Source organism: Chrysemys picta, chromosome 2 (genome assembly GCF_011386835.1).
Source record: "Chrysemys picta bellii isolate R12L10 chromosome 2, ASM1138683v2, whole genome shotgun sequence".
NCBI classification, from domain to species: domain Eukaryota; kingdom Metazoa; phylum Chordata; order Testudines; family Emydidae; genus Chrysemys; species Chrysemys picta.
Window position 1 is genome coordinate 173,291,838 of NC_088792.1, and position 127,266 is coordinate 173,419,103.

General features: G+C 42.6%; 2 protein-coding genes and 1 long non-coding RNA gene across 18 annotated transcripts; 2 read left to right on the plus strand and 1 right to left on the minus strand.

Annotated features, from left to right (window-relative positions):
* Positions 1-40,119: 40,119 nt before the first annotated feature.
* On the minus strand, positions 40,120-68,638 carry LOC101940313 (oocyte zinc finger protein XlCOF6-like). Of its 6 annotated transcripts, none has more exons than XM_065584895.1 (7): positions 67,992-68,102; positions 63,008-64,191; positions 59,302-59,398; positions 52,734-52,979; positions 48,030-48,163; positions 44,795-44,918; positions 40,120-40,920 (listed from the first exon to the last, which is right to left on the minus strand). In XM_065584895.1, exons 1-7 carry the CDS (start codon positions 68,075-68,077, stop codon positions 40,722-40,724), a joined length of 2,070 nt encoding a protein of 689 aa, XP_065440967.1. In that variant the 5' UTR covers positions 68,078-68,102; the 3' UTR covers positions 40,120-40,721. The 6 variants fall into 6 exon arrangements, with proteins under 6 accessions (XP_065440967.1, XP_008163586.1, XP_008163588.1 ...); XM_008165364.4 differs by lacking the exon at positions 67,992-68,102 and adding an exon at positions 67,804-67,984; XM_008165366.4 differs by lacking the exon at positions 67,992-68,102 and adding an exon at positions 65,731-65,868.
* PRP4K (pre-mRNA processing factor kinase PRP4K) lies at positions 68,033-121,452 on the plus strand. Of its 11 annotated transcripts, XR_010598726.1 has the most exons (20): positions 68,033-68,166; positions 87,772-88,968; positions 92,053-92,223; positions 92,594-92,749; positions 98,689-98,770; positions 100,327-100,537; positions 102,654-102,727; positions 104,271-104,361; positions 105,076-105,223; positions 106,276-106,413; positions 108,901-109,054; positions 114,614-114,728; positions 115,308-115,459; positions 116,073-116,159; positions 117,377-118,125; positions 118,639-118,684; positions 119,209-119,294; positions 119,561-119,667; positions 120,107-120,152; positions 121,255-121,452. XR_010598726.1 is itself a non-coding variant. In XM_042860580.2 (15 exons), the coding sequence occupies exons 1-15, from the start codon at positions 68,129-68,131 to the stop codon at positions 117,578-117,580; spliced, it is 3,018 nt and encodes a 1,005-aa protein (XP_042716514.1). In that variant the 5' UTR covers positions 68,033-68,128; the 3' UTR covers positions 117,581-121,452. The 11 variants fall into 11 exon arrangements, 1 of the variants encoding a protein (XP_042716514.1); XR_010598723.1 differs by having other exon boundaries at positions 118,639-119,294; XR_010598724.1 differs by having other exon boundaries at positions 119,561-120,152.
* LOC135981617 (uncharacterized) lies at positions 73,667-78,776 on the plus strand. Its single transcript, XR_010598729.1, has 2 exons — positions 73,667-77,430; positions 78,100-78,776. It is a non-coding gene; the product is annotated as an uncharacterized LOC135981617 (long non-coding RNA).
* Positions 121,453-127,266: the final 5,814 nt, after the last annotated feature.

A 127,266-nucleotide genomic window follows, 5' to 3' on the forward strand; every position in this document is an offset into this window, starting at 1 on the left:
GGAGAAGAGACGGGAGAAATTTGGAGAGTGGTCACTATTGGGCAGGAATCGGAGGAGTGGGGGGCAGGTGGGGGGATCCTGCTGGTTGTGTGGGGCCCTGGCTGTGTAATCTCCTCACTGGGAAGTGTCAGTGAGGCCCGAATCTCACACGCTCCTTTGGGTCTCACAGGAGCTCATTGAGGAGCTGCCTGATAACTCTCCACCCGGCGCCGTCCTCGCCAACTCCCTGATTGCTGTGGGCAACCTCAGGTACCGAGACCCTCCGGCCCCGTTCCCCTAACCCCAGTGATGCTCAGGCCCAGGGCTGGGAGTCACTGCCCCTCCCACTCCCAGGTCACCTCCCAAGGGTGGCTCCTCTGGCAGAGGTGCGGGGAAGGGTCACTCTCTCCTGGCTGGGCTGTTCTTTTCACTCCAGTAACAGCTTCCTGACTCCAGGGGTAGGTGGGCTGGCTCCGACGGGCTGTAGGATCTGCTGCTGCAGGGGCTGTGGGTTAGGAGTGTTCCTCTTGGGGAGGCAGAGTCAGAGCAGAGAGTGAGCCTGGCTTGAGTCAAGTTCTTCTTGTCCTAGTTAAGTGGTGACTCTGGGCTTTTAAGGGGACTGTGCTCCAGGTTCATGCCTCCCTGTCATCCTGGAGCAGCTGGGGAAGCAAGTCCTCATGGAGGCCCCTGCCCACAGCCCTGTGCTCCAGGCTTCCTTGGGGGCAGAGGAAATTAAGGGTCTGGCTCTAGCTCCTATCCTCTAGCATCTCCTGCAGAGGGGCTGAGGGGAAGGAGAGTCCTGGCCCGGGGGGGACTGGGAGCCGACAGAAAAATGCTGATGGAGTCCCCTCTCCCTCTCCCGTCCATTAGAACTCAGCGGAATTCCCCAGGATGGGTCACCACATGGCACAGCTGGCTCTGTCCGTCAGTGACCCAGCCAAGGACATCAGCCGGCAGGCCAGGGAGGGGGTTTACCGGCTCTACCAGCTGCTGCTGCACCAGAGGGGTAAGGAACCCAGCTGGGAAATGGCACCTGCTAGAAGAGTGAGACTGGGACCCCAGCCAATTTCTCTCAGACTGACCCCGGCTGGAGGATGAGTCTCTCTATCTCTTTCTGTGTTCCACACCACGCCCTGCAATTCTGTTGGACCGGGCACGCAGCGAGGACTCTGCCCACTGTGCAGCCACCAATGGGATTGGAAGGACACAAGCCCTGCAACCAGAAGGACAAATGTGTGTATGTCTCTTTCCCTGTCACCTACTCTCTCCTGGGGGAAACCCAGCAGCTGATGGGGGACAAGGTGAGCAGCTGCATTAGACTCAGGAGATTGGGGCGGGGCCCAGGCCTCATTCCCATCCTGTGGCCATTCGCTGGCCTGGCACAAGGAGCCTGGTGGGGAATGAAAGGGAGAGCAGGTGCTCCTGGGAAGGGAGATGAATTCACCTCCATGAGCAGGAGTGAGCCAGCTTGTCCCCGGAGCAGCTCCACCCAGCTCTTTAGCCAGGCTAATTAATGACAAGCTTTGCCTCATCCCAGACTTATGTTCTTAGGACAGGGTGCTATCGCTCTTGGGAAGGGCAGGAGAGTCCCCCAAGTGCCCTCTGCGAGACTCTCCTGTCCCACAGGGCCGCACCCAATTCCTAGTGGTCTGGTGTCTGTGTCACCCGAGCCACCACCCAGAGTTGCTCCAATCACTGGCAGCCTGGGAGGCCAAGGACTGACGGGTGATGGCGTCTGAACAGGCAGGGCTGAGGCACATGGGCAGGGGACGCTTGTCCTCCTGCTGGCAAGGCTGGACCCGTTTTGGAGAGAACAGGAGGATTCAGTCAGCAGTAGGGTTACCATGTCTAATAAATAAAAAAAGAGGACCCTCCACGGGCCCTGGCCCCGCCCATTTCCCCACCCCTAGCCCCGCCCCAACTCCGCCCCTTCCCCACCCTAACTCAGCCCCCTCCCCCTCCCACTCCCAGCCATGGGGAAAGGGCTGCCCCAGCGCTACCGGCTTCACGGTTTGCCAGGCAGCCCCCAGACCCTGCACCCACGGCCGGTGCTTCCCCAGCGCAGCTGGAGCCTTAAAGTCTGAGAGGGGAGGAGTGGAGCAGCTCAGCTGGAGCCTGGGAAGGGAAGTGCCTGGCCCATGGCTCGGGGTCCAGAGGCAAGGGGGGGGCTGCCCGAAGCCAGTAGCGCTGGCTTGGGCAGCTCGGCTATTAAAGTCTGAGAGGGGAGGAGCGGAGCAGAGCAGCCGCGGGAGGGGAAGTGCCCGGCTGGCATTTTCCCGGACATGTTTGGCTTTTCGGCAATTCCCCCGGACGGGCGTTTGAATGCCGAAAAGCAGGACATGTCCGGGAAAAAACGGATGTATGGTAACCCTAGTCAGCAGGGGCTGCCGATCCGTCCCATTCACCAGGGCTGCCATCCTGCGGCTTCAGCATTAGTGGCTGGGGTGACTTGGGGAAAGGTCTCAACCTCCCCACATCCCACTTTACTGCTGCCAGAATCCCTCCTGCCCCCCCCGCCCCCCCGCTACAGTCCCCTCCCTACCCAACCTGGGTGGGGCTGAAGGAGAGGGGTCTGAGAACTTGAGCTGTGGATTGGAGGTGGAACAGCTGTCAGGGGCACTGACGGGGAAGTGGCAGGAGCTCCCCGTACAAGGAGGGGGGTTGCCACTGGAGGTCACTAGGAAGGACAACAAGACTCCATCCTGGGGGTCAGGAGGGGGAATCCATCCCTTAGAGGTGGGCAGGGGCTGGGTGGAAATGCTGCTGGTTCCAGGGGCCGTTAATCCCCCCTGATTCCTCGGAGGCGTCTGAGTCTCAGACAGGTTCTCGTTCCCTTGCAGCAGGAGGACGACACAGCCAATGTGATGCGCCAGCTCCGTATCATGCGGCACTTGTGCCAGGTGCCCGAGGCGCTGCAGGGCCTGTGCCTCTGAGGCCACCAGCAACTTCCGCTCCCTGCGGCAGGTACTGCTCTGGCTCTCTGTAAATGGGGAGCTAGTGGAAGGGAAAATGGAGCCCCCTGGCACTCACAGAAACCCTCTCCCCTCTCTGTGGAGCAGGGTCCTTTCCTCTGCCCCCAAATTCCTTCATCTGGGACAGGAGCTCTTTCCCTCACACCCATTCCCCTCCCCCCTTTCCTTGATCTACCCCCATCCCATTCCCCCTGCGCCCAGGCAGAGCTCTGCCTGCCCCATATGGTGCAGAAAGGCCTGTAATATGCAGGGGGTCAGATTAGATGCTCTAACTGTCTCTTCTGCCCATAAAGTCTACTCATTTCTGAGAAACTGAGTGTAGCATTGGGAGCAGCCTCTGCTGTTTTACTGTCTAGCCGGCTTGCTTCCTAGAATGAACACTCGTTGAGCGGGGTGATCCACAAGGAGTAGCTCAAACCTCCAAAGTGTCTGGCCTGCGGCAGGACATTAACAATGCAGTGGAGGGGTGGGTGTGACAGTGACATCACAAAGGCCTTTTGCAGGACCTCAGCCTATTGGTCAAAGGTGCTGGGGAGGTGGTGACCTCACAGAGAGATGCTGACATCAGCCAGGCAGGACAGGGGCTCAGGGCCAGGGAAACCTCTGAGTCCCCTGTAGCTTTGCTTCAGCAAGTCTCCTTCTCGAGGTCTCTCTTTGAGGTCTGAGAGAGTATTAGGGCTCACATACGTGAGCACCAGGAGGAACCTCTTTTGAGTTCTCTCCTTTCTTTTTCCTGATTTTACTAGAAAACAGACGTCCCTGTTTAGAAGGTCAGAGCCTCCGAGAGGTTTGGAACCTGTTCAGTCTGATCCATCTGTTCCACAAGTCCTTCAGTCCAATCCACTTCCCTAACTAATTTCCTTAATTTTTTAAAGTTAGCCCTTTTGGAAAAAAAAACCCTAGTCACAGATCTATTTTTGTTTACCCTTCCATTTAGTTTAAACTGAATTAGCTCATGATCGCTCAAACCAAGGCTGTCCCCTACAACCATTTCTTCTAAGAGATCCTCACTACCCACACCAAATCTAAAATGGCATCCCCTCTTGTTGGTTCAGCAACTACTTGGTGAAGTAATCCATCAGCTATCACATCTAGGAAAATCTGAGTCCTATTATATTACTAGCACTTGTCCTCCAGTCTATATCTGGGAAGTTAAAGTCTCCCATGATCACACAATTCCCATTAGTATTTACTTCATTAAAAACATTGAAGAGGTCTCTATCCCTATCCAAATCAGACTCCTGTTCTAACAGACAGCAAACCCCTCCCTGAAAGGCAGAGATAGAGCCCAGGAATCGAGATGGTGGGGAAATTTCATTGAAACCGTTTCTGACCGAAAATCCGATTCAAACTAAACCAGTTTGTTTCTTGAAATCATAACAAGTGGCAAGTAAATTCTTTGTCACAATGTGTTAAATTGTCTCGTGGCACTCAAAGAGGAGACACTTAGATCTCAAAAATTAGATAAGATGCTTCAGTCTGAGCTAAGTAGTTGCTGCTCTTAACAATTGCAAAATAATACAATACAAATAAAATAAACTATTTCAGCCATTCTATTATGTCCTAATCTGATCTGAGTAAACATGATCCCCCAGCAAAAGCTGCTCTGACAGTGCTAAGCAGCATCTGTTTGCTTGTGAGAATGTCCTATGGGACTGTGTCAAAAGCCTTATTAACACCAAGATAGATCACATCTACTGTTTACCCACCTCCACTAGGCCCCTAACCCTGCCAAAGAAGGAGCTAGGATTGGTCTGGAATGATTTGTTCTTGACAAGTCCATGCTCACTAGTCCTAAGAACCAAATTGTCCTGCAGGTGCTGACAAACTGATTGTTTAATAAGCAGAGGCTGCTCCCAATGCTACACTCGGTTTCTCAGAAATGAGTAGACTTTATGGGCAGCAGAGACCATTAGAGCATCTAATCTGACCCCCTGCATATCACAGGCCTCCTGTCTACCACAATAGCTACTTTTGGGGCAAACACATTCCGGAAAGGCATCTAGTCTTTATTAAATGACATCAAGAGATGCAGAATCCACCACTTTCCATGGTAGCTTCTTCCTGTGGTCAATCATCCTCGCTGTTGAATATTTGTGCCTTATTTGTCAAAGGAATTTGTCTCTTTTCACCTTCCAGCCATTGGGTCTTGTTCTGCCTTTCTCTGCTCGATTAAAGAGCCCTTTAATACCCAATATTGTCTCTCCATTAAGGCATTTCAAGACTTCAGTGAAGTCCCCTTCAATCTTCTTTTGATAAGCTAAACAGGTTAAGTCTTTCAATAGCTCACTACAAGGCATTTTTCTCCAGCCCTCAGAACATTTGGTGGCTCTTTGCTGCCCCAGCTCCAATTTCTAGGACCATCTTTTTCAAAGGAGGACACCAAGACTGGAGGCAGTATTCCAATAGCAGTCTCACTGCTGCTCTGTCACCTCCCTATCCTACTCACGGATCTGCTCCTTCGTCTAATGATGGCTTTAGCCCTGTTCACCACAGCATCACACTGGGAACTCATGTTGAGTGGCTTCTCCACTCTGGCCCCTAAATCCTTTTCAGAGTCACTGCTTTCCTGGATCCACGTCCCCATTCTGGAGGTGTGGCCGGCGTGCCTTGTGGCTACGTATAGGACCTTGCATTGGGCTCTGCTCAAACTTGTTTTCTTTGAATGGGTCCAGCTGGTCGAATGAGCCAGATCGCTGTATATCACTGCCCTCTCGCCATCAGGAATTACCACTCTGCCTGTATTTTGTCACCCCCCAATCTTATCCGCAGTGATTGTATGTTTTCTCCCAATTCATTGATAACAATTATTTTAAAAAATTACTCCTTGAGAGCTTCTTCAGACCCTTAGTACCCAGGACCTGCTCCCCACAGCACAGTGAGAAAGGCCGTCCAGCCCTGCTGGTACATACGGGATAAGCACAGAACAAACACCCTTTAGGAGCTGTGTTGTCCATAGGCTCTGAACAACATGTGGGGGTCAGCAGATTACAAATGCACGACAGACCTGTAGTGTAGACAGGTCCCAACTGTGTCTCGGTTTCCCACCCTGCTCTAAGTTTAGTCACAGCCTCCATGTCTTTCCCCTGTGTCCCTTAACCCCACGTCACTGCAGAAGAGAGATTTTCTGGTAGCCAGCTGGCTCTTCTGCATGTGGATGTCGTTCCAAAAGACGTGCTCTGGCTCAGTCCTATGCTATGGTTGGCTGAAGGAACCACTGGGTCACATTCTAGGCCCTGAGTTATACAGGAGGGGCGACTAGATGCACATAATGGTCTTTTCTGACCTGAACCTCTATCAATCGCTACATTTTCTGCTGCTAGGAAGAGAACTCTGGACCTATTTTCTCTCATTCACTTTCAGTCGGAATAATTTCAATCCAGGCCAAAGGATTTCCTCTTCCATTGTGTCTTCAACACCTTTGCGAGCAACCAGTTACTGTTACCCACAGGTTACCAGTTTCAACCTGTCCCAGGTGAGATGGCCAGGGAAGGGGTTGGAGCTCAACTGCACCTAGCCCAGGTGATGCAGCTCCCTAGGGTGAAGGGAATAAGTGTGGGGGTCACGTGACAAGACACAGCCTGTGACTAGGACCCAGGCCTGCTGAGAGATAGAAGGGCAGCCTGTGCTCAGCCAGGAGAGAGACCCCAAGGGAAGCAGGCAGGAGGGGCTTGGAGAGTCCTTTAAAGGTCAGGGACAAGCTGGGAAGGGGCCAGGCTGAGCACTAAGGACAAGGCCCTAGGAGGGAAAGACAGGACAGTTTAGGAGATGGGGCAGATAGTCCAGTTGGTTTCGGCTCCCAGGACCAGACACCCAGAGGTGAAGGTGATTGTCGGGGCTTCTGTCCTTCTTCCCCAGTGTAGATTTGATAGTGGAGAAGACTGATGCCGTAAGGGGGAAGTGAGTTACCCCAAGGTCACCCAGTGAGTTTATATCACCAATGCATACTCGGAAGGATCCAATAGAAACATGGATTTTCCAGTCTCTTCTTTCTAGGAGTCCCCAGGGCTAAGGTAAAACCCCTGCTGCCCCTCCCCATTCTGCTCACCTCCAAGATGGAGACCAGGGGTCAGGATTATGGAACCTGGGGTGACACCTGCCAGGATGACAGCAGGCTCTGTAGTCCTTGCCCAGAGCAGCTCTCTGCAGAGGGCCTGGTGCACAGCAGTGTAGGGAACAGCCAAGCTGCTAGGGATGGGCGCTGGGCTTCCTGGCAGAGTCCAGCACCCAAAGCCCAGCATCTGCAAGGAAGGGATTCCCCACAGAGGGGCAACACCATCTCCCACACACAGGGAGTCTTCTCCTGACACTTGATTCATCCTATGGCCTGTTCCCATCTCTGCCCACCACACTCCCAACTCAGCAGCTCCAGCTACCGAAGGGAGCACGAACCAGAGGCCTTCCTGCTCCTGGGACAGAGGAGTAGGTTGATGATCTACCTGGATGTGAGCGTTGGCCTTCCCCATGCCCAGGGTCTAGACTCCATTCAGGGCAGTGCACAGGAACTGCAATTCCTATTCTGGATCTAGTGGCAGCTTCAGTTTGCTGGTAGGAGACTGTACATGAGACCTAGATCTGCTTTGGCTGCTTAGCCAGTCCCTGGAACTGAAGTGGGAAATCCAGCGACCAGCTTGGTCCCTTGATACACCTGCTTGGGGGAGGGATAGCTCAGTGGTTTGAGCATTGGCCTGCTAAACCCGGGGTTGTGAGCTCAATCCTTGAGGGGGCCATTTAGGGATCAGGGAAAAAAACTGTCTGGGGATTGGTCCTGCTTTGAGCAGGGGATTGGACTAGATGACCTCCGGAGGTCCCTTCCAACCCTGATATTCTATGATTCCTTCAGCAACCAAGACTTCCCTCACGGATCACAGGGGGAACTCAATCCTGCCAACTATGCCAATCATAAATGAATCTACTCATCGTTAGGTGCCCCCCGGCGGCCAGGCATGGCATCACAGCCCTCTCGCTGGGCTAGCGTCCCCGATCCATGGTCGCTCCAGCACCACGGCAGTTTCTCTGCCTGGTAACTCCGGCCAGGTCACCACCTTTAGTCCACCCTTCTGGGGCCCAGCTTGCCTCACACTAAAAGTCCAAACAGGTCTTTCCACAGACAGAAGTCCTTCTGCCATCACTGGGGCACTTGCTCAGCCTGTAGCCCCCTTGCTGGGCTTGGGAACCCTCTCCAGGTGCGTAGCAACAGAGGGTCCTGTGGCACCTTTGAGACTAACAGAAGTACTGGGAGCATAAGCTTTCGTGGGTAAGAACCTCACTTCTTCAGATGCAAGTCTCCAGGTGCGTGTACGCCGCCTCCTCTGGGGCCGGTAGGGGAACCCAGTCCCACCCTGACATTGATAGCAGCTCAGGGCCCTGGACCCAACAGCTAGGTCTGCACCTTTCTCTTTGCTGCACTTTTCCAACCTCTCTTCTCAAGTTCCCCTCCAGGCTTTCCTTGCTGCTCTGAACTTCCTACCTCGTTCTCAATCCTGTTGCTACCCCAGCTGGGGTGTATCACCACTGAAGTCTGGCTCTTTAGGGGGGTGGATATGGTGCCTCTCAGTTCGGGCTCATTCTGTAATCAGCTTTCTGTGAGTGCCAGGGGGCTCCATTTCCCCTTCCACTAGCTCCCCATTTACAGAGAGCCAGAGCAGTACCTGCAGCAGGGAGCGGGAGTTGCTGGTGGCCTCAGAGGCACAGGCCCTGCAGCGCCTCGGGCACCTGGCGCAAGTGCCGCATGATACGGAGCTGGCGCATCACATTGGCCGTGACATCCTCCTGCTGCAAGGGAACGAGAACCTGTCTGAGACTCAGACGCCTCCGAGGAATCAGGGGGGATTAACGGCCCCTGGAACCAGCAGCATTTCCACCCAGCCCCTGCCCACCTCTGAGGGATGGATTTCCCCTCCTGACCCCCAGGATGGAGTCTTGTTGTCCTTCCTAGTTACCTCCAGTGGAAACCCCCCTCCTTGTACGGGGAGCTCCTGCCACCTCCCCGTCAGTGCCCCTGACAGCTGTTCCACCTCCAATCCACAGCTCAAGTTCTCAGACCCCTCTCCTCCAGCCCCACCCAGGTTGGGTAGGGAGGGGACTGTAGCGGGGGGGGGGGCAGGAGGGATTCTGGCAGCAGTGAAGTGGGATGTGGGGAGGTTGAGACCTTTCCCCAAGTCACCCCAGCCACTAATGCTGAAGCCGCAGGATGGCAGCCCTGGTGAATGGGACGGATCGGCAGCCCCTGCTGACTGAATCCTCCTGTTCTCTCCAGCAGGGCCGGCTTTAGGAAGGGCGGAGCCCAATTCGAACATTTTTGGCGGGGCCTCGGCAGGGATGACTAACAAAAAAAATAATGTAAAAAAAAGCCTTTCATTTCTTCCATGTATTATTTACTTTCCATAACTATATAAATAATAAAATTATATATTCTGTACATTGCATCATATATGCTGTTGATCGGTTATTAATGAGCTCCGTTTCACGTGTCTGGGTCGCCGCCACTCCCTGGGGGTGTGCTAGGGTGACCAGATGTCCTGATTTTATAGGGACAGTCCCGATTTTTGGGTCTTTTTCTTATAGGATCCTATTATCCCCCACCCCCTGTCCCGATTTTTCACACTTGCTGTCTGGTCACCCTAGTGGTGAGCTATAAAAGCCACCCTGCCCTTAAAGAGTCTAAAGATGCTATACGGCCCCTTTGACGATCCTATTCATACACCTCAGCCGCTAAACAAAACGCTGGGGGGGGGCGGCGGGGGAGAGAGATGGGCCTTCTGCAGCAAAATCCATATTTCAGGTTGCAATAGGTGGCGTAGGCAGGTTAATAACCAGCCTCCAGGGAACTGTAATGATACCCCAGAGGGTGAGAACATAAGAACATCAGAATGGCCGTACTGGGTCAGACCAAAGGTCCATCCAGCCCAGTATCCTGTCTACTGACAGTGGCCAATGCCAGGTGCCCCAGAGGGAGTGAACCTAACAGGTAATGATCAAGTGATCTCTCTCCTGCCATCCATCTCCACCCTCTGACAAACAGAGGCTAGGGACACCATTCCTTACCCGTCCTGGCTAATAGCCATTAATGGACTTAATACAGAAGGGCGGTATGGATGGACTATGTAGAAGCTGTGACTATGTATGGAGGCATAACTATAATGTGGAGATGCAGAGCAGCTTTCATTGCACGGGATCCCGATGCATTTTACAAACGGTCTGTATAAAACTCACTATACCCACAAGAGAAGTCCGACCACCTCTTCCAGGGGGGATGGGACATAGCAGGCGTTTAACAGCACCATAGTTAACCTCAGGTAAGCAAGCATGCAGCATGCAGGTGGAATGTAAGCTAGGGTGACCAGATAGTAAGTGTGAAAAAAAGGGATGGGGGTGGGGGTGGGGGGTAATAGGCACCCATATAAGACAAAGCACCAAATATTAGGACTGTCCCTTTAAAATCGGGACATCTGGTCATCCTAATGGAGTGCAAACCTCCAAATTAGATGCTACGTTCCCATGCTTGGAGAGAGTCCCAAGGATCACGACTTTGGTTTTATGCCCCGTCTGAAAGATGGAACATCAGAATGGAGCTGCCACATGCTCCTGGTAGAGCGCCCCTTGCTGGAGTGTTTGGGCACCACGTGCTTTAAGCTGCCTGAGTCTGAGCAGAGTTCAGGCACTGCCTCTGTTTGAACGCAGAGGGTGTCTCTATGCAAACTCTTGGGGTGCACATGCTCTGTCTAGCATCCCTTTCTGGGAGTGGAGACCCCACAGTCCAAGTGCCTAGGCACAGAGACTAGCGCCAGCTCCCCGGTCGCGTAAGCACACCCTTTCCAGAGCCCCAACCCTGGAGATCCTCACCCCTGTAGCTGAACCACGTAAGACAGAAGCTTTGCAAAAAGGGCTTCTAAAGCAGCTACTCTTTACTTTAGACAGGACACAAGATATACAGCTCCAGACCCAACAATCACCTTCCCTCCCTCAGTTCCCTCCCCACTCTCAAGTGTTTTTGGGCCAGGCCAGAGTCTTTTAAGGAATTCAGGGTCCCTCCCCCCTACAGCTCATGGCTTCTCTGAATCATGGAATCTCACTCTTTTCTCCTGCCAATTTCCTTTGCCCTTGGTCGGCCCCCGCATCCTTTGTTTTTCCTGGGAGCCCCCTCCTCACCCTGTCTCTGGTGCCCTACACCCCAGCCCCCTGCACAGAAGTTAGAGAAAACTGACCCTCCTCATTTCAGGGTGCTCCCATATGAATGGGAGCCATTCAGGTTAACGACTCTCCATTGTCTCTGCTCTGGGAGAGATGAGGGTGGAGCCCACGTACACCAGCGAACTCCCTTACACAACAATTTCATGAAGATCAGCCAGAATTCTGAAGTTGCACCTAGATTCCCCAAAGCGTCCCATCGGCACTGGCTCAGTGCTGACCCAGAGGGAAGAGCGCCACCTATTGACTCACCACCACCACTTCTGGCGGCACCCTGGGCTTTCCTTGGCGCTCTCCCATCCAATACTAGCGACAGTAGAACCTCAGAGTTACGAACACCAGAGTTATGAACTGACCTGTCCGCCTCTCCGTGGGTGCAGGCTCTGGGACAGAGTTTGGGGGCCGGAGAAGGGGTGGTGGGTGCTGGGGAGGAGGGGACTGCCATCACATGTGGCTTCCTTCCTCCCCTGCTGCCCCTCACCATAGCCTCGGTGGGGGATGGGGCTGCCCCTTGCCCAGTGTTTGCAGGAGTGGTGGCTGGGGGGAAACCCAGTCAAACTCTGGTTTTACTCTTTCGTTGATGGGTCACTTTAACCCCTTACAAACCCCTTCCCACCTCTCTCACCCCCCTTTTCTACTGGGCTTGTTTGATCTTTTCGGTGGAGCCAGATGAAAACCACAAACCCCAGCGAGAGCAACAGGCTGGAAGACTAGACTGAACCCACCACCCACCCAGTCTAGTCCATCCCAGAGCCCAGGACTGAGGGCAAATGTCCCCCCACCCCCGGGCCACGTGCTTCCACTCCTGGCCTCTCCTAGCGCCGCCAGAGATTCTGTGTGGCTGCATCAGGTGGGATTTCAACCGGACCCCCCCTGCTAAATTCACCCCTGTTTTGTGACCACTCTGCACCAAGAGCCCCTTCCTTCCCTACCCAAGAGCTGCTGGATGGCTAGAAAGCTGAGCTGGGCATTTGATCGATCTGGAATGTTATCGTGCCCCCCCTCCCCAAAAAAAACCTTAATGTCCACACAGCTTGGGGGGGGGGAATATTCCTCCCCCCCAAGCCAGTCTATTTTATTGTTGCAGGGCAAATGAAGGAGCCAGAGTTTAATGGAAATATTCAGCCCCTACAGCAGTCTTGCAGCAGGGGAAGCAGAGTTGATGGGAAGGGAACTGGTTTGGATAGGAGCCCCCCGTCCCCCTCCTTTGCAAAATAATTTGGGGAGGGGAATCAGATCACTCCGTGCCTCAGTTTCCCCTCTCTCGGGGGAGAAGGGAGAGATAAAAGTCTCAGCCTGCCGTGTTGCAGACCTTTCGCATTCTCCCCTCCTGATGTATTTGATTTCCTCCTCCAAACCTCCCTGTCTCTGGTCTGGTCTATACTACCCACCTGAATCGGCGGGTAGAAATCGACCTCTCGAGGATTGATTTATCGCGTCCCGTCGGGACGCGACAATCGATCCCCGAATCGGCGCTCTAACTCCACCAGCGGAGGTGGTAGTAAGCGCCACCGACAAAAAGCGGCAGAAGTCGATTTTGCCGCCGTCCTCACAACGGGGTAAGTCGGCTGCAATACGTCGAATTCAGCTACGCTATTCACGTAGCTGAATTTGCGTATCTTAAATCGACTCCCCGCTGTAGTGTAGATGTACCCTCTCTCTCTCTCACCTGGAATTCACAGCACTAAGTACTGGCTCGGGGCTTTCTTCCTGGGTTACATGATCCCGAGTTTAGTTTTGAAACAGACGCAGGCAGGCACAACTCACCCTCAAACAGCAACACCACCGAAAACCACAAAACCAACCCAATATTACACACCTAGGGGGAATCACGGGGTCAAACTCTCACCGACCGAAGCCCCAGCAGCTGCTAAGGTGAGTGAGGTCCACTGCAGAGATTCCTGTCTCCCACCGGACCGGAAGCCCCCTCGGTGTCTCCTCCAGGTGAGTGCTGGGGGGAGGGGAGGGGAAGGCTGCAAAGCACATGTGCCTTCTTCCCCCCTCCCCCCTCCTGACCTGCAACAGCCGCTGCTGCCTCTGCCTCAGGCCCCTGCCGGCCAGCGTCTCTCGCTGCCTAGCAGCAACAGCTGCTGCTTCCGGGAAAGCCACAGAGCTTTGCTTCAGGCAGGGACACTGCCCGATCTGCGCGGGGCCCTCTTAGGGGCGGGGCCCAATTCAGGGGAATCGGTGGAATCGGCCTAAAGCCAGCCCTGGGTGCATCCTTCCTCCTCATCGATGCACCCAGACTGATCTAGGCTGTTCCCCTTTATACTGCAGCAGCAGTTGGAGCATGCCCAACAGAGTTGAGGGGGCATGGCTTCTGTAACCCCTTGCGCTCCAGTGCGGGGCAAGTACACCCTGTCAAACTGCACCAGAGAAGCAATCAGTGCAGCTGTGAGGCAGAAAGGTGGTTTTACATCCCACTTCCCCATTCCCAAAGCTAACTGGGGGGCTAGTTTAGCTGTAACTTTCCCAAGGGCCCTCTGGCCATCCCCCTTACCCCAACACACACGCCCTTACCCAGGGGCTAGGAGGTGGCCTAGTGTAGAGCCAGTGTAGCTAGCTCTATGTCATCTGGACATTTTCCTATTCTAGGAGAATCCTTGTGTTGCCGTTAAGCTAGGAATAAGGCTACTTTGCACCACTGGCATAGCACAAAGCTGCTTTAACAGGAGCCAGAATCTAACAATTTATCTAGAAAATAAAAGTTTTCCCATTTTTCTATTAAAAAAAAGCCCATTTGGAACAAAAATCATTATGTGGGGGAACAACAGAATTTTGGAAGAGAATAATGCTAAACTTTCCAGGGACATTCCACGTAGCTGAGAGGTCCAGGCTCACCCAGGCTTTACAGTCTGTGCAAATGATTTGCTGTCTGCTCCCAAAAGCTTTGGATGTGAGCGCTCCTGTTCACACCGGAAGCACTTTTATACCTTATAAATACACTTTTAAAGAGAGAGAGAGAGAGAGAGATCACTTTCTCAGACTGCAATTCAGACTGGGAAGCAACCAAATCTATTTACCACTACTGATGGCAACACTGGGGGCGGGGGGCGAGGTTAGCCTCAGAATGAGCTGCACCAGTGCAAGTTACTTCTTGCACCAGTGCACCACATCTTCACTAGGGATTTGCACTTGTGCAGCTACCTTGGTGTAACTACACCAGTGGCTAAAAACCCCAGAATTGATAAGCCCCAAGTCACCATTATCCTGCACCTTGTTTAGTCCTCCTTGATACCACTGAAAAGTTACCATTCTGCTTTGGTAGAACTTTATATCCAGTTTGCACTGACGTAAATGACTACACAAGATGCAGGACAATGGTGTGCCAGGCTTGTCTACAATGGCATTTTTAGCCACTGGTGTAGCTATACCAATGTATCTACTGAAGTGCAAACCCCAAGTGTAGATGTGGTGCACTGGTGTAAGAAGTGACATGCACTAGTGCAGATCATTCTGAGACTACAAACACACAGTGTAGACAATGCCTCAGATCCTAGTCCACCAGTTTTGGGGGCAGTGGTTTAAAGTGCTTTTGACTTTTGGAAACCTGGGTTCAAATGTTAGCTGGAATTTCATCCTAGATTTTCTTGAAATCAGTGACAAAACTCCTGGTGACTTCAGTGGGGCCTTAATCTCTACTGGATATTAGCCACATTGGATACTCCTGTACCACAACAGAGTTTGTTACATAATGAAGCAAATAGAAAGGTGTTCTAAAGAGAGACCCAGTAGAGGAATATAACAAAGCTACTGCAGATCAAGACTGAGCAGTCAGCTGGGCCATTCATAGCACTTGCCACCTCATGCCTGCCTCTAACTTGTGCTATTTGTCCCTCACATTAATCAGCACTACAAAGTACCTACATTCCACCAAAATAAAACAATTATGGGCTAAGCAGTGACTCAAAGAAAACATACCCTTCCAAATGCTGCAGAAGTGATGTTTTATTTCTAGTTGGACCTCCTCCTTGAAAAGCACAAACTCTTGGAAATTATAAGAAAATGTTTCTGCTTCATCGCAGATTAAGGATGTCATGTGGATATCTTTCTTTTCTCTCTTGTATTCCTGCTTTCAATTTCCAGTTGGGTGGGCTAGGTTATTTCAACTGAAGGCTTTCCCCCCCGCCCTCGCCCCCCACAAAAAAAATTGAAATCAGTTCAGGCTGTAACAGTACCTGTTTTAAAAAAATCTCCCCCCCTTATTTTAGTTGATCCCCTGCCCTTTCCTTTACTTAACCCAGTAAGAAATTTCTCCTCCACTTTCCTACCCATACCCTCCACACCACAACCCCCTTTTTGTGCCAAAGAGTTAGGTCTCTTGTGTACTTGCATTGCATTTTCTAAGCATTTCTAAGTGCCCTTGTAACTAGTGGAGGGTGAGGGATGAGGTGAATGACCCTTCCAACCTGTCTTCTGGAATCAGATGTCAGAGATTTCTACTTTAAACTGAGAGACCTTAATTTAAATACTGAACACCTTCCAGAAAACCCATTTGGAAATCTAAAAATCCCTCTTTGGAGATTTATAGACCCAGTCCTGCTCATAAGAATGGCCATACAGGGTCAAACCAAAGGTACATCTAGCCCAGTATCATGTCTTCTGACAGTGGCCAATGACAGGTTCCCCAGAGTGAATCAACAGAACAGGTAATCATCAAGTGATACATCCCCTGTATCTCATTCCGAGCTTCTGGCAAACAGAGGCTAGGGACACCATCCCTACCCATCCTGGCTAATAGCCACTGATGGACCTATCTTCCATGAACTCATCTAGTTATTTTTTGAATCCTTTTATAGTCTTAGCCTTTATAACAGTAGCTGGCAAGGAGTTCCACAGGTTGGCTATGTGAAGAAATACTTCCTTTTGTTTGTTTTTTTGCCACTGGACTCAATGGCAAAACTCTCACTGACCTCAATGAGAACAAAATGAGCCCCATACGTGTAGACATTATTTTTCGCCATTTATAGAGACTTCAACCAGGAACACATTGGGAGTTAAGATTTCAGACTTACGATCCCAGTCCAGGTAAGGCAATGGAAACCAAAACTAAATTATTCTCTTTCAGTGCCAAAGAGAGCCTTCACACCACATACGCTGATATTTTACTGGCACTCTAGATAAAAGTCCAGAGACTCCAGACAATCACCTCCTTCCCACAAAAAAAAAAAAAAAGTGCAGCTGTGAAACATTCCACTGAAATAGTCACCTACGATCAGAATCCGGAATAGTAAAACGCAAGGAGCTTCTTCACCAATCAGAAGCTTATATGCTTAGCTCATGTGATGAGACTGCAAAAATGTGTCCGGAGTATTAATCTGGTCAACAATACAAAGGAAACCAAGCTGTAGCTGATCACCTTAATTGGGATCATTTGAATATTGGCGTATTATGGAAAGATATACGGCTCCAGCCAATGGGTGTGCTGTATCCACAATCTGGCAGATCTAAGAGAAACAAAAAGAATTTAACTCTTGTCAAACCATCTCCTGTCCTTGGGTTGCTAGCAATTTACACCTTCCAGTTCAAGTGTAGATATACCTTAAAAGGCACACAGTGGCAAAGATGAAATATTGGGTAAGGGGCTTTTAAGCACAGCACTGGTGATAGTTTGATTCAATGAGAAGAGTGGCTTCTTGTTTCACTAATCTGACTGGTGAATGTCTTCCAGCACAGATAGGTTTCCCATTAGATTATACTTGAGGATCAGTTCCTATGAAATGTTTGGACAGGTAGGGACTGAATTGTGAAAGCCCTTCCAACAACAATTCAATTTACTTGCCTCCATCTAGTCAATGGGAGTTGAGGGTGCTTACCAGCTTGCAGGATCAGGCCCTATGATTATTTACAGGTACATTATGAAAAGTAAATAATGAGCCAGATTTGCAATTGCTCTGTCCCTTGTGGTGTCATTTACACCATTGCAAAGGGAATGCAAGTGCAGGGTGATGGAGAATCAGGCCCACTGAATTCATCTAGTGCCACTCCTTTCTGGCCAGTCACACAATCTCGCTATTAGCAGTGCAAGCACATTCTCCTCTGCAGCTCTTGTCAACTGTATTGGCTACAGCAATTATTCCTGTATCTCTCAGTGTTAACAGTTCTCTGTCCCATTCCAAGTCACACCTGAAAATATTTCCTTTCTTCTCCCTGACCTGTTGACTCTGAAGCTCTCTCCTTCTGCTGTTGTTTATTATTTACCTGTGCAACTGTGTTATTAAATTCTGCAACATATCCGGGGAAATGCTTTGTGTCAAATAACCTAAAAAGTTATATTGTATTAAAAGTTAGTGACAGAGTTAATGCAACTGGACATAGTGTAGAATTCATAAATCACGTTATTAAAAATATGTGTCAGTAAAGACCTGTGTTTCAAATCTTGTAGTGAGGGGATATGGATATCTGTACTGCTCTGACAGTAATGTAATCCCAGACACAAGCAAACCAGTTTGGGGGACTGAAACCTTCTAAGTGTGTACATATTGGAGATTATTGCAAGTGCTAATTCAAATATTAGGATAAACTTGGACCCACTTTCCCATTCTGCCTTTGATATCTGCACTGATGCCTGTAATGACACTGGCTTACGGAGTGGGAGATTTATAGCCATTATAAGCATCTGCTTATTGGAATCCTACAAAGAAAAACATTAACGCCTGAATATTTTGCTTAATAATGCAAAGTCTCATGACATGTCTCCCTCCCCCTTTCATCTGCCTCCCTAAACTACTGGTTGTATATTTTTGTTTCTTTGTTGTTGTTTGCTTGCTTCCTTACTTTCCCTGAGAGGGAAGCCCTTCTTAAATTGAAAACAAAAATACAGATTGAGAATGTAACTACCAGAGCTGGGAACTGAACTGTGGTTTCTGGAAATCTGATGTTTATGTCTTACTAGACAGAACTTCTCCCTGTGTCTTAGGGAATGGAGCCATAAATAAAAGGGGAGGGAGGAAACTGGGCCTGACTCTGGGAAATGCTGAGCACTTGCAACGCCTCTTGAGATCAGCACATGTGAACATCAGGCTCACGGACTGAATCTAAAGAAGCTGGGAACTGCATTGCAGGATGGGGGCTTTGGCGGTGTCCAGGCACAATACAGAAATCCTTCCCTTTTGTTTTAAAACATTGTTCAAACAATTCTCACACCAAACCATCACATGAAGTGTCCTTTTAAATCTCTAATACAAAACATTTCCACTTGCTCCCTGCTATTATATGGCATGTGCTTTGGTAACTCCTGGCAACCCGGCCATGAATTTCTAAATAGAACTATTGGCTTCTGAAGAAAAACAAAAATCTATTTTTTGTCCATGTTGAGCGTCCAGGAACAGATTGTATTGCTGCTTCACAAGTGCCACGCAGCACAGTCTGGGTTTTGGCAGCCTTGATCTGTCTTCTACTGTTTACTGTGAGTCTCAGACTCTCTCTTTGCCTGAAGCCAGCTAATTATTAACTGCTGGGGTAGGGGAGGCAAAGCTTAAAGCCGCACACTCCCCTGCTGTACAGCGCTGCGAGTTCACCAAGGAGACAGTTTGTGTAATGCGGTATAGCGGAACTTACATGCTTTAAGAGAAGGTATAAAGCACCATACACACAAAACCTTCTTTTATAAGAAAAATTATACCAGATTTAACAGCAAAAGCCCAAACACTACAGCACCATTATGGAAAGGCCTGATTCACCTCACACACATCCCCCAATGTAAAATCAGCACAACTTCACTGAAGTTGATCCAGATGTACAATGGTGTAAGTGAGAGTATACTAAAACCCCATTTCATACTTTAATGAGGTCACCATGTTTGGGGCATGTGACCGTGGAGGGGCTACATTGAGAATGCTTATTCAGGGCAAACTGCAAGGAATAGAACAGACAGACAATCCTCAAAACTAGTTGTTTATTCTATAATTAGATTTCACCAAGCCAGTAACCAAACAGTTTCTATAATATCTTACTGGTGACCAAGAAGCCAAAATACAGTCCCCTTTAAGCAATCCAGCCTTTGGCTCCTACCCAGACAGCCAAGTCTAATATAGTGAGGGTTACTAAACACCTTCTTCACCATATATAAAGTTCTAACAATCCCAGGAGACTGGACACATTACCCACCAGGTCAATGAATATTTCAGATCTCACTGAAATATATGCTTAGAGCCAATCCTCATTAACTAAATCTAGGATTTATTAATAAAAAGAGAGAGTTGCTATGGTTAAAAGATCAATATACATACAGATAGGAGTACAGTTCTTAGGTCAGTTTCATAGCAGAGATGGTGAGGCTGCTGATCTGCAAAAGTCCTTCTAGAATCAGTTCAATAGGTTCTAGTCCAATAGGCAGTCCATGTGCCAAGCTTGTTCAAATTCTTCCATGAGAATTCTAGGGCTAATCCAGAGTAGACCTGGAGACCTCAGTCTTGTGGGCTTAGACTTTCCTGGTCAAAGTTTAAGCAGCTTGGAGATAAAAAAAGGATCAGGCCCAAATCTTTCTTTATAGCTGAAGCAAGTCATGGTCACAGCAGAGTCTTTCTTGGATGAAGAATAGGTAATGCATATTGTTGCTTTGAAGATAATCTGTTTCCTAGGCATACACTAGTTGTATTCATTAGCATAATCAATTAACCATCAAACAGTTCACAGATAGTTCACTACGTAGGGTTACAAATTTCAAAAAGAAATGAGGCCAATAACTTTATTATACCACAAGTCCCATCTAAATGATAAAAATTTAGCATCTACAAGCAAATTAGATCAAATTGTTAAACTTCTAACAAGATATAGGTAAACACAGACAAATACAATTAGTATCTACTTGTGATTCTCTAACAATACAGGCCTACATATCAAGGATTCTAGTCTACTTAACAAGGGTTTGCTCACTATCTACAAGGAATGGCCCTATTTACCATTTCAATACTCTTCTAACGTGTCTGTAAGGGTTACGTCTAGGTCACCCAGCCTGCTGGTTGCTTAACCCTTGCTGGCTCTATGTCACAGGGCTATTGATGTTGAAAATGGTAGTATTTTATTGATTGTTTTTTTAAAAATTGACCACGGGCTGTATCTTCACTAGGACATGAGGTGTGTTCTTAACTCAAGTTAGCTAACGTGGTAACTAACATGAGGTAAAATCCTACTGAAGACAAGGCAGTTTGTAGTTTTCACATGAGTTAGCAAATTGAGATAAAGATTATGGGAGAGCCTAGGGTTTATCTTCAATGCTAATTTACATGGCCAAAGAATCTGCCTCAAGGCCTCTGTTAATTGTGGTATATAGTGTTCACTCTGCCTAATGTGGACTTTATCTGGAATGAATATTGGTGATTTTAATAATTAGTGTTCGGTTTCCATGATTCCTAAAGATGTAATGGGCCTGATTCTCCTCTCACATTAGTTTTACACCAATTTAACCCTCATTTATTTCAATGGAATTACTCTTGCCTTTGCCCATATTTTCTGTTTAAAGCTATGGTGTATGTGGAAGGCATACTAGGTTTTTTTCCCCTCAGTGCCTTCCTCACTGATCAGAGGGGTAGCCGTGTTAGTCTTGCGTCTGATGAAGTGGGCATTCACCCACAAAAGCTTATGCTCCAATACTTCTGTTAGTCTTAAAGATGCCACAGGACCCTCTGTTGCTTTCCCCACTGAGATCTTCCTTGCTAAACAGCTCTGCTTCTCCTTCCTGATAAAGTCCGTTTCCTACAACCTTTGCTGTCTCTTCTCCACCCTTATCTTTCTCCTTAATCCTCTCCTCAGCCTCTACCTTCCTTCCTCGCTGCTGAGAACCTTCTTCAAAGAGAAGACTGAAATAATTTAGCATGAGCTTCCAATCCCCCACCCCGCATACACACACCCTGGATTTTCTCCTCCTTCACTCTGTACTACAATTCAGACATGTTTCTCCCACTTTCACTGACCTCCAGACCAATTTCTTTAGCGAACCCTCTTCTGATTTGGGACCTCTCTTCCTCCCATCATTCCTTTCCCTCCCCTTCAACATCTTTCTCCCTCTGTCACTTGACTTATTTTCACCAGCTTTCAAATATGCTATTGTCTCCCCAGCCCCCCAAACCCTTGCTTAATACTAGCTGCCTTTCCATCTACAAGGGTAATTGAGAAAGTGTCTAGCCTGACCTATTTAATGATATTCTAGATCCCAACAGATTTTACAGATCAAAGTACTGGTATTTTGATGTATTTCTTTGTTAGCAGCCATTTTTTCCATCTGTGCAGAACTTGTACAAGGATCTTTTGAAGTGACTCAGTCATAAAATATTTGAAAAATAGAGAAGAATGAAATCAGAGTGGTGTTCAAGTACCTCCATAAAAAGGCTTGACATCAGAGGAAACACATGAGGACAACCTTTGGGGATGTTGCCTCTTCATATGCACAGTAAAATAAAACCTTGGCTGCTGAATTCAAGCAAAGGAGAAGCAGCACGGAGAATGAGCCAAGAACAGGACACACCAGAGTGGGCACTCCAAGATGGTGATGAATGAAGAGCTCTGTGTGGCTCAAAAGCTTCTCTCTCTCACTGACAGAAGTTGGTCCAATTAAAAAAAAAATCACCTCACCTAGAAGCTCAACAGTCAGACACATAGTTGAGACAGTGGGCATCAGCACTGGGTCAGTGCAAGCCATCCTCAATGAAGACTTGGGCATAGGAAAGGTGTCAGCAAGATGGGTGTCCAGAATGATGAGAGCTGATCAGAAGAGTGCAACTTGACATTTTCAGTGAACTTCTTGCTTCTCCATGGCAACACATCACCCCACACATCCCAAGGTGCAATGAGCACAGTGACCAAATGCGGCTTTCAGTTGCTTTCCCAGTCAGCCTGTGAACCAGATTTGGCTCCCTCAGACTTCTACCTGTTCCCCAAGTTGAAAGAAGACTTTTGTGGAAAAAAGCTTCAATGAGGTGATCACAGCACTCAATTTGTTTCTGGACATGAAGGACAAGGACTTCTACAAGATGGGCACAGCCAAGCTGCGGCTGCACTGGATGAAGTGCATTAATGTCAAGGGGGGTTATACTGATAAATAAACGAACAGCTGAACACAAATTGATGTTTTTTTCTTTATCAGGCTAGAAACTTTCTAAACTTCCCTTGTACCTGCCCCATCTCACTCCTATATTTCTTGAACATGCTGTCTATTCCCATTTCATCAAGTCCTTCTCCACTAACTCTCCCCTTATTCATCTATAATCTGGTGCGTGCCAGCTCCTCTCTGTTGAAATGTTCCTTACAAAGGTCACCAAAGATCTCTTCCTGTTTAAATAGATACTCCTCTTTTCCAGTCTTATTCTGCTTGACTTAGAATCATTAACTGTGTAGAAAGTGATGGCTTTCTTCCTGGATACTCTCCTCCCTAGAATTCTGTGACCCTGTGCTTTCCTGGTTCTCACAATAGCTCTCTCATTGTTCCTTCAGTGTCTTCTTAGTGACTGTTTTCAGGGTAGCAGCCGTGTTAGTCTGTATCCTCAAAAAGAACAGGAGTACTTGTGGCACCTTAGAGACTAACATCCGAAGAAGTGGGTTGTAGCCCACGAAAGCTTATGCTCTAATAAATTTGTTAGTCTCTAAGGTGCCACAAGTACTCCTGTTCTTCTTAGTGACTGACTCCTTCTCTCTCCCACTCTGCTTCGAAAAGGTAAAGTACAGTATATAGAATCTGGGGCCTTCACCAAAGGCCATTAATATCTGAGCTAAGGAAGTTTCTTGATTAATGGTAGCAGCAGTAGATCTTCTCTTCTGTGCAGACCTGCCACTGAGTGGGGGTCCTGAATAAACATGCTGAAGATTTTTGTATGAAACTTTGGGGGGAAATTATGAAAAACAAAATAAATTTGTAAATATTGTTGCCCCTTTTGATCTAAGTGGTTGACCAGTATCCTGGGTCTTGGGGGTTGTTTCTGTCAGGAAGGGATATTGATGATAGAGTCAAGTATTGCTTTAATGCACTGCTGTTTATTTACACAGAATGTACACAAAAATCCTATTTTCCTGAACACAGTATGACTCAAACAACAGGAGTTTCTTTGCTCACAGTCCCAACTTCTTTCCAGTCAGCACCCAAAAGCTCTCAATCATCTTTTCTCAGGGTCATGCTACAAATACATCTCTAGCTATGCCTTGGCTTCCTTGTGCCTTCTCTCTCTGCTTCTGTCATTGTCTGTGCTGCTTGTCCTCCACATACAGACACATAGCTGCAATCAAACCAACCCTCCACCCCTGCCATTGTTAACGGATCCTGCCACAAATTTCCTATTTGACCTTGGCCAAGTTACTAAGAACCTCATTTTCAAAAAGGAAGGTGCCAAAAGCCAGGATCAGTTGCAAGCTAAGTTCCCTGTAAGCTGCACAGCCATGTGGCCGTGCAGAAGGCTATCAAGGGCCGCACAGGTGGGGAGAGAAGCTCCACCCCTGGCTTGGCCCAGCCCAGCCCCGTCGGAGCTGCTGCGGCCAGGGAGAGGCACCTCTCACCCGGCCCCGAGCTGCTAAGGTGAGAGAGGGCTGAGGAGAGTCCTTTCTCCCCACCGCAGCCTGCACCCCAAACTCATCCCCAGCCCCACCCTCTGCACCCCAACCCTCTGCCCCAGCCCTGAGCCCCCTCCTGCACCCCTCATCCCTGGCCTCACCCCAGAGCCTTCACCCCTAGCCAGAGCCCTCACCCCCCACACCGCAACCCGCTGCCCCAGCTCTGAGCCCCCTCCCACACTCCTCAGCCCCACCCCCACCACACATCACCTCCATATTGGTGCACATAACAAAATTCATTCTGCACATGAACGTAAAAAAATTAGAGGGAACACTGGTTGCAAGCCTAATTTTTGCACATGACCAAGAATGACACAGAGGTATTTTGCATACACAAATAGCCAGCAAGATGGCCATATGCAAACCCCTAATTTTTGTGTGTAATTGCACACACATTTTTCACATATGGCCATAGACACCCAGCCTTTTATTTTCTAGTTAAATATTTCTAGAACCCAGAGGCCCTGATAAAGATTCAGAGATCCATTGTGCTAGAAGTAGACATGGTCCCTGCCCCAAAGAGTTTGCAGACCCAAACATCTCTGTAGAAGTTTTCCTATCAGTAAAATGGGGCTTAAAATACTTACCTTTTGTGTGTGTGTGTGTGTGTGTGTGTGTGTATTTTATATATATATATATCTGAAAACAGACTCCAACGAGAAACTGCTGAGCTAGAATTGATATGCAAACTAGACACAATCAACTCCGGTTTGAATAAGGACTGGGAATGGCTGAGCCATTACAGACATTGAATCTGTCTCCCCTTGTAAGTATTCTCACACTTGTTATCTAACTGTCTGTCTGTACTAGGCTAGCTTGATTATCACTTCAAAAGTTTTTTTTCTCTTAATTAATTGGCCTCTCAGAGGTGGTAAGACAGCTCCCACCTGTTTATGCTCTCTGTATGTGTGTATATATATCTCCTCAATATATGTTCCATTCTATATGCATCCGAAGAAGTGGGCTGTAGTCCACGAAAGCTTATGCTCTAATAAATTTGTTAGTCTCTAAGGTGCCACAAGTCCTCCTGTTCTTCTTTTTGCGGATACAGACTAACACGGCTGCTACTCTGAAACCTTGTGTGAGGAGTGAGGCCCCTAGATGATGTCAGACCCCACCTTATATAGCTTTACTATATGGCAGAAACCCTTTGTTACAAAAACAGTTCCTAGCTCAGTTTCTGGGAAAATACAGGTACCAAAAATGGAGATCAGCATCATGTGACCTGGTCACATGCCCTTGCAGCCCTGCTGAGTGATAGCAGCCATTACTCATAGGCTGTCTGGAGCATTCTCAGACCAGCTCACCAGGTGGAGAATAAGTTTCCCCAAAAGCCTATTGTTTCTCTTAATGGCCCATTACCTTGAATAGGCCCTTCACAACAAGCTGTCTAGACTGGAAGCATTTTGCCTAGTGGGTGCCACTCAGGTGTAACCACATTTGAAATACAGATACATAGTTAATATTCATAACTTTAGATCCAAAATGGATACATGTATAGAAATAGGATAATCAGCAAATCATAACTTTTCCAGTGACACCTTACATGACCCATCTTGTCCAAAAAGCACTATAGTTATGCCATAATCATAATAATACCACTATAAGGAGTATGGGGTGCAATGTCACAACTCACATGCTCAAAGTTAATCTGGGACTAATCATGTGCTTAAAATTAAGCACACACTTAAGTGATTTGCTGGGTTAGTGCCCCCTATATGTGAAGTATTGTTCATAAGGTAAAGTCTGGGATGATGCATAAAATGCTGCTTCCTTGGGCATACAATGGGGTTCTTATTACTTGTTGTTTGTTACAAGTTCTGCAGGAAATGTGCTCTCATTGAACCAGAAGTCAGTTCCTTTGTTTTCTGTGGTTTTAACTGAGAATGAGTAGATGGAGCACTTCAAGTTTAGCTGCATATATTTTTTTAATTTATAAGTGATGTGTACTCCTTTATATTGGGAGTATTTTCCTAGCTTATGATGCCATCGTGGGGGACATCAGCTTCTCTCCTAAGTAACTAAAAAAAAAAGAGAGAGAGAGAGAGAGAGAGAAAGCATACATCTGCTATGAAGCTTTCCTGCCAGGAGTGCTGGAAACCTGACCTGTAGTAATTCTGCTTAGTGATACAGATGTGCAATACTCCATTGTTTCATTGTAAGGAGCATCTGGTTCTTTCAGGCTTGCTGTTTTGTAAGCCACAACAGAATCTGATTTTCCACCCATGCATTTTGCCAGCGGTGTGTTTTGTTTTGTTTTGTTTTTTAAACCCACACAACTTGTCATCCAGCTACAGGAACAGCTGCAGCTGTTTTAAGAAGATACTTATAACCCTTCTCTTCTTTGGCTGGATGACAGATTAATTCTTCTCTTTAGCAAACTATCAAATGTAGTAAAAAATGTATGCAACCTGCCAGCATTTAATCACCTCAAGCATAAGGTTAAAGTGTTTCTATGAAGGAAAAGAGCATTAGTACTCTTTGCATAATTAATGATTAGGCATAAAAATAAATGGTTAACTTCAATCTATCGATCATTATCACAGAGACAGGGATAAGCAGATTTTTGTTTTTCTCCTGAACAGCCAGTGGTGAATGTGCACATGGGTTCAAAAGTGAACAATAAGATGCTTTCACAAACCAGGTAGGAACATGTAAACAAAACAGCAGTGCAATTATTTACCCAAGAAAATAGGACAGGATGTGCCATCTGGATAACCTAGGCACAATCTGTAACCTGTACCAGATTTGTCATTGTTGCAGACAAACTCCTCACCACTTTCCAGGGCATTGTTTAAAGGGGAAAAACTCGACAGAGAAATGCGAGGCTCATGTGTGTTAATCCCTTGAGACCCAGTGTCATTAACATAAATGACTTCTCCCCTGCTTTCACTGTGCAGGACAAGGAGTCAAATCAATCAGTACTGTTAAGAATCTGAGAAGTTGCGCTGCATAAAGAAACAGCTGGCAGCAACAAATTTCAATGGATTTTTGTAAAGATAGAAATAAAAATGTGTTGTGATAGGCTGTCATCTTAATGAATGCATAGTTGGCTTGGATAAAGGCTGAGTATTTGAAGATCTCTCGATGAAATGATACGATTTGACAAATGCTGGCTAATGAATGTAAGAGCTGTAAAAGAAGCAGTAGAGAAAACCACAAAAGCGCAACCTTAGAAATCAGCCCTTGTTCAGCTTGAACTGTGCTAGCATTTCAATTGTGTTCAAAACCAGTTAATGCTGCCACTATTGTCCCACAGTCCATTTTCATTGGGCAAATAATAATAATAATCCTGGGGTAACACTTACACAGCACTTTTCATCAGTCTATCTCAAAATACTTTACCTCATTATCATTAGCCCCATTTTACATATGAGGAAACTGAGGCACAGAGAGCTGAAGTGACTTGCCCAAGGTCACCCAACTGGCCAGTGGCAGAGCCAGGAATAGGACCCAGGTTTCTTGAGTCCAAGTCCAGTGCTATTGGCACAGGGAGCAGGATTTCTCTCTCTCTTTAAATGACAACCATTCTAGCCAAAACTGTGCTTTAGACTGACCCTTAATGTAATTTATAAATTGGTTTCTGAACACAGTTATTGTACTTCAAGAGAATGCAGAGAAGAGCCACAAAAATGATCTGACTGCTGGAGAAGATCCCTTACAATGAGATGAGACTTAAAAAGGTTTATCAATCAAAAAACAAAAAGTCAAGAGATGACTGGATTATGGTGTATAGGTCCTTTCCTGGGGAGAAGATACTAAGTACTAAAAGGCTCTCTAATCTAGCAGAGAAAGGCATAAAAAGAACAAATGTTTGGAAGTTAGATCTGGACAAATTAGAATTAGAAATACACAAATTGTTAACAGTGAGGTGCTAACCATCAGAGCAAGCTCCCAAGGGAAGTGTTAGGACTAGTCTACACTGGCAACGCTAAAGTGCTGCCACAGCAGTGCTTTAACGTGGCTTGTGTGGTCGCGGCAGAGCGCTCTCTCCCAGCGCTCTAAAAAAACCATCTCCACAAGGGGCATAGTTCCTAGCGCTGGTGCACTGTCTACACTGGCGCTTTACAGCGCTGAAACTTGCTGCGCTCAGGGGGGTGTTTTTTCACACACCCTGAGCAAGACAGTTGCAGCACGGTAAATTGCCAGTGTAGACAAGCCCTTAGTTACTTCTTTTTTTGATAACTTCAGACCAAGACTTAATACATTTCTGGAAGATATGCTTTACTCAGACACAAGGGGTATACAGGGGTAAACTGGATGAAATGCTATGGCTTGCCTTATACAGGAGGTCAGACTAGATGATCTAATGATGCCTTTGGCCTAAAGGTCTATGAAAGGATATATTTACTGTTTCTTTAAATCCATAGCAGGTGGTCAGGTGGCAAGGGGCTTGGAAGGTTGTAGGATAAGCTCTACGGTGCAGCAGAGAAAGAAGTTTTAGGGTTAATACTGCTTTCCTTATTTTAACATAATTTCTTGTTTAGTTATTCTTTACGATTGTCACAGGGATCCTGATCCTAAAGAGGGACCTGCATGGAGCCTCACTAACATTAGCACTGGTGGCAGACTTTTTACAGTTTTAACTGTTTGTTAATACTATTACATGTCACAGGTACACCAAACTGAAGTAAGATCCCTTGTGAATCCCCTTGGCAAGACCAGGGCAATGGCTTTCCAGGTAAAATGTGGTCACGAACTGTGTCACTGCAGTGTCAGGCTGTAGGCATGTTTGAAAATAGTTTCAATCCTAGTTACAAGCCCTAGTGTGGTCAGGGCTTGAGAAAGAACAAGAGATCAGTCTGGTAAGACTCAGCAGCAGCCAATTTGTCCCCTTTTAGGATGAATGCAGAGTGGAATCAGTGTCCCAAAGACAGACCTCATTGGTGAAATCCTGGCCTCATTGAAGTTAGTGGCAAAATTCCCAGTGACTTCAGTGAGGCCAGGATTTCACTTCACCTATCAACGGAAAGGAAAAAAGCATGATATGAAGGCTTGTACGGAGTCCACCCTTAATAGGCAAATTACTACCTTAAGAGACTGCCCACGTACAATGGGATCCTGGTCCATGAATAGGGCTCCTAAGTGTTACAGGAATGCAAATAATAAATATAATAGTTATACTGCTCCCCACAACTATACTGCTCCACCTTTATTAGATAAGTTAAACAAGCATAGTTAAGCAAACTATTTTTTCCATCCCTTGAGTGGTGATTAAGGAAGGTTTAATTGTATGTTAAAGGGTGCATTGCACGTCTTGTTTTCAGTTAAGGAAAGCAGAAATTAAACCTGGTACATTACAGCAGAACTACTGCACCTTCACTTAGTGGTTGGCATGTGAAAAAAAGACATTCCAGTCACCCTTTCATCCTCTCCAAAATTCAGACAACAATTAAACCTCATAAAACATTACACCAGTTAGTGCTGAGAAGGGTGTTTTCTTTGTATGTAAAAATACACATATTGGGGTGTAGTTCTCTTTCTGTTCTCTGCTTGTTTATAAATATAGAGATAATGTAAGTTATTATGCAGACATCCAAACATTACATAGCATTTTTCTAACCCCAATCCTTTAGTATGCAAAACACTAATAACTAGCATTCCCACTCCTTAACCTAGAAGACAGCGGGAGACGCTACCTTATATTAGCAAAAGTCTGAGAACAAACCACTGAGCAATTCCACTGAGGGCAACAGTGCCTGGTATATAGAACCATAACAGAGGGTAGGGAGCCTGCGCCAGCAGCCACAGCCTCCTGCCAATCCATACTGGCAAGAAGTAGCAAGATTCTGGCCAAACCCTTCATTACGACAGAGAGAAGCTATGCTGAAGAAGCAATGCAGAGGGCTAGGAATAATTTATAACGAGGGAGACTCATCTGCTATCCACCAGGGCTTAATTCAGCAAGGTCCTGAGCACCGCCTGGGAAGAGCTAACCTCCTGCATCTCACATTGACATCATTGGAGTGGTACCTGTGTAACTGAGAGCAGGATAAGTTCCAAGCTAAAGATTCAGTGCCAGATTGTATGTCCCCCCGTTGGGTGCGCCTAGCTGGGAAAGTGCATAAAAAGCCTCCTTCTCCCTTTGCTGCAATGGCTTGTCACAGTTGTTGCTCCCTCCATCCCCTGAGATGTCTAGAAAGACAAGGCCACGCCCACAGCCTTGTCTTCCTCCTCCACTGGCCTGCAGAGCAGGCTGAGTGCACCACAGGGTGCATGCTGCACTATCTCAAAGGGTGTGAGTTTTGCCTGAACCAGGAATGTAGGTTCCACTTCCTCCCCATATGTAGTCTCTCAGCACCCTGTTTTCTCCACCGGAAAGCTCTGCAGTTGCTATGAATAAACAATACAATATGAATGGAGAGGGAAAATCCATGAATATGTTTTTGATATCTTTTTCTGGTTTGGGTTGGTGGATTTGTTGCCAAATTATTTTTGTTGGCCTTTTAAATTTCCTGTTATGTGTACAGAAGGAGTTTGTAAATGAAGGATGACAAGTTAAAAATGTGCAATTTATATTTCAAATAAATTAACTTAAAAAATATTTTTAAAGGGGCAGCAATTTTAAATTGTACTGCACATTTCATGAAAGCTTGCCTGGTTACAAACAAGAAAGAAATGCATGCTTAAAAAAAAGAAGTGCTCAGCTGAGCTTGCAGAGTGCAGAGATTTTATTTTGTAACCACAGCCCATTAGGTGAAACTCTGATTTGTGCCATTCCATCAACAGCAGGTTTCATCTCTCTACCCTTCTGATTTTATTTGTCATCCTGAATTTCAGTGCTTTTATAAGTGCTGATCCAGATCTTTGGGAGTTTTTGATTCTAGAAAAACCACCAGCACGTGCCCAGACAATGAGTCCTGCATGGGGGCCAAAAGGAAGAGCTGCAAAAATGTAAACTCTTTATATGATCTGACATTTTGTATTGGGCAGGGTCTAATTGAAAGGAATGTTGTCAAGTTGTTGGAGGATGAGTCTAGGAGACAGGAGTTTGGGGTTCTACTCCTAGATTCTACCATTATCTCACTTTATAACCTTGAACAAGTCATTTAACGTAAAATGTTAAGAACTGCCTACGTGATTTAGGAGCCTATGTCCAAATTTAAGTGACAGGCATTTAGAGGCCTAATTCTTACTGATTTCAATGAACATTGAATGACTCTTACATACCTAAATCACTTTTGAAAATTGAACTTTGGCTCTCAAGTCACTTAGGAACTTTTAAATATTTTACCGTTAAGCCCATATTTTCAAACTGTTGTTTGTCTACATGGGGGCATACAAGTCCCCTGCTGTTTGTGTGCAACCCCGACCTATGCATCAAGTACGGTATATCAGGAGATTTTATGCATGAGTCAGACAGCAATAAAAGTGCACTGGCATCTGTTTGATAAGGACCACAATCACTTTATTCCCAAATTTTTCCTAGCTATATGTGGAGACAATAAAGGCTTGTCTACATGAGAAAGTTGCACTAATTTAACTTAAATTGATTTGAAAACCAATTTAGTTAAACTGATGCAAAGTCCTGTGTGGGCACTCTGATAGCAGCTTCAAACTGATTATTATGTTGATAAACTGGAGAAGGCTCAAAGCAGAGCCACGAAAATGATTAAAGGATTAGAAAATATGACTGATAGTGATAGAGTCAAGTAACTTAATCTAGTTTAACAAAGAAAAGATTAAGGGATGACTTGATCCCAGCTTGTTCCATTGACAACAAAAAAATTGATAACGGGCTCTTCAGTCTAGCAGACAAAGTTGTAACAAGATCCGGCTGGAAATTGAAGCTAGATAAATTCCAACTGGAAACCAGGTACAAATGTTTAACAGTGAGGGTAATTAACCATTGAAACAACTTACCAAGGGTTGTGGTGGATCCTCCATCACTGGCAATTTTTAAAATCAAGATGGGATGTTTTTCTAGGCGACATGCTCTAGTTCAGATTTTAATTCAGATAAATTCTATGTTCTGTATTATACAGGAGATCAGAGTGGATTATCATAATGGTCCCTTCTGGTTTAAAATCTATATATCATCAGTTTAGTTTACACCTGTAAATTTATTGACACAAGCTAAAGCAATGTAAACCAGGTTTAAACCAAAATCAGAGTATTCATGCAGGGGGCTGCACCAGTTTCAAATCAGACTTTGAATTAAACTGGTGCTATTTTGCGTGTAGATGAATCGTAAGGATGGGGTTTAAAACCAATTTACACCAAAGATCACAAGAGGACTGCATAGGGAGGTAAATTAGTGCTTCATCTGGTATCACAGTACACAATCCCCGTTTTAAAACTTTGTTTTTTATATAGCTAAGACAGAAATGTAGGAAGACAAGGTCCTTGCATAGAAGAACTTACAATCGACTCACTGTTACAGCCACTAGCCTCTGCTGAGGCTGTGCTTTGTTGAACTGGTCCTTTATAAAGGGTCTTTCCTGACAGCGGAGGGAAGGAGAGGGAATGTGAGTACAAAAGAGGGCTTGTGTGTATAACTCAATTTTGCTTGCGCTTAAACTGCTTAATGACAGTCACACAGTGAAACTATTTTCCCTATTTTTATTGCTGGAAGGTTTAGCTACCTGAATAGTATAAGTTACCCACACAAGAGTTATATATACAACTTGTGCATGTATATATGTCAATTAGATACCACATTCCAGGCATTCTTTCCAGATTTCATAGGAATTTGAGCTTGAAGCAATTGTAGGAGAGTTGAGAAAGAGCTTCTAATTCATCCAACTAGCTGCTCATTCATCTAATTGTCTTTTTAAATGATTTAAGTTAGCAAATGAGTAACAGAAGTTGTTCCAAAAAGGATATTACCTCACCCACCTTTTCTCTCTAATATCCTAGGACCAACATAGCTACAACACCACTGCAAAGGCCATTATAGTCAATATCTAGATCTATCCTAATTCTTTTTGGGGACCAGTGAAGAGGAGAAAAACTAGAGGAAGAGAATGAGAAGCAATTTCCATTACATTGTGCCATATTCTTATAGACATACCCTTATTTGTATCTTTTTAAGCACTCACTTCACTGAACAACAGCTGTTCTACCTAAGGCTGGTAAACAGAAGAGATTAAAATCTGACTTCTTAAAGTACCTTTCATCCTCAAGACAATTCATATACTGATACTTTGTCCTTTTAAATTAACTAATGATGAATAGTTCTCCCCAGCTATAATCAGAACGAAGATAACAAATCCATGAAAACTTAACACTTTTTTTTTTAAAAAAGGCTATTTTTCTACTCAGAACCCAATTCCTAAACTTTCATCAAACTTGATAAACAGTCTGTGCAGACAACAATGAGAAATCAGCGTATTAAAACTGTCTAGCCATGCTTTGCCAGCATCCCTAATGCTTCAGACTGTTCTCTTGTCTGCTTTCACAAGCTACATGTGTTGGGCCTAGTTAGTACTTGCACAGGAAATTTCCAAGGAAGAGCCAGGATGCTGCAAGAAGTGGTGTCTGGTAACTGAGTCCTAAGGTAGTATGCCTCTCCCTTCGAGTCATTAGTGAATCAATGCCATAAGAAGGTGTTAAGGGGCATTAGACAGCTTAAAGGTGAAATCATAAAAGTATCATGCAAAACTAAAATCATGTCCATTTATGGTTATTAAAAGTCCCCTTGCACTTTTTGCAAGAATCAGGCTGTTAATCTGTGTTCTGGCCTAATTCCAATTTGTTTAGTTATATCCTGCCTACCTAAACTCCCTCTGAAGTTTCCCTCACATATGATACTCTTCTTCAGTCCACTCTTTAAACTGTTTAATGTTGCGTAATTCTCTCAAATAGCTACCATGTCCCACCCCAGAGATGGCTGGCTTAGTGTCAATGATGGGTGAAATGATTCCTATATAAATAACTTGTAAAGTGCTTTTGGAATCCTTTGGGAAGAAAGGCATTATTAAATGTAAGCTACTATTACTGTGACAGTTGGAAATTTACCATTTGGGAAGATTCCAGTACAAAAAGACAGCCAAAAGAATACTGTACTAATTATTTGGTAGTTTACTTGCTAGCAGTGTAAGGAAATGAAATATTTTTCCCATTTGTAATTAGTGGTGGGATCCACAAAGCAATGTATGCATTGCAATGCTGAGCATCACAGCTCCTAATTTTTGGATACCTAGAAAATCACATGAACAACACTGACCCACAAAGCCAAGTTAGGCATCAGGCTCCCTATACAATGAATGGGGAGAAATAGGCACCTAAGAATGCAATCCAGGAAAGCCAGCATCCTCAGGAGCTTCCTGCTTCAACTAGCCAATGGGAGATGTCAATGCACTGAGCACCGCCCCTTTCTCAAAGATAGGCATCTAGCTCTGCTAGCAATCCATGAAGAACCCCTCTCCTGGCTCAGGTGTCTACATAGTTTCAATGAGCTAAGCACCTATTGAGAGGGCAGTCATGTAACTTTCAGCTCTGTGGTTAGAACTCTCACCTGGGATGTATGAGACCCAGGTTCAATTCCCTCCTCTTGGTAGAGGGGGAGAAAGGATTTGAACAAGGGTCGCCCACCTCTCAGGGGAGTGCTCTAACCACTGGGTTATGGGATATTCTGAGGTGGGGCTCCCTAACCACTGTACTGTACTGAAGTTATAAGATGGGCAGTGGCACTACCTCTTCCACCTCCAGCAGGCTTCTGAATAGGGCCCAATCCAGTAGGGGTGCTCAGAAGGTGCCTGCCAGAATGGGCCCCTTCAGCAACTGACACCTGTCTTCACCTAATTCATGAATTGCTTTGGGGCCTAGACGGGAGATAGATGTCTGAGTGCCTAGAGTGAGGTGGCAACAGGCCCAGAGGCAGAACCATCAGCACCTAGGGAACTTTTACTTTGAAAAATTGAGTTGAGTGAGTTTAGGCACCTACAGAGGTCAATAGGAGTTTTGTGGGTTACAGTGAGGATCCCCAAGTCCCCCCTCCCCCCCAAAAAGGGAACTTAGGCCTGGTCTACACTATGAGTTTAATTGGAATTTAGCAGCGTTAAATCAATTAACCCTGCACCCATCCCCACAACGAAGCCATTTATTTCGAAATAAAGGGCTCTTAAAATCGATTTCTGTACTCCTCCCCGATGAGCAGAGTAGCACTGAAATCGATATTGCCATTTCGAATTAGGGTTAGTGTGGCCGCAATTCGATGGTATTGACCTCCGGGAGCTATCCCACAGTGCACCATTGTGACCGCTCTGGACAGCAATCTGAACTCGGATGCACTGGGCAGGTAGACAGGAAAAGCCCCGCGAACATTTGAATTTTATTTCCTGTTTGCCCAGCACAGGAGAGCACAGGTGACCACAGAGAGCTCATCAGCACAGGTAACCATGCAGGCCGATAATCGAAAAAGAGCACCAGCATGGACCATACGGGAAGTACTGGATCTGATCGCTATATGGGGAGAGGATTCAGTGCTAGCAGAACTTCGTTCGAAAAGACAAAATGCCAAAACTCTTGCAAAAATCTCCAAGGGCATGATGGAGAGAGGCCACAATAGGGACTCAGATCAGTGCCGCGTGAAAGTCAAGGAGCTCAGACAAGCCTATCAAAAAACAAAGGAGGCAAACGGTCGCTCCGGGTCAGAGCCCCAGACATGCTGCTTCTACGCCGAGCTGCATGCAATTCTAAGGGGGGCCGCCACCACTACTCCACCTCTAACCGTGGATTCTGAGGCGGGGATAATCTCATCAGCCACACCTGAGGATTCTGCGGACAGGGAAGAGGAGGAGGAGGACGACGACAAGCTTGTGGAGAGCAAACAGCACTCCGTTTTCCCCAACAGCCAGGATCTTTTTCTCAGCCTGGCTGAAGTACCCTCCCAAGCCAGTATCCAAGACCATGACCCCATGGAAGGGACCTCAGGTGAGTTTATCTTTTAAAATTAAAAAACACTTGCTTTTAAAACAAGTTTTATATGATTATTTTGCCCTGAAGACTTGGGATGCATTCGCGGCCAGTACAGCTACTGGAAAAGTCTGTTAACGTGTCTGGGGACGGAGCGGAAAGCCTCCAGGGACATCTCCATGAAGCTCTCCTGGAGGTATTCCAAAAGCCTTTCCACAAGGTTTCTGGGCAGTGCAGCCTTATTCCGTCCTCCATGGTAGGACACTTGACCACGCCATGCTAGTAGCAAGTAATCTGGTATCATTGCATGACAAAGCCTGGCAGCGTATGGTCCCGGTGTTTGCTGGCATTCAAGCAACATCCGTTCTTTATCTTGCTGTGTAATCCTCAGGAGAGTGATATCGCTCATGGTAACCTGGTTGAAATACGGGAATTTAATTAAGGGGACCAGAGATGGCCATTCCTACTGGGCTGTTTGCCTGTGGCTGAAAATAAATCCTTCCCTGTAGTTAGCCAAGCGCGGAGCGGGAGGGGGGGAATTGGCCCTGAGCTTTTCGCGTTTGGCTAGCAGGGATCTTCCCGGATACCAGCCACGCGGTGGGGGGAGGGATAAAGCAATCATCCAGAGAATTGGACTGGGGGGGGGGTAGTTTGTTTTCTGCTGCTGAAGGTTAACAGGAAAACCGCAGCACTCAACGGGCTTTGCTTGGTATGTGGGAAAGGAGGGCGCAGAAGCCGAAAGACAATGGCTTACCATGGCCGCATGCAAGCCGAATTCTGTTGCCTGGACCTGCATCTGTGATATCTAGCAGCAAAGCCACAGGCACTCAATATTAAGAGGCAAAATGCAACCTTGCACAGAAATCACATGTGCTATGTAATGTGAATAGTGTTGTTCACCGTGAAAGAGTATAAGCATTGTTCTGTAAAATGTATCTTTTTAAAAAATTCTCTCCTTTTTTCCCTCCCACCAGCAGCTGCAAATTTTTCAGGCCTCCCTCCTCTGTCCCGAAGGCTATCTCAGATAAGGCGTTGGAAAAAGAGGACGCGAGATGAGATGTTCGCGGAAATCATGGAATCCACCCGCAGTGAAAGAGCTCATCTGAATGAGTGGAAGGACATGGTTTCAAAGTATAGGAAAGATGCCAGTGAACGTGAGGACAGGAGAGACCAACGTGAGGAGAGGAGAGACGCTCGAGATGAGAGGTGGTGGCAGGAAGATCAGAGGAGGCAGGATGCAATGCTGGGGCTGCTGCGTGAGCAAACAGACATGCTCCGGCGTCTGGTGGAGCTTCAGGAACGGCAGCAGGATCAGAGACTGGCGCTACAGCCCCTGTATAACCTCCCTCCCCGCTCCCAGTGTTCCATAGCCTCCTCACCCAGACATGTAAGAACGCAGGGGGGAGGAGGCTCCGTGCACCCTCCCATTCCACCCCAGTGGACAGCCTAAGCAAAAGGCTGTCATTTTTTAAACTTTTTTAGTGGCCTTTTCCTTCCCGCCGATCCTCCTCCCAAACCCCACCCGGGTTCTCTCCCTCTTTTCATAATCAATTAATAAAGAATAAATGATTTTTAAACAATAGTGACTTTATTTCCCTTGAAAGCAAGCTGTGATCGAAGGGGGAGGGTGGGTTCCTTACAGAGAATGAGTCAATAAAGGGGGTGGGTTTTCATCAAGGAGAAACAAACAGAAATTTCACACTGTAGCCTGGCCAGTCATGAAACTGGTTTTCAAAGCTTCTCTGATGCACAGCGCTTCCTGGTGTGCTCTTCTAATCGCCCTGGTGTCTGGTTGTGCATAATCAGCAGCCAGGCGATTTGCCTCAGCCTCCCACCCTGCCATAAAGGTCTCCCCCTTACTTTCACAGAGATTGTGGAGCACACAGCAAGCAGCAATAACAATGGGGATATTGGTTTGGCTGAGGTCTGGCCGAGTCAGTAACGATCGCCAGCGACCTTTTAAAATGTCCAAATGCACATTCTACCACCATTGTGCACTTGCTCAGCCTGTAGTTGAACAGCTCCTGACTCCTGTCCAGGCTGTCTGTGTATGGCTTCATGAGCCATGGCATTAAGGGGTAGGCTGGGTCCCAAAGGATAACTATTGGCATTTCAACATCCCCAACGGTTATTTTCTGGTCCGGGAAGTAAGTCCCTTGCAGCAGCCATTTAAACAGAGTAGTGTTCCTGAAGACGTGAGCGTCATGAACCCTTCCCAGCCAGCCCATGCTGATGTTGGTGAAACGTCCCTTGTGATCCACCAGTGCTTGCAACACCACTGAAAAGTACCCTTGCGGTTTATATACTGGGTACCCTGGTGCTCCAGTGCCAAGATAGGGATATGGGTTCCATCTATCGCCCCACCACAGGTAGGGAATCCCATTGCAGTAAAGCCATCCACTATGACCTACACATTTCCCAGAGTCACTACCTTTTGTAGCAGCAGCTCAGGGATTGCTTTGGCTACTTGCATCACAGCAGCCCCCACAGTAGATTTGCCCACTCCAAATTGATTCCCGACTGACTGGTAGCTGTCTGGCGTTGCAAGCTTCCACAAGGCTATCGCCACTCGCTTCTCAACTGTGAGGGCTCTCATCTTGGTATTCTGGCGCTTCAGGGCAGGGGATAGCAAGTCACAAAGTTCCATGAAAGTGCCCTTATGTATGCGAAAGTTTCGCAGCCACTGGGAATCATCCCACACCTGCAACACTATGTGGTCCCACCAGTCTATGCTTGTTTCCCGGGCCCAGAATCGGCGTTCCACGGATAGAACCTGCCCCGTTAACAACATGATCTCCAAAGCACTGGGGCCCGCGGTTTGAGAGAATTCTGTGTCCATGTCCATGTCCTCATCATTCTTGTCGCTGCGCTGCTGTCGCCGCCTCCTCCTCGCCTCGTTTTTCTGGTCTTGGTTCAGCATAAACTGCATGAGAATGCGCGAGGTGTTTACAATGTTCATGACTTCTGCCTTGAGCTGAGCGGGCTCCATGCTTGCCGTGGTATGGCGTCTGCAGTGTTCACCCAGGAAAAAAGGCATGAAACGGTTGTCTGCCGTTGCTTTCATGGAGGGAGGGGTGAGGCTGTACTCAGAACCACCTTTGACAATGTTTTTTGCCCCATCAGGCACTGGGATCTCAACCCAGAATTCCAATGGGCGGGGGAGACCGTGGGAACTATGGGATAGCTATGGGATAACTACCCACAGTGCAATGCTCTGGAAATCGACGCTAGCCCCGGTACATGGACGCACACCGCCGAATTAATGTGCTTAGTGTGGCCGCATACATTCGACTTTATACAATCTGTTTCCAAAATTCGAACTCTGTAAATTCGGATTAATCCCGTAGTGTAGAGACACTCTTTGTCACTTAAGTAGCTTTGTGGATACCACCCTAAAATCTCAAGTACAGGTGAAGAACTACTTTGGCTACCCTTCATATAGAAGTATATCTTCGCTGAGAAAGACAGTGCAAGACTCAAGGGATGAACTAGTCAGTGTTTAAAAGTTTCCTTAACCTGTTCACTGTGAGCCACTAACCTTTCTGAAACCGATAAGGCTATTACTAATGTATAAATTTCTACGAGATAGTACTGAAGTGGGCAGCCATCTCCTTTTGAACAAAAATATACAGGAAAATGACATTACTTCAACTAGAACATCTTACTATATAGATACAAGAGAAACAGAAGGAAAAACAGAGATGGATATCAGTATGGGAGCAGAGCTAAAGCTGTTTATTATACGTAGGTTCTTATATTGCCGTAATCAGTGTAGTAGATTAGCACCTTCACATATTAGGCAATATGATTAACATCTGTAGCATATGGTTTGTTCTCTCTCTAAGCCTTTTCTCAGAGGAGGAATTCGGTGTGTAGAATAGGTTTTTTGTTTTGTTTTTTTAAAAACAACAACACTGCTATATATGTGTTAGGGCAAAGTGCACCTTTCATTTGGAAAAGAAGGTGGCAAGGTTTGTTTGAGTGACTTTATCTGTGTATTTCTATATTTTCAAATGTTGGAGTTGTGCTGCAGTTTAACCTTAACTCTCAATTTTCTGGATTGTTTTTTGATAATCTTAAAGGAAATGTCTAGTTACTTGTCCCATGAATTACCAATATGTTCTCTAAACCTTAACTTCATCTTAACATTTTTGTCAGAATTTAGATCCTAAACCCTTTCTGCCTGAAAGGAATGGGAGTCTCTACACTGCTTCATTTAAGCTGCTACATAAACACTTCACAAGTAGAATAGCATTTAACAACTCCTCTCTATTCTCTACTATTGTATTTGTAGAGGAGAAAATAATGTGCGCACACTTGTGTTATAATTTACTTGTTGGTCCAGAAAGTTATCACATTAAATGTCTGTATGAATCTTTATGTAGGTGGAGTTGTATTCCTGGTGTAACATTTATTACTAATAACACATGCCACAAAATCATTACTGGCAAAGAAATATGGAGTAATAGCAGCAAAACAGTTTCTGTTCATGGGCTATTAAAGGTCTGATTTTCATTCTCTCCAAAAAACTTAGTAATCTTTTGTTGCAACTCCAAAGTAAGTACAGACAATATAAAACCACTGAGTTTTTAAAATCAAGTTTATTGGATATGTTGTCTATATTTTTATTTTACCATTGATTAGTTTCTGATGAGACATACTTGGCATATAATCTATTATAGAATAGCGAGGGAGCAGTGATATATTTTCTAATATAATTAATTCTGAGAGCCAGTGCGCCAGCAGATTTCACTTTCAACCATTTACTTATTTAAAAATACGTACCTATATTTAAAATGAGCAAGATGACATCCAAGAACCGATTTGCAGAATTTATTGCACCCAAACTGGCATTTCAATAAATTCCCCCTTTAACTGTCAAACCCCCTAACTTCTAATGAAGGACAAGTCAGCATGAGGTAGTCAGAAAACAGGATCAAGATACTTAGTCCTCATGTAAAACAAACCTCATTACTCACAGCATGCCATGCTCCTCTCAGGAAAACCAGAGTTATAGCATATACTACAGTGTATATGAAGCCTCCTGCAAGGACCACTCTTTGAGCCTCAGGTTGAGTCACATTTGCCAGTCCTTCTAATGTCCTCACTGGATCAATTTCTCCTTCTCTTCTGGCTGACCTACTGTTGATTAGCTGCTCTATTACACATTTAAGCATGAAGAACCTAATGCTCCACTGGAAATGGTTTGAGGCTAGGGGTGGGCTGGGTGCTGATTAATGAGGTTTCTGAAATGAGATGATATTTCTTTACGTGCTTCCGGAGGAGTTGCTTGTCAGGGGAAGAATAGCAGCAAAAACTACAGCCAAACGCCTCACCAGTGTGATGTCGTCGCACATGGAGGTCCAGGCTCTTCTTCTGGATGCTGTAATGTAATGGAAACTTATTAGAGCTTACTGGGAAAAAACTGTAACTACGACTACTAGAAGGAGTATTACAGTAGTGGCTAGAGGTCCCAACTAAGATCAGGGCCCCATTGTGTTAGGCACTGTACAAACACACAACAAGAATCAGTTTCTGCCTGGACAGTTTATATTCTAAGAGAGACAAGACAGAGGGTAAGAGGCTGAAAACCAGAGTATGAATTTATTGAAAAATATTTGTGTTTTGACTTTGTACTTTTAATCACATTCTCATTATTTATGGATTATGACAAAAGAGCAGGCCTCCAAAATAAGAATTTAAGCCATGAGCCAAACACTGTCAGTATTCTACACTAAAACGTGAGCTCTGTTGAATATTTACTATGGATCTCATCCTGTTCCCTTTGACCTTACTCACTCATCAGTATTAAGAAGCTGAATAATGTTCTATATAGTTTATACACATTCCAAATAGCCACTTGTATGAATTTGTGTATATACAAATTCATACAAAAGATTTAAAAAATATTTTAAGAAAACCTTTAATGCTCCAATAGGTTTTACTGTAGAATACAACCCCCCTACTTTAACTTATAACATCTTATACTCTCCTGTTAGGTGCTTTATTTCTGATATGTAAATTGAACCAGTATAGAATCTATTAGACTGTTTATCTGAATGAGCCTTACTCTTCAGATTATATAAAACAGTCCAGTTCAGAAACATTTCAGGTCTTGAATTTCCAAATATAGAAGTTGGAGAAACAAAAATTTGTGATGGTAGAGAAAGAAGTTTGTGTGACACATTTTAAAATCCATTACTCAGTGGACACTTCCTATTAGATGGACAGGTGTCATTGCAGATTTCATCCCATCATTTCCTATTAACTTGACTAAGGTGATACTAGGGTCTCTGCTGAATCCAAGGCACATAAACAGTCTTCACATGTGGCAGCTCAAATCATGAAACCTTTTTTGTGACTAGCTATAGGCAACCCAACCCAAAACTTTATTTTAGTCTCAAATTAAAATTAGAATATTGGGTAGAACTCAGACGTGTATCTAAGTTGGTGTAATTTGCACATTTCTAGCTCCTTTGTTATTTCATTTATACCATTTTAGGGTATATGTCTACACTGCAGCTGGAGCTGTGATTTGAAGCTTGTGTAGATGTAATTGCATTAGCTTTAATCTACCTATCTTGCAAAAAACTGCAGGGGTGACACAGCAGCACAGGCATCACTGCAGACTGTATAAGCACACCTGATCCCCTGGGTATGTACTTCCATTGTTAGCCTGCGCTGAAGCCTGCACTGTTGTGCCCTCATTGCTATTTTCAGTGTGCTAGCTCGATTAAAGCTACACAAACTGTAAATCGCACCGCAGTGTTGACAAATCCTTAGATTTGATTACACATGTACCTGTTTACTTATGGGTTATTTACTTACATCACTTTACCCTTCCTCTTTCAATATGGCCCACTGAGATCAACAGCCTAATGAATTCTATATTGATGCAATTTACATATCAGAAGGGAAAAAAAAGGCAACTAACAGGACAGTATAAGATGGTATACGTTGAAGTAGCGGGGGTTGTATTCTAAAGTAAAAACATAGTGGAGCATTTAAAAAAAACTATTTAAAGAAAATATTGAAACAGTTTGTATGAATTTGTATATTCACAAATTCATACAAATGGCCACTTGGAATATATACAAACTATACAGAACATTATTCAGCTCCTTACGCTGATAAGCAAGTAATTTGGTATACTGAAATTCTATAACAAATACATGTGCGAAATGTTCTTTAAGTAAATAGCACTTTCAGAGCATGATACAGCACACTTGCTGAATTTAGTTACTTGTGCATAAGGCCCTACTTAATTTGCATCATTATGGAAATTGTGGATCCTGCAATATTAGGCTTCCACCACAATTTTGACAGCGGGAGTCCCTACTCTCAGCCCCAGGCTACCGACAGCGGAAAATCATGGAAAAAATAATAATGGACCTTATTAGCACAAATAACAAGGTCCACTATTACTTTTACGTGATTTTTCCATGGCTTGTCCACAACTCAGCCACAATTTTTGAACTATCATCCTTATTCGTGCATTATATTTAAGCTCTGATCCTACACACATATACATGCATGCTCAACTTTGAAGATATGAATGTTCCATTGACTTCAATGGAACTACTCCCATGTCTAAAGTTAAGCATGTACGTAAGGCCAGTATTAGGGCCTTATTACAAACCAACCAACCTTGCAATTTGCACTAGTGCAGGGAATTAGTGAATTCTGTAAATCCAATTAGAATCAAGGCCAACATGTCACAAAACTGTACTTATTTTGTCAATCATTTAAAATAAAGCACAATATACACTAGAAAAATATGGCAGCATATTTTGTAAAAAGATTTTCATAATATGAGAATTCACTACAGTGCCCTACTGTTAAATCTTACTTGACAGGAGGAGAATCTGACACATTTTTGTGCAGATTATTGTGTGTAATTTACTGAACTGCAGATTAGCAGTGTTCTGCTCTGTAGTTCTGTGGTGTCTGTTATGTAACAGGAATATTTATTTTCTGACTCCTTCCTGCTCTCTTCTCTAATTCATACAGTAGAACAATCATCATTCTTATAACTTCTAAGAAGGCGGTCATCTGCTAATGAATGTGTCCTATTTTTGTCTCAATTTGGCAGTGAATTATCTGCGCCAACTCTTGAATTTAATTCATTTTTTATCACCAAAGCTGGACAATGTTTAGAGTTCTTAATTTCAGTGTAACTGTCATGAAGATTAGGAAGAGACATTTTTGTTGTTGTTATTCCTGTGTTCAGTTACTGCAAGGCTCACAATGTAGGTCAGGGGGCTGGGAGTTTACTCTAAATTTGGTGTTTTTGTTATTTTACCACTTATTTGATGGATGTGTTTCCATTTTGAACTTGGGTACTAAAGGCAACTTGGAAGTAACACTTCAATTTTGCAAGCCTAATCTCATCCAATGCTAAATGATTTACTATTGATGGTTATATAATAGTCCTTTCAACCAAACAAACCAGCAAATGGGTACGGCAGACAAAACCTCTCTCAGTTTAAACCTCTGAAGTTTAAACATCCAGACGCAAATGGTATTTCATTTAACATATAGTACCATGTTCAAAGACATAAAAATGTAAAATATTTAAGTTATCCTTTTGTAACCTTACACACTACAAAATGCTCTGTAACATACTTCAAAATGTATTTGAGCTTTGCCAAAATTACCTATTGTTTCTATACTTGATACAATGTACAGTACTGTGCAAACACTGCCAAATGAACAAAAGACACGTGTACAACCTCACAATGAGAAATGCCTTAAGTAATATGACATTTTTCCAAATTTTGGGGGGGCGGTGTGGGTGGCACTACAAGCAAACTGGCAGAAGAAATCAATATGAGGAAAAGACCTAGTGAAGCTGACGTAACAGTGTGAAGAGACTCCCATTCACTGAATGAATGTATAGAAACATGTTCTTCTGTCATAATCCCAGTACCCCATGAGACACAGATATCATCTCAATTTTCCCTCAGATATTTTTAGATTTATCATCTTCCGATTCCATATATCCTCCCTCGTCGCCTGTACAATGTCAGTAGAAATTAAGCAGAAGCAGAGATAAAGGGGTTAGAAACATCCACTTAGAAAAACTAAACTATTCATTAGCTCTTTGTATCAAATGACTCAGTTGTCTATGGGAGTGAATTTAAATATCTGGCTCTTTTGTTGATGGGCAGAGTATGTAGGAAACAATATTTTATTTAAAAACTGCATAGTTATACTGTGAAAAATCTGGCCAAGCAAGGGGGACTATTTACACTTACCAACTGTACGAGCACATTTCACATTTGTAGGGCCTCTCACTTGTGTGAGTCCTGAAATGTCTGCGCAGAGAGCTTGCATCAATTGAGGCATAAGAGCAGATTTCACATTTGAAAGGCTTCTCACCTATCAAAATATGGAAAGCAGGGGACATGTTCACATAAATGACGAATGGGGGCTGGAGGGATGAAGGATTCAAAAGGAAATCACCAGAACATTAAAAAAATATCCTCAGACCCATTGGCTTGTCTCTTACATATTCCCATCTGAAATAAGATCACTTGAGAGTTTATGCTAGCCAGGACATGGAAGGTTTGGCCTGCTAGTAGCAGCTTAGGTTTCCACTGCCAAAGCAGGTTACTTATGGGTTACTTATGTGAGGGCAATGTAGCTGCATCAACAAGAACAAGCTTCAAACACAGTCAATGCCTATGTTTTGACAGATCTAATAGTTCAGTCCTCTGGTTTTGACCTTCTACGGCATCTGCGGGCAAAACTCAAATCGCTTCAGTTGTAGAGTGATCAGATGTACTGCAAATGACTTAAAGAGAGGCCTTCGTGACTCTGTGGCCAGTTACAAGGTGTGGATCATATACTTGCAGGCTGCATCCATGGCAAGAGCTGCCTTGGTTCCCATGTGAACTTCCAATGCCCTTCCCTCAGGTACTGAATGGTTACAACATGTAATCTAACACACTTGACTTGAATATCTATGTAAAAGCTGTTGCAATAAATAAAACCTGAAATAAAAAGTATGTTCTTGCACAACAGGACAATTCTAGTTCAAGGTAGATCACTTATTGGTAATGGACATCTTTAACCTTAAATCATCACATGAAGTGTAACTGAGGTAAATTGACTAACTCCATTTCCAAACTGAAGATCAGTTTACTTTTCTGCTAAAAAGACTTTTATCCTTGCTGCTTTTCCTGCATCAGCCCCATGAATACAGAATGCTAACTCTCAGCCTACTTTAAGTCACTAGGTTAACACCAGTTAAAAACGGTTTCTTGCAAATTGAAGAGGAGGTAGAACAGAAGTTCTCAAAAAGCAACAGGAAACAGCATTAGCAGTGAAGCCAGGATATTAATTTTTTTTTGTAAAAGTAGCATGGACACCTTTTAGCATGAGCACAAAAAAATAATGCTTAAAAAGCAGAGGACATTAAGGGCTTCCTCCTTTTGGTGCACATAGAAATTTTGCATGCACGCCCATCTGCACACATGCTTTGATCTAAACGTTTACCTGCATATTTTACAACATTTATCTAATATAGGAGAACATGAAAGTGAAACAGACTATAAAGAAAAAACTAAACTATAAGTCTATTTTCAGGTTCAAACCCAAATGCAAAACACAGACAATTCAAGTTAATGGTGAAAACTTAAAAAAATATATTAACTTATTTCATTTTTAACAAGTTAACTTATTAACAACATCAACACTGGTAAGGTAGTATTTCCCCTCAAATATATGATTTTTAACCAGTGGGTCTCTAATTCTCCATTGGAACCATTATAAATGCAAACATGCAGGACACTGCCATCTCCAGTGCTTTACATGTACTTTTGGTATTGGTTCATCATAAAGTAGATTTTGTTCTGTATTGTCTTTTAATAATAATAAAATAAATAATGATCCTCATTTTGGACTCAGTATATAGACTCTTTAATCCTCAGGGGGAAACTGAATCTCAGAGAGGCCAAAATTTTCAAAATCAAACTCAGGCCTCGTCTACACTTGAAATGCTACAGCACTTCAGCACAGACACTACCTACGCTGACAGGAGGGGTTCTCCCACCGACATCGGTAATCACCTCCCCAAGAGATGGTAACTAAGTTGATGGAAGAATACACCTGTCGACTTAGCGCTTTCTACACAGGGGATCAGGTCAGTTTAATTGTTGTTGCTTGGGGTGTGGATTTTTCACATCCCTGAGCGACATAGTTAAGCTGACTTCATTTTCTAGTGTAGACCAGGCCTTACCGTTAGACACCTAATACTTGGGGGGGGGGGGGGGGGGGGATTTCTACACCACTGCACAAGTGCAGGATTAATGTCTGCCGCAGATCCCCCCCCCCCGAATAATTGATTCTGATGGGGAGGAAAAGAGAAGCCGCAAGAGGGATCACGCTGCAATTATACATTACACCCACTAGGAGCTGATGTGGTGCCAGAAAAGAGGGCAGCTGGTTCATGGGCTGAAGCAGCCAGCCCCGGAGAGGAAGGGGGCAGAAGCTGCCTTCCTCACAGTGCTCTGCCTGCAGGGCCAGGTGAGGAGGCATGGGATATGGGGGAGGAAGAGAGAGCAGGGCACATGAGGCTGCTTGGGTGGGTCACACAGACTGGCGATCAGAAGAGCTAGTCGGGGGGGGGGACAGACTGGGACGGGAACAGAGGAGTAGTGGGGTGACAACATTGAGCCAGGGGATGAATGGGAATGGGGGGGGGGTGCCGGGCCACAGGGGGTCTGGGGTCTGCAGGGACACACATGGACGGGGCAGACTAGTGGTCAGCCAGGATCTGCATGGGAGAGGCTCCCCAACTTTCTAACAATCCAAACTTAGATCCATCCCCTCCCCTTCCCCCAGTGTAGACTAGGGCTTAGATATTTGATTATAATTTATTCAGTACTCAGACAATGTATACACACACACACACACACACACACACACACACACACAGCAAAATAATTTAAAAAAACCTCACCTTGTCCATTTTTTTTTTAATATTAACATGTTATAGACATGCCTGGACTGTTAAATATACGTAATCAGAAATTTCACTCAGCAAAAATCACTAGACATGACATGTCATAAGCATAATGATGCACTCTCTGTAATATAGTAACATCCTGTTAAATAGACAGATCTGACAACTGTATTATTGTAGAATGTCTCTAAACAGAACTCACTGTTGTAATGATTATTGTATTGTATTTAATATTTACATGGCAAGGATTCGTAAACGTATAATACTTTCTAAATAAATAAATAAATAAATAGATAAAATTTAAATACATAGTTAACTGGGGTACTTTCCTGAATCAGGGACAAAAACTAAGTGCTGTATACTCGCTATCATAGCCAGAGTACCTTCTTTCCTTAGAACCACTGTAAATACTTGCTGAGGAACAAAGAGAGAGGTCCAAACTCTCATACTGCAAAACAATCAACACTTTAAAAAAAAAATACAGTGTATTGTAAGTGAGAACATAATGCACACACAGAGCTTACCAGTATGGATGCGCATATGCTGTATCAATGAGGCCTTTAGCCTAGTTTTGTACTCGCAGTGCTGGCAATGAAAGGGTTTGATGCCAGCATGTATTCCCATGTGTCTCTGTAGAGCCAGTTTTGAAGAACACTTCCTGCCACAGAGGAAATAAGCCTTGTCACAGCTGAAAAAAAATCATCTTTTTTTCCTGGATAAACGTTCCAGAAAGATGACATTTCTCAGTTATAGCATCCAATTGTGTTATTGTAGCCCTTTAATGACTTTTATGGCTGTTATTTATAGCTGTTAGTTTAATGGGTATAGATTAATATAATCAGGGGAGGGAGAATGAAAGAACAACGATTTTTTCAGTCCTCACAGTAGTTAAACATATTTAATTTAATAATTGTCTTACCTTTAAAATATTAATGCATAGAATGGCCCAAATATGCATAATCTATGCACAGGTAATTTACTGGCAGCCTATGCACATAATGTGACATTCAATTGACCGTGTAGGGCAGCAAAAAGTAGAGATCCAATCTGAGCTTCTAAAAACCATTGGTATCAATGGTAAGTACTACCTTCCCAGCTACCTGACCCACTTTTTTACTCTTGTACATTGCAATTATTTACATTGAAAAGTACACCTCTGAATGATGTATGGATTTATACCTCTTAAAAAGAAGAAGTGAGAGTTTTTTTACTATTAAACATAGATGTAAATGTTTGAACAGTAATATAGATATCATAAATTCTATTGCTGTTCATGTGAATTTAGGGTCTGGCACTTCTTCTAGAGCCATCAATCCTTCATGCCCACAAACTGCCTATCTATATGTTTTCAGCACCTAAAACTCCCCAACTCCCAGCAACATTAGTGAGAACTGTGGGTAAGCAAGAAGTGCAGGATCAAGCCTATAATGCAGGCAACTTATTTTTAATTAGTAAAATATACCTCCATTATAAGTTTTATTAGAAAAAATATAAGCAAAAAAAGATTTGGGTCAAATCCTGGTCCCACAGAAGTCAATGGGAATCTTCTCAATTGATTTCAGAGAGATTAAAATTTGGCCCTCCACATTTTCAAGTTTCTTGATCAACACTATTATAGAAAAATCATTTTCATTCTGATACATTCCTGTACATTAACTGTTAAGGTAAATGCTAACCCCAAAATATGTGCACTAAAGTCACACATTACTAGTACCCATTGACTATTTTGCTTACAACCAATATATTAAAAATAAAGCTATAACATACATATTTCATAATGCAGATTTACTATTTTAAAAGTCTGATATTGTAGTACTTTTGCTCTTTCACTGATTTCTGAAATTTACTACATACAGCAGTTTACCTTATCTCTGAGATGTCAATCATGCAAAAAAACCAAACAGAAGATTAATAAAAATTTCCAGTTTAGTTAACTCTTAATTTATAATTAACTTTTCAAAGGATGTTTGGCTGCATCAAAATTCAAAACAAAAAGATGGAAAAATGGACTGAACTCTCAGACGTGTGTAATTTAACACTTGCTTGCACTGCAGAAATAAAGCTTGCATCATTTAGAGGATATAAGCCCATCATTTCCATAGGGGAAGTGAAAGCGGTTAAAAAAGAAAATTGTTAAAAACCGTGCTGTTCACAGAAGATATGCAATCTTGAATAAAAGAATGATTTCAGTAAAATCAAAAGCTTGAGAAGAAATAATTGGATTTAAACAGCGGATTTCAACACGTCAGCCATCTATGAAAAGCAAGCTGTGCCATTCTAAATAATATTTGTTACACCAACTTTTTTCCTTCCTCTAAATATTTGTGACCAACTGTAAAGCCTTACTGCAAAAGTAGATTTTCACAGATCTAGAATTCGAAGGATTTTTTTTTTTTTTTTTTTAAAAAGAGCTACAAAATAAATACACAGCTCAAAAACACAGATGCTGTCTAATTTCCATAATGCCTTTCGGAATCAAACAGCCACGCACATACGGTAATTCAAAGTTATAAGTACTCTCATTCACTGAATAGGAAAACATTCTGTGTCACTGCTTCTGCTCACTGCAATCACAATCAAAGCACTATCTTTATGTATTTAAGAGATACCTATTTCACAATGATTTAGTTGAGCAACCCAGTTCCATCACTCAATCACGTGACTTGAAGAGAAGATTCTTTTGGTTTGAACTGTAGTTAAAACAAATAGTTTATATGCATGGTTCTAACAGTTGTAAATGATTTAAGGGGACACATGAAGACTCCGATAACCTTGTGGTCTCATCTCAGGTGTTTGTGGCATAGAATGACCCAAAGAGCCATAGATATTGATCTGTGTCTTTTTTTTTTTTAAATATAATGCTAGAGGAGATGATTTATGAGTGTAAGTATAAGGAGAAAAAAATACTTAGATTACATGTAATTACAGCAGGGACAACTCATTTTCACCCTTAAGAGGAAAATAAGCAGTACACCATAGGGGTATTTCAGACACCTTTTTTAAAAAAAAAGGCATGGATTATATGTACAATATTTACATAAGTTAGCAAGTAGGAAATGTCCTTATTTATGTTAAAAACACCACTTGTTCAGTTTTAATTATCAAAGCAATTTACCTCTAATTTACTTTTCATCATTTATGATGCTTACTTGTTGAATTTCTCTCAGACTGATCAATGGAATGGACTAGATAGATTAATTTGTGCTGCTGGTTAGTTTCTCATCAGGTTCGCTTTTATGATATATATTTGCATGATACTGCAATAAAACTGGGTGGCTAACATTATAGGAGAATATTAGTTTAAAAAATGTTTCCACTAGAATTAAAAAAAATAACCATTTCATTTAATCTTAGGCTTTATGAAGATTTTTTTGGTGTAAAAAAAAATATATATATATACACATTATATTTTGGTCAAAGCTGACCTGACATTTGGCCTGATCCCATTAGTTTCAACAAGAGCAAGACTGGTTCCAGAGCACCTTTAAATGCAATCCTGTGACTTGAAATCCAGCTTCTCTACCACATGGGTTACAGAAGTTCCAAGTATACATATTTCTCCTTAAAAAGAACTTTTTAAAAATAAAAATATAAATGAATATCAAAATTACTGGTGGTGATGTGCTAAAAATTCACAGGCTGTTCTGCAAAAGTAGGTTTATAGAGTTAAATGTAAATATGTTCCTTTCAGTAGAATCAGATCACGTCTCTTCTTTTAAGATAAATCAGAAAAAAACAATTTAAAACAAAACCAATGAAATATTTAAATTCAACTAACATTATTTCAGTCACAGAAAATGAAATTATCTGTTAGTACTCAGTTAATGCCAGATGTTTCACTGAAATCTAGCACCTGGCTTTTTTTCAAATTCTACGACATGCATAGGAAAGTAATCTCTCTAGGGCACTTAAGAAACGTAACATATTAGATATCAATTAGCAACTGCTAATGTGATCATTGAACAATATTTATACTCCAAATTAATGATTTGGTAAATTTCCATAAGCTATTTAAGGACTTGTCCACATGGAGACTTACTGCATGGCAAGCCAGGGTTTGAATGAACATCACACTAGCGGATCGCACATTAAGTCGCCCTGGTTTTGTATCAGACATACTATACTAGCGGAAGAAGAAAAAAAAAAATCATTGTTATGAGCCCACTGAAATACAAAGGCATAAATGAAAAAAGCACAGAGGTACATCCTTATCTCTGAATTTCCATATGTTTAAACTGGAGCTTTGTGATTTTATGTGTTTTCTGTATTAAAATTTATATAACGAGTAAAGCATTAAATAAAAACAGCATTTGTAAGGGGAGAACAAAACAATACTAGCCCTTTGCTGCCCCCTTCTGGAATATACAAAGGTTCTCATAGAAAATACAAGCAGGGGTTCTCAAACTCGGGGTTGGGACCCCTGAGGGGGTAGCAAGGTTATTACATGGGGGGCTGGCTTGCCTTTTGCCTCCGTCTCTCAGTTTCTGTTCTTCTTTCTCACTCCCCCCACCCACTACCCCCCAAAAAATAATCAGCAAAACCCCTCTGCCCACCCAGTCTAAAACCCATGGGCAGGTTCACATAACTCTTTTGTTTTAGGTTGGGGGGGGGAGGGGAGTATTTGTCTTATGCTAATTGAAGGGTGAGTTCATATTCATCAACCTCATGGAGTTTTTCTTTAAACTCAGTTCATAACAAGGTTTCACCCAGCATGTAACAATATTTAACATTTAATCTAATAATAATCTAATAATGTTAGATTTAAATATAACACATGTAACCATACATTTTTGCAAACATCAGGTCTCTCTTTCTGAAAGTCAGGTCCATAGTGATAGACACACAAACGCAGTAAGTCTCACCCATATTCAGTTAATATTTTTAAAAGGTGTCAACTAGAAAATCTACTGTATGTAACAACAGTATTGACAAAAAAGTAAAATAAAAATTGCATAAGAAAACCTGTCGCACACATGTGGTAACACTCCTCTCCCCCCCCCCCCCCCCCGCTTGTTCTATTCATGTGAGTAGCCCAACTACAGACCTATTTGTATACACAGCTATACCAAGAGAGTGCCTATTTTTACAGATTAACTGTGGGCCCCTCTCTCTGAAAATATTGCCCTTAGTGAATAACAGTACTTGAATAATAATCCTAAAATGGAAGTCTATAGGACTATTTGCAAGCATAAAACAGAGTTTGAACCTAATTATAGCATAAGCCTTACCTGTTGCAGATGCTGCACACAAATTCATTTGAGTTCTTTTTTGTTCTAATTGTTCTTTTTGTATCCAAGCGCACAAGAGTATTCTCCGTTCTCTTTCTTTTCTTCATCTCTTTCCCTTTCTGTCTTTGATGGACATGTTTGTGATGCCTGCTCATTTGACGTCTATATTTAAATGCTTGGCCACATAATGAACATAGGAAGGGTCTGGGAGTTTTGTGTTTTGCCATATGCTCTTTCAGCTCAGCTCTGGGTGGACAGTAAAGAAATACAAATAAACAAATTAAAACCCAAGCCAGAATTAGACTTAAGAATTCCCTTTCCCCACCAAAAAAAGTGTAAGTCAATCAAAATAAACTGTATCATCTTCAGTGGCGGAAAACATCTCATTAGTTTGGGATAAAACATTCTCAAAGGTAGGTGAAGATGTAATTGTATTTTAGAAATAGCGTTGGTTTCATGGGTGAGCAAGTGACTTGTTAACATATCACAATTCCATGCTAGATACATGAAGTTTTTATATACATACATACATACGTACACACATTATATATATGACTCCCACAAGCAACTAGATAAGATATTCAAACATTTAGTACTTAGACACAGGACGAAGTTATATTTAACTCGTTTCCTTGAAATTATATTAATCTAGTAACTGCTTATGTTTTTTAAATATTGCAAAAAATATGGTTAAGCAAATGTCTTACAGTATGGTACACCTCTACCTCGATATAACGCGACCCGATATAACACGAATTCTGATATAACGCGGTAAAGCAGTGATCCGGGGCGGGCGGGGCTGTGCACTGCAGTGGATCAAAGCAAATTCAATATAATGCGGTTTCACCTATGATGCGGTAAAATTTTTTGGCTCTCGAGGACAGTGTTATATCGAGGTAGAGGTGTGTTTATATATAATTTTTACTCACATTCTACAAGGTGAGGTTAGCATTCTTGTAAGTAGTACTTTCATAATATACTAGTATAGTACCATTATTAAGGTGAAGACCTAAGAAAGATAAACCAGGTCCAACAATTGTTACTACCTGGGAACAGTTAGTGCTGCAGAAGACAATTAGGAACCCACAATGAGTACTTGTGGAGTATTAGGACTAGTCCACACTGGCAACACTAAAGCGCTCTCAGCGCTCTTAAAACAAAACAAAAAAAACCCTGAGCGAGAAAGTTGCTGCGCTGTAAATTGCCAGTGTAGAGAAGCCCAAATAGAATAGCATGTTTTAGGAACCAGGACATCACTTTCTGGTTCTGCTTCTCTGCTACTTATTTTTTATAGTTATTGAAAAGTCAACTTTTGTTTTTAAATCTAAACCAGTTTTCTTTTTCTGCTATGCAATTACCAATAATACATAGTTAGAGGACTACTTTTGACTTGCCATTATTGAGCTAGGGGACTTCAATACTTCTCATGTGGTGATCTCTTCTTTAAAAGTGTTTGTGGATTTTTTTTTGTTTTTAAAATTCTGTGATAATCAGTCAGAAAAATGTTACCACTTTAATCGGGAGAGGCTATAAAAATATACAAAGTATACCCCTTCTTTCAGAAACAGTGTCTTCTTGAATTCAACTAGTTGAAACAGCAGGAAAAAGAGTCAACGGTGGAGGGGAAAACTCTTTAGGATGAGAGTCTTTTATGCACAGTTTGAAACTGCAGCTGCAATCTTGGAACCCAGTGAATTCATGATAATTTATTACTTATTTTTTAAATAAATATTTTTATGGAAATGTGTTCAGCTTTCCTTCAATATACAGCATTAGATACGTCTTCAGTTTAACCTTTAATAATAAAATCATATATACAGATAAGCACGACAGGCAACATTTATTATTGATGTAATTCTACTGAGGTTAATTAAATTACAATAGGAATGAATTTAGCCCTGTCATTTTACCCTTAAACTTTTATTATTTTATCTTGTTGTTCAAATATGGATACTTCTGGTGTATTACTGCCAAAAACTACTAAACTGTTACTACGCCATTTGAAATCTGAATCATCATGTAAAGCCTGTGGAAATAACTCTCTCATGCAAAACTGGCATCAAAGATCAAACCAGGTGATAGGCACATTTTTGCATTAATAAAAGATATTGTCTTTGAAAATAAGTATAGGCACAATAGTATGTGAAGGATTAAATAGGCAGTATATTTTGTCAAGGTTGGAAGGAGTAAAATAATCTTAGAGAGTCAAAGTGGGTGAGGCAATATCTTTTATTAGACCAACTTTTGTTGGTGAGAGAGACAAGCTTTCAAGCTACACAGAACTCTTCTTCAGGTCTGGGAAAGGTATATAGGCTGCATCTTCACTGCAAAGTAAAAGGGTTTGGCCCCTGGGTGCTGGCTTGACTCAAGCTCGGCCCCTCCAGCCCTACAGGGTTGGGATCCTGGGTCTGAGCCCTGGGTTAGCACACTTTCAGTGTAGACGCAAGAGGGTTACGCTTGAGCTCTGGCTCAAACACGGGCTCATGTTGCAGTGTAGACATACCCTCAGATTGTCATAGCTAAATACAAGGTGGAACAGATTGTTTAGCATGTTTTTTTGTCCTATAACTGAAGAGATGTTAATGGGCCACTTCACCTTGAATGGTTCCTCAGAAAGTTTGTTAACAATATGTTCCACCTTGTATTTAGCTGTGACATTATCTTTCCCAGACCTAAAGAGCAGCTCAGTAAAGCTCAAAAGCTTGTCTCTTTCACCAACAGAAGTTGGTCCAATAAACGATATTACCTCACCCACCTTGTCTCTAATATCCCAGGACCAACACAGATAAGCTTATTTTGTTTGCTGTGTAGTCATATCATATGCTTAAAAAGATCTGGCAATGGCCCTTTGGGAGGGAAGGGGAAGCTGATGTTTGCATGTCAGTGTAAAAACAGAAGCAAACAAATCTGAGTAAGAATACTTTCATTTGTGGCAAGTAAAGTTAACTTCACAGAGAACTATTTTATTTGACACCTGGTTTCATAACCGTATTTTTGTTGTTTACAGCGTATTCATTGAGAGTTTGTATGTGGTTTATCACACTTGAATGAGCTGATTATTTTAGCAACAACAAAAAATCTTGAAAGTGTAGGAAGTGAAGAAAAACAGAAAATAAGATATTAGCTGTTACATGAATATTAATGATTAATATAACCAACCCAAGACAAAGCAACAGTGTTAGGAGGTGACCTGTGAAATTCCATCAACTTTAGCAATATGTGCTAAATGCCCCCCAACAGCTTTGTGAAGCAGAGAGGCATTCAGCACGTTGTTACCTAGGGGGGAAAAAGTGTGTCTTTTTCTCCCCCACTTCAGCCAATGTCATCCAGCCTCACCTGGATTGCCAATTCTCTAGTGTGATGCCCCAGCAACCATTGTATTGTCAGTATCGCAAAGGCTGGATTACTCAGCCTACTACTATAGTAGATGGGGCAGAAAAATGCCAATTTTTAATTGTATTACACAGTTTTGCAAAGATTTTAAAATATTTTATCCCTTTGAGGATAAAATATTAAAAAACTATTCAAGTTAATGTTAAAAATAAAAAGGCACTTACCTGACCCTCCACCCACAATATATACCAGCTCCATGCTCCAGCGGGGTGCGGTGGTCAATATGACATCACCAACAAGGTGTCATGATGGAGCTGAAGCCGGCGACCCTAGAGGGTCTGAATGTCCCAGGAGCTAAGGAAGAAATATGCGAGCTTTTAATTAACAAGGTGCTGAATGCCTCTCAGCCTGGTTGCTAATGGCATTGAGCACATATTGCTAAAGTTGATGGATTTTTGTCAGTTTCCTTTAAAAGTTACTAATCTTGCCATTTCCCCCAAATCTCATTAATATATCACACACAAATGTTACATTCAAAGATTATTAAGGTTGCAAAGTTAAGTGCTCAAAAGAGAAAGAAGTTAGAAAAATGCCAGAATCCCTGCAAGTCTCATCCCTCCAGAATCCCCATCCTAGTCTCCCCTCACCCAACCCACTCCCACCCTCAGGTGCCTTGTCCAGCAAGTCACAGGTTCCCCCTCAGCCCCATATCTGATCTCTCTCTCTCTCCTCACCCTGGCCACCGGTTGCCTCCTCTACCCATGTGGCCCATCACCACGGGCTCCCAGTTTCAATCTCTGTCCCGCCACTCAGTTCTTGTCCCAGTCTTTCTACTCAGCCAGTCCCAGTTCTCCCTACAGGTTTTCCCCTTGTCAGATATGTTCCCCCAGTTCTCTCCCCTCCATCCTCTGGCCCCTCTGGTTCCCAGTCCCAGTCTGTTCGCCCACCCAATACCAGTCTTTTTGCCCATCCCAAATCTCAATCCCAGTTTTCACCCCTTTCCCCAAGCTTCTTGTTCCAGTCTACTTCCCAACCCTGACCCTGCCCAACAAGACCACTGCATTTGTATCAGGTAACTTCTTTCTCCTCACTGGGGCTCAGCAGGAGGTCACAGGAGAGAGAGGTCCCCTGCTCTCAGTTCAGGTGCCCAGAGCTGGACCCAGCACAGTCTGTAGCAGCCCATGGCTGCAATTCCAAGGAAAGTCCTGCTGAACATTGGGCTGGAGTGTGCCCAGTGCAGATGAAATCTTTGGGGAATTTAACTTGCTAAAATCTAAGAAGTCTCTATTGAATTTATGTGAACTGTGATTTTTTTTTTTTGCTCAAATTTCAGCAGATTTTCAAAGGGATGACAAAAAGCATGTGATACAATCAAATTTTAAGACCATGATATATTTGTGGGGCTTTAGGGAGCCTTCTATCTATTAGATAAGAAGAAAATCCTGCCTCTTGCTGATGATTCATAGACTCTAGGACTGGAAGGGACCTCAAGAGGTCATCGAGTCCAGTCCCCTGCCCTCATGGCAAGACCAAATACTGTCTAGACCATCCCTGATAGACATTTATCTAACCTACTCTTAAATAGCTCCAGAGATAGAGATTCCACAACCTCCCTAGGCAGTTTATTCCAATGTTTAACCACCCTGACAGTTAGGAACTTTTTCCTAATGTCCAACCTAAACCTCCCTTGCTGCAGTTTAAGCCCATTGCTTCTTGTTCTACCCTTAGAGGCTAAGATGAACAAGTTTTCTCTCTCCTCCTTATGACACCCATTTAGATACCTGAAAACTGCTATCATGTCCCCTCTCAGTCTTCTCTTTTCCAAACTAAACAAACCCAGTTCTTTCAGCCTTCCTTCATAGTTCAGGTTCTCTAGACCTTTAATCATTCTTGTTGCTCTTCTCTGGACCCTCTCCAATTTCTCCACATCTTTCTTGAAATGCGGTGCCCAGAACTGGACACAATACTCCAGTTGAGGCCTAACCAGCGCAGAATAGAGCGGAAGAATGACTTATCGTGTCTTGCTCACAACACACCTGTTAATGCATCCCAGAGTCACGTTTGCTTTTTTTGCAACAGCATCACATTGTTGACTCATATTTAGCTTGTGGTCCACTATAACCCCTAGATCCCTTTCTGCCATACTCCTTCCTAGACGGTCTCTTCCCATTCTGTATGTGTGAAACTGATTGTTCCTTCCTAAGTGGAGCACTTTGCATTTGTCTTTGTTAAACTTCATCCTGTTTACCTCAGACCATTTCTCCAGTTTTTCCAGATCATTTTGAATTTTGATCCTATCCTCCAAAGCAGTTGCAATCCCTCCCAGTTTGGTGGTATCTGCAAACTTATGATGGAAAGAAAGCCTCCTGCAGCTACCTGTTGGTAGTAGGAAGCAGCTTGACTGCTCAAGACAAGCTGTCTGGCTGTAAATGTGTCACTACCAGGTAGGGCTAGATGACTTTTTATTATTAATTATTATTATTATTCAAAACGCTCTTTGGACAGAAAACTGGGTTTTGGCTAAATTACATTTTTCATGGAAAGTATCTGTTTTCTCTGAAAAATTTTGACTTTGTCAAAACAAAACAAAACCAGCACCCAGAAAATCACAAACTTTTAGCTGAAAACTTAAAGTTTTGATTTGGAAATGCTGCCAGTTTCTCATGGCTGTTGTAGTTTGGGTGTCTCATGCCGCCATTCTCCTCTGCTGGCCACCAAAATCCCACTACCATGTGGAGCCTGTTCTTTTCTGCCCTTCCTAATGGTATCTGGAAGGGGAGGGGGGCTAAAGGAGGAGTACTGAAGGTACCTATTCTGGTCTCCCCCATCACCAATGTCCAGAATCCCCATAGGGGACCTCTTTCCCATAACAGTATAAGAGCCTTTGTATTCAGAACCCAAGTTACCTTTTCCCCACCTCACGTCACTGTCATAGGGAGCCACTATAGAGCTCCCTCTCCCTCGGATACCAGCAGCAGGATGTGGTGTTTCCTGAACACAGCAAATTCCACCACATTATTTTTAAAACCCTGTTTTTTTTTCTTTAAACACTCCCACTCCCTCACCCTTTTATATTAAATACTCACATGTAGGGTTCTACCATTCCTTCACCTTCACTATTTACAGTAACAGGATACATAAACATTTATGAAATAGTTTGCTGTGTTTTAATAACCAAGAAACTAGAAAAAGAGACAAACAACTAGTAAAGCATTCAAATTAAAGAGCTACCTACATTTGAAAGAACCATCTTTCACATTCGGTGCATTGATGTGGTTTGGAACTGTATTTGTGGGTGCGAAGATGCTTGTAGACCTTACTCCACTCTCTCGCTGCGTGTTAAAAAGCCATAGATGATTGAAATATATCCGCGTCAGAGGAAATAGAAGTAAATACAGAAAATATCACTAATTCTTCTAAAACTATACATTTGACCATGTTCAACAATCTTCCTTGTTTTCAGCTATATATCTGTTTGAGAGAGCCAAATTCATCACTGGTGTAATTTCAATAACTTCAGTGATATTACACTGGGTGAATATGGTTTGGTAGTATGTATGTATAGTAATTCAGGAAGAACATTAGCTGTATAAATAGAACAAACAGGGGACTATGAATTATGTAGCTATAATTCCATCATGGGGTTCTGCTGGTAACAACAAGCCATAATGGCAAAGTTAAGCGGCTTATGTATTACTCAGAACTCCAAGATGGAACTGAAACATCAAAACACAAAATTTTTCCTGCTTTTTAATTTTATATAATATAGTGAGCTAGGGACCAAAAAGCCCCAAACATGTCAAGTAAGAGGGGATAAAGAATTAGCTCTCAAAAAGATTGCAAAGTCACAATCTGAAATGAACCATCAACTCCTCCACGGGTGCATCTTTTTATTTTTACATGAATTATTGTGCACATGAAGTGCTGAACAAAAGAACACACGAGGTTTAGGAGAGCACCAGTTCTGATCTGAAGGGATCATCTTTAGGGGTGAAAGAGAATAATTCCATTTCCATTCCCGCTCTGCTCTTGGCCCTTCTCCAAGAATGCTATGAAAAATGCCAATGTGAACACCTGTTCAGTAGCAAACATGACTGAGAGCACTAACTCCTTTCACACAAAGAATTATTATACATAGTCACTGAACAGACAGTACATGGTGGTAACTTTTGGTCTAACTGATCAAGGGCAGATTCTGAATACTGACCCATAGGTGGAAAGCTAGTGCCATTACCTGTTCTTTGGGCCTTTCTGTCCTCCGTCACAGGTTTATATTGAGAATCAGAATGATAATGCCAGTTTAAAACTACCTTTTTCTTTCTTATTTTGGGGGAGGGGGACAGAAAGGGGTGCTAAATGAAGTACAAATACTAATCAATGTAAAATGTATGCCGAAGGTGCGACAAGTCTATAGTTTTGTTGTAGGATAAGGGTATGGGATGAAGCTAATGTAAATTTTAACATAACTGATAAAATAGTATAGGAAAGAGAGAAAACATTTATTCTTGTACAAATATTTCCCTGTCACCATTGTAATTGTCCTTGAGGTTAAAAGTCAGAACAAGTATGCAGCACACAGAGTTATTAGCTGTTAAAGCTAGTTTTCACTTTCCTGGGCAACTCAAGGAATCGATTTAAGACCAAAGCAAGTTCAGAGCTTACGAATAATAAACTTCACAGCAATTAAAACTTACTACAATTTCCAAAACCATTGCTATAGAGAAAAAGTAGATCTTTATTATCTCAGTTATACAAACTCATTAGAACTGTAGACTTGGCATCTCTGCCAAGATTAAATATTAGAGTGAGTCCCATTATCTGCTATGGGCTATTATGACTAAGAGATAATAATCTGGGGGGGGGAGAAGGGGGGGAAAACAACTTGCTATTCTTCTACTGTTTCTCCACTTCAGCATCTTCAGAATTCAACAAAATACAATATCCTTTTAGAAGAGCTCAGTTTTGTGATCACTTTGCATTTTTGTGAGGAATGCAAGAATACCTGAAATATTTATGAAACAGGTTATAATGGACACTGGTGGCATCTTTTAATAGGTAGGTCCACTTCAAAAAAATATTTACATCGTATTTTAATTTAACATTAAGGGACACATTCTGCCCTTAAAAAACACAGACACACTTCTAATCAAAGTCAATGGATGTTACACAAGTGTAGCTGAAAGCAGAATTCAGAGGTATGGAAAAAAAACACACAACCCTGAATGACAAAAGTTTTGCAGAGGAAAAGCGCTGGTATGAACAGCAGGAGAGCTCACCTGCTGACAAAGCTACCACCACTCATTGGAGATGGAAGTTTTTTGTCGGCGGGAGAGCTCTCTCCTGCTGACAAACAGTGGCTACAATGCATGCCTTTTAGCGGCACGGCTGTGTCGCTAAAAGTTGCATAGTGTAGACATAAAAACAAACCACTTCTAGTCACTTAGGCTAAAACTAAAAACAAACAAACAAAAACACTAATTGGATAGAGAGTCTCCATTAAAAAAAACAAAATTAGACTTTGAAATTAATGGTTCATTACACTGAATGGAGCAAGTTGTATGTTTATATATGCACTTATAGTCACTCCTATAACTGTAGAATTGGAGCACTTCAAATTATTTTAAAACAGAAATAAATATAACTATCTCCCTTTCTCTCCCCACCTTCCTTTCCACCCTGTAAGAGAAACAGTTTCATTAGTTTATATATTTCTTGCTTGCCTATGAATAAGTGGAGGTGTTGTGCATTTGTATGAAGAAACTACCAAGAGAAATTTGAAGTAGTGAGTTTTGAAATTGATTCTGAAAGTCACAAGATTCAGCTGTCATTTTTATTTCTTGCAGGAATTCTGTAGACGAGGTCCAGCTCCAGGTACGTGCAATCTCAAACAAGATCAAAACAGACAAAACTAGTGCCTCAGTCTCACATGGATCAACACATAATCTGAGGGCAATAAATCCTTTTCTATACAAGATTTCATTCCAAGCAAGTTGTCCAACCTGGTCATTATCACAGTAACCTGTTTTCCATGTGCCATCATACTCACCTCATTCTTCAACGGATATTCTAGTTCACTACATTTACAAGCTATTACGACTACCGACTATAGCTAAAGACACCATAGCACTTTCTCCAAACACCACCCACACAGATAGCTTCAGTTTGCACTTTCAGACAGACTGCAACAAAAAAGTGGGAAGGAAGAAACTTAAGTGGCAGAAAACAGCCTGAAACAGGCACTAAGAATTTTTGCATTATATGCCATGATTTGATATAATAATATTTGAAGTCAGAGAAGGCAATGTTGTCTATTGGACTGAGAACCAGACTGGAAGCTAGGAATTCTGTCATTCTAAGCAAGTCACTTGGTCTTTGTCAGTTTCCCTATTCATAATATGTAGATAATAGCTACATCACAGCCACGTAAGTTTTAGTTAATGTTTACAGTGGCAATGTAGTGGTTTAAAGATAAAAACAGCAGAGTGTTATTATTAAACTAGAGACAGAGTAAATCCCCGTAAAGTTACTTTTCCCATCACATGTGACATGACTTTCAAGTCCTAGGAAAAGTTAAAGTCTAACTTTAAAAAAAAATTCTCTCTCTCTCTCTCTCTCATATTATATATATGAATGAGAAAGAGAGCGAGCGAGAATGAATCCACAGATTATAGTTTAAAATGAGCTGCAATTCTGTAGAGCACAGTAACATTTTCATAAAAAGGTACATTTGCAAAAGCTTATTAAACACACAGATTTGTATTGCTCCTGCCTGTAACCATTTTCCCCGTAACACTAAGATTGTTATAGCTCATCACAGATGGTATCATACTACATGCTGAAACTCTAGAAGTACATCTTTGTAACTCCCAATATACATTATGCTTATAGACAGGGTTATAATGAGGGTGAAAGTATGAGAAAAATAATTGTTTGAGACTTACCAATAAAATCACAGTGCAGACATTTAAACAAGTCACCATAATGACAAGATACGTGCAGATTTCTCACTTGCTCAGTTTCATAAAGAGATGAACACTTCGTGCATTGAAAGAGATTACGTTTTCCATGATGGTTGTTCCTGTGCATTTTCCATGCACCTGGCGACATAAAAACTCTCTTGCAAATCAGACACCGGTAGCTCTCTTTTACTGGCTTGTGTGTTTTTAAATGATTTTCCATTAAGTTCCATTCAGTCATGCAGCAATTGCAATAAACACATTTGAAGCCCTCGTCCCCATCATGACATTTAACATGGATTTTATAAGCACTCTTTGATTTCAGTTCTTGGTCACAGATGTTGCAGTGTTGTATTCTTTCAGCACTTAGTTTTAAGGTGCAAATACCTTTCAAAGGCTGAGTTAAGCCACTGTGTTCAGGTCTGACCTTCTTCTGACTTTTACTATTTTCTTGTTTGACTTCAACTTTAGTTGTTTTCACTTGTACTTCTAAAGTTTGCGTTTTAATGCTGGAAATGCGACACAGGCCAAGTGACATGAGATGTTCAGATTGGGCTTCCTCCTCATCTTTGCTTCTTTTAGATTCATTGAGGTCTGTGGAATATGAGAGGGGATTAGGCACCACAGAGCAGGGCTCCTCAAGCTGAAACTGACCTGCTTCTTCTTCAAATAGTGTGTTTACCTTACTAGAATGAGAGACACTAGGATTATCACTATGATTCCCCAGGCTCACATCACAGCATTCAGGGCTCATGTTATGAAGCATTTGGTACATGGGCAACAGAAATGATATCTTTGCAAGGTTTTCTTCATTTTCTTTGTTTTCTTGGCAGATTTCATCCCCTATGCTGTATGAGTCATTTTCATCTTGATCTGGGCCCATTTCAAGGCATTCAGAAATGTGGCAAATTCTACCTTGTTTGTGAATGTTAGTCATGTGAGTTCTGATTTTATTCTTGATACTGCTTGTGAACTGACAAAGTTTGCACCTGTACACTTCAACCAAAAACATTTCCACCAGGCTGGCAATTTGGGCTTCAAAGCCCTCTGTTGCAGAGGCATACAATCGGGATGTTGTGATCTCCTCAGGTAAATGTAGGTTTGTGGAAGGAATGTATTGGTATTTATATTTAAATTCATTCATCTTCAGAAAGTGCAAGTACACAAGTCTATAAGAGAAACATAAATAAAGCAGTTAGTTGCTGTTCTATAATCTGCAAAACTGGTATGTCAGCAATCTTCTCCAGAAGAAGATAATTTATCCTAAATCTTCAGTAATACTAAGCAAGATATACATAAAGTGCCTATTTACATTTTCCCAAGTAGTGATTGATGTATACTCTGCTGTGGTATATTTATACTTCAATTATTATGGCTGCCTTTTCTCAGATGCTACAACAAGAGGACATAGGGTCAGATTATAATCCACATTGCATCCATGTATATAAAATTCAAAGGTGAAATCATAGCCTCTTGGAAGACAACAGAAGTTTTGCAAGTAGAAAATTTAAACCTAAATGCCTCATACAAAGCAGTTCATTTTTTACTTCAGTCAATTATTAATATTACGGATGAAACATTTATTCTGTAACTTCAAACTTGAGATTTTAGAAAACGATTTATGTTTAAAAAAACAATTCCAAATCCATTTGCTACTTTCTCCTCTACTGGATTTTTGTTGTGTATTCATTTTGGGACTTGCATAACATTTATGAATCCCATGGCAAAGCCTTTTCCATAGAAACATGCATCATTAAGATACAAATATCATATACAGAACATCCACTACTGACAAAGGGCTGTGCCTTTTAATACATATCTTTAGTCTGTTAACCTCCCCAATTCTTTTAAAATAAACAATAAAATAATCCAGAATGCATCACAGCAGCTGGAAGCCCTAGATCTGATCATCTGTAGTACATCCCTCTGCATACCTTCCCCTCCTCCCACCAATGCAGGATCACTCCTTATATTTAGAGCTCTGCAAATCTGCAGATGTCTACTTTATATCTAGTGATGTTTGCAGATCACAGAATCATAAAATATCAGGACTGGAAGGGGCCTTAGGAGGTGATCTAGTCCAACCCCTTGCTCAAAGCAGGACCAATCCCCAGACAGATTTTTGCCCCAAATGGCCCCCTCAAGGATTGAGCTCACAACCCTGGGTTTAGCAGGCCAAACCACTGAGCTATCCCTCCCCCTCACGGATCAGGTGCAGATACAAATTTTGTATCCACTGCAGGGCTCTACTTATATTTTGTTTTCAGGCGCTGTGAATTCCCCTTAGAGAGGGAATGGCGAAGAACCAGCTGACCGTACCTGCTACAGTGATTCAACAGCAAAACCAGGGAGGTAGTAGCTGCAGGGGCTAGTGCCAGAGGAAGACAATCAGTGGCGGGTCCCTCTTGCGCCTGTTTGGCAGCTCGACCCCCCTCCCTGCTCTTCCTTTTTCCTGCGGCTTCCCCCCACGCTTTGGCCAAGGGCACACGGTCACCTCAAAGCACCACCTACAGCTACAACGGCTGCGCCTCATCCTCCCCCAGCAACCCCCCCCGCGCCAGCAGCCGCCGCCGCCGCCGCTTGGACTGACACTACTGAAAGCACGTGCCGCTCCCTCACTGCCCGGGTCAGCAGCCCGTGAAGGGAAAGGAGGAAGGTTCCATTCCACTCTGCAGGGGTCACTGGCTATGTTGCTGAGTTAGTCTCACCCTGTTTCCGGGCCTGCGCGGCTCAGACACGCCCCTCTCCGCTAGCTTTCCGGCTTCCGGCCCGGAACTCAGGGGGCAGTGTTAGAGCGCGCGCTCAGCCCTCTCGCCTCCTCCCTCCATAACACCAGGCTTCCCCACTCTAAGGGACTGTGCGTAAAGTGACGCACCCAAGAGCGTCGCGGAAGGACTCGTTTGAAATCCAATTCTCAACGCTTTAAACACCAGCGACAGCTCGAGGTCCGCGAGCGCCTCCCCGTTCCCATCGCTGTGTGAGCTTAGCTCCGTCATTTAAACCTCTGTGCTTCAGGTTCTTCATCTTTATACTCCAACACATTGTAATTTATGGTTGTATATGAGCTCTTTGAACCAGGTATTGGAACGCGATATTGTCATCCTGTACTCTGTGCAGTGCTTAGCACAGTTCTTGGTCAGTCTTTCAGAACGTAATCATCGACGTGCAGGACTGCAAGGGACCTCAATAAGTCATTTAGTCCAATCCCCTGCACTGAGGCAGGACTAAGAAATAACTAGGCCATAATCATACAATCCTAGCACTGAAAGGGACCACAAGAGGCCGTCTAGTCCATCCCCTGCACTCAAGGCAGGGCTAAGTATTATCTAGTACCTATAATGAATGAGGTAATAATAGCGAAGTAGTAAGTATTAGCATAATTAGCACCCGAGATTATCACAACTGAAACCATTTTTAAAATCTAGTTTAATTTTCTGTGCTTATGCTGTTTCTTTACTGCATTTCTTCCCATTTTGAAAATGAAAACAGACACCTGGGAAAAAGAACAGGAGTACTTGTGGCACCTTAGAGACTAACAAATTTATTAAAGCATAAGCTTTCGTGGACTACAGCCCACTTCTTCGGATGCATACAGAGTGGAAGTGGGCTGTAGTCCACGAAAGCTTATGCTCTAATAAATTTGTTAGTCTCTAAGGTGCCACAAGTACTCCTGTTCTTTTTGCGGATACAGACTAACACGGCTGCTACTCTGAAACCAGACACCTGGGGTTCATTTTTGTTTTCCAGCTGACAAAAGTCTCCCTTTCCCATCCAGAATAATTTATTTTAAAAAATGTCTGCAAAATATAATTCACACCCCCAAATATTATCACTAGCTGCTAGATTTTCATGACAATCTTGCAAGACTTCCTACTCAGTTTAGGGCCATATCTACACTAGAGAGCTTACAGTGGCACAGCTGTACGGATGCAGCTGCATTGCTGTAAGATCGCTTGTGTAGCCACTCTAGGTCGACGGGAAAGAGCTCTCCCATGGCCATTGACATAATTAAACCACCTCCAACAAGCCATGGTAGGTATGTCAGCAGGAGAGTGTGTCACACTTACATAGCGCTGTCCACACTGGCACTTCTGTTTGTGTAACTCAGTGCATTTTTTTCACACCTCTGAGTGACATAAGTTATATCAACAAAAGTGATAGTGTTGACATAGCCTCATTGTCTTCTTCTAATACATTAGGGCAAGGCTGCAAATGCCTTGAGTATCTGGGTTGCAGATGCTCATCTAAGCCTGCTCTGACATTAAAACAATAAACGATGAAATTTTGTTTATGAGCTATTAAGTTTTATAAAACATAATTCAACAATAGCCACAGTCCAGGGCCGGCTCCAGGGTTTTTGCCGCCCCAAGCAGCCAAAAAAAAAAAAAAAGCCGCATTCACGATCTCTACCGCCGCCGCTTCAGTCTTCAGCAGCAATTCAGCAGCAGCGGTCGTGCCACCCCTCTCCGATGGCCGCCCCAAGCACCTGCTTGCTGGGCTCGTGCCTGGAGCCGGCCCTGACAATGTCTGTACTTTGGCCCTAGGCTCCCTGGCAGTTTCTCTTTTACTTAAATTAACTCCATATGTCCACAAATTCAGGCAACCTTGGTAGTTTTTGGTTGTACTCCGGTTTTCAGAGTTTAGTATCCCATTTCTTATTTGGCGTGACATCTAGGGGCCACACATCCCAAGAAGTCCTGAGCACCTGCCTTTCACCCGCTCCCCTTTGTTCTATAATCACCCCAAATTTCCTGTCCCCTCCGCCACCATCATCCACCCACCTCTCAAACGCTGGGTGCGCCCGCCCCATGCAGCTGCCAGTGTCACGGCGCCGCGTACAGATCGCTTGAGTCTCGGGGACTGGCTAAGACTCCCTTCCCCAACCACTTGTTCTGGGATTGCGCTGCTGGGCCTGGAGGTGGCTCTTTAAAGACGCTCCCTAGACAAAGATCCACCGGAAGTAACTTACTCCCTCGCTGGAGGGTGAGGTTCGTTTCCGGTGGTCGCCGAGCTGGTGCGTTTCCTCGCCTCGACCCTTGGCGCTCCATCGCGCATGCGCTGCGGCCCCGTCTCACCAGCAGCAGCGAAGGAGTTTGGAAGTTCAAAATGGCCGCCGCGGTGGAGTCTGTGCTGCGGGAGCCCGAGTAAGAGACAGGGCGGCCCCTTTGGGAAGGCGCCTCTCGGGGGGGAAGTGGGAGGGAGAAGCAATGAGGCGCCTTGTGGCGGGAGGTGGCTATAACGGTCGCTAAGGCTCATTTGCCGGGGGAGCGGGCGAGTCGCGAGGGCCCCGGCTGGGCCTTTGGCGTGAGACCGCACGCGGCGTCCGTTTCCCCGGCCCCAGCGAGCACGAGCCAGGCCGCGAGGGGGAGAGGCCGTGCACACGCTTGGAGTTCGGGGCTCCTTGTGCTCCTCCCTTCCCGCCTCGGGCGCCCAGGGGTGGTTGCTAAGATGCCGGGGGGGGGAGGGTCAGTCCTGATGTTCGTGGGGTTTTTTTTCGTATAGGCGCCTTTTATCCCTCGCCGCTATCCCGATTTTCACACTGGCTGCTCACCCCAAGGAGGGGTATTGCTAATCCCCTCCCGCGCTGGAGCTGCTCGTCGCCGGCCTGCTCCCGCTAGTGAAACGGGGGCCGGCTCCCGCCGCGTGTGGGCATCCAGCAGCTTGGGGGCTGTTCCATACTCGCTGCACCCGCAGCTGCCTTTGGGGAACGCGGGCTGGGCAGCGTTCTGGGGTGAGGAGGCCAGGGCCAGGCTTGTCTTGTGTTTAGTGCTGTGGGCGTTAGAGTCGTGGTGCAAAGCATTTTGTGAGAGAGCAAGGATCTCTCGCACTTTGGTCTTTATTAGAGACTTTTATCTGGAGTTAAAAGTGACTGCCTGAACTCCAGGTGGCTGGGACTCTTGTAAGGGGCAGGCTGGGCCTCGCCATACATTTGTGAAATCTCCAGAAGCCCTTTGCACAGGTGTCAACTACCCTGAGATCCAGGGCCGGCTCTTCCACTAAGCGACCCTAGCCAGTCGCCATGGGCGGCAGGATTTGGGGGGGGCGGCATTTTGCCGCCCTCAGTGGAAATTCGGCGGTGCGGTGTCCTTCCGTTCCAGATCTTCGGCGGAAATTCGGCGGCGGGTCCTTCACCCGCTCCAGGACCCGCTGCCGAAGTGCCCTGAAGATGCGTAGCATAAGGACCCCAGCCACCAAAGACCCCAGGACCCCTGAATGCTCAGGGGAGGAGCGCTGCTGTGCTCCTGCTGAGATCACAGGCAATCCATTAACCAGACTAACCCCCTTCCCCACCCTCCTCCCATGTGGACATAGAGCAGTGGTTCCCAAACTTCAACAACCTGTGAATCCCTTTCACTAAAATGTCAGGTCTCGTGAACCCCCTCCTAAAAAAATATTTCCAGGGATTTTCTCCTTTACCGGCGTATAAATTATAAAAGCACTGATCTTGGAAATATAAATTTGTTATGATATGCTTATTGCACAATATTTATTATTATTATTGATCATGACAGTATTTTTATTACATTATGAAAACGGCAACATTCTTCCAAGATATCACTTTTGTAGCTCGTATCACTTTGAATAAGCCTGTTATAAGACAAGGCTTCTATGTTTCACCCAGGAGTATCAGATGTGAAACAGCATGAAGGTATTTAACAAGCCAACTCAGAGTTCCTTCTACACAAGCATTCAGGTCTTGAGCAGTCCAAGCAAACAACGTATGTTACAATGAAGCTTAAACTTGTTCTTCATAATAATTTTAAAAAACAATATTAGCTGCCTATTTAATTTAAAAAACAGCAAAAAATATCCATCTCTTTCCATTTCTTATAAGGAGTCTTGAAGTTTCAATCTCCTCAGTGTGATAGATCTGCCTGCTTTGATCTGCTTAGCTCTTGGAAGTCCAGGGGCCTGTGCTGCCCAGGGTCACTAGGGACAGCTCTGTCCGCCATTAGGGATTTTTTCCCCCGAGAATCCCCTGCAAAAGTTTGCGAACCCCCAGGGGTTCATGAACCCCAGTTTGGGAACCACTGACATAGAGCTAACTTACACTGGCAACTTACATTAGCATAGGTGCATGTTTCAATGGCATGAAAAATCTGCACTCTTGAGAGACGTGATTATGCCAACCTAACCCCCAGTGTAGACAGCACTAGGTTGCTAGAAATCTTCTGTCGACCTAAAGTCTGGGCTACTCTAAAAAGTTAGGTGGACCTAGCTACATTGTGTAGGGGTGTGTAGTGGTGTAGTTATGCAGACCTAGCACCCAGTGTAGACAGCATGAGGTCAATGGAAGAATTCTTCTGTTGACCTAGCTGTTGTTTCTTAGGGAGATGGATAACCTACGCTGATGGGAGAACCCTTCCCGTTGGTATAGGTGATGAAGTGCTAGAGCAGTGTAGCTGCAGTATTTTATGCATAGACAAGCCCTAGGTATAAATATGTAGCCATACATCAGCCATGCCCTCCCAACCTCTTAAGTCCTGCAGTGGTCTCTTGCTCTGGTGATTTTACCCAGTATGAGATGGGTTTATGAGGGCTTCATGGGCCACAACTTGGGAACTACTGGCTTAATATAAAGGGGAAGGGGTTTGGTCAAGACTTTTTATACCCAGTGTTGGACCTGTCTTAATTGTAATCTGATTTCTGGCTGTAATAGTTTGAAGGGCTTTTTTTACCAGTTGCTTTTCAAAGAAATAAAAAACACATACTATTTCTGGGTCACATGAAAATTTATTTTAAAAACATTATAATGGTGCAAAAATGTTTTATTGTAATACCTAGTTAATAGCAAAATATGATGTTGAATTTCATAGGCCCAAGGTTTGTGTATAATATTAGCTATGCTTTCTGATAGAGAATACTTTAGGAAATGTACTTTACTATGGGTGTATATATAAAAGGTTAGCTTACTTAAGTGTTTAAAACCTTTTTGCCCAATCTGTGATATTTTAATCTTATGAAATTGGGGCAACACCCCTCCCATCAGAACTACTTTGGGATTTTTTGCCAGAATCTGCAGAATTTAGTTAGCAAGAGGTTGCTGGGCCACACACACACACACACCTCTACCCCGATATAATGCTGTCCTTGGGAGCCAAAAAATCTTACCGCGTTATATCGAGCTTGCTTTGATTCGCCGTAGCGCGCAGCCCTGCCCCCCCGGAGCGCTGCTTTACCGCGTGTATCCGAAGTTGTGTTATATTGGGTTGTGTTATATCGGGGTAGAGGTGTATATATAAATAAAATCTTCTTTCTCTCTATGGTCCTATTCCACCATTTTCCAGCTGGTATTGTAAGACAGAAGGAGTTTTGAATTAGGTTGTTTTAGTGCCTGTTGATCTGTACAAAACTTCATAGAAATTCCATAACACCATGCAAAACACACCACAGGAGCCCCAAATCTGGTGACTGAGAACAATGCACACAACGCTTTCATTAACTGAAATACTTACCCAAATTCTTAAAGATTGTTTTATTTGAATTATGGGGACTGTCTGCTTGTTTTTGTGTCTGGTTAGAACTTTGCCCTCCTATACAAGAGAGGTGAATTCTGTTCTCTTGCTTCCTTATATTTGTCAGGGCCAGGGTGCACTGGAGAAGCAATAGGATCAGGCAGTGCTAAGAAGGTATCATGTTCCTCTGAAGCAGTCAGGATAGCAAAACAGTGAGCAGGGTTGATGGGCGCCAAGGTCCTTTCAGCCTTTTAATACAGAGGAAAAGATGATGAACGCAAAGGAGGGTGCTCAAGAGGATTTTTGGGAGCAGGTGCTCAGGTTGGGAGAACACAGGAGTGTTTGGGTGGTGGGGGGGGCATGTCTTAATGTGGAAGATCAAGTTGAGGGTTCTCTCTGCTTGGTGTTATTCCTCCTGACTTTCCAGTTTCCATCCTTTTACATTCTGTGACTCCTCCCACCACTATTCTATTTTCTTCTATCTGATTGGGGACCAAGAGTCCACATGCTTTGGAGATAGAATCTGCCCACCTTTCTGCTGACCTAAGTTGTGTACAGGAGTCCTAGTATTTTTCTGCATCAGACTGAGAAACATCAGCGAGCGGATAAGGGTTCAAAATCCTAAATTAAAAGGTTGACAAATGATACAAATGTCAATTCATATAAGGTTCCTGGGGTAGAGTGGAGATAGAGACTGACAGAAAAGTTCTGTGTTGGGAGTAGAACTTACTAGAACGGGGGTGGGCAAACTATGGCCCGCGGGCCGGATTCAGCCCCTCAGGGCTTTGGATCCGACCCACAGAATTGCCACCCCTGTGATGCTGCGGGCCTCATGCCACTCCCGGAAGCAGCCGGCACCACGTCCCTGCGGCCCCTGGGGGAGGGGGAGCAGAGGGCTCCACGCGCTGCCCTGAAGCTCCCATTGACCACGGTTCCCTGTCCCCAGCCAATGGGAGCTTCAGGTGTGGAAACCACAAGTGAAGGCAGCGCGTGGAGTCCTCTCCCCAGCCCCCAACCCCAGGCGCCGCAGGGACGTGGTGCCAGCTGCTTCCGGGAGCGGCATGGGGCCAGGGCAGGCAGGGAGCCTGCCTTAGCGGCGCGGCACCACTGCCACCCCGGAGCCACTCCAGGTAAGCAGTGCCTGGCCGGAGCCCGCACCCCGAAACCCTCCTGCACCCCTGCCCTGAGCCCCCCTGCCGCACCCCTCGTGCACCCCAACCCCCTGTCCTGAGCCCCCTGCCACATCCCGCAACCTTCCTGCACCCCAACCACCTGCCCTGAGCCCCCTCCCCCACTCCACACCCCTCCTAACCTGAGCCCCCTCCTGCACCCCAACCCCCTGCCCTGAGCCCCCTTGTACACCCCGCACTCCTCCTCTGCCCCAACCCCTTGCCCTGAGCCCCTTCCTGCACACCTCATCCCATTCCACACCCCGCACTCCCTCCTGCACCCCTGTCTCAACCCTACGTTCGTGGCCCTGCATGCAGTTTCCCCACCCAGATGTGACCCTTGGGCCAAAAAGTTTGCCCGCCCCTGGACTAGAACATATTTGTAGCTAAAATTTGCAAGGCTTTTTCAACACTACAGCCTATGCTGGCAAAACTTGTGTCACTCAGGGATGTGAATATTCCACCCCCCGTGAGTGACACAAGTTACGCCAATATAAGTGCTCATGTGCACAGCCTTATGTCGGTGGGAGAGCTTCTCCCACCAACATAGCTTATGCCACTTGCAGAGGTGGTTTTTATTTATGCCGATGGGAGAGCTCTCTCCCATAGGCATAGAACATCTTCACCACACATAATGCAACTGTACCGGTACACCTGTGCCACTGCAGCACTATACGTATAGACATGGCCTTAAATTCATGTGGATTGTGCGTTAGAATGAATGGAAAATATAACCCCACTGGATATACTTGAGCCTGTTAGTTTGGTGGTTTCTGCTAAGTGGTTAATGCTGACCTTTAATTCTCATTCGTGGCTTCCTGGTGATCACTGTTGAGATGAATGTAGTGGTTGACAGTTCTCGGAGTTTAATTCCCTGCCTATTGAAGTTAATGGAAGGGCTTCCATTGATTTGGATAGTCTCTGAATTAGACCCTAAGAGCTGTTGTTTCAGGCTATGTCTATACTGTGCACCTTACAATGGCGTGGCTGTGCCGCTGCAGCCACACCATTGTAAGGTGCGCAGGGTAGCCGCTCTTTGTCACTGGGAGAGAGCTCTCTTGGAGACAAAATAAAACCACCTCAAATGAGGGGTAGTAGCTTCGTCGCTGGGAGAGAGTCTCTGCCGGATAAGCGCTGTCCACACTAGTGCTTTTCACCGTTAAAACTTTTGTTGTTCAGGGGTGGGTGTTTTTTTCACACCCTAAGTGGCAAAAGTTTAAATGACGAGAGTGCAGTGTGAACATAGCCTTAGTCTGTCTGCAGATTTGGACAGAACCTACATAGGGATTAAATATTGCTTTATTTCAGTGAAGCATATCTACATTAGGGTTTGTTCTGGTGTAACTATTTAATGAAATTACAGTGGTGCATTTGTGAAAACTTTTCTGATATAGACAAATCTCTGATAGTCAGAAGGGCTAGAAAATTATAAACAAAAACTTAATTTTGTAGAGAGCATTTTGTGCATACCAGAAGTTACAGGGGAAGATCGGCATGCATAGAAATTTGCGTGCATGGAAATATTAAAAGAATAACCTATGTATAGTTTGAGTAATCAGTGATGGAGAAGGAGGGAGAAAAAGACAGGTAATGTAACAACTGTGACAAATATATAAAGTAAATATACACTAAGGAGTGGGAGGAAATGTTTAAGGTAGTACAGAGAACTGCAACAAAGAGTAATAGGATGAAAATAAACAAAGGAACTCTTAACATGAATGTCAGGAAAATCTTTCTCATGATGAAATCTATTAGTCTGGAGTAATCTTCCAAAGGGATTAGTAGAAAGTCCACTGTTCATTTAAAAAAGAACTGGAAAAGAAGTTTCTGAAATACCCCCTCTCTCCATGAGAGATACCAATACTTACATCATACTCATCCACAGATTTTTTTAAACTTTATTTTATAAAAGTTTGTAGCCTTTTTGAGTCCAAATGTGAACTATGTGAAATAAAAGATCAGTCTTCCAAATTGGAAATACTTGGCTGATTCAGTTTACATACTCTTATATACAAAGAAATGCTTCTGATAATTTAATACAAGCAGCAGTCAATTTTATGGCAGTCTTATAAATCAGGAGGAGTGCATAAAGGAAAATAGCAATCAGATCCCTATCTACAGTAGAGTGAAGAAAACTGATATACTTTCCTTTCCGACCCAGTTCTTGCACTACTTTTGTATGCAAAGTAATGAAAGCTTGTAACTAGGATTGTCAAATGATTAAAAAAATTAATCGCGATTAATCGCAGTTTTAATTGCACCATTAAACAATAATAGACTACTATTTATTTAAATATTTTTGGATGTTTTCTACATTTTCAAATATATTTAATTCTATTACAACAGAGAATACAAAATGTACAGTGCTCAGTATACTATTTTTATTACAAATATTTGCACTGTAAAAAAGATAAACTAAAATAGTATTTCTCAGTTCTCATACAAGTACTGTAGTGCAATCTCTTTATCGTAAAAGTGCAATTTACAAAAGTAGAACTTTGTTTTATTTGAGTGCAGTTATATAAAAAAAGTCAAACTTTAGAGCCTATAAGTCCACTCAGTCCTACTACTTGTTCAGCCAATCACTAAGATAAACAGTGTTTACATTTATGGGTGATAACGCTGCCCACTTCTTAGTTACAATGTCACCGGAAAGTGAGAACAGGCATTTGCATGGCACTTTTGAAGCTGGCGTTGCAAGGTATTTACATGCCAGGGGGGAGGGATAGCTCAGTGGTTTGAGCATTGGCCTGCTAAACCCAAGGTTGTGAGTTCAATCCTTGAGGAGGCTATTTAGGGAACTGGGGTAAAAATCTGTCTGGGGATTAGTCCTGCTTTGAGCAGGGGGTTGGACTAGATGACCTCCTGAGGTCCCTTCCAACCCTGATATTCTATGATTCTATGATATGCTAAACATTCATATGCGCCTTCATGGTTTGACCTCCATTCCAGAGGACATGCGTCTCTGCTGATAATAGGTTCTGCTTCATAACTATCCAAAGCAGAGTGCACTGATGCACGTTCATTTTCATCATCTGAGTTTAGATGCCACCAACAGAAGGTTGATTTTCTTTTTTGGTGGTTCGGGTTCTGTAGTTTCTGCATTGGAGTGTTGCTCTTTTAAGGCTTCTGACGGCATGTTCCACACCTTGTCCCTCTCAGATTTTGGAAGGTACTTCAGATTCTTAAACCTTGGCTCGAGTGCTGTAGCTATCTTTAGAATCTCACATTGGTACTTTTGCATTTTGTCAGATCTGCAATGAAAGTGTTCGTAAATCAAACAACATATTCTGGGTCGTCATCCGAGATTGCCATAACACAAAATATATGGCAGAATGTGGTAGAACCACAGAGCAGGAGACCTACAATTCTTCCCCAAGGAGTTCAGTCACAAATGTAATTAATGCGTTGTATTTTTAACAAGTGTCATCAGTATGGAAGAATGTCCTCTGGAATGGTGGCTGAAGCATGAAGGGACATATGAATGTTGAGTGTCGTCGGCAATCCCTCGAGGTCGAGGATGTTCTCTTTCACAGCTTTTATTTTTCATGGGTCCTTTGGTGACTGCGAAGTCCGATTCTTGAGCCACAGGCTCGTTGGCAGACATTACAGGTGGTGTTGGAAGACAGGGTTGGGCCACCATTGCTGCATGACTGCTGTCTTTCCTTTCTTTTCTGGTGTTTTTCTGTGACCAGGGCAAGGCAATTTTCCTCAAAAGTGAATGTTCCCTCTCTGACAAGTCTTTGCCAGTTATCCCTATCCTGGGCTGCTGTCTCCCAGTGTGTGGTGTCAATGCCACACCTCTTGATGTTATCTTGAAGGTGTCTTTAAAGCGTTCCTTTTGGCCTCCCTGTTTCCTTTCTCCTTTGGGCATGGCAACACTTGCGAGTTACAGCACATTAAAGCAGCCCAGTGTGCTCTAACTCACAACGCATCCACACTGGCAAGGCACGTAGAGCACTCTGACTTCGCGGCTAGAGCGCTCCTGGTACTCCACCTCGGCGAGTGGAATAACGTTTGATGTACCCCCGCTGGAGTGCCGTGGCGCCAGTGTGGATGCCCTGGTCTGTTAATGCGATCTGATCAGCCTCCAGAAGTGTCCCACAATGTCTGTCCTAGCCACTCTGGTCATCACTTTGAACCTATACTGCCCTACCCTCAGGTGACAAACCATCAGACCCGCCCTTTAAATTCTCTGGGAATTCTGAAAATCCCCTTCCTGTTTGCCCATCCAGGCGTGGAGTACTCTCAGCGAATCTTTCCAGGTGACAGTGCCTCCATGTGCCAGGCAATCCCCAGTATGGAGCAACGGCGAGGTGCTGGACCTCATCAGTTTTTGGGGGGAGGAAGCTGTCTAGTCACAGCTGTGCTCCAGCTATAGGAATTCTGATACCTTCGGGCAGATATCAAGGGACATGATAGAAAGGGGCCATGACCGGGACGCACTGCAGTGCAGGATTAAAGTGAAGGAGCTGCAGAATGCCTACCGCAAAGCCTGCAAGGTAAACTGCTGCTCCAGTGCTGCCCCTGCGACCTGCCGTTTCTACAAAGAGCTGGACGCGATACTTGGGGGCGACTCCACCTCCACTCTGAGTACCACCATGGACACTTCAGAGCCCAGTTCAACAAGGCAGGAGGAGGAGCAGCAAAGCGGGAGTGAGGGTGCTGAGGCGGAGGAAGACACCCCGGAATCCCTAGATGCATGCAGCCAGGAGCTGTTCTCAAGGTAACCAGTTGCGGCGGCTGGTGCTTGGGAAAGAACAAACACCAGAGGAGGTTCCTGGTAAGCGGCTTTTATTTGGGGAAGGAAGTTATTCAGTGCGGGCTCTTGGGGGGAGGAGGGTTGGGCTGCATGCCTGCCTAGATGCAGAATGGGGTGTTGATGTACTCTCTCACATCGCAGTAATCGGCCTCAGTGAACTCTTCAAAGGTCTCAGCCAAACCTTGGGCAATGCGCTTGTGCAGGTTTCTTGGGAGAGTCACTGTGGTCCTTGTCCCAGTCAGGCTAACATATCCATGCCACTGTGCCATGAGGGGCAGGAGGATCATTGCTGCACACAAGCAAGCTGCATATGGGCCACGGCGGAAGCTGCATTGTAGTAGAAGACCCTTCTTTGCTTCCCAGGTTACCCTCAGCAGCGAGATATCTTCCAGGACAAACTCCTGTGGAAAATATGAGGACAATGTTCAGTATAGGGGCCCCCTGCAGCTGTTGGCTCTCCCCAAGGCACAGAAACCCAGAGGACAGTACAGCCATGAAACAATCAGTCCCCCTTGACCCTGTGCTTAGTCACCATTTTGGGGCTCCCGTGGGTTGTGCGCTCTTGCTTTGGGATGGGCATATTATGCTATTGTGTAGACTGTGCTTGCCCTCCTTACGTCTGAGGCAATCATTGCTCTGTCTGGTGTAAACAATGCTGCCTCTGTTAAGTGTTGCATTTTGCTTTTATAGATGCAGCTTTGAGATCTCAGCCATCCATGTTATCACCGGCCAAGAGACTGCAAAGAATCAGGAAGAGGCTACGTAGAAGCAAAGAAGACATACTGCATGAAGTAATGCAGCAGTCACTTAACGCGAATCTAAAAGCACAGGAGTGGAGGGAGAGTGAAAGGAGGATCTGCTAGCAGAATGTGGATTGCCGGCACAAAAGCTCGGAGCTCCGGCAGCAAAGCACGGATTGGCTGATAAGCGTCATGGAGCACCAAGCGGACTCGATCCAGGCGCTCGTAGCCATGCAAGCGGAGCACTACTGCGCCCGCCCCCCCCCCCCCCCCCCCCGCAGCCCTTGTCCCAAAACTTTTGTCCCCTGTGCTCCCATGTCACCTCCAACCCACTTCCCCCAACATCCGGGTTCTTACCGCTACCAGCTGCCTCCAACACCTGTATCTTCACCATCCAGCCCTGAAAACTATGACCCTTACCCACTGCACTCAACCCCCATCACAATGCAGTATAGCCATCCTGAAGTGCGGCACTCATTGTGCAGCACTCCAGACAGGAAGGCTGAGTGTAATAACAGGACATACGCAAATCTGTGATTGTACCGTTCCCCACCCCACCCCCTTGCCCTTTCTGTTTCCCAAGCAGTTGTGTTTCTTTTCAATAAATGGATTTTTTGGCTTTGAAAACATTCTTTATTATTGCATAAAGTAAAAGATACCTTAGCCCAGGAAACCAACAGGCACTGCAAGTCAGCATTGCAAACACAGATCCTACTAACATTGGAACCACTGCACTTCACTCCCATGCAGGGCACCAAACATTACTGGTGGCTTTCAGCCTCAGATTGCTCCCTCAAGGCATCCCTAATCCTTGCAGCCCCGTGCTGGGCCCCTCTAATAGCCTTGCTCTCTGGCTCTTCAAATTCAGCCTCCAAGTGTTGAACCTCCGAGGTCCATGTGTGAATGAAGCTTTCACCCTTCCCTTCACAAATGTTATGGAGGGTACAGCACGCGGATATAACCGCGGGGATGCTGTCATCGGCCAGGTCCAGCTTCCCATACAGAGAGTGCCAGCGGCCCTTTAAACGGCCAAAAGCACATTCCACAGTCACTCTGCACTGGTTCACCCTGTTGAACTGCTCCTTGCTGCTGTCAAGGCTCTCTGTGTAGGGTTTCATGAGCCACGGCATTAAAGGGTAAGCAGGGTCTCCAAGGACCACAATGGGCATTTCGACTTCACCTACCGTGATCTTCTGGTCTGGGAAAAAAGTCTCGGCTTGCAGCTTCCTGAACAGGCCAGTGTTCTGAAAGACGCTTGCGTCATGCATCTTTCTGGGCCAGCCTACGTTAATGTCAATGAAACACCCACGGTGATCCACAAGCGCCTGGAGAACCATAGAGAAATACCCCTTCCGATTAACGTACTCAGAGGCTAGGTGGGCTGGTGCCAGAATTGGAATATGCGTCCCATCTATCACCCCTCCGCAGTTAGGGAAACCCATTTGTGCAAAGCCAGCCACAATGTCATGCACGTTACCCAGAGTCACAGTTCTTCTGAGCAGGATGCGATTAATGGCACTGCAAACTTGCATCAACACAATTCCAACAGTTGACTTTCCCACTCCAAACTGGTTAGCAATGGATCGGTAGCTGTCTGGAGTTGCCAGCTTCCAGATTGCAATAGCCACCCGCTTCTCCACTGGCAGGGCAGCTCTCAATCTCGTGTCTTTGCACTGCAGGGTGGGGGTGAGCTCATCACACAGTCCCATGAAAGTGGCTTTTCTCATCTGAAAGTTTTGCAGCCACTGCTTGTCATCCCAGACTTGCATGACGATATGATCCCACCACTTAGTGCTTGTTTCCCAAGCCCAAAAGCGATGTTCCACAGTGATGAGCATGTCCGTGAATGCCACAAGCGATCTCATGTCTTATGCATTACTCGAGTCAATGTCATCGTCGGAGTCCTCACTGTCAGTTTGAATCTTAAGGAGTAACTCAGCTGCCAAATGTGATGTGCTGGCGAGACTCGTCAGCATATTCCTCAGCAGTTTGGGCTACATTCCCGCAGACCGAAAGGGAAGACGGAGCGCGCAGCACAAAAAACGTTGAAAGATGGCGCCAAATGTGGACGGAAGCAGAGGGATTGCTGGGATGCGAACCAATGCATCACGAGGCGTTGGGACAGGACTCAGAATGCCCCGTGCTCCCTGCCCCCTTCCCACACGCCTCAGCGCCAGAATGGGAAGAGGTGCTCTGTGGGATAGCTGCCTATACTGCACCACTCCCAGTGCAGTTGCAAGTGCCGCAAATGTGGCCACACCGTGCGCTTGCAGCTGTCAGTGTGGACAGACTGCAGCGCTTTACCTACTGCACGCTCCGAAGGCTGGTTTAACTCAAAGCACTCTACATCTGCAAGTGTAGCCATGCCCTTTGGTGAGTTGGGTGTACAACAGTTGTTTTGGTAAGCATACATCAGGCATGCGCACACAGTGCCTGCTCCACCTCAGCTGGTGCTGGATAATCAGGGCCTCAACACTGAAGATGTTGTCCTCTGTGAGGACACTGACTTTAGTGCGATGATCCTCCCACTTTATATTGAAGATCTTCTGAAGAAAGTGCTGTTGCTGGCATTCCAGGTTTTTCAAGTGTTTTCTGTAAGTCACCCAAGTCTCACAGCCATAGAGCAGAGTTGGGATTACCACCGCTTTATAAACAGCCCTTGATTGCTTCTCTGAATGTTTAGCATATCTGGCATGTAAATACCTTATAATGCTGACTACAAAAGTGCTATGCGAATGCTTGTTCTAACTTTCAGGCAACATTGTAAATAAGAAGTGGGTTGCATTATTTCCTGTAAGTGTAAACAAACTTGTTTGCCTTAGTGATTGGCTGAACAAGTAGGACTGAGTGGACCTGTAGGCTCTAAAGCAGCGTGTCTCAAATGCGGCCACCAGGGGTTTTTCCTGTGGTCACAACAGCCTCTTGTGCAGAGATGAATGAGGGAGGGGGCAAAGCAGCGGCCCCTCCCTGCAGCGCCTAGGGGCTCCAGGAGCAGGCTTCAGCCCCCATCCCCGGGTTCAGCTGGAGCCTCCGGTTGTGGGCTTCAGGTTCCTCCCCTCCCCCCACCTCTAGCCATGGGACTCTGGCGGCGAGCTTTAGCGCCCCTGCCCAGCTTCAGCTGCAGGGCTCTGGGTTTCAGCCTCCCCAGGGTGGCAGGGCTCTGGTGTTGGGGCTCCAGGCTTCAGCCCACCCCCTCTTTTCTCCAGCTATGGGGCTCTGGCTCTGGGCTTCAGCAGGGCTGGCCTTACCTGGTGCTTTGGTCAAGATGCAAGGAGTGGGGTGAACCTGGGGAGCAAGGCTGTAGGAAGGGAGTCCGGGGCAATGGGGGGTCGGAGCGGGGGAGGGCGAGGGAGGCAGTGAGGGCCAAGGGCACCAAAATACAACTCCACATTATTTTTATTATTGAGTCTGCAAAAAAAACAAAATACCCTATATAAATCAATTCCAATTTTGGACATGTATATGTGCATATTTATTTGTTTCCCCTGAAGTTAATTAAGTATTTTAGGAAAATTTGTCAGAGCTGCAACCAGCAAGAGTTAGTGGCCGTACTCTGAGACCACCAAAAAATTTGTTGTGCAAACCCCTGCTCTAAAATTTTACATTGGTTTGATTTTGAGTGCGGTTTTGTAACCAAAAAAAACCCCTGCATTTGTAAGTTGTACTTTCACAATAAAGAGATTGCCCTACAGTACTTGCATGAGGTGAATTGGAAAATACTGTTTCTTTTGTTTATCTTTTTAAGTGCAAATATTTGTAATAAAAATAATATAAAGTGAGCACTATATGCTTTGTATTCTATGTTGTAATTGAAATTAATATATTTGAAAATGTAGAACATCCAAATATATTTGTAATAAATTTCAATTAATATTCTATTATTGTTAAACAGTAAAATTAAAGCAGCAAATAATTGTGATTAATTTTTTTAATTGAGGTAATTTGTTTTGAGTTAATCGCTTGAGTTAATTGCAATTAATTGACAGCCCTACTTATTAAGTATCATAACATGAAAAATAAGGTCAATCGCAGAGTCACCCATGTGTAGCTGTTAGAATGGTACCTAATTTCATTGTCTAGACCAAAAACAAGATTTATCCAGAGCAGTACAAAGTGATATAGCTGTTTTTGTTGTATTGTTGCTTTTTAATAAGATTATGTAGTACTATTAAAATATTAAGAAACTGCTACACTCATCTTGCTAGTCGAAAATATTATGATTTCATAGTCCCATTAAGAATTCATTTGTGATATTTCTGCACTTATTAATCATACCTAAGGCTACATTTTAGTCTCAGGTATTTTTAGTAAAAGTCATGGACAGATCATGGGCAGTAAATAAAAATTCACGGCCTGTGACCTATGACTTATACTATATACCCCTGACTAAATCTTGGGGAGAGGAAGGATGTGCCGTGGTTGCTGGGGGATGGCCCAGGGGATGCCACGGGTGCTCGTGGGGGGGCGGCCTGGGGGGGCACACAGCCTGGGTGGGCAGGGGCTGGAGATTCCACGCCTCTCTGGAAACAGAGACATCCCCCTCCCTAGCTCCTAGACGGAGGTGTGGCCAGGCAGCCCTGCACGCTGCCTCAGCCCCGAGCGCCAGCTCAGCAGCTGTCATTGGCTGTGAACCGTGGCCAATGGTAGCTGTGGGGGGCGGTGCCTGCAGGCAGAAGCAGTGTGCAGAGCTGCCTAGCCATGCCTCTGAGCTAGGAGTTGAGGGAGAGGGATGTTGCTGTTTCTGGGGAGCCCCCCAAGGTAAGCACCGCCTAGAGCCCTCACACACCCCCCCCCCCATGCCCCAGCCCTAAGCCCCCTTCCACACCCAAACTCCTGCTGCTTCGGGAGGTGGGTATGGTGATCCGAGACTGCCCCAGCAGCGGCTGGTGTGCCGGGCTGCCTGAAATGCCCAGGCAGCACCCAGGCCAGGTGCACCGGCTGCTGCAAAAGTCACTGAGGTCATGGAATCTGTGACCTCCGTCACAAACTCACAGCCTTAATCATACCATATAGTTCTTGCCTCCTCTCTGAACCTCTTGAACAGCAGTGTCTGATTTGGATTGCAGCTTCTTCTATTCAAATTCCAATTTGCCATTAGGAATTTTAAAAAGTTGTAAACTAGATTTTTTTTCTTTTTGGTATCTATTAAGGCAGATGCAGTGTAAAATTTGTTTCTCTTGTTACAACCAATTCCTCCACTTCCTCCGACATAATTTGTTGCTGTCACAAATTATAATCATGTGGAAGAAGCTGATAAGAAATAGAGAGCTGCTCATTTACATACAAATACTTGGATAATCAGTGGTAATGGGAAAGAATATATAGAGAAAATATGTGATTGAGGTGTGGCTGTAGTCAGATGTTGACATATAAAAGTAGCATGTTTTTAACTCTGCTGATGTGCTCACTTGTAGCTATATTGGCTGTTTAGTTCTCAAAGTAATAACTGTTACTGACTAAAATTGTTACTGCTTTTTATCATTTTTCTCCTGTTAGAATTAAAGAATACAACTATTGGAAAGTGATCTGTACTCTTCCATCACATGTATTAAAATAATTGTTTAACTAAGTTTTAGCTCTTGGTAAGGGGAACAGTAGTGGGTTTTATACCAGGGCTATCTTTGGACCTCCGTTCTCTTCTAGCTGTAGAAATATAAAAAGTGCTTTGTGTTTTTCGAGCATCCTCAAAAGCCTCTTGTCTGCTAAAATGAGTGGTGGTGGAGAGAGACTTCTGTTGTTCTACACTTCTCCCAACCTTTACTTTTTGGGTTTTCCTCCCCAGTGAATAACTCCAGGATTTGCCTCTGATGCTGTCCCCAGGATTCTGAATATCAGACATGAAATAGTTCTGTTAATTTCACTCCACCTTCACTTGGCAAAACTAATAGCAGCAGCAGAGGCACTGGAGAAGTCTGTCTTCAAACTCAGGAGGATGACACTACATTGGTTTGCACTTAGTTCCTATTTGTGTTTGTCTAAGCTTTGGCTAACACATTTTAAAATCCTAGTTTACGCAGGGCAAATTGTGTGATTCCCTAAGTCAAACACCTATACCACAACTTGTTTAAAATAGGATTTGCTTTGTTTACACTAAAGTTTAAGTGTGTTAGCTAACCTAATTTTTTTAAAACACCTTTTATCCTCATCTAGACAAGGTCTTGGTGGAAGGTTATCTTTGCCAGTCATAAGGTCTAAAAACTTCTTTTTAAATAGAAGTTTAGATTCTGCAGAATGGGATAATGTAGGTTCCTTCCCTTGCTAAGACAAGTGGGTATGTGGATTTTTAAGGTCTGCTTTTATTTATTGCAGTCTAAAATATACTACTGCCTAAGTCTAATATGCAGTTTAAAAACAACTACAGAATAGCAGTGCTAGCTTGGGTATGTTTAAATAGCCTGGCTAGAAAATAGGATATATATTGCTTCAGAATGACTCACTGGTGGCAAATACTAGTCTTATTTATTGTTAGGGCATGTATTTATGTAAATTGCAAAATTAATAAATGTAGTAATTAAAATGTTACATTTGCACAGTTAAAGATAGGAAATGTAAATCTTAAGTTACCCAACAATTATTTTAACTTTCACAGTGTGCATAATACAGTTTCCTGGTTAAATGTGTATCTTACTGTATATGTAATAAAACATATACAATATAATGATATATGCAGTATGGCAGGGTTACTGTTTCTTTTTTAATCTTTTCTGTTTTCTGACTTTTAAATTTGAACAATGTAACCTTAATGTTGCATTAGTGATTATTGGGGGATAGGGTTGCAATTAATAAATAATATTTAAAAACCATGAATGAACCCATTTCAGCTTCTAAATAGAATAAAACGAGGGGAAAACTGTCTTCCAGAGTTTTATCAGACTCAGGACGTGCAGAGTATAAAATTGAGTGAGGTTATATAAGAAGCTTGTGGGAAAGCAGTTATAAGAACTATAACTGTATCATAATACAATGTGTAGTAATATTCAAAATTTGCAATGTTGACAGGATGGTGGCAGTTATTAGAAGGTTCAAGTTTACAAGTTTCATGACATGGTCAAGCCAGACATGAGAACAACTAGCATCACAAATGTAACAAAAGTCAATTTGAGTCTGGCATCTCTTCTAATGACGGCTGCAACAGATATGACTGTTCTGGGGAAAGATCTTTCTTGAAGAGGGCTGCAGTAGAGGCTTAGGACTTGTCTACACAGGGAAATTTACCTGCATAACTATAATTTATTGAATTTTATGGTAAATGCCACACTTTCCCCCCAAATCAATATAATTAACCTGGTATAATTATGCTGGTAAATTTCCCAGTGTAGGCATGTCCGTAGTTATTTCTAATTCTGTGGGTTGAATCTTGCCTGATGAGCTTATCTCTTTAACACTATTAAGGGTATTACATACATTCCTTTTTGTTGTTTGGAGTCCAGAAAAATTGCAACTCATTTTGTTCATCCAAAATTCTATGTTCCTCATTGTGAGAGTAAGGTAAGAAGAAAATTTTAAGTCTGTGTATAGCTGAGGATATGAGCAGGACAGGGTCTCCCTTCCTTCACTCCCACCCCCGCCCCGTAGGGAGCTGTTAATTTTTGTTTTAATTGATGTGATTGCCAGGAAAATTTTTTGCCTACTTTCATTCAAGAGTGACTGCTTATTTAAAATAATCATATAGTATTTTGTGCAGTCCAGCTTTAAGTGCCCAAAGATTTCACCCTTTACTTGGGAGACAGATAAGCTGATTTATGTGGCTTGCTGTCAGGAAGGTTTTTCTGATACTCATTCTAAATTGTCCTTTTCTTAATTTATCCTGGTCCTTATACTCCTACCACCTGACAGAAAAGCCTTTGCTTCCATAGTATTTACATCCTTTATATGCCAAACTATGTGCATACTTAGGAAGAAAGAGCAGCACTGCTAAATAAGTCAATCCATATAGGATAGTGCAAGAATGGCTTAATCGGGTGCCTTGTGCAGTCCTTTGAAACAAAAATATTCACATTATGTATTTTATCATTTGAAAATAATATACATGCTTTTAAAAGGTTTAGCCTTGAATACACATGTGGGTGGGATAGTAAGTAAGATACCCTTGGGGGAATTCTGCACCAAAAATTAAAAATTCTGCATATTTTATTTGTCAAAATAACACAATATAATCATGCCAATTTCAATTATTTTGGTAAATTATTTCAAAATACCTGTCAGCAAGTATGTCTGTAATGGTACAGACAACAAAAAAGATTCAGGAAATGTTTTTTGGCAAATAAATTTTTTACTAGGCATATTAATACTGAACTTTGGATAGTCATTTAAATTACAATACAGAAACATATTTCCTGCACCCCTCAGAAGCAGTGCAAAGTCAGGTTTCATCGAGGGGCTGAGGGAGAGGGAGGTAATTGCTGGGAAGGAGCCTGGGAGTGAACCTGGAGAGTTGTTTGGTTATAGGTGGGAGAAGTATGGACAGGGGTTTTTTTGGTGGGGGAGGGATTCTCGGGGACCCTCACCCATGCTGACCCCTAGACTCTCCCATTCAGTCAGGCACATATGACCCTGACCCCGTGTGTCCCTGCACCCCCACTCTCTGTTCAGCCAGGCATATCTGCACATGTCCCCATGTGTCTCTGCACCCTCCCTCAGCCAGGCATAACTGCCCGTCTCTGTGTGTCCCTGCCTCCCCCCCCCCCCCCCCACTCAGCCAGGCATAGTTCCACTACCCCTCCCATGCCCCCCGTCCTCACATGTCCCAGCACCTCCACTCCCATTCAGCCCCTGGCTCAATATTGTTACCTCACTAGCTCCTGTGCTCCCTCCCGGTCTGTCCACCCCTCCTCCCCCCATGCTTCTGAACCCCTGTCTGTGTGATTTTCTCCACCCAGCAGCCTTGTGTGCCCTGCTCTGTCCGTGCCCCCATATCCCATGCCTCCTTACTTGGCCCCACAGGCAAGGCCCTTTGAGGAAGGCAGCCTCTGCCCCCTCCCTCTTCGTGGCTGGCTGCTCTGGCCCATGAGCCAGCTGCCCGCTTTTCAGCGCCACATCAGTCCCTGGTGAGCGAAAGGTGTAATTGCAGCTTCCCTTCACCTCCCCGTCAGAATCAATTATTCTGCAGGGGAGGGAAATAATCTCTGGGGGGACATAAATTCTGCACTTGTGCAGTGGTGCAGAATTCCCTCAGTAGCAGTAAGAGCTTAATAAAGATAAGCTTAAGGTGGTGCATAAAAATACTTAGCATTACATATCTGTGCTGCAAACATATGGGTACTATAAACATTAAGCTTGAAAACAGACATAATTTGGTATTATAAACATGTATGATATATATCTGTTAATATACTTGCTGGATCTCCCATCATCAGTACCATTTGGACATCAAAATAACCTGCATGGGCGGGAGGTTTACTTGCCATTACAACTTGGTTATATGATGCACCCAAGTATGATTCCATAGACAGAAAATAACTTCTCGGTATCCTGAAATTTGAGTGTAATCTAGATTTCTTGATTTTTGGAAAGTTTTTACAAGTCTCATGTAAATGAAATTATGTCAAGATGATAAAAGTAAGAGAACATAGTAAGTAGAAGTATTTGATATTTGCTGATGTACGTTTTAATGTATTTGCAGAATTGAAGATGCTGATATTTCTGAGAGAAGTGTCAATGAAGAAAATGGTGAAATATCAGAAGGAGAACAACCTCAGAATAAGCACAGCCGACACAAAAAAAAGAAACACAAACACCGAAGTAAACACAAGAAACACAAACATTCTTCAGAAGAAGACAAGGACAAAAAACATAAACACAGGCACAAACATAAGAAACATAAACGGAAAGAGGTTGTTGATGCCTCCGACAAAGAAGATGGACCAGCAAAAAGAACTAAAATTGATTTCTTAGCTCCTCTAGAAGATTTGGAGAAACAAAGAGCATTATTAAAAGCTGAACTTGAGAATGAGTTAATGGAAGGAAAAGTTCAATCTGGGATGGGGTTAATATTACAAGGTTATGAGTCAGGTTCGGAAGAAGAGGGAGAAATCAATGAAAAGGTGCGAAATGGCAATAGGTCTTCAACTAAATCATCAAACACTAAGGGGAAACTAGAGCTTGTGGACAATAAAACAAGTTCCAAAAAAGCAAGTAAGAATGAATCAAAAGAACGGACTAGGCACAGATCTGATAAAAAGAAAAGCAAGATAGGAATTGACGGAGTGAAAGAGAAAACAACTAGAAGCAAATCAAAAGAGAGGAGAAAATCAAAAAGCCCATCTAAAAGAACTAAATCTCAAGATCAAACAAGGAAATCAAAGTCTCCGACCCTTAAAAGGCGGTCTCAAGAGAAAAATAGAAAGTCTAAGTCTCCTCCGGAGGATAAGAATAAAGCAGATGATAAGAGTAAAGCAAGAGATCGCAGAAGGTCTCCAGTTGTAAATGAAAGCAAAAGTCGAGATCGTGGCAAAAAATCCAAATCTCCAATAGAACTAAGAAGCAAATCCAAAGACAGAAGGTCACGATCAAAAGACAGGAAATCAAGGAGATCGGAGACTGACAAAGAGAAGAAGCAAATTAAATCTCCTTCAAAAGATGCTTCTTCAGGGAAAGAAAACAGGTCTCCTAGTAGAAGACCTGGCCGCAGCCCTAAAGGAAGAAGCCTATCTCCAAAACGTGATAAATTACGAAGAAGCAGATCTCCTCTTCTTAATGATCGCAGATCAAAACAGAGTAAATCACCCTCTCGAACTCAGTCTCCTGGTAGAAGAGCAAAGAGCAGATCAGCAGAAAGGAAACGAAGAGAACCAGAAAGGAGGCGTCTTTCTTCTCCCAGGTAACTTTAAAATATTAAGAAACACCAAAGATGCTCAAGTAAGTGCAAAATTCAGAAGGCTTCAGAATTTTGTACTATCATCTTAAAGTACAGCTTTATAGAAAAGTAGCTGAGAAAATGGCATTATGAGATTGCATATTTATTGTCTTAACTTACAGTTCCTGTGTGTGTTCAGTTCACAAATAGATGTATTTTCTAACTTCTAGTCATTCAAACCTAACCTGGGTTCTGAGAGTCATGCTTTTTGTGGCTCATTCATCATCCCTAATAATAAATATTCTGTAGCTCAAATTCTGTTCTCAGTTCTGTCAGTTGGGCATAGTATTTTGCCCTGTATTTTGAAAGTAGTTAACAATCCTGTGGAGTGTGCACAAGCTTAAATAAAATCCAGTTCATCCTTCTATGGCAGAGTTGGGTCTGTAATGCTGACGAGAACATTTTAGTAGTAAAATCAGCATATATGACTGAATACACACCTCAGACTAAGAAGATGCTATTTTTAGTCATTTATTTAAGAGACTTTCACTTTTAAAGATGATTTTTGCTTGTTTGAGCCATGCTAGCATTTATCTTGCTGCTTTTTTGCATATGTGTTTGATGGTATGGCTGCTTAGCCCTGTGCAGCATCACGCTTCTTAACTATACCTAAAATCAGGGGAAACGGACTTAAATCTCTTACTAAGTGCATTCTGAATTTTATGCTTTATTTTTGATGATAACAGTAGGAAAAATGGTTAAGTATAGTTTTAAATTTAAATCCATAGAAAATCTGTTTCCTGGTGGTTTTTGTTTCTCTGAAACAGATAAAGCTGGGACAGTAGCCATCCTAATAGAAGAAATCTTCTTTAAAAATATATATTCATTTGTTTGAAACTAAATCATTTTAAACAAGAACAAAAACTTGAGGAAAAAGATTGTAACGTTTGGTTTATAGATCTGTCTTTTTCTTAAGAGTGCTTACAGGTCACCTGGGAGCTGCAGCTGCTGCAGTATAAAGCAGCACATTTTAAAAACATCAGTAAGTAACTTTTAATTTATACCAACGGGTCCAGCTCAGCAGACAGCTGGCCCAGAATTGAGGATGTAAAAAAATTGGTTTAAAAGTCGGGTTTTGCAGGCACCCTGTGCTGAGGCTAAAATCTAGGCTGATAAATCTAGGTGTCTGAAATTTTAAAGCCCCTCTAGCTGCTTGAATGGAGAGAGATTTTTTTCCTCACTAAGCACCCTACTTGCAAGCCTGCAGACTAGTGGAGAGATGTCTGTACTGCTCTGTGCTTCTCGCTACTCTCCTGGCTGTAGCAATGGAGTGGGGATCTCTGTTGCATTGTCCTCCCATTGCTTCTTGGCTGCAGTGATGGATTGACTCCATTGCTCAGTGCCTCCATAAGCTTCTGGATTTTTCAGAATCCTCCTCCCTCATAAATTTTTTGCTGCTCATAGTGTTCCCAAGCAGCCGCAGAATGATGAGTCTTAAGTCTTATCTGTGCTGGAGATTTGCTTCAGTAGCTGGTGGCCAGCCTCCGGTGTAGCTCCACCTGCTGCAAGTGCCTAGTGTACGCAGGCTAAGCTGTTTGCACCAGTGGCACTCACTCTAGTTTCAGGTAGAGGGAAAGCTCCACCAGCAGAAATAGTGGCTTTGTTTGCCTGCACTCTGGATTTGCACTAGTGGGGGTGCGCTGGTGACTAGTCACTGATGGTGGTAACCGGGTAAATCCCCATTGTGGACAAGACCTTATTAATCTCACTCTGCCTTTGCTCGTGATAACTCTGGAGCTACCAGCTTGAGGACTCAGGAAGACAACAGTGCATCATTAACAGCTCCTCCACTCAATGCTTTGCCCTTTGCTTCGTCAGCAGGTTTTCAGTTCATGTAATTGCTCAGACTGAAATTGGTTTTGTAAGTAAATATTTCAAATAAGCTTTAGTATTTTTACAATATATACCAACAATTCTACATGAATGGCAAGGGAATAGTTATGCAGTGTTTGCATGACAGATGCAACATAATGAAGGCATGAGATCTCTATCAAAACTGTGAATAGTTTTCTAATGAGATTGTGACACATGATTCAAATGTAATTTTAAACAACTCTATATTTAAAGTAAAAAAATGAATATATTTCAATATTATTTTAAAATTATTTTTAACCATTATAGCGTTAGGACTATAGCTTTCTTTGTTGTTATGGAACCTTATGCTATGATTCAGTTACACCACAGTAAACCGATTTGGGCTGGATTAATAATTGAAAGGGAGACCTCCAAGAAACAATGGTTAAAAATAATTTTAAAATAATATTGAACTACATTAATTTGTTTACTTTAAATATAGAGTTGTTTACAATTACATTTTAATAATCTGTCACAATCTCATTAGAAAACTATTCACAGTTTTGATAGAGATCTCATGCCTTCATTATGTTGCAGCTGTCATGTAAACACTGCATAACTATTCATTTGCCATTCATGTAGAATTGTTGGTATATATTGTAAAAATACTAAAGCTTATTTGAAATATTTACTTACAAAACTGTGGCCCTTACCAACAGTATGGAATTGGTTCAGTAATGTCCCAAGTGAAAAGATGCCTTCCACAGAATCACCAACACTCCTGCTACAATAGTATTCACATAATGTTAATTAAATCACGGCTGGCCACATCTGTTTTCTAAATTAAAATTGACTCTACAGTGATTACAGTTAAGTAGTTTAAGCCCAAATTTGAGCTATTGTAATGTTGTGGAGAAGATCCTCTGGATTCAGTTTTTATTTTATGTATATATTCATTTCAGCACTGTTGCACATTAACTTAAAATAGGCCATTCTTTTACTTCTTCTAGCTCTGTGATGGTAATTAACAAATTTTATTGCGAGAGTTGTGCTGAATTAGGTCTGTGTTTGGGCAGATATTTCCAGGGATGGGAGACATGCAAAGCAGACTGGCAGCACTGAAGTATACTTACCCCTCTGGTGGAGTCTCAGTTGCAGTAAGCTTTTAAAGTGAGCTTTAAGAGGGAGTTGTGATTTTTTTTGTTTTCAGTTTGCCCCTGATACCAGTGTCTTTCTCTTCTTCTTAATTTCAAGAACCCGACCTAGAGATGATATTCTCTCTAGACGGGAGAGATCAAAAGAAGCCAGCCCACTCAGATGGTCACCATCCAGAAGAAGATCTAGGTCTCCGATCCGAAGGAGATCTCGTTCACCTCTCCGACGTAGCCGGTCTCCAAGAAGGAGAAGCAGGTCTCCTCGGAGGAGGTAAAAAGTCTTGCAATGAAACTTTTCTTTTCAGTATTGTCTAAATACAGGCCCATTATTCAAATTGGATAGAATAAAAATTAAATATTTTATTAGCTCATTCAAAACAGCTCTGTCATGCATATATCCTCCCTGCCCCCAAAAGTTATACATTAGCACATTCTTTCACTCGTCTTAGCCTCTTTCAGAATATTAATGTTAGTTTAATTGTTAAAGCTTACTATTTTAAAGGGTTGTTTGTGCCTATTTATATATTTCAGTGTCAACTAAATATTATTTGGACATAAATCAATACTAAACTAATCATAAGCAAATTAAATCATATACTATTTTTTTCCCTTCCTTCCTGTATTTTTCTTCTGTTCAACAGGGATAGAGGTCGGAGGAGTAGATCTCGGCTTAGGAGGAGGTCTAGGTCACGGGGTGGTCGTAGACGTAGGAGTAGAAGCAAAGTTAAGGAAGATAAATTTAAAGGAAGTCTTTCTGAAGGCATGAAAGCTGAGCAGGATTCCTCATCAGATGAGAAGTAAGAATGAATTTCTAATATTTCCTAACAAGTAAAGATTTGGTTCCATTAATGGGGAGAATTAATTATTGAAAGCTTTGTATTGTGTCCATTTAACAAAACCAGTGTAATGACCTATTCTTTCATGTTAGCGAAGGGCCCTGACTCTTACATCGTTTCAGTACTAATCTGTGTGGTAAAACGGTTTTGTGGTGATCAAAATCTTTTTGTATAATTATAGAGAACTTGAAAACTACCTGGGAGTATTGTCTAGTGGGCAGGAGAGGGCTGTGTTCCCAATCCTGAGTTGCTGTGTATCTTGGGCAAATCACTTAGGCTATGTCTACAGTAGAGACCTTACAGCGGCACAGCTCCCATGTAGCCACTCTGTGATGGGGGAGAGCTCTCCCATTGGCATAATTAAACCACCCCCAACAAGTGGCAGTAGCTATGTCAGAGGGAGAACATCTCCCGTCAACATAGTGCTGTCCACGCTGGCATTTTTGTTGGTGAAACTTATGTCAGTCGGTGTGTTTTTTCACACACCTGACCAACAACGTTTTTCCAACAAAAGAGCTAGTGTAGACATGGCTTTAGGGCATGGCTACACTTGCAGATGTAGAGCGCTTTGAGTTAAACCAGCCTTCGTAGAGCGCAGTAGGGAAAGCGCTGCAATCGGTCCACACTGACAGCTTCAAGTGCATTGGCGTGGCCACATTTTCAGTACTTGCAGCGGCATTGGGAGTGGTGCATTATGGGCAGCTATCCCAGCATGCAAGTGACTGCAACATGCTTTTAAAATGGGAGGGGTGGAGTGGAGTGTGACAGGGAGTGTGTTGTGTGTATGTGGGGGGTGGGGGGGAGTGAGTTTTTTGGGGGCTGCCAGCATGTCAGCATGCTGGCTTGTAAGTTCAGACAGCAGCAGACCTCCCCCTCTCCCCCCCCCCCCCACCTCTCTCTCTCTCACACACACACAACACTGCACAGTAACGGCTTGCATGCCGGCTGTCAGAAATGGAGCTTTGAAAGGGCATTTCCGCATTCCTACAGGAGTTCAAAACAATGACAAGAGTGGCCACTTGACTTAAGGGTATTATGGGATGTTTCCGGAGGCTGATCAGTAATGCAACACCTCATTCACGCTGATGCCCGGGCGTTGTAGCCAAGGCGCAGCAAACGTTATTCCTCTTGCCGAGGTGGAATACCAGCAGCGCTGTAGCCGCAGAGTCAGAGCATTCTGCATCCCTTGCCAGTGTGGACGGATAGTGAGCTAGTGCGCCGGGGGCTCCATTATTGCACTGTAACTCGCAAGTGTAGCCAAGCCCTTAGTCTTGCTGTACCTCAGTTTATTCATTGGGGGGGAAAGAGTTTAGAATAGTACACCACAGATGTAAGGCTCAATAAAGCATCATAAATTGTTTTGAGACCCTTTTAAAAGGATATATTTATATTTAACATTCACGTCTTCAAGGAGAAGTGGAGCTAAGGGTTCAAAAAAGAGTTAGATAAGTTCATGGAGGATAGGTCCATCAATGGCTGTTAGCCACGATGGTCAGGGATGCAAACCCATGCTCTGGGTGTCCCTACCTTCTGACTGCGAAAAGCTCGGAGAGAATGATGGGATGGATCACTCAATGACTCCCTGTTCATTCCCTCTGAAGTACCTGGCACTGACCACTGTCAGAAGACAGGATGCTGGCCTAGATGGATGGTTGGTCTGACCCATTATGGCTGGTCTTATGTTATTAAGAAAGATGAATTCAAACTGGAACAGGTGCAGAGAAGGGCTAGTAGGGTGATCAGGGAAATGGAGAACTAATTTTACAATTGGAGACTAAAAGAGCTTGGTTTGTTTAGCCTAGAAAATGAAGACTTAGCAGGGATATGATTGCTCTATGTAAATATATTGGGGGTAAATGTCACAGAGGGAGAAGAGCTATTTATGCTAAATGACAATATTGATGCAAATACAAATGGGTGTAAATTGATCATGAATGAATTTAGGCTGGAAATTAGAGGAAGGTTTCTAACCATCAGAGGAGTCACGTTCTGGACAGCCTTCCAATAATAGTGGGGGAAAACAACCTAACTAGTTTTAAGGTGGAGCTTGATAAATTTGGGATTAATGGGATTATGTGATGTGATTACCTCTGAGAGCAGGGCATTGTACTCAGTGATGCAGGGAGTCCCTTCCAGCCCTATGTATAACATGATAGCAGATAGGTGGGCAGCAGACACCACCAATTTGGTCAACTTAATGTACCCTCTCTACACACGTGCACATCCTACTTAACTTGAAAGCTTATTATGTCTAGTTTTAAAATGAGAGATGATGTGGAATTGTCCAGGACTTTTGTTACCATGGGGGTGGGGGGAAGAGGGGAGATAAACATTAGCTTCATAAATAGGTTAAAATGACCACTTTGAAATATTTATATTCATTTCTGTTAGTTTAATGACACTGTATTATTTCAAGACATAATGCTGGATTTTTTTGTGAGCTCAAAGTATCACAATCACAATCTAAAGGGTAAATCAGATTCTAATAATACATTTGTACAGGTATCATTGAAATGTAGTAGCACTACTTGCTTTTCTAGTCAACATCATTAGCATCTTGTTCATCATTATGATCTCTATTGAGAGTGCATGGGTTATCACCATCTTCATTGCCTGGTCCTCGGCATGTACACAGTTCTGTGCAGGGAAGATTGTTCTGGCTACAGACACAGTTGATAGAGCAGCAACCCCTATTGGTACAGATGCAGATAAGGACTTGTAGGAGCTCTGATACCATTGGACTCTTGAAGAATACAGGAAGTAGTTCATCATCCACATTTTTCCATCCACGTTGCAATGGTGAGCCAATATCTGATTTATCTGTGTGTGAAAACATCTAAATTTTTGTTTGCCAAGATGCTCTTTTTACATGCTCTTCCAGACTGTCCTCACATGGTGAGAGTTTGCCAAGTGACTTGCCATTTTTGGTGGCTAGATTGAGGTGCAAGCAATTCAGGTCTCTGTTTCTTACTTTAGTCATATAGCACTGCTACCAGTTTCCTTGCCACAGAAATTGCAAGTTATCTGTCTCTCTCCCAATTTTGGAAAGATCTCTGAAGCAGTAAGCGCCTTTTGTTCTGACAACATTTAAATAGGGATGACTGTCACATCCTGTTAATGTGTCTACAGCAGCAATTATGTTGCAGAAGTCAGGACAGGAACGCACACGTATGAAGCAACATTTGTCAGTTGTGCTGGTAATGGTCCCTGTTTCAATCCACATGTTAGCTGTGTTCTATTTTTGGAAAGTAGTGTACAGCAAGGACTAAAACATCTGTATCAGGTGACCTAATTACTGTGGTTCCTTTGACAACACCAAAAATATATCTACACTGCAGTGTAAGCCCAGGGTTTGAACTAAGGCGCAAACCTAACCGCATTTTCGTCTACACACAAATTGCTCTAACCCATGGCTTGGTCCCAGACCCCAGGGGAGTGGAGAGTCCAAGCCTGAGTCAAGCTGGGACCTAGGGTTCAAGCCCTATTGCTTTGCAGTGCAGACATGGCCCCACTGGACTCATGCTCTGGGAGTCTGCCAAAAGAATCTCATGGGCCAACTTTTTGTCTTCTGGACAGTCACGTTTTCCCACACTTCACCATGAATAAAAGGCTAGAGTGGCCACATTTTGGGAGGGTGCTAGGAAGTCTGAAATATGTGTGGTTGGACTTTGGGCCCCAATACTGCAGTGTAGATGCTGGAGCTCCAGGTTGGGGTGCAGGGTCCAGCAATTCCTAACTTGGGGTTGCAAATGAGTGTTAGATGCTCAAGCCCTAGATTAACAAATCCAGAGTCTGCTAACTTGAGTTCTACTAACCCTGGGCTTATATTGCAATGTATACATATTCCAAGAAGCCCCAAAGCCATATTGCCACGTACAGGATGCAGAAGCATCCTTGTGTCTGCTTCCTTGTGAGTACTGTACAAGTCTCGGGCTTTTTTCAACACCTCCACTGGTGGTGGACTTTGCTACTTCACCTTTGGAAAAGCCCCCAACAGGGAGTATTTGTGTTGGGTGTGCTCCTCCATTCTCATGAGCATTTTGAACGATTTTCATAGAGGAATTTTACAGGTGACTTGCTGTTGGATCCCGTATTTAGAAACTTTTTCCATGGAGGTACAGGATGCCCATCAATCACCTGGTATTTCTTGGCATCCAACCTTAGATCCTGTCTGACACTGTATTTCTGTAATTTTCACAGAGTTATTGTCATCTCTCTCAAAGACTTTGATTATAGAATTAGCTTTGTCAAATATTTTTAGGACCTGCCTCAAGTACTCAGCATCCAATTAATCAGATGTGTGGAATTTGTCTCCAGCCATTATTTGTTTCACAGCCAGAGCATCTCTGATGTACACTATGGTTTCTTTGTTGGATGCTGTTAGCTGATGGATTATTTCAGATTGAGCTTCCAGCTGTTACCCTAATTCAGCTTTATCTGTTTTTATGTTTCCATCAGCATGGAAGAGGGACATAGGCCCAGGTTCTTCTTCTCAGGGTGAAGAAGAGTTGGTATTGAAATATCTGTGCATCTTGCTAAGGAGAGGGTTCTTCAGAAAACAATTTCTGGACTGATCACGGCTGTTATCGTCCCTCCCTTGCCAGATTTAAACTTCGCCTGCTTGTCCATGTCAGCAAATGTTTTGATGCCAGATTTCTTGACCAGGCTGAAAAAGCTGCATGTCCCATCAGAATCACAGATCTCTCCATTTGTTCTTCACCATCCTTTGCTATTCTCAGTGGAGACTCTTGTACATCTCATGTTACATGCAATCCAGTAGATATGTTGATAAGTGCCTCTGGATGTGAGTCAGGGTCAAATAGGTTTGTCATATTGTTGATAACATGGTTGGTAAGAGCTGTAACGTGCTCTTCGTCCCTCTTCAGTGCAGAAGCAAGGAGTTTTTTGTGGACTTTGTCTTACCTACTTCTTGTTAGGCCACTTCTTTCTCTCATAGCTTTTGCATATTCATAATATGAAACTATATTGTCATCTATAACACTAATCTGACCTGTGCAGAAGTGTCACTGAATTAAAAAGCTAGTTTCTGGAATATTTCAAAGACTAGTACTGCATGCATAGGCAGTACAAATTAAAACCTTCTACCAGGCAAACTAGATGCTTCATCATATGTAAAAAAGCTTACAAACGGAGAAGAATTACATTAGGAATTTGCATACATTTATATCTACTCACTATGCAGTACAAATTAGGGACATGCAATCTACTGCTACGAGTGCACCACCGTAATCATTTCTGAAAAAAATAATGCTTCCCCAGGCAAAACCAATAAAAATCTTTTAATACATTGTCGTTTGGTAGCTGTGATTAAAAGGAACCCCATTAAGATAATTATAATTAACGTAAATATTAAAAATTGTAGTCCTAGTCATGTTGTGTTTCTGGAATTGAGCAAAAAATGGCTTTCGTTTTGAATACCATTGTTTCACCTCACCTACAGGTTTACGGCACCACTTGACACCTCCACATTGTACCTCATCTAAGCATGCATACAATAAGCTTTCAAATGATACATGATGTGGGTATATGTAAAGAGGGTACATTAAACTTCAAAAATATGGCTGTTTTTGCAGAATTGCGGCACACCGAAGAACATATGTTTTCTCATAAAGGAGGTTCAGAAAACTAATTTTGGGATTTCCTTTGCTTTGCCTCAGACAGTTGAACCTGTAGTAAGACTAAAGAGGAGTGACGTTTATAGTTATTCCTATGCTTCAAAAGAATCTGGGTTCTTGTTTCCAAGTATTTTGAGGCAAAGAGTTGTATAATTACTCTTAATTTCAGATTGTAAACTCTCTGGGACAGGGACTACATCTTTTCTAAGTTCTGTAAAGAACCATATTTTTTTATGGTGCTATACAAATATTAATAATTCACAGCCTTGAAGACTTTGATGTAGAAGAAGAAGATGAAGAAGCTCTGATAGAGCAGAGAAGATTACAGAGACAAGCAATTGTTCAGGTATGCGACTATTAAAACCCTCAGACTACTGAAGTTGTCTTTTACATGTACAGTAAAAACCTTTTTTGTCTTACTATTTCTTTTAAAATAAGATTGGAGACAGTGACATTTTTCAAGTGGACACTTACATTAATAAAGCTAAGACTGTCACAATCTGTCACTCATTTTTCAATGTGGTTGTAAAAATATTGTCTGGGTTGAAACTTACATTTTTGGTGCACAACCTTTTTTAAAAAACAGAAGCAACTTACACCAAATGAGTCATTTTTCTGACAGTTGGCTTTATAACTTAAATTACTATAAAATTATGTAATGATTGCATCAAAGGATAAATCATACATTTATTGTCTTCACTGGTATATTGCTGATACCACAAATGACAGTAGAGTGGAGGTTAAGGCTCAGAAATATTGATTGTAATCTGATTAGTCAGTTTCATTTGAAATGAAAGGTTTGTCTTCTATGTAAGCATTCAGAAAGCTGAGCAGAATTGGTGTGATTTTTGCATGTTATGAAACTGTTAGGTACCATGAATGCCGTTATCTGATATTCTTAGCATACTGTTATTTATATTTTAAACCCATAAAATAAGCGATGATTACAACAGGTGCTTAATAATAATAATGTTACCCTTCTGTGTGGTTACACGTAAAGATGTACTGGTGCCACCTTGAGAAACGTTACTGGCTAAATCCCCCAAATCAGACAAAATGGAGTAAAAATACCTTCCACCATACTCAAAGGATCACTTAACTCACTCTCATGGCACCACCAAGGGAAGCAAATTCCAAAGGTCAGTGCCCTTAACTGAAAGAGCCCTGCTGCTAATCCTGGAGAGTATAACCTCAGAATCTGACACCAAGATCCTCCTAAATTGTTTGTAATGTCTGGGACAGGGCATAGAATAAAAGGGCATCAGTCAAATAATTGGGCTCCATATTATTCAGGGCAGCAAAAATCATTTGCAAAATTTTATCGTTGTGATACATTTTTATACAAGCACTGAATAACTTAAGATGAATATAGGGAACTAACTGAGATCCTCCAATTCAAATACTAAAATTTCAAATAACACTTGAGATTTCTACACTTTCAAACTAATATAGAATAGTAAATGTTTAGGTTGCAAGACTCAAAGCTCTTGTTTTTTCTTTGAAGCATGAGTTCACTTCTTATACACCAGAATATTAGTAATGGACTTCTCAATGCTGCTGTTTTGCCACACATGGTCAAGTGCTATCCTTCTTGCCTTGCTTTCTTAACCAGTAAATCAGTTGTTACAAAGGTTTTATCAATAAATCTAAATGTCTAAAAAGGTATTTTTGAAGTCTTGTCTCAGGGTATATTTTGACAAGACATATGTTTCTTTCTGTATCCCACAACTAGCATGCTGCATAATTTGATTAGTGTTTCAGATAATGTATAAAGAAAAGATACAGATTAAGCTCTAGAATGAGCTAGTTAGATTCAGGAAAAAGTATGCCCCAACATACACAGTAGAATTAGATTGGGACAGGTCATGATGATGAGAATAACTTTATAAAGTTTCTTTGCAGAAATACAAGTACCTGACTGAAGACAGTAACATGTCTGTGCCATCTGAACCAAGCAGTCCTCAGAGCAGCACACGTAGTCGTTCAAATTCGCCAGATGACATTCTAGAACGTGTAGCTGCTGATGTTAAAGAGTATGAACGGGAAAATGTTGATACATTTGAGGCCTCTGTAAAAGCCAAACACAACCTCATGACAGTTGAACAAAATAATGGTAAGAATCTGAAATTTCATTATGCAATTTTAAACAAAATGCCTAATCTGCTTTGCGGGCATATTTTGTTCAGCTTTCTTAATATCATAATTTCAGACTGAAGAAATTTAATTCTTAGACAGTGTTGAAAATTTCCCACCAGAAAGTTATAGAACTGAACTGTTAAAATTAAACACTTTCTCAGGGATGGTGGTGTGAATGTGAGAGTTTGTTTTCAGGGTTCCTAATTATCAGTTAAGCAGTCAGTGCTGCAAATTAGGAAGAACAGACATTAATGCCTTCCTTTATATTTAAGAATGAACTGTCAATTTATTTTAGTTTAATATATTTTTAAATCTCCATGATATTTGACACTTTCTTGGAAGATCGCAAATTGTTTTTCTGCTGATGGTATTTTTTCCTTTTCTGTTTGGTAAACCTTGACTTATTTTCATCTTAGTCATTGTCACTGAGGAATGTGCACAGATCTGTGAATGTTTTAATTGCTGCCACAAAGCAAGAAGAAACTCTTACCAAGTTGTGCTTTGCTACACAAAAAATGGTTTTTATGGGTGGAAGGATTTGTTTTGTCTCAACTCTGAAAAATACACCAAATTGTCAGTTTGTTATATATAAAATAATAGTATTTAGAAAGCACCCTGCCAAGGCACACTTTTGTGTGCTACACAAACAATTAAAATACTAAATAATTAAAATACGAAATACACAATATGATAATTAAAGAAAATACAGTTAGAGAAAGTCAAGTAGTAGTACTTTAAATTAAAAAGCGATAAATAATTTTGTTCTAGGATTTTAGGGGTGAATATTACAATAAATAGAAACATAAAAGGAAAGCCAATTTTAAAAGATTGCCCTGCTGCTTGTCAGAGCCAAGTTTGATCTGTGTTTTGACCTCCTGTGGAGGCAGTATGATCTGCTATTAGGGGACTAGCAACTGGCCAGAGTTCAAATGTAGGATGCGATATGTGCATGGAGCCGGGGCGGGGGGAGGGAGAATAAATGAGAAGGGGCACAAAAAATGATATATGAAGAAAACTTAATATTTTGGTTTAATCATTTTGCATAAACAGCTTTTGTATAATCTCAATTTCATTCTCCTTTATTTCTGATGTAAATATTGTTCAAGAGTAGAAGTGTAGGGTAACACCAAATTCTGTGGAATGTAGGTAACTTTGGGGACTAAAATGAAAGACATTTGAGAAGTATGGTGAAGTGCCCTCTTTCTCTTAACGGTGCTCTCTCCTTGATTCAAATGATTCCAGTCCAGTCATCTATCATAAGGAGGCTGGTGGCTGTCATGTAGTCCTTGAAAGTGCAGGATTTTGGGGTGTAATGCTGGGGGAAGTGGGTTCCTCAATACTCTGGGATGCATGTAACTTACTCCAAAATATTAAAATTATTCTACTTTAATATGTTATGAAATAATTCCAGTTCTGTCTTCATTAAAATGTACCCTTAATTTAGTTTCTTTTACGTTATCAACCCTATAAAATGTCTTTGGGACATTAAAGATGATTAAATGGCGAGAAAGGGGTAATCTTGCCTGCATTTTAAAATGTTTCTTTTAAATAGAACAATTAAAAATAGCATCAGCTATTTTATCTATCCTGTCAAGAAGATTTTTTTTCTGACTGTGTGAGAGAAACTTCCATGAAAAGTGTGTTGGGGGTTTAAAATTTTTAATAAAGTACCTCATATTATTGGCAAAAATATAATTCTAAGTTATGTACTCAGTCTACAGGTTTATCCATAGGAATGTGTAGAATACAGAATTTTTTCCTATTATGTGAATTTTTGGAAAGCCATTACAGTTAAGTCTTCAATTGAGATTTTTTTTAAAGCAAATGAAAAATTTTAAGCTCTGTGTTGCATTTTTAAACAGGTTAATTATGTAAAAGAATATGCCATAAACCAACATAATCTAGGAGAAATGGTAATAGAAGTGCCTGGTTGCAGTCTCATATAACTACATTATACAGCATTAAACTTATTTACTAGATTCTTAATATAGAGAAGATAACTGCTAACACACCAGAATACCTCTATTTATTGGTAATCAGTGCTTTTAGTTTTTCTTCATTTTCAAGTTGAGTAATGTAAATTTCCTTTTAAGGCTCAGCTCAGAAGAAGCTATTAGCTCCTGACATGTTCACAGAATCGGATGATATGTTTGCTGCATACTTTGATGTAGGTAATTTTAGAAAGATAATTTATACATGTTATTTGCTCGTTGCTGTGTTGTTAAAAGGACACTGTCAAGTCGTTTATGCCTGTATTTTGACTCACTAAAATTTGTAAAATCGGGTGGATAATATCTTCTGAAAACTTTAATAGAAGTCCATTGAGCCACATCTGGAAATTCTTATAAGTACCATCCAGGAAATCTCACTGAAGTCAATGGGAGTTTTCCCTGGATAAATACTGGGGGATTTTGCCTATTGTTCATGCAGGACCTGCAGTGGCTTTTGTGCATTGTCTTTGCAGAGGAAGCACAAAGTAATATAAGAAAAAAACAAAAAAGCTACTCCCAGAATTTGTACAAAAATGTTAGAAATAGGACTGTAAGTTTGTCATCATAATTGGGAAATGCAGTGGGCATCATGGTAAGTGTCACACCTCAGAAAAAGGGTGACAGGATTGTTAGTCACAGACCGGTTTTGTAGTTACAACATTGCCTTTGGAAAGATGCTGTGGGATTTAGTTAATCTACAATTACATGGTTCTCCATATAGGTTCAGGATGCTTTATTTTCTCATAAAAAGAACAGGAGTACTTGTGGCACCTTAGAGACTAACAAATTTATTAGAGCATAAGCTTTTGTGGGCTACAGCCCACTTCTTCAGATGCATAGAATGGAACATAGAGTAAGGATATATATATATATATATATATATATATATATAGAACATGAAAAGGTAAAAGTAGCCATATCAACTCTAAGAGGCTAATAAATTAATATGAGCAATTATCAGCAGGAGAAAAAAAACTTTTGTAGTGATAATCAAGATGGCCCATTCCAGACAGTTTACAAGAGGTGTGAGGATACTTAACATGGGGAAATAGATTCAATCTGTGTAATGACTCAGTCATTTTGCAACAGAAAAGCTTCAAAAATAGACTCCAACGAGAAACTGCTGAACTTGAATTAATATGCAAACTAGATGCCATTAACTTAGGCTTGAATAGAGACTGGGAATGGCTGTGTCAAGGATGGATTTTTCTTTTAAGGAAACAAAACATAAAAATCATGGAATTAATTATTCATACCAGATGTCATTCTTTAATTACAAGTGGTGTCACCACAAATAAAGGGGTAACAAAAAGCCATTGTAGTGCCACTCCATTAACAACAAAGGAAAACTAGAAGCTGCGGGAGAGAGACCACAAATCTTGTGTGTTACTAGGAGTGTACATTAATGCTTTACTAAATTTTACTTATGGTAGCAACGAAAGCTTTACATATCTGTACGATTTAGTAGTAGTTCTGTTGATTTTTCTCTCATAATTCTCATACGTTGGTGCTTAAGGGATATTTTGTGTTTGATACTTCCTTTCCTAAAAGGTCAATTTATTATTTGAACTGTAGAAATAGAAGAATATTGGTTAGGAATGAGATGATAAATAACTGAATGGATTTCTAGTTTTCATAAGCAAGTGTAATGAAAAATCAGTTATATACAAAAATGTATTTTGAATATAATAGAAAAGCTAATTGTTCGCTTTATTTCAGAGTGCTCGTCTTAGGGCTGCTGGCTTTGGAAAAGACTTCAAAGAAAACCCCAATCTCAGGGATAACTGGACTGATGCAGAAGGCTATTATCGTAAGTATTTTTTGCTAACTTAATTTACATTGTCTAAAATAGGGTTGCTAAATGTAAAAGCACCTTATTAAAAAGATTTGCAAAATTATTTTGAAATTGCATACCACAGTGCCATCACTTAAAGTGTGGCTCACCCAAAGCAGCTGCATGTTCCTGCACTATAGTGTTCTGTCAAACTGCTCACAGGTGCGTCACAGAATCTAACAGTCAAAGTAAAATTAAAACCTATCCAAAGTTATTTACAGCCATGAGATCTCCCTCCAGAAGGAAGGGTTACGTCAGCACGCTTGCCATGATCTGAAACCAAGAAAAACAGCATGCAAAGAACCTTGATGCCCATCGTGCTGTAGTTGTCACCCAGGACTCAGAATGGAAGCGCTTCAGTGAGCACATTTCTTCACTACTCAATGTTAAACTCAGCAGCAGTTAATAAAGACCAACAGAAACATTTCTTGTAATGGGGTGAAATGGGCATGCAACTTCTAACATTGTTTATGAAAAGACTCCTGACCAAAGGAAGCACAGTTTCAGTTCCCCACAATTTCCACAAACCTAGCTACAAAGCACTGTAGACCTGACACAATAATTAAGTGACTGCACTGTGTATCTTTTTTCTTTCAGAACTATACAGAAAAGTTTCTTTTTGTCAGTTATTCTACTTGTGTGTACTTAGCTCAGAATTCATCTTATTTCCCTCTTCATTTTCTTTCCTAGGTGTTAACATAGGTGAAGTTCTAGATAAACGTTACAATGTTTATGGTTACACTGGCCAGGGAGTTTTCAGTAACGTAGTGCGAGCCAGAGATATGGCCAGAGCAAACCAAGAAGTGGCAGTCAAAATAATCAGGAACAATGAACTTATGTAAGTCATGTTTTGTTAAATAGTAAAATAATGAGATTTACTGCACTAATAATCTAGTCATAAAGGTGGGGCTAATAATAATCTTATTAATTATCTGTATTGAATTTTTTTTCTAGAAAATCTTCCAGTACTTGGTTTTATTCCCACTTGATGTTTCAAGTGAAATAATCTTAGGTCTATCATAGTCAATAGCAATCAACATCCAATTGATTACGATACATAATTATACATTTTAATGAATATTTGGTAGCAGAGGAGTAAGACTCTGCCTACGTGGAAAGTAAATTATTTACAGCTCTTTTGAGACCTAGAGTCCCTTGTTGAGTAATGTAAATGTTACAGTAAACGGTATTATCCAGTATAGTTGCAATACTGTGAATTTAAAGTTTACTGCTTTTGTAATTTCCTTTCCTTTCTCCATGAAGAGGATTTCCAATGTAAACCTCCCCTATCTATTTTAACTAGGGGTTTTAAAATGTCTTATTTTGTTATTCCATTAATTAAAATAAGTTATTGTACTGAATCAAGACTCTTAAAAATTCTCTAAAATAAAATAGTGACCGTGGTACTTTGATTAGCTCACAGATTATATTTAAATGTGAATCTGGATGTGAATTTAAATAATATTAAGTGAACTCTCTATCATGTGCAACCCATTCAGCAAAAGATTTGCTAACAAGTTTGTTAAATAGATATTGGATTGATTTTTTATTTTATTTTTTTTTAAACAGCAACTCTCTCAAAACCCAGTATTGAGTCAAACCTCACAACCCTGTGTGGTAGGGCGAAGTCCTACTTCCATTTTACATATGGGAAAAGGCAAGGAGAGGTTTTATATAGACATATGAAACACAAAAAGGTCAAATTATTTGCCAAAGACAATAAATGTTGAGACTAAAACGTAGATCTTTTGACTATTAGGGCTGTGTTAAACATAAGACTGTTACTGCCTTCCTAACATTTTGAGAGCCAGCCAACTTAATGCTCATGTTGGATGTGATGTGTAGAATTTCAATAATTTCTGGGCCAAAAATGTATTTCTTTGTTTTTAGGCAAAAAACTGGTCTCAAAGAACTGGAATTTTTGAAGAAGCTCAATGATGCAGATCCTGATGACAAATTTCATTGTCTGCGATTGTTCAGACATTTTTATCACAAACAGCACCTCTGTCTCGTATTTGAACCACTCAGGTAAAATGAATATGTATTGAATTGTGTATAAAAATGAAAGTAGATTTAAGTGCATTTTAATCTTTTTTACTCTTAACTTGAAAAATTTCTTTACATTCGGACTTTTTAGATTCTGCTCTTAATATGTCGTAAACTTACTTAAGGCAATCAGTTCAAAAACCACTTCACAGATATACAGAGGAGTACCACACTATTTTAATCTACTTAAAATGACAATGTCAGGGTGGCATCTGGTCCAATACAATAAAATGAATTAAAAATAGTATCAGTTAGTATTCCTGCCATGAGTCGTCCTGACAATTGGCAATTCTTTTTACACTATATTTTTCTTTCCTAATATTCATAGTTCCTTCTTCATCTGGAATGGTTTCAGAGGTTCAGAATGCATTCATATCATTTGCTAAGTATGTCTGGGAACATGTTACTTGTGTGTATACAACCACGTAGGATACATTCAGAGAAAATCAATAGAGTGATTCGACCTTTAATTTTTACTCTAAAATGGTATAAAGGTTCAGGTTTCTTGTGACAGACTAGATTCTCTACTTTGTATTTTATGACAGTGGACTCAAAAATGTCAAAAAAACTCTTTTGGGGTTACATTTCTACACCAAGACTATCAGAGTACTATGAATCCTAAGCTTTGTATGTGTACAATCAAGTAATTTTCCATGTATCCCGGGGAAAGTGATTTTGAGGTTTATGAAGTAATAATTGTATGCTGTGATGGGATCCCTGGGGTATAACCTGGAATTGGGGTACTGCTGTGCCCTCTTAACTCTCCAGCCTGGGCTCTCTCTCACACTGCTTTGCTAGTGACAAGCAGCAAACCCCTCCAGGCACTGTTATCACTCAGTACAACAGCTGTGGAGCCCCACACCTAGCTAAGTTGCATGAATGCTCCCTGAGCCACTCTCAAATCACACAGAGAAAGCCACCAGAAAATTTCCCAAGCACCCAGCCTTGCACCCCAGAACTATACCATCTTGCCCTGGTCAGAAGACTGACCAGTGTAAGTTCATTACCCAGTCTGCCACTCCCTCAATGTGGAGAGGACACAAACTAGCCTCTGTAAACTCAGCTGAGATTTCTCAAGCACTTTAACCAAAACACACTGTTTTAGGTAAAATTATAAAACAGATTTATCTACAGAAAGATAGAACTGAAGTGATTATAAGTGGTAGGCACAAAAGGTCAGAGATCGTTACCAAAGGAAAAAAAGGTAAGTGCGTAGTCTAAATCTTAAACCTTGTTAGACTAGGCACTATTTGGATCAAACAGTTTTTCTCACCCACTGGATATTGCAGGCAGGCCACAGATCTTAATACGCAGGCTTCCCCTGGGACCAGTCTTCTCAGTTCAAATCTTTGTTTTCCCAGCATTCTTGTTGCTTCCGGTATAGGTGGGGGAGGAGAAGGGTAAAAGCATGACGCCACTGACCTCTATTTTATATCCTCAGGCCATGTGCCTGGAAAACACTAGCTGAGACATGTCCTGGTGGGCTTTGCTGAGTCACCAAGTTGAGCCGTCTCCCATTGTATGATGGTTGCGCAGGCCTCTTACAGCATTGTAAATCCCTTGATTACAACTCCCCTGCTCATTAATGGTTATGATTATCTTTCAATGCCCGCCCAGGTGTTGGTCACCTCCTTTGTTCTCACTGGAGAACTAGCAGTGGACAACTTCCAAACTTACAACGTATTTCAATAACAAGCATGCAGCAAAATCTCATAACTTCATACACTCTAATGATATACATATTCTGACAGAACAGTGGGTTTCAGTGGCTCGTGACCTTTCATGTGATATCTTACATGGCATACTTTGTTTTAAATATTACAACTATATGTGAGTGATGAATATGGAGGTTGCAGGATGCTACTTTGAGGTACAGCGTGTCACAACTAGACTAATAAACTGAGACCAAAGGATGTTGTTTTTTATGGAGCAACCACAAGTTATCAGCATGCAGAAATGTTTTTGTCCTCAAGTTCTGTGCTGTATTTGGCTGTTAAGTCCCTTTGCTCTGTTAGTTTTATAAACATTAGCCAATCTATTTGCCTATGCCAACAACCAACATGGCCAGCTCAACTTCTGTATTTCTACTCCCCAAGTCCCAGTCTTGTCAATGTTTTCCTGCCCTGTTTTGCCCCTTGAGAAAATTTACACAAAGACCATACAACTGTTGAGAAACTGTCATAGTTTTTACACACAAGACACTCAGTGAATCCTAATGAAGCTGCATAACTGTTAGATAAGCACAGTCATGTCAGTAACTGTATAGAATCTCTTGCTCTGATTGGCTGAGATTTTTATTTCAGTATATGGCCTGATGAGAAGGAATCTATTTCAAGTTGGTCTGGTTTAAGTGATTTTTTTCCTACTGCCTAAAAGAGAATTTTTCTGTGCATTAAAATTGATGTTTAAAATATGAATATGCTATTCTTTGTTTAATATTTTTCCTATAATTTTTATATACATAAATAGTATGAATTTACGAGAGGTACTGAAAAAGTATGGAAAGGATGTCGGTCTCCACATTAAAGCTGTACGGTCCTACAGCCAGCAATTGTTCCTGGCATTAAAACTACTTAAAAGATGTAACATCCTACATGCTGATATTAAACCAGACAATATTTTGGTAAGTAATATTTAACACTATAAGACAGCCTGTACAAAATACATGTATGTTTGAAAAGGGTGTTATCTGAATTATAAAGTCCAAATTTTGTCATCCTTTACTCTGAAAAAAAGTTTTTGATTTTGCATTAGGACATATCTAATTGTCATGGTACAAATAGTAAATAAGAAAATAAATGTAATTCAATCAAATATTTTCTGCTTCCAATTAAAAAACTTTTAACACTAAACGTAACCTGTGATTTTATCCTTTAAACCAACACAGCAACTGCCCAGATATCCCTTCATGTTCCACTCTTACTTCTTTAAAAAGAGGGCTTCAGTATTGCAAAGTAAGGAAGCACTCTTTCTGAGAAGAAAGATTTTGATGACTTTTGAGATAATGGTAGCAAATGCTCCCTTTTTGTGAGGGTGCTAGCACAGACATGTCTGCTGCAAGAGCCAAACATGCTAGCTGGCTCTAAATTGAGATGATTCCTTTTATTTGTATGAGGGGAGTGGGAAAGACTCCTTAAACTCTCTTCCCCATACCCTTGAAGCAGAGGATAGGCAAACCCTCATTGGAGTTAAACACCAGAACACAGGTTGCATCTGGTTCACTTGATGTATTTGTGGGCCACATGACAGATTCAAATACTACAGAATCTGAGCTTTCAGTTACTTAAAAATGTAAGTTTCTAGTCTTCCTGGTTGTGAAAATAACCTGAATATGAACCTAGTGTAAGCAATTAACTGTCTTTTGAGTGTGCATCAATTTGAAACAATATCTGAGATCCATTAACTCCCTCTGTTATCCTTCATTAATTGTATTGGGGTGTTAACTCTAAAGCAGAGGTTCTCAAACTTCATTGCACCACGACCCCCTTCTGACAACAAAAATTACTACACGACCCCAGGAGGGAGGACCAAACCCTGAGCTCACCCGAGCCCCACTGCACTGGGTGTGGGGGCCAAAGCAGAAGCCCCACGACTTCAACCCCAGGTAGCAGGGTCTGTAACCTGAGCTCTGCCACCCAGGGCTGAAGCCCTTGGGCACAGGCTTTGGGCTGGGGCTTCGACTCTGGGCCCAAGCAAGTCTAACGCAAACAGGGTCGTGACTCACTTTGGGGTCCTGACTCACAGTTTGAGAACTGCTGCTCTAAAGCATAATCATGGTATTTTGAATATTAACATTAACTATTTAAGTGCTGGTTACTTTAATGGATGGAAGGTGGTGGAAGTGAAACTCACAAAGGAGGAATTTGGAATTGCTGTAGGGAAAGAAATGCAGGGGGTAGAAAGAAGGAGAAAAAGAATGGGAAGATAGAGAAACAAAATTAAGCAAGCAACAAAGGGCAAAAATAAGTAGGTTTAAATGTGAGCTTATTTTTTCATGGAGGGATGCTGAGTAGAACAATAAGATACTGAACAAATAATAGAGAATACCTGAAAGTTTAATAAGTAAAAACCATATTCTACCCTTGAGCTTTATGCAAATCATTGGCTTGAGGGCCATATATAGTCTTAAATTTATACCCTGGCCCTTTTTTTAAAAAAAAAAAAAAAAAAAAGAGAGAGAGAGAGGGCGCCAAATTTATATGTAGTGTATAACTCCTTTGAAGCCTCCAGTAACAAATTTGGCTCTGTTTCTATAAAAACACATGTTAAAAGCTGTTTTTAATGGTCAAGTTAACTTAGGCTTGGTCTGCACCAGTGGTTTTCAACCTCTTTACATTTGCAGACCCCTCAAAAATTTCAAATGGAGGTGCCCCTTTGGAAACCTTAGCGTATTCTGTGAGAATCCCCTCACAGGGTCCATGGACCACAAGTTAAAAACCACTGGTCTACACGACAGACTTTTGTTGATATTACTATGTCATTCAGAGGTGTGGAAAATCCACACCGAGTAATGTAGTTATACCAAACTAGTCCCCAGTGGACAGCACAGTGTCGATGGGAGGGCTTTTCTGGTCGACATATCTACAGCCACTTACGGAGGTGGAGTATCTATGCTGATGGGAGAAGCTCTCTCCCGTCAGCATAGGTAGTGTCTTCTCTAACGCTAGAGCAGCGCTATAAGTGTAGACAAGCCTTAAGGCACAGCTGGGGTTAACTTGGTTCTCCCCTCCCGATTCTGAAGCTTGCATGAATGAAAAATCCAGTTTGCCTAATTATCTTGTTTAATTTGACTGTTCAAAGAGATTAATCTTTTCTAACCTGACTATATTATAGATCTCTCTCTCTCTCTCTCTCTGTCTGAACTGTGTTAAAATAACTTAGCTTTTCTTAAATACATTTTTAAAAATCAAATATATTGAGTTAGAATCCCCTGAAGGAAATCTGAATTGTTCCCTTAATGTTATCTAAGGTGAGAAGTCTGACTAATTTGAACTGATGGATACCTTCCCTCTGTTCTCTTGAAAGCATCAACTAAGAAATAATTTCAGTGCTTAGAAGCATGACTTGTAATAGTATTATAAAGGATCATAAAGACTTGAAATAATGAAGAGGATTAAGTTAAATGGAATAGGTCCAAAAACTCCTACTCTAGCTCTCCACCCAAGTATTCAGAAACCAATTTAAGTGCTCAGATTGACAGGTTATATTATACATTTTAAGGTTCAATCAGAACTTTCTTCTATGTTCCCTACAAAGTTTGAGCTTGGCTTAACTAATTTGTGGTCTGTCCAGCCACAGAATGAGAATACATTTTTTCCCCCCAAGATGATTATATCTTTTCTTATTAGCATGGTTGAAATAATCTGTAATAAATTTAATAGACAATGTAGTATAATCATTTTAACCAAATAGATGTGTCTGAAAAAAAAAAAGTGAGCAGGCAAGAACATAAGGCTGTTTCTATTTCTAAAATTTCCTATTTACTCAATGACTGAAAGAGGTTTCCACCTATAACATAGTTAAAATATTGAGTTTTAAAAATTGCCCACATGAGTAAGAATTCTACTGTCCAAATATTTTAAAGCTAATCTTTAGACTCTATGTGAAAAGCAAAGGCTTTACGTAAGGAATCCTAAAATAAGCATTCTGTCTTTCAGTTCTTCTGCCCAAGAAGCTTTAAGTGCACCCTTTTAAAAAAGGAAATCAAACTGTGAAAGATCTTAAGGCCTCAATTCACATCCAAGTATCATTTAAAAAAAAATAATAATAATGTCCTTTTATGAGTTGTCAGCAACCCCTAGAAATTACAGCTTTTCCTATAACTACAGTGATCCAAGCTATCAATGTGATCCTCATTTTGATAAAGGAATTCTCTATGGCATCTAGCCATTTACACACATACAGGACAATATGTTCTATTAGAAAAATAAAGCTCTCACCTTTATGATGTTATCTTCAGTTTATTCAGGGTCATCTCCAGCTTTTGCAAATATTTCTGAATACAACTTGAAAAATTCTTGTATGCTCTTCCCCTTTGGTGTTTTTTGTATTAGTCATACTAGAAGTTCTGGCTCAATTTAGAATTTTGCTTTTTTCAGTATAGAAGTTTTCACTTTTCCATTCATTCTACAAACAGAAACAAAAAACTACATGCACGTGCAACCCTACCCCTTTTTTCTTAGAGAAAATCCAGCCATCAAAAAATTCCAGAGGCAAGTGACTTTAAAGTTAAGCTCTGGAGTGCAGTGAGGTCTCACATTTAAACTTGTGTGAAAAGTACTGAAGTGCATTGCTTTAATCTTAGCAAATGCCTGTTCAACTTGTGAAAGCTGAATAATATAACAAATAATAAAATAATGTTTTCTGACTACTTGAATATATATGTCCTACTGGAATATTTTTTCATATTAAAGATTCTAAATTTTATTACAATACATACAAAATGAATATTTATGTTCGTAAGCGACTTCAACAAATGTTCTAACTTTGTATTGGAGGCATGAATTCTATTCCAAACAGTGTAAAACTTTCTAGAATTTTTTTTTTTTTGGCCAGTCCTTTATAGTTGATTCATTTCATTTGCATATGAGGTATTTAAGACTTACTGGTGGTGTGGTAATCTAATAGAGGCTGTATGTTTCCAGCTATAAGAATATTTACCTGAAAAATGACATGAACTATGTAATATTAATTAGCTAAGAACTACTAATTCCAATGTGCATTGTTATTACTGACACAGTAAGTTGATGTATGAATACCAGATTTAGAGAGTGAGAAATTTAGCCAGCTCTCTGGTTTGGCAACAGAGCTGAGTGCTGCAGTTCATGCTATCCAGGTATGGAAGTGACTTTTGGTTGCTCTTTCCTTGTGATCATTGGATTGCATTGCAGAGGTGACTCACTTGGGCTCTGAGTGGAAAATGATGTGCCTTCATTACATGAGCACATTCTGGACCAGTCTTCAGACAGGGAATGTTGTCTAGTTCTGTGCAGGCTGCTACCCTGTCTTAATTCGCTGGAGCAGAGACTCTCAAACTTTTTTTTGCTGGGCCTCCCTTTGAAAATATTTCAGGTTGTGATGACCCTCCCCACCCCACTCTTGGTACTGGATATATTTTTCACTGCATCAGTGCAGAGCTAAGTAACCATACCATCCCCCCCCCCCCCCCCTTACTTCTGCACTGCTGCTGGCAGCAGCACTGCCTTTAGAGCTGGGCAGCCAGCCAGCAGCCACTGCTCTTTGGCTGCCTAGCTGTGAGGCAAGGGAAAAGGTGATCTTGTGACCCCCTTCCCCAATTGCCTTGCAACCTCCTTTTTGGTCGGGACCCCCAGTTTGAGAAACTCTGCTCTAGAGAAGTAGATTGGGGAAGATTTAGGGGATCCTCAGGACCTTTTATATGACCAACTTTTGATCAAGCCAAATATGGCAAGGAAGAGCCATTTCTTTGATGACTGGGGGAAGAGTGACAAGGACTCTGCTACTATTTGAAATGTGTATTGGTTCTGTATTTGGGGGAGGCGCACGCTGAGTTTGCCTCAGCTCAGAATTTGTGTATGTTTCTTTTGAAGGGGAAAGACACATTGGAATGTAATTAATCTTCACTTATTAATCCTGCACATTGTTCGGGCTCATGAATGGCAGCCTGGGGAGCAGATTCCAGCCTTTCTCACCAGGTGTCATTCTTACTGTGTACATAGAAGAAATCTTAAAAAAAAAAAAAAAAAAAATTGAACACACAGTTCTTTGACATATTTGTCCATGGTTTTAATTTTTTTTGTCAATCATATTAACTCATTATTTTTTATGGGCTAGTAGCGCGTGCATTTGATATAAGTAGAGAGACAATATAAATTTGGAAATGTTATTTAATGGTCTCTCAGTTTATAGACAAACAACTGTAAACTTAGTCAAATTGACCAGTAAAAATGAATTTTAAATTAAGTAGTTTTTATGATGTTGTGCCATTCATTGTCATTTCCAGTTTAAGAAGGTATTATAGTTTTATTAGAATACAAGGAACCAAGATAGAGTGGGGGGAACAAATATTAAAGTTAGTTGAGGGGATTATTGGATGATTTGATATTGTCTTGTTACTGGTGTATGACAGTTTATGTACTATCACAGCATCAGTGACCATCTATGTACTGTCAGTGTGCCAGTAAAGTTTTTATTTAATTTGCAGGTGAATGAATCTAAAACCATATTAAAGCTTTGCGATTTTGGATCAGCTTCACATGTTGCAGATAATGACATCACACCATATCTTGTCAGTAGATTTTATCGAGCTCCTGAAATTAGTAAGTTTATCTGACGTATTTCTCTCTGTATTTAAATTATGTAAATACTTGACTGGTAATTATCATTCATGGCCATATGTATTCGGAACATTGATGCTTCATAGATACTCTAAAAACTAAAACCAAAGTTAAAACAATAATCTTAATGTAGCCAGTCCCACGATCTGTCAGTAGCAGAACACACTAGCATCTGGTGAAAGAGAGCTTGAGATGCTCATTGTTTGGTCCTAGTCAGGCAGGGATTTGGGATGTTGCAGAGGCAGAACAGACAGACTTTGGTGAGCAGAAGCTCACATGACCTTTCCGGGGGAGGGGGGGGGGGCGCGAGGGATGGGCAATTCCGGTTCACAGTTTTCACTGTTTTTTATTTGTGGAAGCCAGGGCAGTTACAGTTAAAGCCCTCTGTCATGGGAAAATGGAAAGACTTTCATTCTCTTCCTTTGGCACTTTCCTCTTCTTAGGAATATGAGTTTTAAGGTAGCTCCTAATTTACAGGATCTGTTTATTCTTGTTGTATGTTATGTTTATGCCTGCTTTTGTGGTATTAACTGATGTAATCAGAAAACTCTTCTGTTTCAGTTATAGGCAAAATCTATGATTATGGTATAGATATGTGGTCAGTAGGCTGCACGTTATATGAACTTTATACAGGAAAAATACTGTTTCCTGGCAAAACCAATAACCATATGTTGAAACTTGCCATGGACCTCAAAGGAAAGATGCCAAACAAGGTAAGAAATGTGTAAACTGTTTAAAATCTCATATGAAATTGCAGTAATGGGCATCATAGTAAACACTGAATTCGGTCTGATGTCTTAACAGCGAGCATATAACAACCTTTTGACTGTAGAATTATTGATTATAAATTTTATGACATGAAAGTACATGACTTCTTTTTCATAGACTAAGTGTTAAGTGAAAACAGAAACTTCTTTTATACACTGAGCTGAAAAAATAAAACACGTAAGTAAATGGAAGATAACTGTGTGTGTTATCCAGCTGATTTGAGTGACATTTTATTCAGTCTAGTCTTGCCAGAAACTGGGAATGGGCGACGGGATGGATCACTTGATGATTACCTATTCTGTTCAGACCCTCTGAAACATCTGACATTGGCCACTGTCAGAAGACAGGATACTGTGCTGGATGGACCATCGGTCTGCTTCAGTATGGCTGTTCTTATGTTCTAGTCATTTCTCACTGTTCTCTGAAAGACTGTTAAAAGTGTTAAGTAATTCATATTACTGTAAGTCAGTAGATGTAATCTTCTGTTATGATGAGTCTAAAACCTGAAGTTTTCAAGACAAAGAACTTTACAAACTTCTGCCTCTGTTTTATTTTCAGATGATCCGAAAAGGTGTATTCAAAGATCAACACTTTGATCAAAATCTCAACTTCATGTATATAGAAGTAGACAAAGTAACAGAAAGGGTAAGTTTTAAATGAACTAACTGAACTGTAATTTTTAAAAAAAATTTTTAACTATAATAATATTTCAGTTATGAAATTCAGTAATTAATGAACTATTAATTAATGTCCTAACTAGTATCAAGATACGTTGTAAAGGCTGTTTAAAATATTTTTTTCCCCTGCAGAATGCAGACAGTTTGTGATAGGTTAATTTATGTTCTAGCAACCGGGGATTTCCCTATGGTTTTGCATTTGTTTTAAAAAAAATCTGGTTATTCTCAATCATAAACTGAGTACACTCCTTCATATAATTTAACCTTGTATAAATTTAACTTGAAATTATGAATAAATCTTAATGGTGCTGCCTTCCTTTGTTTTGTTAAAATTAGAAAATGTGCAACTTTTATGTGAAATATTTGTTATAGAATACTCCCTTAAGCCTGGTCTACAGTACAGACTTAGGTCGACGCAAGGCAGCTTACGTCAATCTAACTATGTAAGTGTCTATGCTAAAATTTCGCTCCTGTCAACATAACTGCCCCACTATGCCGACTTAAAAATTCCACCTCCACAAGAGGCATAGAGTCAGTATTGATGTAGTTAGGTCGATGCAGTGTCAGTATAAACACTGTGTTGCTTACATCGACTGTTACTGGCTTTCAGAAGCCATTCCACAATGCCCCATACTGACAGTACAGTCAGTACAAGCGTTTGTGGTGAGGACATGCACCACCAACACAAGGAGCATAGTGTGGACCGCAAAAACAATTCAATGACTGTGGTGGCTGTATGCCGACGCAATTTAGGCCAACATAATTTTGTAGGGTAGATATGCCCTTAGGGATTATAATGTGTACCATTGAATGTTGAAGTGCACCCTAAGAATGCATCAAATTGGCAAGTATAGAACATGCTTTCTCATTTAGAATTCTCAGTATACTAATCCACTGAGTCTCAAATGTAGAGAAGCAGATCTTAAATGAGATGTGCAAGGAAATTAATGCATTTGGCATAAAGCACATTTATTAGTCTTATGTTCAGTTTTCAGTATTTCTTTAAATAACATTTACAGTCATAAGAGTTACAACACTACATATGTGTTAGACAGCAGTAAATTTAGGAGGAATAACAGCAGAGAGAGAGTTCTTTAACTATGTGCTTGTTATTGTGCTCATAGTGGTTTTAGTAACAGTGCTAATTTATATAGAAGTAAATGTTGGTTGCACTTTTTGTATTAGGAAAAAGTTACTGTCATGAGCACCATTAATCCAACCAAGGACCTGTTAGCAGACTTGATTGGGTGCCAACGACTCCCTGAAGACCAGCGGAAAAAAGTACATCAGCTAAAGGACTTGTTGGACCAGATCCTAATGTTAGACCCAGCCAAACGGATTAGCATCAACCAGGCTCTGCAACACGCCTTCATCCAGGAAAAAATTTAAATCAGATGAAGAAGTCCAAAGGGTTTGAGTAGTTAAGATACAAAGACTGAAGAAATTTCACAGCAGTTTATTAATGTATATAAACATAAATATTTCCCCTGCAAAGTTGAGGAAGAATGATATATTTGAATTAACACCAAGGCTGATATTTCTTTTAGAAATGTTAGAGTAATTCTGTTTGTGTCTTATGTGAAAATTTTCACTGTAGAACTGTTTTAATTGCCAAGACTGCACACAAGTACAATGCTAATGTATATGGTTGCAGTTCATATATTATAAAAAAAAAAAAAAAGCTTGTTATAAAAGAACAGTAATACTGGGTGGTTGATTTGTTCTTAGCAGACTTGGCTTCATTTTTTGTCTTTAAAAAATGGCCAGCATAAATGCTGTTTATATTCACATTTTCCTAGGTGTGTGTGTGCAGGCCACAGCAGCATGCCCTTGGTGTAGTCAGTGCCGAAGGGGGTCTGTTCCTTCTTGAGCCTGCCTGCAGGGATGGTCTCCTCTTTTAAAGCAGGTTGTGTACAACTTTCAGTACACTGAAGGTAAGCTAAACCATCAACATCACCGGTGTTTAAGATGTTATTTTACTGGAACAACTGACAAATGAGAGACAATAGCTTTATGGCAGAATTCCCTGCATGTTTGATAAATGATGTTGTTTTATTTTCTGGCATTGCAACTGTGGCATAGTTACGACTTCTGTTCTGTTCATCACATTTAAAATTTGGAGAATGCGCACTTGATGGATAGAGCGCCTTCAGTGTACTGTTCTTATTACTTTAATTTTTTTAATCAACTTGCTATAGACTTTGTATACATTTTGTTAAATATAGTTCACTATGACATAGAACCAATACTTACAGAAGAGTTTTCATTTACTAATTACATATGTTGGGATCTGATTCTGAAAGACCTTATATCTAAAGGATAGATAGACAACATAATGAAATTTTTAACTATTTGTATGTCATTTTGAAAGTGTACTGCTTTATGCTAAAAGTGTTTCATTTGTTCATTGTTTTCATTATTTGTGATCATGTTGTCTTTCAATACAGGCATAAACCTTCCACTCTTGAACAAAGCAGCTGCTTTTTAAAAGCGGTAATTGCTTCTTTACCTTTTATTTCTTTTGTAAATGAAGCTTTTCTTTAAGAAATGTGACAGTGTTGTCTCTTGCATAAAACAGTTGACACTCACTTATTGTAAAGTGAAGATTGTTCTGCTGCATGTAAAGTGGACCATGCAGATTTCTGTATGTTTTCAGTATGCATCATTAGATAATAAAGTCTTTTGTGAACAAGGCATTTGTAGCCATTTTTAAAAGATTTTGTCTTCAGTGCTGGTAAATCAGGTAATACGTAAGAAGAAACCCTTCATTTTTCTGTAAATCCTTTAATTAAAGGGATTATTAAAAGTTATGATCTTTGGAAGGCGATCTTAGACTACATTAATTAGATCTCTAATTATCATCATTGTAAAAGAAAGAAAACAAACCAAAAACCTACAGATACTGTCTATCTGCTTTCATTGTTATGAAATTATTCCTGTAGGATATATGATTCAATTCAGGCTTTAACTAATGTTTGTGCTATTTTTCTCACTTTTCCTTTTGATGGTGCTGAAAGAGAGAAAGGAAAGCGAGGCACAGGCCACTCTACGCCTACTCCATGGGTCTGATTTGATGAGACACCAACTTCACCTTCCTAACAAGGTTATTTCTGACAGCATGTGTAGATAAACATTTAGCAACAAGTTAAAAATAGTTTGAAACATTTGAGTTAGTTATGCAACATGAAGAATCCAGAATCAAACTTTCCCAATCCATACTGATGTTTTAAATATAGTTTGAGACAAAAAAAAATGCATCTTTTTATTTCCATTTATTATTTGCATAAAAGGTATAGAAAAAACAGGGATTTAGGGGTTTTTTTGTAATACCCTTTTCAAATTGTAAATAGGACTTCTTTATCCATCTAGGCACAAACATGCACACTTAGTGCAATCAAGGATGGAAAATGAGACTAAGCAGTCATGCTGCTGGTGGGGTGTTCCCCACCAAGGAGATGTAATGAACTACAAAGCAGGCAGGTGATGGGTGATGTTACATACCTATTTTGAACCTTCTACCTGTCTTTTCTCAGTTTTTATTTTAATTTTTAATTAAAAGTAAATCTGTTCCTACTTCAACATTTTAAGTTTCTTGTTCATACAGGAAATAGAATGCAGATTTCACTCTTAGTGAAATGAAGAACTAGATACTTGTTAGTTAATTCCACACAAAGAAATTTGCACTGTTTTGGTGACACCTATAACATATCCAGCACTTCTGGTGGCAATTTTACACAGATGTAGTGAAATCCTATTGTTTCTGTTGATTTTGACCATTATTTTGTATCCCTATTTAAGAATCATGAAATGAGTTGTCAACTCCAATAGAAACAATGCACATTATACCTACAGAACTTTTAAAAACTATTCTAAAGAAGAATAAAGTTGCTCGTTTACTTGTTCTTTGTGTTGTAGGTGCCGCTCAAAAGAAGATGATGACCACCAGAAGACATGAACAAAGGTTTCTGTCCTATAAAAGATATGAAAATATTTTTCATGTTATCTGTCTAATCTTTCTGTTTACAGCATTCATTAGCACTATTGGTAATTCTAAGAATAGTCCTGTTGTGGTGGTATTTATATGTATGATGTGCTTGTTTCATTTCTGGTCGATGTGATTTTGTTGTGATCAAATGTAGGAAGATACACAATACTGTATCTGTTTAACTTTCTTCTTATAAGAGAAATATTGGGTATGATACTTTTCCTTTAGGAAGGAGTCAACCAAATTTGTTGGTAAAATATAGATATTTTAGCATCACTGATGTTTTTAAGATTTTACTAGCAGAGGATACAAAATTTTGTTCCCATATTTTATTGTAGCAAGTGCATTATAAATGCTAATACTATCTCTTACTTACCCTTAGCCAACAGAGCAAACATTGTAACTAGGGAGGTGGGTTATGAGAAATTGTTGAAAAACAAGTGGGTCCTGGTCCTTGGCCCTCCTCCAGCTCCCTTTGTGCTTTTCTGGCAGAACAAAGGAGTTGTAATTCTGACTTGAACATCCACCTAAATGGTTCCCCCAGCATGGAAGATTCCTGAGTGGTGTAGAGACATAGTTACCTATTTGCCTCCCCTCTCCCTCTCAGCCCTTGGTGTAGGGGCGAGTTGGATGTGTGACTGGAGTGGTGCTGAACTCTGCTGATTCCCAGCTGTGGCAAACTGCTACAAAATAGAAGAGTCCCTGAAGCTGCCATTGGCAGTTGGCTTTTGGCTGAGGGTGGTATACAGCTGTTTTTGCTGCCTCCACACCTCAGGTCTGGTGCCAAGTGAAACTCGGCTGAACCCAAGCATTTAACCCATGATCCGTGTCTCATGGTGACTGAAAATCAACAAAAAACAAACTAAAAGTGCTTTTGAATCTGGGCCCGCAGATGAGAAATAAATGCACTGGAGATGTATACTAAAAAATCCCTTTACTACTTACATTTGTTATGTATGTTGCTTAGTGAATACGTATAGGTTGACAAAATTGAAAACCATTTTAAAATAAATTTGTTAAATGAATTTTGATTTTGAATCATTACATTTTTTAATAATGTTTTTCCGTCCAAATTTAGGGTAAGTGGCAGTAAACCTCTGAAGAACCTTTGAATATATTGATCCATACACAGAAGGCTGATCATTCTGTGAGAATACAGGAGATATAACTTAATCTTCTACGGTGTATTAAGTCATGGACTGTAACTCATAGTTATAGCAGCAAATGTTCAAACTGGCAATTGCTTCAAGTTAATAAAATAAGATTTTGGAACTTATCTGTATCTTGTGGTTTTTACTTTTGCTCTGTTTATAAAGTTGATAATATAAAGCTTTTAAATACTTTTTTTCAAATATTTGCATACACTAAATCAGGGGCGGGCAAACTTTTAGGCCTGAGGGCCACATCGGGTTTCCAAAATTTTATGGAGGGCTGGTTAGCGGAGGCTATGCCTCTCCAAACAGCCAGGCGTGGCTCGGCCCCAGCCCCTATCCGACCCCTCCTGCTTCTTGCCCCCTGACTCCCCCCCTCCCCCCCTCCGGGACTCCTGCCCCATCCAACCCCCTCATTGGATGCCCCTGGAACCCCCGCCCCTGATTGCCCCCCGCCACCCCATCCAACCGCTCCCCTCATTTCTGACTGCCCCCCTGGGACCCCTGCCCCATCCAACCACCCCTTCTTCCTGACTGCCCCCGGAACTCCTGCCCCCTGCTGTCCCATCCAAAGCCCCCCCCCAGACCCCTGCCCCCATTCAACCCCCCCTGTTCCCTGCCCCAACCCCTATCCACACCCCTGACCACCATCTCGAACTCCCCTGCCCTCTATCCAACCCCCCCCTGCTCCCTTCCCCCTTACTGCGCTTCCTGGAGCACCGGTGGCTGGCTGCACGACAGCCACGCCACCGCGCAGCACAGAGCACCAGGTCCGGCCAGGCTCTGCAGCTGCGTTGCCCCAGGAGCTCGCAGTCCCGCCGCCCAGAGCATCACATTGGCGGCGGGGCAAGCAGAGTCTGTGGGGGAGGGGGAACAGCAGGGCAGGGACTGGGGGCGGCTAGCCTACCGGGTCAGGAGCTCAGGGGCCGGGCAGGAGGGTCCCGTGGGCCGGATGTGGCCCGCAGACCATAGTTTGCCCACCTCTGCACTAAATCATAACATACCAATGTCGTTCTTCAGATTCCGTTTTCTCTGCTCAAGTTTAGGCCAGCATCAATAACTGAGGTACTGCTCCATCACACACTTTCTTTGTGACCTTGAGCAAGAATCATTTAGTCTCTTTGTGCCTCAGTTCCCCATCTGTAAAATAGGGTAATAGTGCACAGGATTTTGTGAGGATAAACACATTAAAATTTATAAAAACAACAAGGAGTCTGGCGGCACCTTAAAGACTAACAGATTTATTTGGGCATAAGCTTTCGTGAGTAAAAACCTCACTTCTTCGGATGCATCCGAATTTCTTCCATTTCGAGGAATAAGCTTTCCTGGTGGAAGGTTTCTTGTTTTGCATAAAAATATCCTGGCAGCAACTGCACCCTGCAAATTCAGTAGGGCTCGGCCAGCCAGCGTCCAGGCCCTCTCAGTGCATCTCTGATCTTGGTTCTGAGCTATTACACTGGTACAAGCCGGGAGGAATATTAGGGGAGGGGAGGACGCTGCCCCTGGACATCTGTAACAGGTCAGAGCCAAAACTCTCCTGGCCAGGGGCCATCGGGATGATTACAGCCATGTCCGGTCGTTCTTGTGTCAGGGGAAAAAGGCATCCAGCAGGGAACCTGGGCTCAGGCCTTCCCTGGAGCAGAAGTTCAGACCCTTGGTGGTGTGCTCTGTGGCCAAGAAGTGTATGGTGGGCGTCTAGGATGGACTTCTGCAGTGACCACTCATGGCTGGCCCCCTGGTCTGCTCAGGAAGTCAGCCAGGTTGTTGCCGACCCCTGGAAGGGGGACAGCCAGTGGGGTCGGCCCATGTTGACGGTACTATTCCTAGAGCTTGATGGCTTCCGGGACGATCGAGCGCTGCCCAGATGTGCTGGCAGGATTTGCATGGTGGAGTTTGGAAGAACAGGCAGGAACGCTACATAGGCCCTCAGCTCCAGGACAGTCCTGGGTAGGTTCAGCTCACAATGAGACCATGTGCCTTGCATCTGCAGGCACCGCAGTGTGTCCCTGACGCATCCATAATAAGAGTTGTCAGGGAGTGGCCAGAGAACGCCACCCCTTTTCTCACGCTCCCCAGGTCTAGCCGCCAGGCAGGCTCTCCCAGGATCTGAGGGACTGTGACCCATTCGTTCATGATATCTGGATGGGGAGTACATGGACCTCAGGCACAGCTGTGACGGCCATAGGGTGAGTCTGGCAAGTGGCATCACATATGCACATGTCGGCGCGTGGCCTCAGACTCATGCCCAAAAATATGCTTATGCCCAAATAAATCTGTTAGTCTTTAAGGTGCCACCAGACTCCTTGTTGTTTTTGTAGATACAGACTAACACGGCTACCCCCTGATACTTGACATTAAAATTTATATTACACTCGTGGGGGCCATGTTAGTGACTAAGATAGACGGCTATAGCTTAATCGGGATAAGAGTGTGAAGATGGTAGGATCGGAAAAGCAGCCTGATGAAATGGTGAGGATTATGTTGCCTCTTTAATTCAGGGGTTGTGCTTGCCATTTGTTTTTAAGTGTATTGTTGATTCACTAGCTTCTTGGACAGGATGGCTGGCTGTCTTCATCTAGCCAAGAAGTTCGAACTCTCTTGGGTGCAGACCTTATTCACCATGTCACTGTGTCACTTTGAGGTTACACTGTAGCAATGTAATCTAGATGGGACAATACCTTAAATCAATTTAAAAGTAAAGATGGTGAAGAATATGGTGGATTACTTGTTAATTGGAGTTTCTTCTTCGAGTGATTGCTCCTTTGTATTCCACAGTAGGTGTGCGTGCTTGCTACGTGCACCGGTGCCGGAAGTTTTTCCCTTAGCAGTACCCATACTGGGGGAGCACCGTGGTGACCCCTGGAGTGGCGCCTGTATATCACGCTATAAGGGGAGCCACGGGCTCCCCCCCAGTTCCTTCTTGCCGCCAGTGAAGGTAGTCGGAACTTTGTGCTCCAGCTCTGCTGCAGCACTTCTTGACCTTAGTGGTACCATTCGTGGATCGTCTTCAGTCTGGCACCTGCCTCAGTTAGGGTGCACCTTGTGGCCATATCGGCTTTTCACCCGCCGGTGCAGGGACACTTGGTCTTCTCCCACCCAATGACCTCCCGTTTCCTGAAGGGCCTTGAGCGTTCGTTCCCGTACGCTAGGCCCCCCGTGCCGCAATGGGACCTCAACCTGGTCTTGTCCCGTCTCACGGGGGCCCCCCTTTGAACTCCTGGCCACGTGTTCCTGGTCGCACTTCTCGTGGAAGGGGGCCTTCCCCATGGTGATCATGTTGGCCCGACGTGTCTTGGAGCTCAGGGCCTTAACCTCAGAACTCCCTATACAGTTTTCCATAGGGATAAAGTCCAGCTCCGCCCACACCTGGCGTTTCTCCCGAAGGTGGTCTCGGAGCAGAGCATCTTTCTCCCCGTGCTCTGTCCTAAGCCCCACTCCTCTAACGAGGAATGCTGCCTTCACATGCTCGATGTGTGTAGGGCGCTGCCTTTTTATCTGGACCGAACTAAGCCGTTCTGGAAATCCTCTCAACTCTTTATTGCCTCGGCCGAGCGGGCAAAGGGGCAGCCTGTCTCCACCCAGTGGCTCTCCCGCTGGACCACCTCATGCATACGTACGTGCTATGAACTGGCGGGGATTCCCCCGCCACCGATCATCAGGGCACACTCCACGAGGGCTCAGGCCTCACCAGCTGCCTACGTCGCCCATGTCCCCATCCAGGACATCTGTAGGGCGGCCACGTGGGCCTCAGTACACACATTTACTTCGCATTACGCGATCGTCTCCCAGTCTAGGGATGATGCTGGGTTCGGCAGGGCGGTATGTCGTCCTAAGCCATTGTGAACTCCTACCCACCTTCAATAGATATTGCTTGGAATCACCTACTGTGGAATACACAGGAGAAATCACTCGAAGAAGAAAGGACAGTTACCTGTTCCGTAACTGGCGTTCTTCGAGATGTGTTGCTCCTGTCTATTCCACACCCCGCCCTCCTTCCCCTCTGCCGGAGTTGTATAGCGGGATATACAGGCGCCACTCCAGGGGTCGCCGCGGTGCTCCACCAGTATGGGTACTGCTAAGGGAAAAACTTCCGGCATCGGTGCACGTGGTGAGCACGCACACCTACTGTGGAATAGACAGGAGCAACACATCTCGAAGAACGCCAGTTATGGAACAGGTAACTGTCCTTTCTCACTTGAACACATGAAATTGGTGCTCTGTATTGGCTGCCTGTAATTGCCAGGTGGAATTTAAGGTCTTGGTATTGACCGGTCAGTTTTTAAATGGGTCGGAGCTGCCTACTTGAGACCATCTCTCTCCCTAGGTGATACCAATGGTGCAGTTTTGATTAGAAGTAGTTGAGCTGACCCCCCTCTGTTTAAAAGAGATGGGAGCTGCTGGAAGGGCATTGTCTGTGAAGGGCCTTGAACTTCAGAATTTATTCCAGCCTTGACCTTGGGTCAAAAATCACCCAAATCTGATGATCTTCAGGGCATGCTGCAAAAAAACTTTTTGAGGCTTTTGAGGAGGAAGTGTGCAGTCTGGACTGGGATCTACGTGCAAATGGATGGTGTTTGCAGCTAGGATGGACTTTTTCTCCACTTTCTAATTTTGATGAGTCTGTATTTATTTTTGACTGTACAGTAAGTCCTCACTTAAAGTCATCCTGGTTAACGTTGTTACGTTGCTGATCAATTAGGGAACAAGCTCGTTTAAAGTTGTGCAATGCTCCCTTCTAACATCGTTTGGCAGCCGCCTGCTTTGTCCACTGCTTGCAGGAAGAGCAGCCCATTGGAGCTAGCTGGTGGGGGCTTGGAACCAGGGTGGACCGGGAGCCTCCCATCAGCTCCCCGCTCCCCTAAGTTCCCTGTGCTGCAGCCGCCCAGCAGGCTACCAATTGCAGCTATCCCTCCCCCCCACTGCCATGTGCTGCTCCTGCCCTCTGCCTTGGAGCCTCCTGCTTGCTGTGCGGGGGGGCGGGAGGAAGGGAAGGGAGCTAATGTCAGGGTATCCCCCTCCTCCTTTCTCCTATACCCTGCTTACCCCTTCTTCTCCATATAGAGCAGGGAGGGGACACAGAGGGAGAGAGACAGAGCACGCCTGCAGCAGGGCAGCAGCTGCTGTCTCAACTTCCTGATCCACTTAAAAAGGCAATGCATTTAAGAGTGGCTCAGTTTACTTAAAGGGGCAGTGTGCATTTCTCTCTCTTGCACACACAAGGTGTGTTTCTGTCTCTGTCTCCTCTGCTATCTCCCCTCCCCTCCATTCCTGCTGTCTTGTAGAGTGAAAGGCTACATTAACAACATGTTAACCCTTGAGGGCTCAGCCGAGTGCTAGTTCATCATTTAGCATGGGTTCTCAAACTGGGGGTCAGGACCCCGCAGGGGGTCACGAGGTTATTACATAGGGGGTCGCGAGCTGTCAGCCTCCATCCCAAACCCCACTTTGCCTCCAGCATTTATAATGGTGTTAAATTAAAAATACTTTTTTATATATTTATATGGGGGGGTTGCACTCAGAGGCTTGCTATGTGAAAGGGGTCACCTGTACAAAAGTTTGAGAACCACTGATTTAGCTGCAAGGCATTCCATGGGAAATACCCCACCTTCTTCCACCCTCTAACTTCACCACCTCAACCAAGCTTCACAATCATCATAGCTGTGAACAGTATTAAATTGTTTGTTCAAAACGTATACTGTGTGTATATCTATATAATATAGTTTTTTGTCTGGTGAAATTTTTTTCCCTGGAACCTAACCCCCCCCCACCCCCCATTTACATTAATTCTTATGAGGAAATTGGATTCGCTTAACATCGTTTCACTTAAAGTCGCATTTTTCAGGAACAGAACTACAAAGTTAAGTGAGGAGTTACTGTACTAGAATGTTTATATCTCTAATATATGGTCTGGAGCCCTGAATTGACCAAATACGACATGA

What these genes read in the sequence shown, in the direction of transcription:
- PRP4K (XM_042860580.2), top strand. Translation starts at nt 68,129, where the DNA reads ATGGCCGCCGCGGTGGAGTCTGTGCTGCGGGAGCCCGA. An exon ending in AGAGACAAGCAATTGTTCAG is followed by an intron (nt 98,771 to 100,326) that starts GTATGCGACTAT and finishes GTTTCTTTGCAG; the next exon opens with AAATACAAGTACCTGACTGA. An exon ending in TAGACAAAGTAACAGAAAGG is followed by an intron (nt 116,160 to 117,376) that starts GTAAGTTTTAAA and finishes TTTTTGTATTAG; the next exon opens with GAAAAAGTTACTGTCATGAG.
- LOC101940313 (XM_065584895.1), bottom strand. Translation starts at nt 68,077, where the DNA reads ATGCGCGATGGAGCGCCAAGGGTCGAGGCGAGGAAACGCACCAGCTCG. An exon ending in TCTGCACTGTGATTTTATTG is followed by an intron (nt 59,399 to 63,007) that starts GTAAGTCTCAAA and finishes TTTAACACGCAG; the next exon opens with CGAGAGAGTGGAGTAAGGTC. An exon ending in GTGTGCAGCATCTGCAACAG is followed by an intron (nt 48,164 to 52,733) that starts GTAAGGCTTATG and finishes CCTCTGTGGCAG; the next exon opens with GAAGTGTTCTTCAAAACTGG.